Here is a 144,179-nt window from a genome sequence, read left to right as displayed (position 1 = left end):
AATCAAGCTGCCTATCCAGTAGCTTCCGCTTCCGCACGCCGCCCGGTGGCTTCCGCTTCCGTCGTCCGCCCAATAACTTTCACCGTACGTTCGGTAGCTTCCGCCGTTCATTCGGTAGCTACTGCTTCCGCCGTTCGTTCGGTAACTTCCACTTCAGCCGTCAGCCCGGAAATTTCCGCCGTTCTTCCGATATCTTCCGCCTCCGCTGTCCGCCCGGCAGCTCCCGCCGTTCATTCGATAGCTTTCGCCGTTCGTCCAGTAACTTCCACCTCCGCTATCCGCCCGGATGTTTCCGCCGTTCGTCCACTAACGTTCGCCTCCACTGTCCGCCCGGCAGTTTCCGCTGTTCGTTTGGTGAATTCCATCTCCAGCGGCCGCCCGACAGTTTCCACCGTTCGTCCACTAACTTTCGCCTCCGCTGTCCGCCCGGCAGTTTCCGCTGTTCGTTTGGTGAAATCCACCTCCACTGTCCGGCCGACAGTTTCCACCGTTCGTTCGGTAACGTCCGCCTCCACTGTCCGGCCGACAGTTTCCACCGTTCGTTCGGTAACGTCCGCCTCCAATGTCCACCCGGATATTTCCGCCGTGCGTTTCGTAACTTCCACCGTCCGCCCAACAATTTCTCTCATCCGCCCAGTAGCTTCCGCCTCTGCCGTCCAACCAATAGCTTCCACCGCCCGTTCGGTAACTTCCACCGTCCGCCCAACAATTTCTCTCATCCGCCCAGTAGCTTCCGCCTCAGCCAAATCTACATCGGGCGTTTCATTAAACGACACGCTTCTGGTAGGACCGAAACTTCAAGATGACCTGGTAAATCTGCTTATTCGATTTCGTCAACATCGTATTGTCATGAAAGCGGATCTTACCAAGATGTTTCGGCAAATTTGGGTACACCCGGATGACAGGGATTACCAGAGAATTGTATGGCGAACTAACCCCAACGAACCTTTGCAAGATTATCGGTTGCTAACAGTCACATATGGAACCACATCAGCGCCATACTTGGCAACGAAAGTCTTAAAGCAACTCAGTCAGTACATTAAGGACGAACTCCCACTGGCGTCTTCAGCTTTGGAAAATGACTTTTACATGGATGATTTGATGTCCGGTGAAGAAACAATGCAAAAGGCCTTGAAACTTCAAGCTGAAATCATTCAAGCTACGTCTCAAGGTGGTTTTGAGATACGTAAATGGGCATCCAATGAAGCGGCATTATTGCATCCATTCCCCGCAAACCTAAAAGAGCTTCAAAAACCACTATCAATCGAGAACGACGAATCAGTGAAGACCCTTGGTCTCTTTTGGACTCCTTCTACTGACCACTTTTCGTTCGTGGTTACTTCTCCTCAATCAAGAAGTTCAATCACCAAGCGAACAATTCTATCGGATACGGCCAGAGTATTTGATCCCCTGGGACTACTCACCCCAGTTACAATTCGAGCCAAACTTCTCCTACAGGAAATGTGGCAGATCAAATTAAATTGGGACGAACCTCTTCCCCAATCACTTGAAAATAAATGGAGGTCATTTCGAACAGATTTACCAAAAATCGAAAACATAACCGTACAACGACACATTTCACAAGCGAACGCTACACAAGCTAGCTTACATGGATTTTGTGACGCTTCGGAGAAGTCCTACGCAGCGACGGTTTATCTGAAGACCTTAAACGCCCAAGGAAGCGTCAAGGTGCAAATAATCGCTGCAAAAACAAAGGTCGCTCCGTTAAAACAAATCACCCTGCCGAGGTTGGAACTTTGTGGAGCATCACTTCTCACCTCTCTGATGCAACTTGTCAGAGAGTCTCTGAAAATGGAAATTACTGACGTTCATTGTTGGTCGGACTCAACAATCGTCCTAGCATGGTTGAAGTCTGCACCTCAACGTTGGAAAACATTCGTGGCTAATCGGGTTTCCGAAATACACGAAAAGCTACCGAAGGCTCAATGGCATCACATTGCCGGAGACAAAAACCCAGCTGACTGTGCCTCACGAGGAATCTCCGCTAACGAGCTTGCTCAAAATGAGTTGTGGTGGCATGGACCTGACGACTTGGATTCTCTTCTAACAACAAGAGAACAGAACGATAACCAACAAGAGCCAATGAACTGCTTGTCAGAAGAAAGACGAGTAGTCGCGTTGGTGACGCATTATCAAATGGAATCAACCTTACTAACAAAATATTCGTCGCTAAGCAAACTCCTTCACGTCACCGCTTACATACTGCGGTTCATTTTCAATTGTTTCCACGTGAAAGAAGAACGAATTTCTGGTGCTCTATCAAGAGAAGAAAACGAAAAGGCATTATTTCATTGGATTAGAGTCGTTCAAAACAACAGTTTTGGCGAATAGATAAGCCGCCTCAAACAAAACAAGAAACTACCAACGAAAAGCAAAATTCTATCGTTACAACCATACCTCAACGAGAAAGGAATTCTACGTGTTGGTGGCCGACTGCGTCACTCCAACCTATCGTATGAACAAATGCACCCAGCAATGCTACCAAGACACAGCAAATTGACCGACCTCCTAATTCAACACGAGCACGAGAAACATTTTCACGGAGGTGCTCAGTTGCTAGCAACTACCTTGCAAAAGCGTTTTTGGATCGTTGGACTTCGCGATGCCATACGTTTCCACATTCGAAGATGTATTCCGTGCGTTCGTCAACAGGCCATCACGGCGAAACAACTAATGGGTGATCTACCCCAGGCCAGGGTAAATCCAGCACGAGCCTTTTTGAAGTGCGGCGTTGACTACGCAGGCCCATTCACCCTTAAACTCATGAAAGGACGAAGCCATCTCCGGTTTAAGGGCTACATTGCGGTTTTCGTCTGCTTTACCACGCGAGCGATTCATTTGGAATTGGTCAGCGACATGACCACCGACGCATTTCTCGCAGCCTTAAAACGCTTTGTCGCTCGACGAGGGAAATGCTCGGATATCTACAGCGACTGCGGAACAAATTTCGTTGGAGCGGACCGAGAGATGAAAGCATTCATTAAATTCATCGTCTCCGCGAACAACAACGAACAAGTGTCAAGATGGCTCGCTGACGAAGGTACGAGCTGGCACTTGAACCCGCCTACCGCTCCCCATTTTGGAGGTCTTTGGGAAGCAGGAGTGAAGTCAGTGAAGTATCACTTGAAACGAGTTCTTGGCACTACAATTCTTAACTTTGAAGAAATGCAAACGCTTCTATGCCAAATAGAAGCTTGCCTAAATTCGCGTCCATTGACGGCGTTAAGCTCGGACCCATCCGACTTCGCCGCTTTAACACCCGGACATTTCTTAATCGGAGATGCGCTTACCGCCATCCCAGAACCCGACTTGACTTCAGAAAAGGTCAATCGTCTTTCGCGTTGGCAGTTGGGCCAACAAATCCTACAACACTTCTGGAAACGCTGGAGAAGTGAATATTTGTCGCGCCTTCAACAAAGACCGAAATGGACAACACCTAAGCCAAATCTACGCGTCGATGAACTAGTGCTGCTTAAGGATGAAGACCTTCCTCCTACCAAGTGGAGAATGGGAAGAATAACGCAACTTCATCCCGGAGAAGACAACCACGTTCGAGTAGTTTCAGTCAGAACAGCTGACAAAATATTAAAAAGGCCCGTCGTAAAATTATGTCAATTGCCCCTAGACAAAATCTTTTCTTAAACATTTTTGTAAATTGAAATCAAATATTTCAAGGCGGGCGGAATGTTTAGTATTGTATATATAACTTTATAATCTCCAAACACATGTACCTAAAGTTTTCGTATTTTTATCCACCGCGCGATCTTACATTTATATCACGCACGTTTTAAAAATGCGAGGATAAAATCGCGTGTATTTTTGGCTAACGTTTTTTAGTTTTTAAAAGAGAGACAAAATGTTTCTCTTTCAAATAAGAAGTGTAGATTTTTGATTCTCCATAAAATTCCGTTATAATTAAAGGTTTACTGTTTTATTGGCAAGGAACGCGTCTATTATTTCGCTATTCACGACATCTTCCGATTCAAAAAATTCAACATTACTTTCTAAAAGTAAGCGTTTTTTACATTTTTGAAAGCATTTTAATTTCCAATGGGCCTTGGCTGTGTCACGTGGTTACCTGGCAGTTTCCAAAGACTAAGAGCAATTCGCTGAAGCTTGTTAGTCCTTATAGTCACAATGATTTACGTTGTCATTGGCGAAACAGACTATCATAAAAAAATTAGCATTTAATGAATAATAAGTGTCAACTTATGTTTATTGTGTAACTTATGGTATTATAGGGACGTGGTACGGTAAAGTTGCAAGACGTAACAATATGACGTAGCCTATGCTTTTTCCTATAGTAAAAAATCCTCCCTCAAAATAGTGGCCATGGCGAAATTCTTGTCTTCGGAATTGGGAAAATCGAACAATTTGGGTAACATTATTTAGGGAATAGCCAGGAACGATAAATTTTTTAATAAATTAAATTAAATAGAATATCATAGAAACCGTGGAAATGATCAAAAGTGAATCGAAATTCGTTGGGGATGAAAATTTTAGGTTTGGGATTGAACGGGAATGATAACTTTTTTTGCGGAAATTGTAGCTTTCTTATCAACATTAGAAATCTCTAGCTGCATATAATTACTATTTTTATCCTATTTAAATATTTTTTATGGTTAAAGGGCAACGCAAGTGAGCTGGCAAAATGTGTGTAAAGTCAGTAAGTGCGAAATTTACGGTTGACTCTGCCCGCCTCTGCCAAGGCCGAGTGAGGGGTTAGGGGGGATGAAAAGCTTTTTCTTTTTTTGTCAGCTCACATGCGTTGCCCTTTAAGTTCTATTTAAACAAAAACGTATAATGGCCAATTTCACAAATTCGTGGTGTTTTTTATAGATTTACCAGCTTTTGATCGAGGCAAGACATCCTTGGCGACTAGGGAAGATAAAATTATATCAGAAGTAAATAGGAGAAGTGGCCCTTTAGTTGGGTTTCGAGAGGTTTAACTTTCTCGGATATTTTCGCATTTTCTAACACAAGAAAGCTAGTCCCACTTTCGTTTTGGATATAATTAGCGAAAACTTCAAACTAAAAGCTGTTGGTTTACAAAATTTTGCCCACTTATTCTTTTTGCCATCATTTGTTTATTATTATTTGTATTAGTGTTTTACACGAAGCCTTGCTGCGGCTTATTGAACAATATTTTTCTTAAATGAATGAATAAATAAATAAATAAATATTTGATCCCTTCAGGATATAGCTTGATCCAAATTCGATCCAATGTACAAAATTAGATGAAGTCATTTTCGAAAGGGACGCGCGTGCCACTTCCCCTATTTACTTCTGTTTATATTTGTATAGTTGTAAATTTGCTTATCATGTTTAAAAATCAGTTGATTTCTTAATCTACTCTTAACTAATAACTATTATATTAAGTTTTATCCACTGGTGATTAAATTTTATTGTAATGTTAACTATTATTATGTCGAATTTTTCAATTATTCTTTTTTGTTTTAGTTAATGCGATGTGTGTAAAATGGGTGAGGGTGTAAAAGACCACTGGACGCCAAAACTATTGGATAATTTATTTTGTCAACTAACAAAATTTTTGTTAAATTCTTGTTAATTATGTTCATGTATTTTACGTTATACCCCTTATTGTTAGTTATAATTTGTATTTGAATCGTTTTTGCCCGTTTGGCTTGTAGATATGATGTTGCTCTCCAAAGTCTCCAAGACAAAAGAAACTATATAACGTAAAAGTATCCAATAAAAAGGCTTCAAAATTTTAAATATATGGTTTGTTACAGGAAAGATGCCTGACGCATGTTTAAATCTATTATATACAAATAATCCACCTTAAAATCGTCAAATGCAAATGTGCAAATTAGAATTGAGACCTCCCATTATCTACGCCACTGCAACTTATTGTTTTAATTTAGATTTAGGTTTTGTAATGAATTTGATACTAGTTCACATGTATGTAGTATACTACACTTTAATTAAAATTATTATAGAAGGGAAGCTAATTGTTTGTAAAATCGTATGATCTACAATAATATTTCCATAATAGATATAACTTACATTAGGATTAACAAATGATTCAATTCTTGAAAATGTAAAGAGAACACGTTCCATTATGTTACAAAAATACTTTAATCTTCTAAAAATCTTTTATCTTTCCATTAAATATTTTGTCTGAAAGCCCATACAATCAGAAAATCGGAGATGGGCATTATTTGAATAAAACTTCATCTATTTTAATAATTAACTGTCTGTTCTTTTAGTTGACCATTATTATTATTATTATAGTAGGATAAATATTACATTGTTAGATACTATATTTTTCCGAAAGCTTATCTAGTAAACATTTTAATAGGTCAGGGTTTTCATAACTGAACTACCGATGAAAAAAAAATTACTAAACGTTTAATGATCCAGAGGAAGCAGAACTAGAGGTTTTTTGTAATTCTACGTTTCTATTAGGTACAAAGTCAAATAATTTTTTCATTGAAAACTTTATATCACGTACTGATACTTCAAAGTTATGCTGTTATCATGTTGCACACACCAGCAGATACAGAAAAACCTCAAGGGGGGCTGGGGGCGCTAAAAGACATCTTGAGCTATGGATGTATTAACAAATCATCAAATCACATGCACCCAATCTGTATCCGTTAACTTGCAAACAGCAAGGGCGTCATTGCCACCGTGGAATACCTTCTAATCTTTACAAATAACATTGTTATCAGACTTTCCATACACTTTATTTTCAGTTTTTGAATCATAATCTATGTTGTGGAATAGAAATTTGGAAATATAGTCAATGTTTTGTTTTTCAGCGATCTCAACAAACTATTCTTAATGAGCAATTAATAACTTTTATTTATTTTCGATTTTTCATTTGTAAACTAATTTATTTATGTAGTTTTTGTCAGTGGTAGATTCGAATTCAAATTAAATATAGAGACACTTATGCCATCTAGCGGAGACTGACATAACCAAATTTACCTGTACACGCGTTTTGTTTGTTTTAGTTTGTTGTAAAGAGTGTTTGCTCAATCTGTAATGGCGAAGTCACGCTAGTAAAATTATTTTGTATTAAATTGGTTTATTTTCTTTTACATATGTTGAGGTCTCGCCATTAGCAAATACCAAAAGTGACATAAGACCCAAAAGTGTGTCAACTCTACCTTTGCGTCCGTTAAAATATTTACCGAGAGCTAGTCTCACAATAGACTACATAACCTACTAGTTGGAATAGTACTAGCAACGGTTTATTTAGTCTATAGTCTGGCGCGATTTTATCTCTTCGGTTTATTCTCCCGTAGACATACGTTCTAAAACGCCTCACTCGGTGGCGCTGGAGTGGAGGAAATTTCAAATTTTGATGACGTATTTACACCCCCTCTTCCACTCCCTCTTTTTACTTCGCGACAAGCTCTCATTAAACGTTGTACCGTACTGACCGAGGGGTCGGACATTTGGCCAAATCCCGTACAAAATTTGGAAAAAAATCCACAAATCCAAAATCCACGAATTTTGCTCCCATAGACTTTGTATGACAAATCCAAAATAAAAAATCCTGGATTTTTAAAAAATCCAAAATCCCGTACACAAAACAGGCAAATGTCCGACCACTCGGTTTGTCGGTACTGACACACTTTTGGGTCTTATGTCGCTTTTGCAAATACTAACAGTTTTAGCTTATAAACTTATGGTTTTAGGCTATGCCTTTAGCAGCTCTAAATTGGAAATTAAAAAATAAAAATAAAATATATTCGTGTAACTATTTATTATATTATTTTTAAGTTTCTTTGAATAAATCCATTTTTACATTATAAATAAAATTTAGAAAGCCTAGTCATAAGTAATTAGTAGAACTAATAGAGTGTTGTCGTCTGAAACCCTGCGACGTCACCATTGTAATTTGCCTATTGATAAAAAACGGTAACTGTCATGGCGGCCACTATTAACACTACAGCTGTGACGTTACAAGTTTTCAAAATCGTATCAGACGACAACACTTAATAGATAACTAGTAGATAGGAATCGCTAACTTTTTTATCACCCCAAAAATATTGTCCGAGAGTAGGGATCGTAGTAGGTTTTTAAATATTTATTACCCCAAAAATACTACTAGTCCGAGAGTAGGGATTTCGGAGAAATGGGATTCGGAGAAATGGGAATTCGGAGAAATGGGAATCGGAGAAATGGGAATTCGGAAAAACGGTCTTTCGGAGAAATGGGAATTCGGAAAAATGAGAATTCGGAGATATGGGAATTCGGAGATATGAGCCGTCTAACATCTCGGCCGTAGGGGGCCGTGACCACCTAGATTTGTTTTGGTCGCCAATATATTTTTAAAGAAACTAATCATGTCAAGTGTCAAAATTGATATTCTTTGGTCACCAAATGAAGCCGATAAAGACAAGTAAGAGTTTGTTGGCAAAAGGTTTAATGAAAAGTTTATGTCATTTAATTTATTTACCTATTTAACTGTGTAGATTTATTACTTTTGGATCTGATCTTCGATTATTTCAAGTTAAAGACGACAGTGATGTCAAAGATACCCAAAAAACACGTCAGTTGCTTAGTAAATAAATTTCAGTAATATATGATTTAAATATGTTTTTTATTTTCAGAAATATCTGAAACTACTTCAGCTCTTCTACTTTCGGTTAATTCTGATAACCAATACATGAAAGTATGAAAGATTAATGAAAAATAGACATTTTAATAGTATCATTAAACAAAAACCTTATTTTTATAGTGTGTTGCGTGGTGTCCGAATCCTGAAATGCCCTTTTTAATTGCAATTGGTCAAGCTAATGGAAAAGTAGTTCTGACTAGTTTTGGCCATTCAACAGATAGCCACGAGCTTGTTGGAAAAGAATTTAGTAATTTTGAATAATTTTATTATTTTAGCTTAATTGTAATGGTTGATGACCTATGTTTAGTTCCAAAACATCCAAGACAATGTAACTGTATAGCATGGAACCCTGAAGAACCAAATTTGGTAAGTTGCTTAACCAATTTTTAATTATTTAGGTACAATTATAGCTGTTTATTTCTCTATCTTTAGTTAGTTTCTGGACTGGACAAAAATAGATCTGATAACGCTATTTTAGTTTGGGATATATCTCGTCCTCCAATTGAATCATACAGTGACTATACTAATACACCTGAAAGACGTCATAGCTCCATGGGCTATTCTCATGGCTCTCACGATGTTTTAAACAATACTTCAAGTGGAACCTACTTAACTCACTCGGAAATCGGATTTTCAGACTCTTGTAATTCAATTCAATGGTTTGTTACCCAACCCAAAACTCTTGTGAGTGGAATGAACAACAAACACTTGAAAATATTTGATCTAAGAGGTAAACCCAAAGCTAATTTTAATTTTTTTAAATTTAGTTTAAATAATTTACCATTGAAATCTCATCAGATTGCACTAAACCACAAAACTCAACTGCCACGAAATCAGTCTATGGAGTGTGTGTTGATCCCTATTACGAACATAGATTAGCTTCATTTTTTGAAGTAATTAAGGGCTTAATCTATTGGTTATTTGAGCTGACAATGTAATTTTTATTTCTAGAATCAAGTTACCATATGGGATATTAGAAATTTTGAAAAACCAGTTATTACTTTGAATGAAGCCAAACCAGTGATAAAAATAGCTTGGAGCTCAAAAAGGTCTATATTATAATGCGTTTTAATTAATTTTCTTAATGATATTAATATTTAACAAAATCTGTTTTAGGAGTAATTTATTGGGTTCATTGTGCAAAGATAATCATACCTTAAAGTTGTACGATATTCAGCAAGCCCCTCTAAACAGTGATGATATTGAGCCAACGGTAGTGGAGAGAACTATTAAACGTATTTTATACCCGCATGACTAATGGTATTTACATTTATTTACATTTATTTCTTCTTCAGCTCATGGCCAGCAAGCCCTGTCCTCCTTCTCTTGGCATCCCTTCCAAGAAAATAGATTGCTCACTCTTTCTCCAAATAACTCCATTCACGATTACACTGTTTTTGACCGAATTACTATCGTAGGTTTTTACTTATTAGTTATAAAGTGTGTTTTTTGCAGTTCAAATAACGAATATTTCTTAAAATTTTACAGAATTGGGCTCCAACTTCGGAACTTTTATGGACCCATGGAAGAAAAATTTTACAATGCATTGATAATAGAAACAGACTTTTTGAATGTCTCGATGACATTTCTGTAAAAATGAAAATTAGAGCTCAAATGGGGTATGGGCAAAAAACTCAACAACTTTGGCACAATGCGGAAGTTACCTCCGATGATCCTCAATTGCAAAGGCTGTGGATGTGGCTAGATGATATCCTTTAACAATATAATAATCATTAATAATTTAGGCAAAATATCAACACACCAACGCATGTCCAATTTTTTTATTTTTTGATACTTTAGACGATACTGAATAATTATGTGTCAAAAATATTTTGGGGAAATGAAAATTTGCGGAGATATTAATTTTGTAAAATTAACGTTTTTTCGCGTTTCCTTTCGCCCAAATTCGCGATGGGCTTAAAAGATATAAATATGCATTGTCCAATTTTATTTGCGGAAATGGTTAAACTCTTAAATTAAATGTTAGTAAAACTTTTTACATGGCCACGCTCCTCTGCAAATTTTGGTAAAGCATCTATCTCCAAACAAAAGACAAGTGTTGAAAAATACTAAAATATAATCGTAAACAAAGTGTTTAGTTTAGCTCTCGTGCTGGGGGCGCGTGTCGGAACCCCAACCCCATTCTTGCTAATCACGATTACCAAGAAAAAAAAATACTTTGTCCCCGCTGAATATAGCACAAAATAGAAAATTTCGTTGTCCCTACTAAAACAATAACGCTAGAAAATGTTAATTTTGGTTAATTTAAAAAAATTAATTTCTCAGAGAATTTTCATTTCCGCAAAATAATTTTGACACACAAATGTTCAGTATCGTCTAAAGTATCCAAAAAATATTGGACGCATAATTTATTGCTCTAATATATAAATTCCTTAACTATTATCTTTACTAGTGAAAAGTTTGAAGGAAGAGAAGCGATTAAAGGTTTCAACACGAAATTCCTTGCATGATGTAAAATATGAAGGTGTGCGTTCCATTATTTGCGCAGATGTAACACTTTCGGCTATTCATAATACTTGGGTCAAGAGCGACGAAATTTCAATTCCATGGCAAGGATTGGAACGTTTAGGAGCACCTAGTATTCTAGTTTACAAATCCGACGATAGGTTAGTGATTTTTAACTCTTGATTATTTAAGAATTTAAGTTTTAAGTCTATCTAAACCTCACAGAGAACGTGCATTACAGCTTTGTAATTGGGGAAGTGATAATGATGGAAATGCTCTTAGTATTTTGTTAGAAAAGTAAGTTACTTTATAAAAATAAAAGTACCCCTAAACATATCATTATTATTGAAAAATTATTTTAGACTTGAATCAGCGAAGAAATTCAACAGAGCAGCTGCAATTGCCGTTTTCAATCTTAAGTTGAGAAGGGCTATACAAATTTTAGGGAAAGGAGCTTTAGCCAAATGTGGTAATTTACGATTAGAATTTATTTTAGCTTAGTTTCGATCTTTGCGTAATGTAAATGTATATTTTTTTATTTAGAAGGAGAATCTAATCTAAACTTTGTAGCTCTGGCACTGTCCGGATATACGGAAGATCGGCAGGCATTGTGGACTGAAATGTGCCAAACATTAAGACCACAATTAAAAGACCCTTATTTGAAAGCCATGTTTTGTTTTCTGACTAGCGACCATCATTCGCATTACGAGGAAGTTCTTGTATGTGTCATTGTTAAATATGGGAATTAAATTGAAACATAATACTAATTATATTATTCAGTGTGAAACTGGTCTGGATGTCCGAGACAGGGTGGCTTTCGCTTGTACTTTTCTCCCTGATTATAAAGTATTTAATTCATTCAATATTTTGAAATTCCTATTTAGTTTTAATTATTTTTTGTCATTGTCAAATAGCTAGCTGAATTTCTCGATAAGCTTACAACGAAAATGATTGATATGGGAGATTTAGATGGAATACTTCTAACTGGACTAACTAAAGAAGGCTTAATGCTATTGCAAAGTTTCGTTGATCGAACTGGTGACGTACAAACAGCTAGTTTAATTGTCCTTCAAAGTGGTAGCCCTACTCTGTGCCAAGATACTAAATCCTTATTATGGGTTGAAAGCTACCGGTTATTACTAGATAGTTGGAAACTTTGGGAGCAAAGGTATTGTTTTTACGATTGACTTTGCTTTTTATTTTAAACCTGAATAGTTTTTCTTTTAAAATAGATGTTTATTCGACGTTCAGTGGTATAAAGCGAATCCCTTGCTATTTCCACAACAGCAAGTTTATGTTCGGTGCAATTATTGTGGGAAATCAATCTCATCACATTTGCAGCAGTTAATGGGGCAACTTCCTGGAAATAGGAATTTCTCAAGGCTTAATATGGCTGCTGCTAATAAAGGGAAAATCAAGTCTTGTCCTGGTTGTAGAAAACCATTGCCAAGATGCGCTTTGTGCTTAACGAATTTAGGGACCCCATCTGGAACATCTTCAAAGCCATTAGGACACGACCATGAAATGAAAGGTACGTAATCTAATTCTTCATCACAATTTTATCATTATCCAACTTTTCTGAGATCCTAATACTATTTTTTCGTTATATAATTTCAAATGTTTTTCAGACACTAATCCTAACCAACAGAAGCTTAGTAAATTTAGTTCCTGGTTCACTTGGTGCCAAACATGTCGTCACGGTGGTCATTCATCTCACATAGTAGAATGGTTTAGGTAAATAGAAAAACTTCGAACAATTGAATTAAGTCTTAATTTATTTCTTCTGTAGGGATCATTCGGAATGCCCAGTCAGTGGTTGTACTTGTAAATGTATGACAATGGATTCCCCATCTGCGATTAGCACTTGTGGAGCTGTTTGACAAACTTTTATAGACCTATTTCTAATAAATTTTCAAGGACACCTTGTACAGATATGTGAAAATGTACATAATTTAATTATGAAAATATAAAATTTACAGCAAAAAACATATTAGTCATTTATTGGGTAGTAATTGGTATGTTTATCCATCAGTTTCACAACTTGGTTATATAAATCGTTATCTGAAAAGAAATCAATTTGGAGATATCTGACTGATGGCTATGTTTTAACTTTGACTTACTAAAAGCCTCTTCCGGCTTATCCGAAACAGGAGGAGAAACGTATTTAGTGCATTCGATAGATAGATCTCCATTGACTGTTCCTTCAACTTGTATTAACCCATCAATATAATCTTGAATCTGTCCAATTAAATTTTCAAATTCATCTAAACCAATAGTACTACCTATTCATAAAGAACCTACTGGACTATCAAGTTTTATAATGATAATTTGGTCATCAGTAGATCTTAGCTTAAAACTTCTGCCATTTGGATTTGCCTAAAGATATTCATTTTACATGAGGATATGTCTAAATAAAATGCTCATTAAACACACCTCTAAGAAAGTTCCTACAATACAAACAGATTTTCCTCTATATTTGTTCAAAAGGTTGCCAATAACTCTGTGTCGTACTTTTTCCTCAGTCATCATAACCATAGTGTAGATAGTAAATTTCTTAAAACCTAACAAAAGAACGCCACTTTGATTTTTGTAATATATTCGGAGTTTAACCGCGGGAAAGAGGATTATTTTTCTGCCAATGAGAATTTTTTGGTTTTAAAATTTCTCGATACGTGGCGCCTGGAGCGCGTCAAAATTCTGAGAAGGAAATCATTGAGTTGGGAATATAGTACTTCTATAGTCAAAATTTGTATTTGATGGCGGGGGGCACTTTCTTGAAGCAAAACAGTTATCATTATTAGCGTCATCTACCGCAAGTTAGCAGTGAGAATAATTTAAGCCAGTGGCGCTATCAACCACTGGCAGACAACATTTAAAAAAATAGTATTTTATTTGAAAGATAGGTGACGCTACCGACTAATGACAGCTGTTTCGGTTTGTACATGATTTCAAGAAAGTTATCCTCAAGACCCCAGCCCAGTGGCGTAGCTAGGAAAATTTGACCCATGGCAAACCATAGAAATTGCGCCCCTTCCCCGGTGGTCAGAGTTATAAAAAATGGAATATAAGTGAAACTTTATTGATTTTTTAATAACTATAATCTTTTATTGTACAAGAAATATTGTGTAATTCGAAACCAACTTATAGTGTTACCTTCCAGGCTTTGATTCACGAAAATTTGTCAATAATATCGTCGAAGTCTGTTTTTACACACAATCCTTAGGGATTTGTGTGTATTACGATCACCTACTGTGTAGACGCCGCCCCCATCGCTGCCGCCGCCGCGGCCGTACAAACGATTGCTCGCGGTACGTTAGTGGTACAAAGGCGATTGATATCTCAATCGGTAGGCACTATTATAGGCTCGACGGCAGTATAGTAATTTTTGGGATCGGAGCCCGAGAAGTTGGGCAAATTCCCAATTTCCTATTTTTGATGGTTTCGCTTTGTGTGGTAGATATTTTATTTAAAAATAAGTACGATAACGTTAAAAACTATTTTTGGTTAGGTTAGGATACAGCGGATATACAATTTCAGTTATATCAGTAAATATTAAATTTAAGTATAGTTTCCTTGTTAATTTACTGGACCCCAATTTTCGCGGTTTTATATTTCCGGCTAAAAGTCTACATAACGTTCCTTAATTTAAATCCGATTTTCATGAGAGTTATATTTTTTAATAGCTGTGGTTTCCATATAACCTACATTTGGAACTACGTTGCTTAATTTTAATTCTAAGTGAGGTTTTTTGTACAGCGTATACGGACCCCCGCAACTTCCGACATTGTAAATCCGCGTGTCTATAGAGTTCTAAACGCCAGTTTCCTTCTCACATTTTTCAATGCCGTTCGCGCCGAGCTTTCAACGTATGCCCAGAAGTAATTATAACTCAACGTTTTACGCCCTTTTTACGCACGTCGTACGACAGGAAGAAGGTAAGTAAGATTTGATCAAAAATCACAAGTTTTGTTACTTCTAGGCCCATTCCAGCTTAGGTTGCAGTTGCGTTGAAAAAAGTTAATTTTAAGTGAGTTAATTAGGCATTTCACGTCAGACCTGAATTCTTTAAGCGCTGAAGCTAAATTCGCATTCCATTGAAATCCTGCCTGAAGTAAAAATAACGTATGACCAGGCGCGTAATAAATAAGTGTGACCCTAAATATTTGTTATGCCCAGAAGTTAAGAATAAGTGTGCCACTAAATATTTTTATAACCAGCCGCCGTACACACGATTTTTAATTTTAAGTGAGATTTTTGGCCAATTCACGGGACCCCACAACCCACGTACGCACCATTGTCATATTTGAATTTCGTGCCAATTGATACAGGCGTAGAGCTCGTCGTTTGGATACGAAATATCAGTTTTATTTGTTTTTATCCATAGCCGAAAATATCCGAATAAAAAGTTACATTAATTCGTTTTATAACCGCAAATAATATTCATAAATAATTAATAACCGAAATTTTTATGAATAATTAAAAATTTTCCGGTTAATTTATCTGTTCCGTCGAGCTCTATAAAGGCGCCATCTAAGTCGTTACTTTATTTCCAAAAATTGGTAACTCGAAAAATGCGATTTGTCTAAAAATTAATTTAAATTAACGTGTTCACGTTTCGCTACCTTATTTCCAAAACCAGGTAACTCGAAAAATACGTTTTCGGTAAAATTCCTCTTGCGATTAAAAGTTACATCAGGGGGATTGTGTGTACTTAAATGTCCGGGACATCTGGTTTCCATTTCTTCTCTCTCGATACTTAGCAAAGCAAGTTCACACAACCTTCCTTTGCCCCATGCATTTTCCAGAAAGTTACCTAAATCTAATCTCATCTTAGAGAGATATATATAACGGAAATATAAACATTCAGAGAAACCTAAAACACAACACCAAAGCAGACCACCAAAAAAAATGTAATATATAATTTGGCGCCCCCCGTCAAGTGGCGCCCATGGCACGCGCCATGGCTGCCATACCCTAGATACGCCTCTGCCCCAGCCACAGCAGATATACATTGTGACTCTAAGACTAAAAGTACTATATTCTCAACTCAATGGCTTTTATCACACCCATAGAGATAGAAAAGAAATATACGCACTATTGTATCCATAGAAATCTCATAGGTAACTAGAATGCTGCCGCCTACGGCCGAGCTTGACGCCAGTTCGCCTTGAACCTTCAGCCAATGAGAGGCCGTAGAGTGGTTCCGCCAAGGAGGATAATAATCCTCCTTCGATCCACTACTATAGCGGGAGATAGGTGACGTCATTCTCTCTGGTGACATTAAATTCTTGGCAGAACCACTCTTTGAGCTCTGATTGGCTGAGATCTGGCTATCGTCTGCCACGGCGTTTGGCCCATTTGCCAGTTACACGGCAGCATTCTAGTTACCTATGAGATTTCTATGATTGTATCTGGCGAAGTTAACCGCGAGTGCCGACCCCCTTTTCGCCAATGTAGGAAGCCATGAGATGGGCAGATTACGTGGCGCCATCGACGCGCGGTGAAATGAAATACATTATACCTTTTGGAAAATCAACTGTCATTTGATGTAAACAAAGGAAGGATAGATGGCGTTGCAAATTCTGCCCATCTCTGCTTTAATACATGCGCGGGGTGGGAAGAATTTTCCCGGTCAGAAACAGGGGTGCCTTAATGCGGTAATCTTCGCTCTATTTCTTTTCTATCTCTATGATCACACCATCACACCTGTTTAATGCCTTGCATCATGTGATTTAGCAAATTTTCTTAGAAATTGTTAAACTGCTTATTGTAAAGGGCAAGTAACGTGGCCATTCTATTAGTTTCACTATTGTCATTGCTTTCATTTTAATCGCAACATTTAAAATAACATAGAAGGTAACGAATGACTTTGAACGAAATTGTTTATATAACAAACGAGCTTAAGGAAATGGTATTTTATGTAAATAGCTAAGGCTTATGGGTCTTTGTGTTACTCATACTTACGTGACCTTGGAATTAAATCTTAAGGCATAATGAGTATTTGAAACAATGAAAATATTCTTGACAGTTTGTAAAACTATTATATTATAACGTAGGTTATAAGATTGATTAAACATGTTGGACGTATTCAGCCATGTTTTTGGCCGAAAGTCTAATAAGTCAGGAAGTCAGTCTCAACAATCACAGGATCAAGATGGATTTGAAATTGTTGGTGAAACTGGAAGTGATAGAACCTCCATTTCATCTAACCAGAGTATTGTAAATGACCCAGCACCTCCGTATCAAGGAATGGTAAGTTATTACTTGATTTACTCTTTACTTTGCATTAAAAATCATAGACTAACAGATTTTGTGTCTATGTATGTTTCACAGACACCGTTAAACAAAACAATGCCATATGGACTGGCTCCTTCGTATGATATATCACATAACGCGAGGACCGCCTTTACTTCTCCATTGGAGAATGTTCCTTTTACCCTTCATCCTAACTTACGAGTAGCAGAGGAGATGAAGAAATCGTGGATTAATGTGTCAATGTGTTTAACCGCTATAGATAGATACAAAAACTTGGAGCAAGAAACATATTATAGCTTTGAACTTGAAAACACCGTGTTGAATGAAATGAGTCAAGCTCAAATTTAAGTTTGTGTAGTTTTGGTTTTTAAATGTGATTTTATAAGAATGATGCTAATTCCTAATTATCTCTTACTCAAAAGGTATAATATATGCCGAATAATGAAACTAAATGTGTCATATACAAGAGCAGAGGTAACTCTATAGTAATCTTTTAGTCTTCAGAAACTAGGTCCCAAAATATTTATTTTTATTATTTATATACTAAATGATAAGATGTATTGTCATTTGATAACTATGGGAAACCTACTTCACGGATGGCCCATTCTTGACTCTATAAAAAATTAAGAATCGCATTTTACTCCATAAAAACTGTTAGATTTCAAATTTCCATGACATGTGTCAATATACATGATGAGAAACCTTTGCCATAGTCCCGCAGATGTTCTTCTCCTTTTCCATGTGTGCTATGCAGGCAATCCGTTATTGGGGATTTACCTTAAAGGATTGTCTGTATATATAGGGGCAAGTATTGAGAATTTGAGACTGAGCCATGACAAAGGTTTCTACCTGTATTAAAGATCTAAACACAAATTTTCACTGATTTAAAATTGTAAAGGTGTTAAATTAGTGCCAATTATTCTGTTATTAGGAGTGAATCAGCTTATATTTTACGCTTGTGAAAAACCATTGTGTAATTGTAAATAATCTTATTTTCAAACTTAAGTGAATATTTTTTATCTCAAATATGCCATTTTTTAATGGGAAAGATAAACCTTACCTAATTAAAAAATTCATAATTAAAGATCTGTTGATTGTTGGTTTTGTTCATAAACATCTATATGTTCAGGAAAACTTATGAAGAAATTATTTTTGGTTCAGTCAGTACGTTAAGCCCTATATTTAGTGTTCATCCAGAGTTTACAGACTGGGAAGAAACTAGAAACATCTTAGTAACATAAAAATGCCTAGTGAAATCAAGTGTTCAATGAAGCCTTTTTGACACATTTGTGAAGTAACCCTGATGTTACTGATATTCATTTACTAACTTCTGTTCATAAATAATTTTTTTTGTGGTAATTTTGGTGCAGACAATGAACTTTCCACTCAAAATAATTCCAACTGAATCTGTGGAGAATGCTCTTTGTTCTGGAAATATTAGAAATTCAAATGAACCTGATCATTGAAATATTTAAGTGTCATACTTATGCAATTTTTATACACGTATGGTATAATGCTATAACTTTAAACTGCGAACCAATAACTTCAAAAATTAACCATAATGTTATGTTGATGGATTCTTGCCAGAAGTAAATGAACCGAAGTTATCAGACTGCTATACTCCCCATGTTGGGGGCGTTTTCCTTATGAAGTTACATTTTTACCTTGAATTTGAAATTTTGCGCGCTCCTAGGCTGAAAAAACCGATTTTGTTTTACCATTTTTCATACATAGAAATAGCTATACCCACAATTCCCGAGTGCAATTTATCCCGTCAAAAGACGGGGATGGAAATCAGCTTTTATTTCACTCGATTTTCATAAGGAAAACTCCCTCCGATTCTGAGCGCTATTTCAATAACTTCGGTTCATTTACTTCTGATCTTGCTAAATGGATTTTTAAAATATTATTCCATTCACTTAAATGTGAAATATTTTGCTGACGATAGTTCGCGCGCTCAAGCTGAAACCTATACTTGTGTTTATACAGGGTGTTTCAATTTTGATCACCCAAGACATTTATTTCAAAACTATATAACAAATTAGAATCGATGGATCTCAAAATTCATTTTTTCGTGAAAATACGCCGCCATGTTAAGGTATAAAAGCGTGTAAGCCTGAATAACCTCATAACGACCAAACGTAATTTTGAAATCGGTCAATTCGGAAATTTTCAAGGTATTTTGTTCTATAGGTATTTCTATAAAATAAAACAAAAATATACACTCTTTTATGAAGTTGGCCATTTCATTACAGCCCTAATTTAAAATAGTACAGGCAAGGGCGCCTGCACGTGCTCATCAGCTCGAGACGTCGCGTGCACTTGACCGCGTGAAGCGGCCTTGCATGCACTATTTTAAATCAGACCTGTAATAAAACGGCAGCTCTCACAAATAAGAATATAAAAGAGTGTATTAAAAGTGTAAAATGTTTTTCTCTACGTCACGGGCTTAAACTTTTTAGCATTTTATTGGCACGCGCGTCTCGCACATGGAGTTAAAATTTCAAAACCTTTACCGATTCGAGCGCGTGCTCTCTATCTTCAATAGCTATAGATAGTGACGTAGAAAAGAACATTTACACGTGACCTCATCACGGGGGGAAAAAGCGCAAGTTACCCTGTCAAAGGCTAAGTGAGACACGAGAATTAGCGGACGCTAAACGGCGACGAAACGCGTTTTAGAATAACACAATTGGGAGTAAACATTTGAGACATAGGAAGTGTCATACCATAAGTCTATAATATTGTTCCATAAGTTTGTCACTTTCGGGAATATTTTACTGAGAGCTGGTAACGGAATGACGTCATCACAAGAATAAGATCTCCCCCTAGCGAGGCGCTGTCAAAGGCTACGTGTGACGCGTTCATAAGCGGACGCAAAACTGCGACAAAGCCCGTAATGCAGTCTGTCTTGTGAATAGCTCTCAGTAAAACGTTTGCATGTGAAGAATAGGAAGTGTCACACTTTTGTACAATATTATACACTTCTGGTCATACTTATGGAAAAATATTATTTACTTTTGGTATACAAAAAAAAGGCGTTTTACTTCGGGTAGGAGGAATTAGGTTTAATTAAAGGTTTTTCACTTTGATCAGTGCTGCAACCCTTCTCACACTAGAGGTCCTTTGAGATGCCAGAGGTCGAGGCTTTATTGGACGCCGATTGATAAGTGCGGCAATTCTTTCCTAGCCGAAATGAAGTTGTTATTTGCCAAGAGCTTCGTTATCGGAACAAGAGCCGAGTCGCTGCTCTCAAAGCTTGGTAGGGTAATCGATAATTCCGTGTGACTGATATGATTCCGCTCTCTTATAATTTATAGGCAAACGTCAACGGTATTATTATCCCATTTCTCTTTGACATCATCTAATACTGTTCGCTCAATTTCTCCCAAGCCCTCAATTGCTCAAGATTAAATTGTGGAAAGTGGAAATCGTAGCGAGAATATAATCGTGTCAACGGGCGGACATGTACGGGATTTTGAAATTCCCAATTTCACGCTGGATTTTAAGATTTCCTGTTGGATTTCTTAAATTTTGTCCCGAATTTCCTGAAATCTCATCGAATTTGGCGATTTCTCGATTTTTCGTCGGATTTCGAGATTTCTTGCCGGATTTTGGGATTCTCTCGTCATAACTCAAAATACTTCCTCCATTACAAATGCACCCTTGTTTACTTTTAATTACGAAGAGATTTCAACACCCTCCTCGTAGCCAGCGTGGGAAAAAAGCGGTGGCAGTGTACGAATGTTCCTCTGCTTCTGAGTTAGTGAGTTAGTGAGTAACTGAGTATCGCCATCTATATGATTACTTGGGAGTAAATAGCAGATAAACTTTCTCTACAAGAGCTGCGATGATGGTACCAGAGTAAAAACATTTTGAAAATGCAAAATATCAAACCCACAAAATTCAAAATGTAAATTTCCAAATAGTTAAAGGGGGAAGACACTCCGGGACAATCGCGGGCTCTCTTTCCGGGTACTGTTTTCCCCCTTCTCCTGGTAAAGGGGGGAAGACACTACGGAACGATCGCGGGCTCTCTCTCCGAGTAATGTTTTCCCCTTCTCCCGGTAAAGGGGGAAGACACTACGGAACGATCGCGGGCTCTCTCTCCGGGTAATGTTTTCCCCTTTCTCTTGGTAAAGGGGGAAGACACTCCGGAACGATCGCGGGCTCTCTCTCCGAGTAATGTTTTCCCCTTCTCCCGGTAAAGGGGGAAGACACTACGGAACGATCGCGGGCTCTCTCTCCGGGTAATGTTTTCCCCTTCTCCCGGTAAAGGGGGAAGACACTACGGAACGATCGCGGGCTCTCTCTCCGGGTAATGTTTTCCCCTTTCTCTTGGTAAAGGGGGAAGACACTCCGGAACGATCGCGGGCTCTCTCTCCGAGTAATGTTTTCCCCTTCTCCCGGTAAAGGGGGAAGACACTACGGAACGATCGCGGGCTCTCTCTCCGGGTAATGTTTTCCCCTTTCTCTTGGTAAAGGGGGAAGACACTCCGGAACGATCGCGGGCTCTCTCTCCGGGTAATGTTTTCCCCTTTCTCCCGGTAAAGGGGGAAGACACTACGGAACGATCGCGGGCTCTCTCTCCGAGTAATGTTTTCCCCTTCTCCCGGTAAAGGGGGAAGACACTACGGAACGATCGCGGGCTCTCTCTCCGGGTAATGTTTTCCCCTTTCTCTTGGTAAAGGGGGGAAGACACTACGGAACGATCGCGGGCTCTCTCTCCGAGTAATGTTTTCCCCTTCTCCCGGTAAAGGGGGAAGACACTACGGAACGATCGCGGGCTCTCTCTCCGGGTAATGTTTTCCCCTTTCTCTTGGTAAAGGGGGGAAGACACTCCGGAACGATCGCGGGCTCTCTCTCCGGGTAATGTTTTCCCCTTTCTCTTGGTAAAGGGGGAAGACACTACGGAACGATCGCGGGCTCTCTCTCCGAGTAATGTTTTCCCCTTCTCCCGGTAAAGGGGGAAGACACTACGGAACGATCGCGGGCTGTCTCTCCGGGTAATGTTTTCCCCTTTCTCTTGGTAAAGGGGGGAAGACACTCCGGAACGATTGCGGGCTCTCTCTCCGGGTAATGTTTTCCCCTTTCTCTTGGTAAAGGGGGAAGACACTACGGAACGATCGCGGGCTCTCTCTCCGAGTAATGTTTTCCCCTTCTCCCGGTAAAGGGGGAAGACACTACGGAACGATCGCGGGCTCTCTCTCCGGGTAATGTTTTCCCCTTTCTCTTGGTAAAGGGGGGAAGACACTACGGAACGATCGCGGGCTCTCTCTCCGAGTAATGTTTTCCCCTTTCTCTTGGTAAAGGGGGAAGACACTACGGAACGATCGCGGGCTCTCTCTCCGAGTAATGTTTTCCCCTTCTCCCGGTAAAGGGGGAAGACACTACGGAACGATCGCGGGCTCTCTCTCCGGGTAATGTTTTCCCCTTTCTCTTGGTAAAGGGGGAAGACACTCCGGAACGATCGCGGGTTTTTTCTCCCCAGGTAATGTTTTCCCCCTTCTATCGGTAAAGGGGGAAGACACTACAGAACGATCGTGGGCTCTCTCTCTCCAGGTAATGACTTGCCCCCTCTTCAATTTCACAGTGAGGGCGCTGCCCCCGCTACTTTTTCCCAGGGCAGGGTTTCCGTAGAGTTATATTTCACACAGTAAACTTATTTGCCACGGACGGACTCTTACAAAACACAAGGGTGTCGCATGTTTAGTCAACCTTGACTATACATGCGACACCCTTGTCTTTTCGTTTCTATATCTCGGCATTTTTTCGGACGCAGCCTATTTAACAAAGTATGTGCTTATAATATGGTTTTTGTCCTCGCTCTCGTAAAAAAGTTGGCACGTCCCTTAGTTGGTGCTACGTATTCTCCGTTTACACGAATACTTCCTTGGTCATATTAAGCGAGGAGTAGCTTTTACCGTCACATGCTTCGTGAAAGGATCTTTGATCGTAAATAGGATACTAAAAGATTAAATATATGATTTACATATTCAGTTTTTAAACTTTTAGTTACATTAAAACTTAAATATGGGTCAAGTTTGGTATAGAAAAATATTATACTGGTCTTGTTACCCATAAAATTAATTTGTAGACCTCGAAATATTGCGGGGAAAAAAAAGGCGCGAAACCCTTTTTTCAGGACGGCTATTATTTGGTGGAAAATGTAGGCGTGTCAACTTCAAGACAGACCCAAATCCATACGCTTATTCTAATCGGAGGAGTAGCGAAAAGGGTGTGTTTTTTATGATCCATCTCCTTTTGTCTTATGATAAAGTGATTATAAAAAGTGATTTAGCCCGCTGGCGCGTCGGAAAAGCGTCATTCTTCTATTATAATGACGGCCTCATCAGCATTCGCGCGTGGTTCTCCCTCTTTCTTCTCGTCCGGACTGAGGGTCCCCCGTCTCGGAATCTCTCTCGGCGGACCCTCTACGAGTGTCGAGCGAGGCCACCTCTAAGATCGTTAAAAGTTAATTGTCCGCTGTAGAGTTTGAGCGCGGATAGTAATAATAATAATAGTGAAAAAGAAGAGCGAGAAGAAAAGGGGGGTGCTAGCTTGTTTCTGTTTTCCCTCGCTAGAAGGAGCCCTTCTCGGGTGGCGGACTCCGTGATCTCGTTATAGACTCGTTAGGTCGTCCGGGCAAGGAAAATAATGAGGAGCGAGCCCGGACTCTCCTTTCTAATTGCCTTTAGCGAAAGAGCGCCATCTTCCGCGTGCCCCCGCGGATCTCTCTCTCTCTCTTCATCCACACGCGCAGCCACCCCAACCTCCTATTCTCTTCCATTCTGGAAGCTTTTCAATTAGGCTTAATTGGGTTACACTGATACGAGATTAACTGGCTGAAACAGACGGGCAGTTCTAGCCCACCCGCCTCGCCGGGGAGCGGCGCTCCAAACTACGTTATTCTACTTGGGCATGGGAAAAAGAGCCGACTTGGAGCGAAAGGAGAAAAAAGTTTGCGATGTAAAAAGTGATTTGGCCGCGCCGAGTGGAGAAATTCTTGCGACGGTTCTCGCTCTTCTCCTTGCCTTGATCTTTTTCTTTTCTTCCTTCCACGCTTTTTTCCGGTGTCTTTGCGAAGTTTCAATTAAAAGTAACATAGGTACTTTGTATTAATCCCGGGTATCAATTCTTTAGCTAAGGCCTAGCCAAGGAAAAGCTTTTTAAGGAAATGAGAAAGGAAGCTATAGGTATAGATTTAGCGCTTATCCCCGCAAATGCGTCGATGGATGGACGGCTGCAACAACCAGCCAAGCAAAAATCACTTCCGTGACTTAACGTCCTTTGGTTGGGATTTATCTCGCTAGCCCGTGACAAGAGTTAAGCCTGTGTCTCTCCCTCTGAATATATAACATCCCCTCTACCCAGGCCGGTTATATTGCTACTCCTAGATAATATGTTTGCTTAAACCTATCATCCTGATGTTCGATTAGGTTTCAAAACTCTGGAACTGGAATATAAATGTGAATAACCTATTTTTCATTCCAGTACGAAAAGGTAGGCTTTTTATGAGAGGTTAAAAAAGTTACGGACAATGCAACTTTCAATTCAATTTCAATATCGTGATACACCCTTTATATTTTAGTTTTAATAAAACACGCAAAGTTAATTATTATAATTTTTAAATTATAACAGGAATTATCCTTAAAGGAAAAGTCCAGGTTGGGTAAAACTTGGGTCTATTTCAAAGATCATGTTTAAATATACTCAAAAATATCAGTCGTAAAATTGTATCTTTTTTTAATGACGAGAAATTAATTTTTAAACGAGCGAAATTTACCCGCCAAGTGAGCTGCCATTTTCTTTCTCCTTCCCTCCGCAGACCGCACGCGGAGCAAGCGCTCGCAGGGAACAGAGCGCTGTGATAGCGCGAACAGCGCGTGATTAAAGTCCTAAAACGTCACCGCGAAACAAAATGGTAGATCGCTTGGCGGGTAAATTTGGCTCGTTTAAAAATTTATTTCTCGTCATTAAAAAAAGATACAATTTTACGACTGATATTTTTGAGTATATTTAAACATGATCTTTGAAATAGACCCAAGTTTTACCCAACCTGGACTTTTCCTTTAAAACATGTTTAACATGGAACGGTATTCGTGACCGAAAACTATCGCTATACCCCTTTCGTTCGCCATTGAAACCTTGGGTATTATTGTTGTTGTTGTTGTAGATAGGTAGCGGCTAAAGCAGACGCTATTAGTTTTTCCTCGTCATTATTCGTAGATTTAAATTTACATTAAAGATACTTGCATTTTAATAAAAATTTTGTATCGTTTGCGTATAAGTTTATTTAAGAAGAAACGTTCTTACGACTAGTGCAGTAAGTCGGATTTCCGCTCGGAAAATGACCAAGGCCTTTTATCCGGAACATTTTCCGTATTTTTCCGCAAAAAAAAATAAAAAAAGTTTTCAGTCCATGATTAATCTATTATATTGTTTGCAAATTGAAATAAAGCGGCAATTTCGCCTCATTTTTTCGAATCTAAAAGTAAAACTAAACCTCTAGACTAGTTTAAGCTGATTAACAATGTAACACTATTAATGTTTTGTGGTATGTTTACTGATATTAGACATTTTATATCGATATAAAGTTAAAAACATTAAAAACCCTTAAAAAAGCCATTATGTTTCAATTTTTTATTTTTCCGATTTGCGGAAAATGTGTTGGTGTTAAATAAATAAATAAGAACATTCGACTACTAAAATTAATCTAAATCCGGCGGCTCACTAGTCAATTTGACTAGTGAAAAATTTACCTAAATATTCATAAATTATGGCGAATATGGCGTTATTATAAACTCATCATTCATTAATCCCATTTTATTAAAAAAAATTGTGATCGGCCAAAGTCATATAACTCGAGTGACGGGTAAAGCAAAATGTTGGCTGTCCTTATTGTTTTTATACACCCATTTTTACCTCCACTAGTCAGGCTGACAACTAAAAAAATATCCTTAAGTCCAACCCTGATGGAAACCCTGTTAAAATATCGTCTGCTTTCCGAATTCTATTTATCAGCTTCCAAATGTGCCACATGGAGGAAATAGGAATAACGTCGATTCAACTACCTGTACCGAAAGTTTGTCTGCTTTCGATTTTTCGTGGTACTATTTCGCATAAACGATCGCCATCTATGTTTACTTTTTGGGATTTAAAAGAACTTTCACTACGAAGTATGTGAGGATGGTACAAGCAGCGCCGTATTAAGGCATGTGCCAAGTGTGACATTTGTTTCGAAGACGGGGGTCCCCTAACTTCGAAGGCCGCCCCGTCTTCGAAATAAATGTTTATTTTTTCATTATGTAATAGAGTCAAAAGTAAGATCTGCATTTTTTAGAGGACCCAAATTATATTTTGCACAGGGCCCCAAATAGTGTTAATCCGGCCCTGGCCACGAGATCAATCGTGACCCTGGCTACAAGATCAGTCGTGACCCTGGCTACAAGATCAATCGTGACCCTGGCTACAAGATCAATCGTGACCCTGGTAAGCGGCTCCTCCTTCTTACGTTATACTAACGAATTTTTATTTTTCCACTTGGGCTTAATCTCACGAAACCTTTCTGGCCCGGATGAAGTTTGCTAGACCGATTCGGAATAAAGAATGTATGTAAAAGCTGAACAGAATTCCCCTTAGCATCATCTCTCTCTCTACGCCTGACACTCCGGCTTCCTTCGATTTCAACATGCAAGCCCGATGCGTAGAACGTGAGTTGACTTTGGAATAATGTCCGTCGAGCAGAAAGCGATTGCAAATACTGGTATTAATCCGCGCCTTCTGCCCCTTTCTCTTTTTTTGTTCCGGTGAGAGTGCCTTTAATTACCACTAGAGGGCGGCCCTGGAGCCGCCGCTTATCGCCGCCAAATTAATTTCTCCCTAGAAATATATTTGACGCCGCTCCCCCACGACCACTGTCTTCCTCGAGGCGAAATAAATTTTTCGATTTCTTCGCCGAGTCCGGCTGCTTACAACGCTGTTCTTACACGCTTTCCGCAAATGGCCACCCTCTTAAGAAATAACAATTCCAAGTACGTGCCCGGAATAAGAACCTCCAGATATTCTCCTCGCATATTATGAGCTTTATAAGGGGAAAACCCGCGTCATTAAGGACGGCACGATCTTTGAACTTGAATCACGACCCCTTATACGAGGAAATTAAAGAATTTTCGGCTAAGCGCGTTATCTTTCGGCGAGTTTGAGGTTGATTTTTTTAGACGGTCTGTGATCCGATCAGGGGCTACGAGTTTGCGCGGTTCTTCCTCGGAGTTGGTGTTTGTCCCCCGCTTTGAATCGGGGAGCTTGTTGTTTGCCGTCGAAGCGTAGAAGCCCGGCACTCTGGCGCCAATACCGCGGTATCGGTGGACCCAGCCCGCGTTAGGAGCCGACCAGGGGCTGGAGATGCCTGGGAGGATGTAGAAGACGTCTCGGAGAACTGAGGGAAATAACGGGGTAAATTATGGAAATCAGTGTCATCTCTGGTAATACCGCGGCACCGAAAAAGCCCCTCCACTCGTTCAGAACTGATACGGGGACTCGTCGAGAAGAAGGGTGAGGAATATCTGGGGTCCGCAGCCCGCACCTCTCGAAGGGATGACGTCGTAAAGTTAAGGCTCCTAGTTTTAGGGGGCGTTGTGGTTCGCCTATAAGTTAAGGATTTTACCCCCTTGCTCCCTCCTGCCTACTCAATTTCAGACTTTTACAGTGGCGGGGGAGCTTAGGCCTTAAAAGCGCGCTTCCCCCCCCCCCTTTTATATACACGCAGACCCGTGTTCTTTTTCGCTGGAAGATCTATGAGGCTCGGCCATTCAATTGGCGTTGGATGAATACCAAATGAGCCCGATCTCCCCTCCCCCCCCCTCTCTGTACCACTACCAACTTTCTCTGTCATTTTTTTAGCTTTTCTTTTTCCCTTTGATCGAAAGAGTCCCGTTTTTCTCGAGTTTTAAAAGTCTAGCTTTTCTCAAATAGTTTCTAGTTGGAATAACGTGTTGTAAAGGGGGGTTAGTCGATGAGATTCCAACGTTAATTTTAACGTTTTCTATAAGATATAGCTCGTGAAATTCTTAGTCATTGTCATTAATCGGTTTTAGCTAGTTCGTAAGATGCAGATTGCAGAATGAGTTTCAAATTTCGAGGATTCCGTTAATTAAAATGCAAATTTTCGAACTCAGGAATGCGAGGAAGGGGGGGGGGAGGGGGCTTGACACGGTAGATTACATTTTCAGCTTTTCTATATTCGGAACGCTTAATTTTGTCGGTAAATAATGGGTTGGCTCCCAAAGAGCTCTTCGCATTATCGTGTTTGAGGAATGATTTTTTTTTCGAAACTATAAATGGATATTTTTAATGTTCAAACCCGTCACCGTTTCATGTTTTATTTCTTTTTTTATCTTTCCGGTGACGCTTTTAATGTTCGTTTCCCAGCCCTCACTACGAAGATAAACATTTCGCCCTCCCCCCCCCTCCCTTAAATCCCCCCCCGTCGATAACTCACGAGCCGGTCACTCGTTGAAGCTCCGCCAAAGAAATGATAAACCACTGAGTGCCACAGTCCTTTCTCCCTTTTACATCTACTACGAGGCGCGCGCCCAAAAAAAAATAGAAAAACCTAAAAAAAAAAGCCTGCAGTGTAGGTAGGATACGCGGGTCGCATTTTCCTCTTCCCAATGTTATCCTTTTCTCTTCATCCCATCGCGTCCACTCCACCTCTTATTTTTCCTCCTCCCAAAACCCGGGAAGAGCGGGAGTACGGAGAGCGAGAGTCTGTGTTCCTCCAGCGGCAAAGGGGGGGTAGAGAAACCTCTTCATTTATCACGTGGCTGGTCTGGTCGTCGCGGCCGCGATGGAATAGATCAAGCAAAAGACTGTATTACGTTCATTCATCGGTCGGTGGGCGCCCTGATATTCGTTTCGGCGAAAGAAGGACCGAATATTTGACTCTCTCTTGTCTCGGCTGTCCGCCGGCTCTTGTTGCGCCCGCCAACGAAGCCCGACCGAGATTCGGGATGAGAGAATGCGAAGATGTATAGAAAATAAGGCCCGAATCTAGAAGGAGTGGGGGGTGGCTAGGAATCAAAAGCGAGAACCGGAAGTCATCGCTCAGACAAGGAACCGGAAGCGCTTAATGGATGACCCCCTTTAGCTACACCCCCGTCCCCCTCCTTCCTTTATTCCGAAAGCGCCGATACGGGTCCCTATACGTTATATACCGTTCTCTCTCTGTGTCCGCGCGAATATAGCATCCGAAATTCAAGCCAAGATCGATTCTGGAACCCCCGCGTATTTCGTAATACACGCGACGAAGGAGGCTTTGGATTTCTCTGTACGACTTCTTCCATCCACGGCCGAAGAACCTATCCTGGTTCTAACCTTTCTCTCTATCTATCCGCTGGACGCGCAATTATAGGTCTCCTAACGGAAACACCTTCCTTTATCCAGTTCTCGCATTGGCGAAAGCGTCCGCGAGATAATCTCCCCCCTCACCCGCGAGGATAGAATTTTGTACGGATTTACGGAGACGCCTGCTCGGGAATTACGGGGCCAACGGAAAGCTTAGAAAAACGAAACGGTTCCCTCCCGTTAGAAAAAGGATAAAACACCCGGAGAGACAGTGTTTATGCGGGGGAAAGCTATCGCCATTGATTCCGAAAGGAAGCGCGTCCCGACAAAAAGTAAAAATAAAATAAAATATATCCCCCTCCATTGCCCTCTCTGCTCCGGTTATTCGCGGAAGCCCCAGCGTTGACTGTAGCCGCTGCACTTATGCGAATTCTCTCCCCGAAATAAAACTATACGCGGCAGAAACACTTTCGAAACAACAGTTTTCCACGACTTAGATCTACGCGTATATTTATCTGGGTAAACTGTACGGGTTTAAACTTATTTCGCCTCGATATATATAGGGCTTAGGTGAATATATTTCTATCAGATATTTTGAGAGGGGGTACGCTGTTGGTTTGTAGCGGCGCCATATGGGAAGCCTAAACAAAAAATATTATCAGCTTCGGTTACTCCTTTTTCTCGAATTTCATAAAATTCACCCGAAACTTTATTGATAAATACAAGCTGCGGTAAAGTAGCGTGTAAATGTGGTAAAGGTTGAAAGTTTACAACTCCAATCCTGTCGGTGAAAAGCGGATAGGATAGTAAACAGTGTTTGCGATAGGATTATTTTCACTTTAAGCTGATTATAAATGTATAAATATAAACTAATAATTTTAATATTGGTCCTGTTTAACAACTCAGAATTATAGAATTATGATTTAGGAAATTAGACAGGTTGAGATACTTGTAGCTTTATTGCGTACAATCTACACTAGGTGGATACGTTTCGCCTGTTCTAGGATTTCGCAGTAAGGTAAGACGTCATTTTACTCCGATTCTGTGGTGGCTAATAGTTTCGAGTCAGGGTAAAACATTCTAACAAAATGACTGCGCGTGGCCATTTTACCAGATAAATTATGCCGATTAGATAAACTTACTGTCTTTACTCCAGCTGTTGAGGAGGAGTAAAAAATGTGGAAATTAAAATTCTTCTATACAGCCTCAAATATATTAAAATACTTTATAATTTTCAGTAAAACATTTAAAATTTGTATTAAAATACTTGAAATTTTCACTAAAACATTTAAAATTTACATTAAAATATTTGAAATTTTCACTAAAACATTTGACAATTTACTAAAATATTTTAAACTCTTACCGAAATAATTTAAACGCTTACTAAAATATTTTTAAACTCTTACCAAAATAATTTAAACGCTTACTAAAATATTTTAAACTCTTACCAAAATAATTTAAACGCTTACTAAAATATTTTAAACTCTTACCAAAATAATTTAAACGCTTACTAAAATATTTTAAACTCTTACCAAAATAATTTAAACGCTTACTAAAATATTTTAAACTCTTACCAAAATAATTTAAACGCTCACTAAAATATTTTAAACTCTTACCAAAATAATTTAAACGCTTACTAAAATATTTTAAACTCTTACTAAAATAATTTAAACGCTTACTAAAATATTTTAAACTCTTACCAAAATAATTTAAACGCTTACTAAAATATTTTAAACTCTTACCAAAATAATTTAAACGCTTACTAAAATATTTTAAACTCTTACCAAAATAATTTAAACGCTCACTAAAATATTTTAAACTCTTACCAAAATAATTTAAACGCTTACTAAAATATTTTAAACTCTTACCAAAATAATTTAAACGCTTACTAAAATATTTTAAACTCTTACCAAAATAATTTAAACGCTTACTAAAATATTTTAAACTCTTACCAAAATAATTTAAACGCTTACTAAAATATTTTAAACTCTTACCAAAATAATTTAAACGCTCACTAAAATATTTTAAACTCTTACCAAAATAATTTAAAAGCTTACTAAACTATTTTAAACTCTTACCAAAATAATTTAAACGCTTACTAAAATATTTTAAACTCTTACCAAAATAATTTAAACGCTTACTAAAATATTTTAAACTCTTACCAAAATAATTTAAACGCTTACTAAAATATTTTAAACTCTTACCAAAATAATTTAAACGCTTACTAAAATATTTTAAACTCTTACCAAAATAATTTAAACGCTCACTAAAATATTTTAAACTCTTACCAAAATAATTTAAAAGCTTACTAAACTATTTTAAACTCTTACCAAAATAATTTAAACGCTTACTAAAATATTTTAAACTCTTACCAAAATAATTTAAAAGCTTACTAAACTATTTTAAACTCTTACCAAAATAATTTAAACGCTTACTAAAATATTTTAAACTCTTACCAAAATAATTTAAACGCTCACTAAAATATTTTAAACTCTTACCAAAATAATTTAAACGCTTACTAAAATATTTTAAACTCTTACCAAAATAATTTAAACGCTTACTAAAATATTTTAAACTCTTACCAAAATAATTTAAACGCTCACTAAAATATTTTAAACTCTTACCAAAATAATTTAAAAGCTTACTAAACTATTTTAAACTCTTACCAAAATAATTTAAACGCTTACTAAAATATTTTAAACTCTTACCAAAATAATTTAAACGCTTACTAAAATATTTTAAACTCTTACCAAAATAATTTAAACGCTTACTAAAATATTTTAAACTCTTACCAAAATAATTTAAACGCTTACTAAAATATTTTAAACTCTTACCAAAATAATTTAAACGCTCACTAAAATATTTTAAACTCTTACCAAAATAATTTAAAAGCTTACTAAACTATTTTAAACTCTTACCAAAATAATTTAAACGCTTACTAAAATATTTTAAACTCTTACCAAAATAATTTAAAAGCTTACTAAACTATTTTAAACTCTTACCAAAATAATTTAAACGCTTACTAAAATATTTTAAACTCTTACCAAAATAATTTAAACGCTTACTAAAATATTTTAAACTCTTTCCAAAATAATTTAAACGCTTACTAAAATATTTTAAACTCTTACCAAAATAATTTAAACGCTTACTAAAATATTTTAAACTCTTACCAAAATAATTTAAACGCTCACTAAAATATTTTAAACTCTTACCAAAATAATTTAAACGCTTACTAAAATATTTTAAACTCTTACCAAAATAATTTAAACGCTCACTAAAATGTTTTAAACTCTTACCAAAATAATTTAAAAGCTTACTAAACTATTTTAAACTCTTACCAAAATAATTTAAACGCTTACTAAAATATTTTAAACTCTTACCAAAATAATTTAAACGCTTACTAAAATATTTTAAACTCTTACCAAAATAATTTAAACGCTTACTAAAATATTTTAAACTCTTACCAAAATAATTTAAACGCTTACTAAAATATTTTAAACTCTTACCAAAATAATTTAAACGCTCACTAAAATATTTTAAACTCTTACCAAAATAATTTAAAAGCTTACTAAACTATTTTAAACTCTTACCAAAATAATTTAAACGCTTACTAAAATATTTTAAACTCTTACCAAAATAATTTAAAAGCTTACTAAACTATTTTAAACTCTTACCAAAATAATTTAAACGCTTACTAAAATATTTTAAACTCTTACCAAAATAATTTAAACGCTTACTAAAATATTTTAAACTCTTACCAAAATAATTTAAACGCTTACTAAAATATTTTAAACTCTTACCAAAATAATTTAAACGCTCACTAAAATATTTTAAACTCTTACCAAAATAATTTAAAAGCTTACTAAACTATTTTAAACTCTTACCAAAATAATTTAAACGCTTACTAAAATATTTTAAACTCTTACCAAAATAATTTAAACGCTTACTAAAATATTTTAAACTCTTACCAAAATAATTTAAACGCTTACTAAAATATTTTAAACTCTTACCAAAATAATTTAAACGCTTACTAAAATATTTTAAACTCTTACCAAAATAATTTAAACGCTTACTAAAATATTTTAAACTCTTACCAAAATAATTTAAACGCTTACTAAAATATTTTAAACTCTTACCAAAATAATTTAAACGCTCACTAAAATATTTTAAACTCTTACCAAAATAATTTAAAAGCTTACTAAACTATTTTAAACTCTTACCAAAATAATTTAAACGCTTACTAAAATATTTTAAACTCTTACCAAAATAATTTAAAAGCTTACTAAACTATTTTAAACTCTTACCAAAATAATTTAAACGCTTACTAAAATATTTTAAACTCTTACCAAAATAATTTAAACGCTTACTAAAATATTTTAAACTCTTACCAAAATAATTTAAACGCTTACTAAAATATTTTAAACTCTTACCAAAATAATTTAAACGCTCACTAAAATATTTTAAACTCTTACCAAAATAATTTAAAAGCTTACTAAACTATTTTAAACTCTTACCAAAATAATTTAAACGCTTACTAAAATATTTTAAACTCTTACCAAAATAATTTAAACGCTTACTAAAATATTTTAAACTCTTACCAAAATAATTTAAACGCTTACTAAAATATTTTAAACTCTTACCAAAATAATTTAAACGCTTACTAAAATATTTTAAACTCTTACCAAAATAATTTAAACGCTCACTAAAATATTTTAAACTCTTACCAAAATAATTTAAAAGCTTACTAAACTATTTTAAACTCTTACCAAAATAATTTAAACGCTTACTAAAATATTTTAAACTCTTACCAAAATAATTTAAACGCTTACTAAAATATTTTAAACTCTTACCAAAATAATTTAAACGCTTACTAAAATATTTTAAACTCTTACCAAAATAATTTAAACGCTCACTAAAATATTTTAAACTCTTACCAAAATAATTTAAAAGCTTACTAAACTATTTTAAACTCTTACCAAAATAATTTAAACGCTTACTAAAATATTTTAAACTCTTACCAAAATAATTTAAACGCTTACTAAAATATTTTAAACTCTTACCAAAATAATTTAAACGCTTACTAAAATATTTTAAACTCTTACCAAAATAATTTAAACGCTTACTAAAATATTTTAAACTCTTACCAAAATAATTTAAACGCTCACTAAAATATTTTAAACTCTTACCAAAATAATTTAAAAGCTTACTAAACTATTTTAAACTCTTACCAAAATAATTTAAACGCTTACTAAAATATTTTAAACTCTTACCAAAATAATTTAAACGCTTACTAAAATATTTTAAACTCTTACCAAAATAATTTAAACGCTTACTAAAATATTTTAAACTCTTACCAAAATAATTTAAACGCTTACTAAAATATTTTAAACTCTTACCAAAATAATTTAAACGCTTACTAAAATATTTTAAACTCTTACCAAAATAATTTAAACGCTCACTAAAATATTTTAAACTATTACCAAAATAATTTAAAAGCTTACTAAACTATTTTAAACTCTTACCAAAATAATTTAAACGCTTACTAAAATATTTTAAACTCTTACCAAAATAATTTAAACGCTTACTAAAATACTTTAAACTCTTACCAAAATAATTTAAACGCTTACTAAATTACTTTAAACTCTTACCAAAATAATTTAAACGCTTACCAAAATAAATTAAACGCTTACTAAAATACTTTAAACTCTTACCAAAATAAATTAAACGCTTATTAAAATATTTTAAACTCTTACCAAAATAATATAATCACTTAGCAACTACTTTAAGAAAACTATCACTTACTAAAATATTTAAAACTTTTACCAAAATATTTTAAATTCTTACTAAAATATTTTAAACTCTTACCAAAATAATTTAAACGCTTACTAAAATATTTTAAACTCTTACCAAAATAATTTAAACGCTTACTAAAATATTTTAAACTCTTACCAAAATAATTTAAACGCTCACTAAAATATTTTAAACTCTTACCAAAATAATTTAAAAGCTTACTAAACTATTTTAAACTCTTACCAAAATAATTTAAACGCTTACTAAAATATTTTAAACTCTTACCAAAATAATTTAAACGCTTACTAAAATATTTTAAACTCTTACCAAAATAATTTAAACGCTTACTAAAATATTTTAAACTCTTACCAAAATAATTTAAACGCTTACTAAAATATTTTAAACTCTTACCAAAATAATTTAAACGCTTACTAAAATATTTTAAACTCTTACCAAAATAATTTAAACGCTCACTAAAATATTTTAAACTATTACCAAAATAATTTAAAAGCTTACTAAACTATTTTAAACTCTTACCAAAATAATTTAAACGCTTACTAAAATATTTTAAACTCTTACCAAAATAATTTAAACGCTTACTAAAATACTTTAAACTCTTACCAAAATAATTTAAACGCTTACTAAATTACTTTAAACTCTTACCAAAATAATTTAAACGCTTACCAAAATAAATTAAACGCTTACTAAAATACTTTAAACTCTTACCAAAATAAATTAAACGCTTATTAAAATATTTTAAACTCTTACCAAAATAATATAATCACTTAGCAACTACTTTAAGAAAACTATCACTTACTAAAATATTTAAAACTTTTACCAAAATATTTTAAATTCTTACCAAAATATTTTAAATTCTTACGAAAACAATTTAAACTCTTACAAAAATATTTTAAATTCTTATGAAAACATTTTACTCTTACCAAATAATATTAAATTCTTACCAAAAAATTTTAAACTCTTACCAAAATATTTTAAATTCTTATGAAAACATTTAACTCTTACCAAAATATATTAAATTCTTACCAAAACATTTTAAACTCTTACCAAATATTTTAAGATAACTATGTGGGTTAGCACATACTTTGCATTTGACTTTCGGTAGGGATTTTACGGCAAGAACTATTTCAGTAGTTTTTTTCCCAGGTTTGCCGTTCTAGACTGTATACCTTTCACTGCCAAAATGTGATGTATAATTCATGGCTAAAACAAAGGGTCTTATTTGAAATAGATTTTTATTTCATTGCCGGGGGGGCAATGAAATTTTGAATGACTGATTTTCAGGACGCCGGTGATGCCGGTAAAGAGGGATAGCCCAAGCGGATCTCGACCAAGAAGATTTTTGAAAAAATATCTGTACGAGTTAAAGTTGATGACGTCACCAGATGAGCCTCCGTTGATTTTCAATACGATCTCATCTGGGTGACGTCACGATTTTACCTAGCAACGCAAAAGCCGTAATATTTTGATAAAAACCATGCGATCGAGGCAACCTTATAGTTCCCTTTTTACGAACCTTGGGGATAGCCCAGCTAATGAAAAGCGGTGACAGTAACTACAAAGAAGGAACGATGCGTGCTTGTGGAAATAGACCTTCCCCTTCAACTTTTGAGGGCGGAGTTTATTTCATAACATAAAAAAAGTGGTCTTTCCCAACTTGTTAAAATGTTGTACTTACGTCACGAGACCCAGCTTTATTAGTCTATTCTTCGCACGAGCGATTTTCACGCGCGCTAGAAAAAGCTATTCTCCTCACGACTGTAGCGCGTGCTCATAGTGTTAACTATAAGAATTACGTACGTTATTGAAGTGTGACGTTGAAAGGATTGCGTTATTGATGAATATAGGGTGCCCACTAAAAACGAAAAATGATAAATAACTAAAAAACTTTTTTTTTTAAATTTCAAATTTCTATGGAACGTTCCTCGTGCAGGGGGACATTTCCCAGGAACCATGTCTTGAAGGTCATTCAAAAATTATCCCGAAAACCGTTGGGTTTACGGATTTGGTTCCAATTAGAAAGTTGTTGCTAGCCATATTATTAGTTCAAATAACTTTGATTTGACCAATCAGAAGCCGAGATATTGAAGGTTAATGAATTCAGTGTTTGGTAATAAAATAATCTGATTAGTTTTAATAATAATAATAATAATCAGCTAGGCTAATACCCAAGGCACCACCTTAGGCTAAATCAAAAAAATACTTCATAAATTACAATGCTTCAATTATGCCACCGTCGGCTACGATACATTCTTGAGCTTGTTTAACGACGGAGTTCATAGATTTGTTCAACATTTCAATTGAAATGTCACGGAAGGCAATTAACCAATCTTATTGAAATCCGGTTCAATTCATTAACTAATTTGAACTAATGATATGGAGAGCAACAACTTTTTAATTGGAACTAAATCCGTAAAACTAACGGTTCTCGAGATAGTTTTTGAATGCCCTTGAATACATGGTTCAAGGTTATTCAATTTTGCACTAGTAAATTTCCCCCTGCATGAGGAATGTTCCATAGAAATTTGAAATTTAAAAAAAAAAGTTTTTCAGTTATTTATAATTTTTCGTTTATTAGTGAACACCCTGTATAAGGATTACTTGATTTAAAGTTTTAAAGAGTTTTGGGAAGGAAACAATTTTGATATTGGTGCCATATTGGGTGCTCCAGGTTGTTCAGTCAAGGTTTATATATAAACCGTGGCTCAGTTTTATCCTTCTGCTTACATTGACGTGTTGTTCTATAAGGATTTTAGTTATTGAAGAGCTTTGCTAAGAAAACAATTTTGCTATCGGCGAAATTATTCCAAAAACTCATTGTGAAAGAGCACTTGAAATTGGGCAATGAAATAATATTATCACCTTCTTGGCGAACTTGTTAAAGTTTAAAATTGACTCGATGAATTGTATCGGTGAACGTGGGCGTGATAATCCTTCCCCATCGGCAACTTGTCTCGCCGCTCCCAAATTTCGAACTCGTTCGGGACACGTCTTATTTTTATCTAGAGTATTCCGCGTATTCACTATCTATACCTGTACCATTCACGTTCGAGGATAACCTTACAGTGGGGACACGAGGTAGGAGACGGGTGTAGTCTTCGAATCCGTCGTCGTCCGCGAATGAGCGGTGACCGATCGTCGAGTCTGGAATGCTGACGGCTGATAGGACCGCTATAAGGATGGCCGCCGGAACAGCGCGTAAACCATTAGTCGAAAATCTCGGGGAAAGACAGCTGAAATTGATGTTTTGCCTTTTCGTTGACATTTCCAGCGTAGGGGGCGCCTCGTACGGCCGCGTCTATAATATTATACGTATGTGTGTCGGGAAAGGCATTCCCAAATACGTTTATAGGAATATCCCGCTCTTCCTCGGAGAGGATGCCACCAGCCAAGAAAGTGGTACAAAAGGCCAGTCTCATCCGTTTGGCTCGCGGCTGCCGGTTCCTTCGACGTCTCTCCCAACCCGGTCTGGCTTCGGGGACGAGGGGGGGGGGGGGGGGGGTGAGGAGAGGAACGACCAAATATGGACGAAAGTCCCTTATAGCCGTAAACAGCTTCAGTCCTGCTGGGAGTAAATATCCTTCCTTAGCCGAGGCCTAGCTAGCTGTCCGAGATATATCCTCTACTTCCCCCTCGTACCTCGTTTCTTCTAGTTTGCCCAACTTCTTTCTTTCTCAGTTTTTCCGTACAAGAAAATCGACCAAAAAGAGCGCCCGTTTTTAGTAAATCCGACAAGTAATATGCCACACGTGTACCGGACGCCTTTATATTCGACTAGGCCTCTAGTAACTTTTGATTCGAAAAACGTTGTTATTTTAACCGAAGGAGAAGAGAACGGAATAAAAACACGGAATATTTCTTTTATACCTTTTATTTTAGTCTCCGCCGCTTTTTATTTATCTTAAGTTACAATGCCGAGGAATATAAATATATAAGTATATATTCGAAGCATCTGGACTTTAGGCCCTATCTGGTTATCGTCCTAAGATTGCGAAACTGTCTAAAAATAGGCTCGCACTATAGCGAAGGCTTAAGTTTGGTGTTTTCCTAACTCGATTTGCCCAACCAAGTCCACCTAGAGCGTAAAAAAATATCGAAAACTTCCCGTTGCCTTACTATATCCCTTTATACATATTGGATTACGTTTCGTGTTTGTGTTTTTCATTATAACGTAATACGGACCCTCTATCGGCGACATTTAAGTTTCTTTTGTTAAAAAAAATAGTTTACAAAAAAAACAAGAAAAATCTTGATACGGATCTGTTGTATTTTTTGTTTCTGGTTTTCTAGGGGGCCGAAAATTTTTGGGATCCCGAGTTTGATGTATCGAAAATCACGCTGGGTTAAAGTGCTTCCAAGTTTCGTCCTTAAGTAGCGTCTTTAGAAATCGACCCTGTTTTTCGGTATCATTCTTCCGAGCTAGTATTAGGAAGAAGTTGAAAAACCGTGGAAAGAAGTCATTTTTTTGGCGGGGGAGGGGGTTCTTATGTAAGAGAAAAAAATGTCGGTTCTGTATGACTGGGTTCTCGAAGCGAACCTCGAGCGAATATAACCCCCAACTGGGCGCCACCCTCCGCCCTCTCTTTTGAACGAGATGAATCGACTGATTTTTGCCGCAGAATATGATAAATGATCCTACACTCTCCTCCCTCCCTTCCTCCGTTTCCTTTTTTTTGCTCCTCCTTATCCCTTTTCTAACTCTCTCTCTCTCTCTTCTCTCTACAGTATAGGCCTCTGTACTCTATACGCGTAGCTAAGATTCCAAAACTTTCTACGATCCTCCTCCCATCGCAGATATCTTAGGACGTTTTTCTTTCTTTTTGCGTCTATCCGATAGAATTTCTCCCGGAATTTTCAACCCGAAATTCTTCATGGTTAGAAGAAAGTATAGTTTAAATTTCTTTTCGTTTTCTTCTTCAATAATAGACGGGTTAAGTGCGTCCTAGAACACGAGTAGGTGGAACTTGTAGGAGTGTACGTAAAACGTTATTGCGCGAAGACTGTTTCCACTACGCGTTGTCCTTAGGCATTTTACAAGGCCGGTTTAACCTGTCCTATTATAATCAAGAATGTATTTATTTATACCATAAGTAACATAATAACATTATGACACAGAAGGATTTCGGTTAATTCTAGCTTGTCGTAGAGGGATTACGTAATCGGATGTCGCGTAACCGGAAACCCATCCCTACTTTCTCTTTGCCGGCGAAATTACTGTCAAAATAGTTTGATGAATGCCTTGGAACTTAATCTATCGACAACAGTCTATATGCTTTTCACAAATAAAAATAAAAAACTGACCTAAACTATGATATATGTATTAACAATTATACTATTAGTAGAGTTCAGAACTTTCAATATTTAGGCGTCTGGTTTGACGATAAATTATCCTTGAATACTCATAAAGACAAAATCTCTCAAAAAGTAGCTCACGGATAGGTCCACATATTAATTTTTGGATTTCCGCATGGGGAAATACCTCTGAAACGAACCTAGATCGAATACATAGACTTCAAAAAAGAATGGTTAGGATAATTAAGAGAAAACCCTATTTTGCACCGACAAAAAATTACTTTTTGTCCCTCGGGTTACTAAATGTACGTGAACCTTTTAAATATAACTGTTTAATTTTTATCCAAAAGTCACTGTTACGCTCAAATAATTTGTTTTCACTGGCTAATAATAACCTGAATTTAAGATCTAACAATTTTTTACATATCTCATATGTACTACCAAAAAACGCAACTCTATTTTTTACGAAGGCATAAAACTTTACAACTCTCTACCGAACCATGTCCAAAGCCTAACTAATCTAATTCTATTTAAAAAATATGTCAAGCACTTCGTATCGGAATTCTAAAAAAAATAACTAACTAATATAATCGTAAATTTAAAAGTCAATTGTTTTGTCAGTCCTTAGCCGCATAATGATTTTTATGGTCATTGGCGAAACAAATTATCAATAAAGAACTTAGCGTTGTGAGAATAGGAAGTGTCATACATATGTCTATTAGGTTACTTATGTTTATACTTAGGGAGAAAGAGGGGTAGCATTACTGACTTGGCAATATAGGCCCACACTTTCAAAGGGCCCGTTTCCGAAAGGTAGGATTCCTTACAGTTATTTTAAGGAATAAAATGCTACATTTGGGCCCGATTATAAACTGGTAACGCTGCCCTGGGGGTAAAACTATGTTTAAGTCGATCGATAGCTTAGGCCTATGACCGTGTCTTGGGTCTTAGACTAGCTTATTATTAATTACTATTTTAACGTAACTACCAAACCATCGCATGATCTGCCAGTACGTTCCTCCCATTAAAAGTCAGTCAAATCGGTCTGGTATCTCAAATATTTCCTAAAACTGATGTCTTCCGACCGCTTGTGTCGATTTCCCCCCCCCCCTTCTTGTGGCGGGGGAAAACTATCCCATGATGCTCGTGTATCGTCCAGGGCCGGCCTTAGAGATCCTGGGCCCATAGGCAGATAAGGAGTCTGGGCCCCCTTTTCACTCTTATCCCTGGAACTAGGCTGTGCCTGAATTTCCCTGATTCAGCGTAGAGGTCTGAGCTCTATGGTTATATTATTAAAAGCTCTTAATAATCGTCGACTAAATATGCGATAATTATGCAACATTGCGATTTAAGGCTGCGTCCGTAAACTGCCAGGCAGAAATTTGGGTAATTTTAAAACAAAATCTTCTACCTTGGAATTTTTCCAATATAAATTACGATTGATATTATAGATTTATGCCTTCGAATACAGTAATTACGGTCATTTGAGGGCCCCTTCCAAGGATGGGCCCCTAGGCCACGGCCTAGGTTGGCCTAGGCGGAAATACGGCACTGGTATCGTCTCCCTAAGTATAAATAAATACATCCTTGCCATAACGTTGTTACGACACGGTCGAAGTTTATTCCGAAAAAATTCGTGAAGTCGCGTTATGGGAACTATACAATATAACGCTACCAATTTCACATTCGGAAAACATTCTATTACCAAATAGAATAGACCTATTTTGGTGGCCAACGATACGGACATATCCTTCCTAATGGAACGGAAAAGAATATTGTTGGTCGCCTTTGTAGCGAAGGCTGGCCCGAAAGAGAGAAAGATCCTCGTATTTTCGGAGCTAAGCAAAGTTAATGTTGTCGGTGGATCGACTGCGACAGGACAGAGCGCTATACTGATTGATGGCGGCCGCAAAAATGACTGACGACAATGAGTTTTCACTCTAAAAAATCTCTCTCGGCGTGTGTGTTCCGCGCTCTTGGCTATAAACGGGAAGATGAGGAGCTAGCGAGATTGTCAAAGGCAGACCACCACTTTCCCGACTGAAAAAGTAGAATGATCTCATCCTCGCGCTCTAGGAATCCACGAATTTCCTTCGTCGTAATCGTACATCATACTTTTCAGTGACTTCTCCTCCGCCCGAAATACCACCGCGCCCTGAAAGAGAATCTATTATTGCTCCCTTCCCATCATTTATACCGCAAAGGACGTGATACACTCCGAGAATCTAACTAGAACATTTATACAATCAAATTCTTCTCCATTGCGCAAGTGCTTGTAATGAAACAGTGTAATATAGTTTCAATAGCTCTTTCTATAAAGTAATAATACGCACACATGTATAAAAAGCGTTATTTTTTGGAGCGCGCGCTTCCTAATATTTCCGTGTAGAGGGTCTCGTGCGTTTTCGCGCGAGCCCAACAAAAAATATGCGCGCGCTCTCTAACTTCAACTGCACGATGAATCTAACGTAATCACGTGACCTCTCGTATTTTATATAAAGAGCTGCTTGAATTAGTGTTCGATAATTGTAGCTATCAGTGGCGTGACTAAAGGGGCGTACACAGAGGGTCCGGGCCACCTCCAGAATGTTCGTATTTACATTGATTTTTTAACAAATCCGAGCCTTCCACAAGCTACTGGGACCCTTTTAAGTAATATCTTTGCACGCCACTGGCCCGTGAAACTTGTTATATAGGAGAGGTTTTACAATCACCGTGTCTGTCTGTCTGTCTGTCTGTCCGCGGAAATGCGATCTCAATATCGGGGCGAAGTGTAAAAACCGCAGTTTTTGAAATTGGGGAAAAGGTGTTTTCCAAAAACCGTTCTTTCTTCCATTGTGTATGGGACGGATCGAGTGCTAATAGCTACCTTAAACGTCTTAGCATCCAAACGGCAGGGTTTCCACCATATGTTCACGGTATACGTATCAATGACTTAGGCCTAAGGTGGTACCTTGGGTAATAGCCTAGCTGATTATTATTATTATTATTATTAATTTGCGAAAGTGCCCAGGCCCTCCTGCTTGGCAGGCGAGTGTTCTACCCAGGGTTGACAAGAACCAGCCAGACTAGTTTAAACCGGTTATAACCCCCGAAAAAATCCATAGTTAAATCTACTTTTGTTTTATTAAAAAAATATTGAGAAATGAATTAGAAATATTGAAAATTTAAATACTATTTATTTCAAATAAAAATTCAGAATATTTTTTATTTCAATACGAAACTAAAACTTTATAACTGGAATGCGCCATAAAGGACAAATATTTTTTGATTTTAGCGTATATTAATTTTTGTCCAGTTTTTGCAACATACTTTTAAATTCTTCAATTTACAGATTTGAACAAACCAAAAGTTCAGAGGGGGCAATTACATTAGTCACCGCTCTCAGTAAACCTTACGGTCCGCCAAGTTTCTGCTGCAAGTTATTTGCACATTTATGAGGTCTTGGCTATGTTCAAATATTGACACCTACTTTCATTAGACTGCCGAGAATATTTCGAAGCGTCTTTGACTTTTAAATATTTAAATCAAACGCCCGCACTTCCGGATCCAATTACGTTGATTATTTATGAACATTAAACTTTAACCAATTCACCGAAACAGGTCGATATTTTGTAATACAACTTTTTAAATTATACGCGTCTAGACTAAGAAGATAATTTTAAGTTAATTTATGGGTGGCGATATTAAAGGGAATATAACCTCTAATATTTGGGTCGCCTCCCCCCTAAAATGGTTCCAATGTCGCAATGTGACATTTGACATTTTCCTGGTTTTTGCTTTTACGAGATGAATTGTGTTATTTTCCCGACATTTCGACATCCTTTTAATTAATATTTAATTAAAAATAGTATTAGCTGAAACTGGGGCCGGCTCCATAGCTAGAACATTTTCAGCTACAACTAAAAAAAAATGTCATATAACATTAAATCTAATACTTCAAGAGATTATTCTACGTCGAAGTTTAAAGTGACCAGTGTGCCGAAAAATGAAATTGGGACAGAATTGAAGAAGGTTCCATACCCAAGAGACAGTGGCGTAGCTAAGTTCTCCGGGGGCCCCACGCGAGAATCATACGAAGGTTTTAGCCGGTATCTAGCTATCAGAGATCGATCAGGCTCGTATATGGGGGGAATGGGCGCCAGGGGATGCTCAGCGTCCCCAAATGAATACTTCACCATCCCCAACCCGACCGACCAAAAACAAAAATCGATTGCTCAACTACCAACTAATATGATATTACATCGGTTACCTGTATTTTTAATAAAATATTCTATTTTCAACGAAGTGGAAATTCATAATTTAAAAAATAACAAAATAAAGCCAATTTCGGTATATTTACTAAAAATTACGATTTTTAGTATCAAGGCATTGGCACCCCCGAGTTTTGGCGCCTGGTTACGGGCCTGAGATCGATAGGAATTTAGAGTCCCTCATTGCGAGGTTACAGTGGTGTAGCTAGACATTTTCCCACCCGGGTGGTCCCAGAGTTTGCCGCCCCTCTCAATATACTCCCGATTTCAGTCTCTCTCTCTCCTCTACCTATCCCCCCTTGCTACGCCACTGTGGGGTCAACGGCGGCCTTGTTTACACCACTGCCAAAGAGAGTGTATACAAAAACATTCAATGACTTATCATAAACGTGAACCGTTTGGAATTTTTCTTTGTAACGGTACACTGTTAAAAATTAAGGTTTATAAAACGACTAAAATTGGACTTTTAATTTATTTCAAACCATTTGGTTACTAAAAAGGGTCTAATCAATTATTTTAGACCCATTTTACTCTTTCATGTTGAATACAATACCTTTTAGGGTATTGAAAGGGAACGAGCCCTAAGAATAAACCTTTTCCAGTCCTGGTGGTAAAGGTATAAAAAAGTTATGTTCTAACATTTAGTCCTTTTGAATACCCATTTAATTCCCTTAAAGGAAGAAAAAAATGATATGGACCAATTTCGAGACTAGTATTTGAATACTACGTTATTTCTTTTTTTAATAATTTCTTTAAAATAACTTAATGCGAAGAAATTCCAATCACCAGGAATATCTAACTAAGGTTAATTCTTTAAAAAAAATTATAACAGATTTTAAATATAGGCGATATTGATTAAGGCGTCAAACTATGATAACCCAAATATCGGCACTAAAGAATTCTTGCTATGTGTATATCAAAAACTGGAAGTATTAGATGATACTTTACGTGATCAACTCCCTTCGTTCAACGACTTCAGGGACGCTTATTCGGCTATTTCCCCCGAGCGAAAACCAGCCTAATCTTTCCATGTTAATGGTTAATATATTAAATATTAAAAAAAATTAGACAAGGGCCTATAAAGGACTGAAAATAAAGTAAACAAGACGTAAGACGGTCAGAATACACACAATCCTTCTAATGTGTTAAGTTTGTTTGAGTTATTCACAGCAACCTACAACGCCGGTGACATAACCAATATATATCCACGGCTACACATAATTGTATTAACACCTATTTACTTATTTGTTACTTCTATTCATAATTTGAAAGCATCGAAGATTTCTTTTGCTTCTGATCACACTTATTTTTTACTTCGGATCACACTTATTTGTTACTTCAGGTCATACGTTGTAAGCATCGCGTATTACTCCGATAAGTGTCACACTTATTTGTTACTTTTGGTCATATTAGAACGGCCTCCGATAAGTGTCACACTTAATTGTTACTTCGGGTCATACGTTGTAAGCATAATACTCCGATAAGTGTCACAATTATTTGTTACTTCGGGTCATACGTTGTAAGCGTAATACTGCGATAAGTGTCACACTAATTTGTTACTTTTGGTCATATTAGAACGGCCTTGGAAAATGCCAGAGATAAATTCGCGTAAATTCTCTATAACCACGCGTATTTCCAATGTTGGAGTTGATGGGGGTACTTATACGCGGTCCAAAAAACCTTACTAAGAATTAAAATTAAGCAACGAAATTGCATTTCTAGGCTATATGTAAACTACAGCTATTCAAAAATACAACTTTCATGAAAATCGGACTTAAATTAAGGAACGTTATGTCGACTTTCAGGCGGAAATATAAAACCACGAACATCGGGGTCCGGTAAACAACCCCGAAAACTATACTTAAATTTAATATTTACTGATATAACCGAAGATGTACACTTTTAAAAATAAAGGTCTTATTTTAGACCTCTAAAGTGCTTAAAACATTTTCCAATATTTAAGACCATTCAGGGTTTTATCATAGAACATATTTAAACCTTCTGCTCCCCAAATTCATTCCTTTTGTGGAGTGTTTAAGTACTCTTTTATCTATTTTACTTCATAAACAGTAAAAAGTTAATCCTTTTTAACTTTATTTTCAGTCCTTTATAGTCCATTATTTATACTTTTTTTTATTATTATTCAATACGACTCAATAGATAAACCATTAACATGGCCAGATTAAGCTGGTTTTCGCTAGGGGGAAATAGTCGTTGAACGAAGGGAGTTGATCACGTAAAGTATCAGTTAATACTTCCAGTTTTTGATATACACGTAGCAAGAATTTTGTGGTGCCGATATTTGGGTTATAATAGTTTGACGCCATAATCAATATCCCCTATATTTAAATCTGTTATCAAATTTTTAAAGACTTAACCTTAGTTAAATATTCCTAGTGATTGGAATTTCTTCGCATTATGTTATTTTAAAGAAAATATTAAAATAAAAATAACGTAGTATTCAAATACTAGTTGGTCCATATCTTTTTTTCTTCGTTTAAGGGAATTAAATGGGTATTAAAAAGGACTAAATGTTAGAACATAACATTTTTATACCTTTACCACCAGGACTGGAAAAGGTTTATTCTTAGTACTCGTTCCCTTTCAAGACGCCAAAAGGTATTGTATTCAACATGAAAGAGTAAAATGGGTCTAAAATAATTGCTTAGACCGTTTTCAGTAACCAAATGGTTTGAAAAAAATTAAAAGTAAAATTTTGGTCGTTTTATAAACCTTTATTTTTAACAGTGTACGCTCCTATTAGATAATTTCTTTCGGTGTGGTAAATTCACGCGTACGCCACACGTTATATTTTGTCACGTGGCAACTTGTTTATCCTTCCGCGGATCTGGATATTAGATTCGCTTCAAAGGGCTCGTTTTCCAGAACGTTTCAAACTCGCCGTCGATAAATAAATAGGTTGATATCGAAAATTCCCGGCGGCTTTTATCCACAGCCGTTTTTCCGAAATTCCCTAACGTCTAATCTCTGGCGTTCGCTTCGATTGACGTTTGAACGGAGACGACTGGCGTCTGATGAGTTTGGGATTCGCGGGTTCGTGGCGTTCGGGGAATTCGAATGACGGCGACCACGTATACAGACACTTATATAGATGGATAAAAGTTCCTCTTTGGTAAAACTAAGTAGTCAGTGTGCGCTCTCCTCCTAATTAACAGGTTTATGATGGCGGCATTAAGCCTCGGGAGACGGGAAACTCCGTTCGTATTTCGTTACGGACGCCCAAACTTTATGAATAAGGTTTCCCCGAGTTTTCCAAGTGTTTTGTTAATGCTAATAGATGGCGCTCGCGATTGAAAGTGAAACTAGTTCCGGAGCTTCTCCTTTTCATCATCCCAAAGAGAACTTCTATATAGTAACTTTTATCGTGTGTAATTGAATTTCTAGCAAATAAGGCAAAAATAACACCGAATTCAAAGGCTGAAATGGAGGGAACCTTATTCACGTTATACGGCCTACGCGTATTCACGAAATTACCCACCTTTCTCAATTGCTTCTACGGATATACCGCTGACCGATCTAGTTTTAATCTGCTAGTTTTAATACTACTACGCTGCAGTCGTATAGAACGAAAAAATAATAGCTAAATAAAATTCTTGTAAAAAAGGCCGCGTTATTTAATATCTATAAATAGGTTTTTCTCATTTTTTTCGCTTCAAAAATGGTCGTCAGAGGGAGTTGGTGTCGCGCGATAGGAATGTAACTTACATTAACGAGTGTAATATTTTTGAGAGTCTCTTTAAAAATACATTTGGGTGGAAAGGCGGATTTCGCTCTCTAGCGAGAATTTTGTTTCAACGTTCATTAATTTAAAGTAAGGACTGTCTGGGGAGGAACGGAGGGACACAAAAGTTTTTGTCATTACGGAGCCACACGCGAGATTAAAAATTTAAAATAGACAGAGTTTTACGCTCTCGATTTTTTCATTTTTTTCATAAAACTTTGAAGGGGTTTTGTACGTAGAAGGGTATTGACACCGTGTTAGTGTTATTAGCGAGATTAATTTCGGTAATAAAACGCGTAGTGAAAACGCGTAGACGGTTTAATGTTAAATTTATTTCAAATAAACTTAATAGTCACGTTAACCCACTAGGAGTATATATTGTGCTCGTAATTTATAAAGCTACGTCTACACACCTACAAGTTTTCCCTACATATTTTCTATTTAGCTAGCAGTTGACGTTACAATCATAAAAGACCATTTACGAACTTTGCATTGTAGGGTATTTTGGGACCGTATTCTAGACTCTACTCTTGTAAACTATGGCGACTCTTAAGCAACTGTCACACTAGAGCTTAAAACCTAGCCTAGGTCAGTTTGCATGCCAGTTTTGACCGCCGACGATAATTCTTGGCTCACACGTGCGAAATCGCTTCACCCCGGTTCGCTTATAGCCAAGGCATAACGTCATTTCAAATTATGACCAGAATTTTGAAAATACTAAAATGTATCCCAAAACAATTAGTTAATCACGTTTATTATACATACAGAAATATTATTTGACATTATTTAGAATTTTACTCCCATTATTTTTGAAAATACGAGCAATTTTAATTCCCCGCTTGTCGTTTTGAAAGCGATTCTAAGCGAACCGACTTGGACGAGTCGCTTCCCGAACCACGGCCAACTTTGATCACGCGCTGTTCGCGCTACTACGGCCAACACATACGTCGAAATGCCGCGAGCTAGGATTTTCCCCCTATAAACTGTACTATAATGTGTAGGAGTTCAGCGCCACGCTCGGTGGTTATATTGTCTTCAATGTAAAAACTATACTAAAAATAATAATCCGCTAGGGGCGCTGACGTCATACACATCTCTTGCTCATAGGTTAACGCAGAAACGTCAACGAATGAGATGGCCGCTGTAGCGCGAGAGATGCGCGAGAAATCAAAGTTGGCCGTGCCCCAACCAACACGAAGCTATTTCTCACGCTGGTTTGGAAAACTAGTTATCCAAAACGAAGCGATTTTAGGTGTAAGTGTGAACCTGGCTTTAGAAATATTTAGTCTATTGTTTGTTTAAATAATGGTAAAATCGATGAATTGAAAAGCACTTAAAGTTAAATCGTTAATCAACCTGCAAAAAAAGAGCAGTATTGTCTCCTTTTACAAAATGAAGGTCGCGTTGGCTGTAGTATCGTAGAGGTACAACGCTAGTCACACCGTTCGCGGGAGGCAGGATCGGGCGAGTTGAAGGCGTGATAGGGCGCGATCTGGCGGAAGGGCCCGGTACAAGTAGCACTCCGGCCTATACAGTTTGATTCCATTTCAAGCATTTCTTCTCTTCTTTCTCTTTCGAGTCTTCAATCCTGGTCGAGGCGCGTCGGGAGGAGGGGGCATCCAACAGACCCCTGGGGTCAGATTTATTTCCCCCGGTTCGGGATCATTAATTCCGGCAGGCCACGAGAGAGCGAGGAACCCCCATTTACGGCCCTTTCTTCTCTCTTGGCCCCCTTGGAGCGCGGCTTCACCGGCGCGCTCTGTTCAGTATGGAGGAAAAAATCGCTCGAAGCCCAGCGCAAACTCGAAAGAGAAAAACATTACGGCCAAAACCCGTCGCTTTTAAATTTCTTCAATTTTAAACAAACTACTTTATCGCGTCTTTGAAATATTTTCAAATTAGGTAATATCTCGACGTCAATGGTGTTATTTTCCTTTGAAACAAACACGCCGATTGCAATTTTCATACATTTTGGTCTATTTTCTAAATAAATAAATACGCGAACTGCGAAACTCTTCACGAAAAGTCGGCTTAAATGTTGTAAAGGTTAGACTTGTCACCCGAACCAACTTGTTTCTATTCTGTTTCTGAGAGAATCAGCCGAAAATGGCAAGGTGGGAGGAGGGTAGAAACGCGTCGTTTGATATCGTCATTTTGCCAACGTCTTTGGCGCCGCCTCGCGGTTATTCTCCCGAGTCGAGGCCGCCGGTAATGGCCAGCATTAGGTTCGCCCGATGTAGCACCCCCCTTCCTCCGAGCCCATCGAAGGCTGATACCTAGAGAGAGAGAGAGAGAGAGAGAGAGAGAGAGAGAGAGAGAGAGAGGCCTAACTACTGAGCTGGAAGCTCGGTTCGACAAATATCGCGTTATACGAAAACAAAATAGGCGATAGCATAAACTGCAAGGTATACTGGGTAAAATTTATTTCGGGAAACATTTGAGCGCCATCAAACGGTAGAAACCTTTAAAAGTAGTCACGTGGTTTTAAAATTGCTTTTAAGTTTACCGTTGAACAGCGACTTCCAACTTCATTAAATAAATCTTTGAAAGTTTAAGTCATACTATGTTTTTCAATATTTATACCTTTTTCGTTGAAAAAAAAAGATTAATTTGTTAAACTTAATTTAACGACGACTCGGACATTAGTATTATTATGGTGATAGTGATGTTAAGTCTCTGACTATAATTGTAAAAACACGTTTTTAACCTAAGCTTAGTTTTGACCATGCCAATCGCGATCGAGGAAGCGCCTTATAGAAGTTGGCAGTACTATGACGAATTTCCGGGACCATTTTAACAAGTTAGCTAAGACCAAAACAATTTATGCTATCACCTAATGCCTCTAAAAGCCTAATATTCCGGCGGATTTTTCTAGACCTATTTCACCGGCTTAACCTCTCCAATATTGGAAATTTAGCTCTATTTTTGGGCTGTGGAAATAATCCAAATACTTGTAGTATTTTTTATAGATTAATACGGACAACGTAACCTCTCCAATATTGGAAATTTAGCTCTATTTTTGGGCTGTGGAAATAATCCAAATACTTGTAGTATTTTTTATAGATTAATACGGACAACAACGTACGCGCCTTCGTTCGAGTAATTTTAGATTGTTGATACGAAAGCTTTAAATGGCCTACGTATTTAAGCAAATTCCAAAACGGAAGCCATATTATCAGCGATCCCATCCGTAACCGACCCGGCTCGTGTAGCCTAATATACGCGATGCCCCTATTGATTGGACTCGCCTCGCGTGCTTCGGAGCGCGCGTGTTGGAACACTTCTACAGGCGCCAGTAGATGAAAAATAGACCGAACGTTTTCCGCTCAGCGAATGATGGAACGTTGATTCGTCGCGTTAGCGGAAAGAAACTGGGCATTATATCTGTCTATCTAGGCGTGGTACGGTACGCGTTACTGGCATACTTTTATAGGGCTATAAACGTACCTCGCGAAAGGGCTACGTTGACGGTAAATTCTCCAGATAAATTATGTCTAAAGAAGTTTCTATTTGTGGCAAGAAAAGTACGCGGTGATATATCTTAACGGCGTGTCTCCTGTTATAATATTTATATAGGCAACTACGTTTTATTATTCCAGGATCCCGTTTCTCTCTCTTGGCCGTTTCTTTATCGCCATAGTAATCATTAGCCAAATGTTTTGTTCCGGTTTTTCCCGAATAATACCGATCGAAAACGACGCGATTTTTCAATGTCACGGTAGCCCGGGAGGGAAGAATCTACGGGGGGCGAGGAAGTAGCTATAGTGGAGGTATACGCGAGAGGTGGGAGGGTCGGAAGCCCATCGGGTGAAAAAGTCAATCTCTGGATGAACGTGAGCCCCCCTTGTTTCGGCCGCTGCTGGCTCGCGACTCCGTTCACCGCATTCTAATGGGGAGTGCGCGCGCGTCTTGTTTCGCCCGCGTTAGCTAGTGACGTCCGAGGCGACTCCCTATCTTCGGACGCCTTTCTCGGACAGTAGTTTGAATGGGCACGCTTCGAAGTGGCATTGAACCGGTAGTTCGTATACCCTCTCTCTTCCTTTGAAAGCCCCGTCCGAACGCTGCTCGTATATCTAGCGCGCATACATAAAGCTCTATTTCCACAGAAGATCGCTCTCCAGGCTAGTGTTGGCGTCCGAGGCGCGCGCGCGCTCTCTCTCTCTCGTTTTGCGTGTGTGTTCTGCTGAGCGAGCAACAGAGTCGTTATTAGTCGTCTGCACCGCTCCACTCTACTGGTGTCGTAAGCCTTCATTCGACGAGAACGGAACAACGCGCGCGGTTGTTTGTTTGTTGTTATTGCTATTAACATCCCGAGCGAATTACACCCCATCTTCATTCTATTTCTATGCCTGTTTGGCCCGCAGGTAACTAACTTCTTCATTTCTATCTTTTCACTTTCTACGTGCTATAAACTCTCTAATTTTTATCGTACAATTTATTGAAAAATTACGCAATTGTTTTTTTCAAAATCACGCTATACACAAAGTGAACTTTTCGTTTTTCCTGGTATTAGACGTATTATACAGGGTGTTTCAAAAGGTTATGCAAAAATTTGAAGGAGTTGTAGGGGGTGAGTTGAGAAGTATACCCGTTTTTCCCCATTTTCCTACGATGAGTTAAAAGAGCGTCAGAGAGCTTCAAAGTGTGGCCTACTAGCCCGTGGAAGTAGGCTGCAACAAGCGCAAAACCAAGCAGCAGGGACTTTAAATACTGTTTAAGTTTACTTTTTCACGCTGGTTACCTCGATTTGTTTACAAAGTCTTTCTTTACCTATCACCCGAACCCAAACCCTAATGTTCGCGTTTCCCTGCTGCTTGGTTTTGCGCTGGTTGCAGCCTACTTCCAGGGGCTAGTAGGCCACACTTTGAACCTCTCTGGCGCTCTTTTCACTCATCGTAGGAAAATGGAGAAAAAACAGGCATACTTCTCAACCCACCCCCTACAACTCCTTAAAATTTTTGTATAACCTTTTAAAACACCCTGTATATCCCATTTCCCCCCCCCCCCCCCCCGAGTGGGAGTTATGAAAATTATAATGGTTATACTGATCCGTCGAATAGAAGATTTCTCCGCTGAATTCATCCCCCTGCTAAGAGAGGGGAAGAGTAGTTACTATGTCCGTCCCGAGGTCATTTTACGAGAAGAAAGAGAGCTCCTAGATGGCGCGGTAGTATTGTAATGGCGGGGCCACCCCCATTTGATTCCCTAAATCCTCTACTTCCCATTTTATCCATAACGCGTCGCTAGACTCTCGAGATCGTTTTCGGGCAAGATCCTCTCGATCTTATTCCTCCTCCCCTCTTCTTCCTCTTTTGTTCTTGCCGCGACTATGGAACAGAAAACGAGGTCGAAGTAAATGCCCCCTTTGGGCCTTTACTGGCGCTATTCTATTTGCATTTTTTGACGCAAATAGTCGGACGAAAATCCGTTTTATGGCGCAGAACGACGTTTTTTCGACGAAAATCAAAATAGATTCGCCATACTGTGAAAGAATCCGTTATTTTCCCGGAGCTCTCTGTTGGCTTTTACTCGCTATTTCCCGCTCGCATCGATGAGAGAAACCTTAAAGATCTCTTACTTTTACGACCCGTCGGAAATAGCGCTAGATGGCCAAGAAGAAAGCGACGCATCTTCTTCCAAATATACTGAAACGATATTATGTATACGCTGTAGATTTCTTAGTTATTACTTTTACATTATGTATTTATATACACACACTTATACAGTATATGTATATATTAATAAGGTTGAAACTTACCTTTATTTTCATGTGAATATCTGTATTTCCAACTCAACCAGAATCTACGAGACATAACATTCGCCCTAAGGGATGTCGGAAATATTATGTCGAAAACCATCTAATTAAAATTTATTTTTTCAATCTATAATCTGTCGTTGTAATAGTGGCCGCCATTACCGGGGATTTTTTTCCCGATGGTCAAATAGCATTGATATAGGCCTATCCTATGTATAAAAAATTACTTTATACCATAAGCAATTAACTGAAAATAAGTTACTGGTGTAGTATCTCATTGTTTCGCTAAAACTGACGCGATTGAACATTCTTTCCTCCCCTCTTCTTGAGGGGGGGGGGGGGATTATCCCTAAGTAGAAATTATTTCATTCTTGATGATATCATAAGTGGATAAAAAACATAAGTATGACACAGAACGAATTCGGTTAATGATAGTCTGTCGTGGAGTGATTGCGAAATAGGAAGTTTCCGAACAGGAAACTCGTCCCTTCCTACTCTTTGCGTTGAAAAAATAGTTGGTTAGTTTGATGGCGAGAAATACGAGCGTACACGCGTTTAGGTTTGAAATTCGAAAATATCTAACTTCTGAAATGGAGCCAGTGTTGATAATAGTTATTTCTATCTTCCGATTCAATAGTTTATCATTATTTTCCAAAAGTAAGCGTTATTTACGCTTTTGAAAGCGTTTCAATATTCAATAGGCCTTGGCTGGTCCGTCGAAAAGGCTGCCGGCGGACCGTCCCCGATTTTCCGGGCTTCCTCCAAATACTAGGAGCACGATTTTTGAAAACCTTGGTAGCAGTTCGTGGAGAGTTGTCAGTCCGGCCGTACGTAATGGTTTACGTTGCCATTGGTGAAACAGACTATCATAAAAAAATTTGCATTTCGTGAATAGGAAGTGTCATGCTTATGTTTATTATCAACTTTCTGGTAAAGACAACCGAAAAAGCTTAACAAATTTTTTACTCCCAATTCTGTCAGGTGCTGCTGCACTGCGGACTAGAGAGAGAGAGAGAGAGCTCTTCTAGCGCTCCCCAATCTCGCAATTCCTCTTTCCCCTCTTGCACCAGCAAAAAGGAAAGTGCTGACTCAGTGCCCAACCCTCGATGCTCTGGGCCACGACATTCGTTACTTTCAACTTCCCTTTCTTCCTATTTCGTTTCACGAACGTTATAGTTTTCACACTCAAATCCCAATTTCCCCAAATAGAATAAACTAACACTACATACTAAAATATGGATCTTTATCATATTAGGTGTTCTCCACATTTATTTAAAGGCCAACGCAAGTGACCATGCAAGGGGGTAAATTATCTTATAGATAAAAAGAACAACTGCGCATGCGCTATCTGCCATAGCCTTTCCCTCTGTAAAAAAAAGCAGAACCATATTTGCCGAATTTATTTTGTATACATGCGCCTCTCGCGGTTTTTACGCAAAATCCATGCATTCTTTAGTCGCGAAAATGGCCGAGGAAAGTGAAGTCTCCCTGCTTACCGACAAATCGGATCCTAAACTTCTACAAAATAAATGTAATAAAAAAAGATAAATATTCTGTCGGGGTATAATGATAGGGAAATTGTTAAGGGAGACGGGATATAGGAGTGTGTGTGGTGTTGAATTTTCTTAATCCAATGTTAGGCTAGCGGCAGAGATTTACCGCGTCCAAGGCCTAATGTTTCAACTTCCATTATTAAAAATATTCAATTCACAAATAATTTTATTCCAAAACATTGTTAAATCGAAAATATCAAAGTCCAACTCTCGGAAACCAACCCAGTTCTTTTCTCCATATTAAATAAATTAAGCTAGGCCTAAATTCCTCAGTTCGTTGATTGCGAGCTAACTCAGCGAAGAAAATCGAAAAATTCGCGAATGAGAGCGAAATTGCGCCACGTGGCTACACCAAGGAGAATAAGGCTTTCGCGCTGTATAAAATCATCCTTGGAAAACCTACTTACGGCTTACATAGTCCCCCCCCCCCCTGCATGACCACTTGCGTTGCCCTTTAATATAAGTCTCGTTAATTTTTAAGTCTATAAGCTCGCATTAACAATCAAAATCGGTTAACGCTACAAAATTTAATTTTACAGGAGATTTTATTGAAATTTTAATATCTTCAACATATTTAATTTTATCATTTTAGCGAATATCCTGTTTATTTAAATTCCCACGCATCTGTTTAGATTTGAAATAGGCAGTCTTGAAAAGATTTAGCTTTAAAATTAATTTATTTATGAATAATTAGGTAACCGCGAATCGTTGTCTAAGTGCCTTTGCCTGCCACTAAGCCGGAAAGTAATAAAGTCATTCATTAATGAGGAGAAAACTCGGCCAAACTTGATTCTTCTTTGACCAATCGTGAACAAAGGAGTGTAGACGTAGCTTTATTGCGCGCAGTGTTTACCCTACGCGTTTCCTACGCGGGTTTAACGTATATCAGCAATTGCCTTTCCATTGAAAGCCACGCCTACATTGTCGAAGTGACCTTTTTTTATCTGATTCCCCGTAAAGATTTCTCGTCCCAATTTGATTTCGAGGTAGTTCGATACTTGCCTCGTGTCGACGCCGTTTTTAATTTTAAAATTCCCTCCTTTTCCTTTCGTTCCTTTTTTTCTTGATAGATGGCAACACGTTCTTTGGTTTCTTTTAATTCGCATCTTCCAACCTTATTTGTAAACAAAATGAAAGTCTTAATAAGTATAATGAAATTCTGTCTAGTTTTTTCTTTCAACCAGGAATGCGGCATTCTGATATGGCAACAATTCCCCTTGGCAGAAAAATTACCAATGGGGTACTCCTTACATACGCCGCTAAGAAAATAATTTCACCGAAGAGTGAACGCAATAACAGACTGAAAAATATAGGAGTTGTCGTGTTGGGAAATTTACTCTCGGATTTCACTCTCTCCCTACGATGTTTGCGGAATGAAATTACTTTTGAAAATTTTTCATTTTCAATTTACTTAAATAAATGTTAGTATATTTTTCGTACAAATAAAAACTGTAAAAATGCCCGAATTTGAATAGTATTTTTATAAGATAAAATGTTGTCCAATGAGCGATCGTTTCGCGGTCACGTGATCGAAAAACGGGCATACCTGGGATTTTTCAGGCTCGCAGCGCGACCTACCGGCAGCGATGCCAGACGTACGATAATTATCGTACACGTACGCGAATTCCGTTTCAGGTACGATGTACGATGTAAAATGTATTATCGTACGCGAAAGTACGATAATTTTGTCTATATTTTCCAAATTATTTTTACGCTGTTACAACACCACATATGATAAAATTAGGAGTAGAAAAGGCTTGGGCATATAATCGTGTTTCTTCTGCCGTTGCCGTTATTTTCTACGCGCGCAGTGAAGGATGGAGCCTGCAGGGGAAAATTCCATATGTCTATCGCGAACTCTTTCCCCATCTAGAAGCCGAATGCCGAAGAACTCCCAGAATACCTAGCGCTTTAGCTGACCCCTATGAAACGGTAATGTACGGATATTTCCGAAACGTGGCGCCACTTACACGCGCCTACCGGATACCAAAGGCTTATGGGTAATGCTTTGGCTTACACATCGCCCCACCAAATTCCCCAACTTCCATGCTTGGATCTTTATCCGGACTATTTTATTTGAGCAACGGTAAGTTAATCATATATAACGTCATAGAAGCCGTTTAAGAAGTAAAACATTTATTTAGATAATTAAACCAATAAGATAAACGGTATATTATTAGTTATTTTAACAATAACATTAAAATATACATTTACAATGCAAATCTCGACGAGCCTACGCCTAGAACGTTAGGCCGGCTTTATTGTTCGCTAGGCCACGTGCAAGTTACCCTATAGAGGTAGAAAGTTTTATTTTTTGAAAAATTTAAAAATGTCACCCCAAAAATTTCGCACCTACTAATTTTCAATTTTTTTTCGAATAATTCCACTGGTCGTGAGTTTGAAACTTTCATACAAATCTGGTCTAGATGGAATCGAAACTCCAGTTCTATTATCTAATATTCGAGAGGGAACCTCTTCTAAATATTTTCCGTAATTTTTACTTGGCATGAGGTCGTCAGAGAACGTAGCGATTACTTTTTCTTAATGAAAAAAAAATACAGTCATGATGGTCCTGTATGGGCAAACCTATGGAGTGGCGTCAACGTGGCCAGCCTCTTTGAACACTTAGAGCACCAATCGAAACTCCTGGTAGTGCCTTTCCTTTTAACAATGTTGAACGTGGACCACATATTATAGGTTAATTTACAGCCGAGTTCACACTATAAACTTAATTTGGACACTTTCGAATAGGCCAAGCTTAAAGGGCTCCACCGGCGTTTGTATTTCGTCAGTTTCCCGCGAATTACGGACATAGGGAAAGCTTCGACACGTCGTCTGCTACCTGATTTTCTGGGTGAATTTTTCAAACACCGGTCAGTGGGTGCCTGCACCAGTGTGAGAAATAAGGCACTATCACAGGCCAATCGCCCTGGTGACCACTTTATTAATTCAAAGTTTTTTCCCTTCAAGATTTTAGTTCATTATAAAAATTCTATATTAATCCCTAAAATTGTTTGGTCTTTGCTTCTATGCTGTGTGCTTGGCCTTATGTCAATTGTGTGTATGCATGGTTGACTAGGGGAGTCTGTCTACTCTACATTATAGAAGAAGCGAATGTAGCAGTAAGCAAAAAGAAATATAAACAGTCTCTCTCTCAGTAGGCTTGTTCGGGTCGGGTCTATAGCACATATTGTCAAGAATAGGTAATTTGACCATAAATTATGAAAGCCTGATTTTGCAAGGTTAAAAGTGGTAACTGGCCACAGGTCCAGTTTTAAAAAAATCGATATTTCTCACCCTGGACTGCACGATTTTACTACGCATACGCCCTCTTTTAGCTAGCGTATAAGCAGACGTTACTGACAATCAAAGTTTTAAAACTTTCGCGGAAATATATGAAAATATATTTTTATCCGTTGAAATAACTTACTTTATTATTACAATACAATAAAGAAAAGCATTCACTACCCGATTTACGCATTTTCCATTCTAGCAGACGCTACACACCCAAGAAGTGATATGAAACCTTCAGCGCCACCTAGAACCGTTTCGGTTGCGAGCTACGCCATATACCTAGTGTACGATAATTTTTCATTATGTACGATATTTTTACAAAGTTCGTACGATAATTCATTTTGAGGCTTCTGGCAACGCTGCCTACCGGCCAGAATCATCCCAGCTCTCGCTTCGCGTTCTTCTAACCGAGGCCACAGCGGGGGAGGCGCTAGTGTAATCTCAGTCGCTTGTTTTGTTTTTTAAGCGTAACATTTTATATCGATATATTCCCGTTTCATTTTCGCCAAGGTTTTTCTGGCGATATTATTGCAAATGATTTTAATTAGGTAGCCAGCGTTCTTAACACCGCGCGAATAAAATAACTTGGTTTTATTTGGACAAATAAGAGCGAGAGAATTGAAGGCGATGTCAGGCCAACAGCAGTGGGTTCGCCGGAACGCGTCGCCCGCGACCGCCGGCCCGATGAAGGCGACCATCCCCGTCGTTGCTTTGATGCGTCCCAGCGGCGGGCAACAAAGTACCTCGGCGGCCACGAATAAAAAGAGTAGCCCTACGTCTTCGGACTCACCTACAGCCGTAATTCCAAGGTTTAGTGACGGACACAAAGCCGGTGCTAGTAGGCAGTCTCCCGATCAGAGGATATCGCCCGAATCATGGAAATCCGCCGCCGTATCCCCGATATCCAAAGGTAGGCTCCATTTTCTTAGGCGCAGTTTCGTGTGAAAATCCGTGACAAGGGCCTAGGAAAACCTTAGTTCTTGCAAATTTAGACCCGCATAAGCTCGCCAAACCCTTATTGTATCTAAATTAAACTCGTAACGGCACGCATTTATTTCAATTGGAAAACTGTACGTAATCCTGCACAATCCTCCGAGATCATAAGCCTCGGCTCGATGCGCTGCTTTCGCGTTTCGCGAGTGTGAAGAGCCTAGGCCTGACGTTTGAACAATGGGTAATAGCGGATTGCTGTAGGCCTTGGCCTTCCTTGGATGTAATTTAAGGACCTTAAACTCGCGGCCGATTTTCCAGCTTTAAGAATTAAGCAGCTGCTTATAAAAAATGCGAATACGTTGCTATATTATTTTATGTATATGTACGACGCTAAATGTTCGTCTATCTGCACTCGTCTATCGTAGTCCACTGATATCATATCGGTTTTTATTTTCTATCGGCTTCCCCGCTTGTCTTTTGATTATTAATTGCCTAATAGACCGAGTTTTTAAAAGAATATTTGGTAAATAATTAATTGAAACTAGCAAATATTGTCTTTCTAAAAATGTGTACGGTGCCTGGGACGGAGGGGGTTTGAAGAACAGTAGATAAAATTTTGTTCCCCGCAATCGAATATCTGTTTTTGCAAATAGAAAAGCCGCGAGTCTTTTTTTCGCGTTGAAGAGTGGAATTTTAAATCTTCAATTTGCATAAATAGGCTGCGAAAAATTGGAAGAGATCATCGTAGGATAAAAAGTAGATTAGGGCTGCGTTCCAATTTATTTTACGATTAAGCCTTCTCGGGCATGTTGCGGATTCGTACTGTGGTCGGGAAACCTGTTTTTATAGGTGTTTGTGAAACCACTGACATCATAATATTTACGCAACTTTTGTAACTAGAATCCAGACCTAAAATAACGAAATTCACCTCTGAATTTACGCGTTTGTTTGTCCATTCTAAAGTGTACTTTGAATTAATCTAAATATATTTTTAACGCATCTGTGAACTTTCTTCTAATTTTTGGACGTAGATTCTAGGGGTAGGTTGTTATTAGTTATATAATAAGGCTGACGATAATTTTGTTATAATACACGGTGGAGAGGGTAAGAGCTCCATGCGGAACAAATTTCATTCCACTAGACTAGACTACGCTTATACGTGTTCCGCGCATCCACAAGCTGTAATATCACACGTTTTATGGGATTTTTCGGAGCTACGCGTACCTACCAAACTATAGGTTTTTTTTATATATCGGGTGGAATAAAGATAAATTTTATAAATATAGGGTGAAGAGTTGGTTTGCGGAGGAAGGGAGGGGGGGGGGGGGTTGAAGGCCAGTTGATGCATCGTGGGCTTCTCACTCCATTTCATCTTGCGTAAGCCTAAATTATGCCCGTACGGCCGACCTACTGTACGATTCCCGATGATTTATCGCGGGATCGCCACCGATCTCGCTTTTGAACGAAGCCCCGGGAGCTAGGGTGAAGTTTACGAGATACGACGATTGATCGAAATGTTAGGTAACACCCACTCACGTTTTGGTCTATTGTACATGTCAGACGTTGTGTAGATATGGGTTTTTTTTTGCTTTTTTTCTGGTTTTAACTGATAAATTCTTATTAGAGAAATCTGTTTACACTGAGCAGTGGGTTTTCGTGTTATAGCAGGGCCTCCAGAGGTCCTATAAAATCCTATATTTTCAAAAATGTCCTATATTTTTAGTAAAAACTCTAAATATAATTTTGATATTTGGCCCATTTCAAATCCCGCCACTCACAATGTCAGTTAATTTGCCAGACTTAGCTATAGTATAAATTTACTTTGTTTTTTGTTAACATAATTAGCTACTAGTATATTTTTGTGATGAAATGGTTAAATAGTTTTTTAAGTGAAAATCAAAGATTTATTTCACTAAATATAGATTTTGTTTTTAAATGCATAACTTTAGTAAATTAAATAGCATATATAGTCCTATAAAATCCTATAATTTTGTAAAAATAGTCCTATAAAGTCCTATATTTTTAGAAATATAATCCTATTTTTCCTATAAAAAGTTTTAAGATTCGAGTGGGGGCCCTGTTATAGAAGGCGATATACACTTGATTTATTGGTTTTTATAAAAGGAAAAGATGAGTGTTTTGGATGTAATACGTACTGCGTTGAGTTTATTGACATTGTGAATGTTTTTCCCCGTTATTCGAACAGTACCACTACTGATAAATACTCGTTCATAACTAGCAATTGAACATTCCTGAAGTTTTATCATACTTTCTTATGGTTATATCGAAATTGGTCTCTTAAATTCTGAATTTAATCGTTTTAACTAAGATTCTTAACATCCCACGTGACAATGACGTTATTTTTAGCGGGTTTTTTTGGTTGGATCATTAGCCCCGCCCACTCGTGGAACAAACCTCCTCCCCCCCGGGTTTGCCACGGCACCTGGAAAAGTCAGGGAATTTGAATATCCGTATAAAAATCAGGGAAAAGTCAGAATTTTAAAAATTTGTCTAAAAATCAAGGAATAATAATAATAAAAATCAGCTAGGCTAATACCCAAGGCACCAGCTTAGGCCTAAGTCATCAAGCGACTTTTAAAGACATAATTTCGGGTGGCCGGGTTACAATGCGTAGGAGGGTGGTGGCAAGCCACGCGAGCCAACAGCTCGCTACACTAACTTACCGTTAACCTCAACAAGTGTTTATGGAAGGGGAAACCGAAGAGCTCGAGGAAAACCCCTTAAACCAGTGGGGAGAGAACTTGCAAACTCAACGCGGAAGGAGTTGTTCCGAGTTTTCACCCAGTACCAAAAGCTGGAATCGAATCCGGCTCCTCTTGTCAGGGAAATTAATTTCGGTTGCAAATAGGAAACCGTTGCTAAAACATAGGTTAAAAAATACAAAATCTTGGCACAAAATAAGTCAGGGAAAATCTCCAGAGATGGTCAGGGAAAAGTCAGGGAATTTGATTGTGAAAAAACTCCCCCCCCCCTCGACCCCCCCTTTTAGCTTTTGTTTCGTAAGCCTCACGGTACATTTCTTCGGCGAAAGGTTTAGTAGCCTTCCAATTATATCCGATCGTATCGCTCTCTTAAGAAAAATAGCTCGCCTGGTACCGTAGCGAATAACGCGGCCCAGTATTGTACGACGTAATGTTAGCCGCGCGAAATTAATGGTTTAGTCACGACCGAGGCTTATTACCGAGAGGTTAAAAATCCCACTGAGAGAAACGGTACAGACCCGAAGGCAATTCGACCATAGCGAGACCAATTCCAGCGATAACATTACGCGAGTTGAAAGCGGTTTTTTTTTTGCCTTAACCTCTATAACAAAAATTCTCCTTCGCTAAGGCCTAAAAAACGTTGCAATAATACTATTAAAGTTGGGGGAGGTAGGTTATAGTAAACAGAGAAAGGATCCGTAATAGTTTTTCTCTCTCCATCAGCCACCCTCGCTTCGTGCATCGAAGATTCTGACCATAAGTTAGCCGCGTCTCGCGCTTTACTCCCCCCGTCCCCCGCGCGCGCTCTGGTACATCTTGAGTTTAATCGTCCATCCCCCTGATATATATGTCTGCCATCTTTTTACTTCTACTTTCCACCGCAGCGCGGTGCCGTTGCAGTCAGCGTTCTCTTTTCCCCTCCATCTCCTCCTTACGTAAACAAAGAAGGGTCAACTAATTTGAGTTTCGGATATACAAGTTACCCAGCAGCTCCGTGTTCTCTACACCCCCGTCCAAAGATCAAACAAGGCGTCGCTCGACGGTCTTATAGCGTTTTCGTTGACCACCCAAATGCTTATATGCTTTTTCGTATTATTTACCGTGTGACTGGATATAAACTTCTTAAGTGTTCGTGAAAACTCCTATATTTTCCACGTATTCCAATCACATTCTATAAATATTTTTAATAATAATTTTTCCTAATTTTTGGTAATTTATTTGCGTGTTTCAATCATCCCTTAATAGTCTTAGTCGATAGCTACGCCGCAAAATTTTCGTTTTGAAAACGAAAACATTTGAGAGAGTTGGCGGTTTTCGGTCTATCGAAATCTGGCAGCCTTGCCTGCCTTCCGTCCTGTATCTCCATACCGAAAATGGCCGACGATTACGCCGCCGAAAATGTTTTACTAAACTGATCGGCGGCGTTTTTTACCGTTATTTTGAATTATCGACTAAGACTATTAATTATTTTAAAAAATCCATTTAAAACCATAAGCATTTTAATCGAGGGGTCCGTACAAATCTTGTACACGCTAGAGAAAAATGATTTAAGAAATATTTATTAAAATGCCAAAATCTCGGCGAAAATTAGTTCCACATCTCGAAATTAGCCTAATTAGCCCAGCTGATTGTTATTGTTATTATTATTATTATTTTTTTATTATTATTGTTATTGTTATTATTATTATTGTTATTTTTATTATTTTTTTCGTTTAAACCTACCTGTCAAGCAGGTAAGCATTTATTAAAAAAAAAATTCTTTTACAATTTGTTCTTTTTTATTCCAATCACATTCTATAATTATTTTTAATAATAATTTTTCCTAAATTTTTGGGAATTGGTTTGCATTTAACCCATTGCAATTACATGTTTTAATCGTCCCACAATTAATTAGTTTAAGGATTCCATTTAAAACCATAGGGTTTTTATGCATAAGTATTTTAAAAAAATCCCGTACACGCTAGAGAGAAATTATTTAAGAAATCTTGAAAATGCCGAAATCTCGGCGAAAATAGTAACCTTGGCCATCTTGTTGAAATGTTGCCTCCCCGCTTCAGCTGTGGATCCGTTTTCTCTCCCACTAAAGAGCTTATGAACTCATTCTTAGGCATTGGCTGAATTATTCCAGGGCAACATTTCAACAAGTTGGGCAAGCGTAAAGATATTTTATAAAATCAACTATTATTAAATTCTGAAATCAACACGAAAATCGTGCTCTGAATTCTGTAATCACTTTGGGGTTTAAAATCCCATACGAAGAAATGTGCAAATATCCGACCCCTCGATTTTAAATCTATATTTATTATAAACCGCGATTAAAAACAAACATTTTCGAAAACAATTCCTTTAAAAACCTAAAAATCGGCCAAACAATTTTGGGCTTTTCCGTGGTCACCCTGGAGACCAAAGCGACGAAAACTTGCATAATTCGTTACGAAAAGTCTGCCGCTTGTAAACGAGATATTATCCCCGAGGCTGTGCCATTAAAATGCTTACCTCTCTAAATTACATTTTACTTTCAAAGGATAGTTCTTTTGTATTATATTACTGTAAAATTTGTATTCTTAAATATTTATAATAGAAAAAAATATATTTACAGGGCCCCCAGAGGTCCTATAATTCCTATAAAATCCTATATTTTCCAAAATTTCCTATAACATCCTATATTTTTAGCAAAAGTCCTATAAAATCCTATAATTTTGATATTTTGCCAATTTCAAATCCAGCCACTCAGTTAAATTGCTAGATTTAGCTATAGGATAAATTCCTATACCAAGTCATCCTAGTCTATACTTTTGTTATTGTTAACATGGTTAGCTAATAGTATATTTTTGTGATAAAATGGTTAAATAGTTTCTATTTTTAAGTGAAAATCGAAGATTTATTTATCTAAAATAATAGATTTTGTTTTTAAATGCATAAAGTTAGTAAATTAAATAGCATAGATAGTCCCATAAAATCCTATAAGTTTGTAAAAATAGTCCTATAAAGTCCTATATTTATAGAAATATAATCCTATTTTTCCTATAAAAAAATTGAAGATTTGAGTGGGGGCCCTGCTAATAGTATATTTTTGTGATAAAATGGTTAAATAGATTCTATTTTTAAGTGAAAATCAAGATTTATTTCTCTAAATATAGATTTTGTAACCTTCGTTAAAGTTTTTGAAAGGCATTTTTTTTGTTGAAAGAAACGTTAGAAACGCGAACTTTATAAAAGTGAGGAAAACTTTCTGATCGTCGGCGTTGGCGAAGCGATCTTCTTCTTAGTTAGGTAAAGACAGGGCGCGAGACTGATCCCCCGCGGGCGAACCCCTGAGATGTCTCTTCCGTAATAGCGAGGACGGAAGAGCCGAGCGCGGGTAATCCGTCTTGGGACCAAGAGGGAGATGTTCGTTCTATTACAAAGGCAAACTTTTTAACAATGAAGTGGAAACAATTCTTCTTCGAAGGGGGGGGGGGGGGTTCAAGGAGTAGTCTTTATTTCTCTATATAATCCCCGGGAATATATCTATAAATATAAAAGCTCGGGGCGTTTTTCGCTCTTTAGAAGCTCTTTTGTCAACTATTAACCGCCGGAGAGAAAAAGACGACCGCAAATTAACATTTTTTCGGGAGACATTTTCGTATACGTATAATGATTTGTAAAAATCTTCTCTCTCTTCGTTCTGTTTTTAGGCGAAATAGTTGTAGATCCTGAACGGAGAATTCTCGAGTGGTGTGTTATTCTTGGATACTTCGCGAAAAACCATTTGTTATTAGGGAAAATCGGCGGGAAAGCTCCGCTATTTTCGGAGCTAGGCATTCATTTCGCCCCCGAAAAGCGCCGCTATCAAACCTATTCTTCTTTTAGTCGGGAGAGAGCCGGAGAAGACGGAGTAGAAAAAGTGTAGAAGGGGTGAACGGAATTCCAACTACAACAATGTGGAGGGGAGGCGAAACAGTGGTTTCGATCCCCCCTCTCTCTCTCTCTCCTAATTTATCATTCTGTTTATCCCAAATATTCAGCCGCTCGGTCTCGCTATTGTCCCCCGCAGCCCGCCGAATAAAAGCTCTTTAATTACGACCAACAGCCATACATAAGGTTCAGATTTGATTCGCGCCGAATATAAACGCTTTTTAATAGAACGAAGAGTAATGGCGTAAAGTATCTTTTTATTATTTTTGCGTTTAGCCCGACTTTTTGCGATCCTATATAGTTAATATTTAATTTTTAACGTATTTTGTATTTTTTTACGAGGGGTCCGTGCCAATTTTTCGAGATTTTGAATTGCAAAGTGATTCGAAAATCAATTTTCAAGAGTATTTCAAAATTTTTAAAATAATTTTTCTCTAGAGTGTACGGGATTTTCACCTATGTTGGTTCCAGGTTCCCTTAATTTTTGTATGGCATATTTGGTTAAAATATAACAAAGTTCTTCACCAATAGTTAAATATATTTTCGCATTTGTGGAGCAAATTTCTGCCCTATATCTTAGTTTGTCTTATTGCATAGGGTGGAGAAGGGGTTAACACTTTCGCCTCCCAGCCAGAGGAGCCGGGTTCGATCCCAACTTGTGACACTGGGTGAAAACTCGTAATTTCTGCTTTTGCGTTGAGTTTGCGAGGGGTTTTTCCTCGAGCTCTTCGGTTTCCCCTTACCAATAAAACTTGTTGACGTTAATAGTTTGTGTAGGACTAGGGAGTTGTTGACTAGCGTGGCATGAAGGACTTGCTGTTACCATCCTACGCATTGTAACCCGGCCACCTGAATTAATGGCTTTAAAAGTCGCTCGATGACTTGGGTATTAGCCTAGCTGATTATTTTTGATTTTTTGATATTTTTATCGTAGTAAAATCCTATAATTATCCTATTTTGGTATTTTTTTCCCTGTAATACCTATATATTTTGGGACCATTTGGATGCGAGTTTCGTAGTATTAAAAATATAAATTTAATTATCTATCAGCCAACACGAGAGGCTCGAGTTTGGGCTGCTAGCTAAGCAGACCTTTTGTGTTTTAAAATGGAAATACATAAAGCCTTATTCCCACTAGTCAACATCTTTGTTGGCCAACCAGGTTCGAAAATACACAAGCGTTTGTGTGAAAATATTTAAATTTAAAATAGCAACTCAGTTTACGACCCGCGTTGACGAACAATGTTTTGCCAAAATATTGTATCGTGTGAATAAGCCGTATCAAGATCCCCATCCTGTCATTAAAAATTAGGCTTAATAATCATATTCAGTTACGCAATTAGGCGTGAGTAGGCGAGATTAGAATTGCGTAATACGTACCAAGACTCTATATAAAATATCCCTCTCCTCATCCAAGTTCTTTCACCTTCCCCGAGTTGAAGGCAATTCAAATACGCTCGTTTGATCAATTCTCTCTGTCTCTTTGTTTGCGCGATTACTATCAAATATTGATTTGATAACCGCTGCGCAATGAGTAATTATATTTGTAACATATTGCGTCAAGTTGGTTTGCCAAATTCGAGGACACTCTTCCCGTTCCTAATTATTCAGCGTTTAGAAAATACTGGTAGGCTAGAATAAAATACGAGGGTAAGGCGAGTACTCTATTGAAATTAAAAATGCGGGGGGGGGGGGGGGATACGATTGGATGGTCGCGTTGACCGTATTTATGCAAATTAAGGGGGGGGGGTGTTCTGAATGTAGGCTGGCCTCTGCTTTCCGGGAAAAGTAATGAGAGCCCAACATTTGCCGTGGCACGTTCGCTTTATTTTCGTTCGTCCAGACGCGGGAAATTAGATTAAAACGCGCCGTCTTTCGCTAGATGGCGCTAAATAAATTACGCTTCCAATTTGGGGAAACCTTCCGAGCAATAATTGACGAGAACTTATTAAATTTTAAATGCGCCTAAGCGAATTCAATCAAAGCGGGAATCGAGGCCACCGTCAAAGTATTACGATTAATTTTAAATACAACGATACGTTCTTAAGCGACGAAATTTATTTAATTTTATTAGAGGATAAATTTATTGGCTTTAATTAGAACGATAATTTCCAAATTTACGGCGTATCTCACCGGGTTCCCTAATATTCCTAAAAAGCTCCTATTTTTCAAGGGTCGTAATCTATCGTAAAATCGAAATTTGGTGCTTGTAAGAATATTTTAAGCCGATGGTACCATTTCTGTTAAAGGACAGTTTTATAAATGCTCAAAACTGAGGCTTATCGTGAGACGATACTTGCAACAAAAAGCCACTTGTGGACTAAGTTGTATTTAAAAACTAACTCAATTTTTGGGACATAATATTACAAAACTAATTCAGCTTTTGAGGTAGTTTAGTTCAAATAAAGATTTAATTTTGTGTACAGGGTTGAATGTGAAAAAACTGTGACAACCCTTATGTAACAATGGTCCTTATTACAGGTCGGTGATGGTTAACTTTTATTCAATAGATAATGCTCTCAAATTTATTCGTAAAACGTTTTGATCGAGTAATTTATATTTCTGTATTATCCGATTAATTTATATTTCTGTATTATCCGATTAATTTATATTTCTGTATTATCCGATTAATTTTTCGATAAATTTGTAAAATTAATCGATAAAAAAGCTCAAATTTTCCGAATAATACATGTTTTTTAATCATTTTCCGAAATATTAACCGGTAAATTTCTTTGTTTACATTTTTTTCCCGAAAAAAATCAATTTAAACATGGATAATGATTAACCGTCCCCGACCTCTAGTCCTTATTCGGTTGCTATTTTACCCTATTAATAACGTGAAAAGTTCCCGTTTCCCTAATTATTGTTCAGATATATGGAAACCTTGAAATTATAATTACCCGCTAATTATGAATTTAATTTTTCCCCTGTTAAGAATAGACGTAATTTAGGCGAACACTATAAATCAAGCATTTTTATACCGCTTCCAAATCGAAGTTTATGGACCCCCGAGAGAGAGATGTCGGCAAAATTGAACTTGGATTCTTTTTAGCCCAGCCGGCTTTTTCGGGCGGCGCGTCGACTTTGCCATATTTTTTGTCAGCAAATTCCTTCTCCTATATATACGTTTCTTACTCCACTTTGCGCGATTCCCGCCCTCCCCCGTCTTTTTTTAGTGCAATTCGGGAGGGGGGGGGGTGATAGGTAAAGTCTTATCGCCTTTAACTCCCCCCCTCTCCCGTATACCCGGTCTCCAGACTCCTTACATCGGTCGAAACTCTCCCTCCATTCAGGAATAAATTTTCTCGGGAGGCTCAAAGAAAGTTTTGACAAACAGTGCGAAAGAAGAGCGAGAGAGAGGAAAATCGATTTTTATTTCTCTTTTCGAAATGCGGTATCGAGATTGGGAGAGCCAAAAGTATATAGATTCTGTACGCTCTCCCCCGGACCCTCTTTCAGCAATCTCACCCTTACCACCCTCTTTTCCACGAGCCAGAACCGATAATAGGTTATTAATTTTTCACCATCTTTTATCGGTATTTTTAAGTTCTGAAGTCTGGCAGCGTGGAAGGCTAAGGCTACAAGGCTAGGGAGTCTTTCGGATGCCGTTTGATGTTTCTAATATCGAAAGACAATCCCTTAAAAAAATTGCCCCGCCTATCTTTCCTATCCAGCTGCCACATTTATGCCTTTTATTTATTGATGGTTGAGGAATTTGCGACAGGCTCGCCAGTCGGTACGAAAAGCGTCGATTCAGATTTTAAATGGTTAATCGATTTTATAAATTTTCTTGTATTTTCTATGACTTCCTATGACTTCCCATAATTTCACTATTTTATTTTTCCTATTTTTGGAGAATTGTTTTTACTCGATTTAAAAATAACATTTTCTTAATTTTCCTGTAATTCCAACAGAAATTATCCTATATAATCGTATAAATACAAATTTTCTAGTTTTCGTATAACATTTTTTATCTGTTATAATTAAATTTTAATTATTAAATTATACAAACTAATTTAACTATTTTTTTTAATACAAAACCAAATGATTTATGTCAAAAATATGTTCACGCGAAATGAAATTTAAAATGTACACGTTTAGTAAAAATGTGTAAAATTCATTAAATTTTTTTTGTGAAAGACAAATCTGTAGGATATGTAAGGTGTGTACCGAGGGACCATTTCGCGTGTGATAGTTGGGTCGATGTCCCGCGGTTCCTTTTGGCGAATTCGGCGGCCGCTTCGCCGCGAACAATCGGCTGACCCCGACCCGACTATATCGCCTACAATCCCCGGGGTGGGGGAGGCGTCGTCATGGTAACGGTTAACTCGCGCGAAACGATTGTAACGTCTACTAGATGGTCGGGGGATCCGTAGGTCGGTAGGTGTCGGTAAACACCGACGCTTTAATCCGTATCCAGCTCGCTTTATTGACGGCGGGATATTTTTAAACTCTTCGTCGGCGAAGTTACTCAATTACGGCCATCGGGGTGGGGGGACATCATGTAATTGTCAAAAGTATTTGGCGATGCGTGTTATTTATTGGGTTAATTCGTTGGCCCCCAAATCTCCGCTAAATAATTCGATCGGGGCTACAATACGTGCTCGTCATTCGCGAAGTGCTTCAATCATGGGCCATGCTTCAATATACCACGCTGTATACTTTCTGGGGCCAGTTAGGAAATGGGTTTTTGGAGGCTGTATGGACTCGGATACCCAATGGGAATATTCAACTCCAGCCAGAGAAGGTTTTGTACAGCCTAGCTGATTAATATCATGGATATTTTGTATATATTTTAGAAATATTCGAAAGGTTGACCTTATTATAAATTTATTTCAACGGTTCAAGAAATAGATGCTGGATAGAAAGATTTTAACATGATTTGCGAGACGGTAACGGAAATTGACGGTTACCATTTCAAAGCGTTTCGTTTGTTTTATCGTCTCTTCATCCCAAGAATAATATTTTACCTTTATTTAAATACTTTACGTATTTAATCCTAATTAAATAAAATTGATGTGTATGTTAATATTTGTCTAAATGAATTTGATTATCTATTCAGTTTTAAAGCTGGGAAACTTAATCGATATCGAATTGTTTGTTTTCGCGTAAAATTAACCCAAAATCTTAATTCAAATTGAATTGATGTGTATATTAAATAATTATTTCAAATATTTATCCAAGTGAGTTTGATTATCTTTTCAGTTTTAAAACTAGGAAACTTAATCGATATCGAATTGTTTGTTTACGCGTAAAATTAACCCAAAATCTTAATTGAAATTGAATTGATGTGTATATTAAATGTATAATTAATCTTAGTTTCTTGTAAGGCGACTGTGTATATACTCAGAATTGAGAAATTAAAAATTAAACTTTATTTACTCAGTACAATTAAAATGTAGAAATTCTACAATAATTAATCCAAATCTTTGTGTCAATAAAAGGACTATCTTTTCTAGGGATTCACCGATATATCGGCCTATTTTTCTACTATCGGTATCGTTATTGGCCGATATCGGTATTAGAAAAATACTTTCAGAAAAACATTTAAAAATAAGTCAATTCTCTATTAACTAACTAACGATAATATTTTATTTGATTGGCCGCGCCACGTACGCCAGACTTCAGAAGCTTTTAGACCGGGGGTTACGAGTGTAAACAAATAAAAACAACGATATTCGATTTGTGATAGAAAATATGTATCACGTAAAATGAAAAAAAAAAACATATTCGAATACGCGCTTGCAAACTTTTTCATGAAAAATTAGTGTACTGAACCGTCTTTTACAATGATATGATCATATACACTACTGTTATGATAGACAACTTTGTTAATATCGGTCGACATTATCGGCCACGGATAGCCGATATATCGGCTGTACCCATATCGATTCATCCCTAATCTTTTCAGTTTTAAAACTGAGAAAGCTAAACGATATCGAATTGTTTGTTTACGCGTAATAAACTAAACTCAAACCTCGATTCAAACGAAAAAGAAACTCCCCATAAACGCGTTCGTTCCCTTTGATCTTCCCGCTTAGTTTCGGGGGGGGGGGGGGCTGTCTGGCGCGCGGGAGCGAGAGTGAAGGGGGATATCCCTCGGAAATTATACCATTCCTCTATTTCTGCAATCTCGAATTCTCGAAATTTCGCGATGTTGGGCGGATGAGATAATAAAGAAAAACAGTTTTTTGCCCGGCTGGGCCCCTCGCGTTTCGCAATGTGCCATTCCTCCGTGAAAGGCTTTGCACGCTAGCCAGTCAAGAAGATTGCCCTTCAAGGACTCCCCGCGTCTCTGCGTGACCATTGTTTCTAGGTGAGTTTCCCCCGTTCGCCTTTTTTGAGGGTTAAATTGACTCTTTCACGCGCGGATGTAAATACGCTTTCCAAGTATATTTTCGTGTTCGGAGCTACCCTTCGCCGACCCCGCGCGCCTAATGATCTCCGATTGCTAATGACAGAAGCCCGCGCGACTGTCACCGGTTTCGACACGTTTTCTTATACACTTTGTTGCTCAGTTTTTTTCTCTACCGCGAATGCTATTTCAGTCAGTTATTGATTTATTCGCTAATGGAGCTGTTCAACTCAATGCATTCTGGGTTTCGCCGTTGTCTAGAATCTCGGTAATTAAGTTTGAAGGCGCCTGATGCGTTTTATTGGCTAATTTGATAACTAAGATTTTTTAGTACTTAATAGGTTCGATTTAGAGAGATTTATATTACGTGGAATTTTAACAAGGAAGGTGGTTTCTAGCTATAATGGTAGCGCATTGTTACCGGGTTGTTACGCGTCAGTTAAATCAGGGAATTTAAAAATGGGCCTAAAAATCGGGGAAAGGTCATGGAATTTTAAGAATTTTATCAAATGTCAGGGTAAAGGACCAGGTAATTCAGTTTTATCTTGACACCTAGGAGCAACAAACACAAGGAGCTAGCCTTTTTTTTATAGACACCAGCACACAATAACAGATTAATCAGGGTGAGATAAGTGTAACGGCCACGCTAACGGTGGGGATACACGGGGACAGGGGTGGGGATACCCATGGCGGAAGTATTCCGACCACCCGTTGGGGGATTGGTGGTCGTCCTCACACGGCCATCCACAAACTCTGCCTCCCAGACGCTTGGGATTGCAGGACTACGCCACTACTCCCGCCCAAGGAGCTAGCCTTTAACACGCTATAGCAGTATTGTGTACAAATTTCATTGGACGAACCTTTACGCTGAACGTTTTACGGGCGGGGGGAAGACAATTTCCGAGTTTTCCCCTTCCGACGACAGCAGGCGCTAAAGCGTCTAACCAATGAAAAATGTACGAGAGAAAATGCACGACTTTTTAAGTTTTGACGGTTTGCGTTCTCCTTTTGTGCGGTGTGCTGCGTTTGTTGCTCCTAGTTGACACTTTTTTTAAATTCTGTTATTATTATTTAGATCCTTAAAAGGTTTTTTTTAACATTAAAATTACTTTTGTACTGAAATAGAAGGTGATTTAATTTATTAACTTCTGATAAATGTAAAAAGTCAGGGAAAATAACTTAAAATGGTCAGGGAATTTGAGTCTGATAATATTAAGGCAACACGGTTAGATTATCTTCTACCTTTTGAACACGTCCTATATTTTAGTTAGTAGTTGAGAAAAATCTCTAGCAAACTTGGGTAAGAACCTTGGGTTGAACTTAATCAACGCGTAGTAGCGCTATTTTAGTATTTCGCGTGCCGAATCTCGCGTTGGAGTTTTGGAAATGGTCCGTTTTAGCGAGTGCACTGGGGAAGAACCAGGATGCGAGAGAGTGGCGTCACGCTGATTTGATTCTCCCCTCGCTCTCCGCGCATTTCGTTTCACTCTCTCTACATCAGCGCGCCATCCCGGTCTGTTTCCTCCTTTCGGAGCCCTCTCCGCCCCTATACTATACTCGTCCTTATTCGAAACTTCGATTTAGCCGCAGCCGGGCTTGACTTTCCAGACTAATCTTTCGACGTGAGGCGACTCTGTCGTCTAGTATAGCTCACTCCCCCTCCGCGAATTAACGGCTTCTTTCAGGCTGGCTCCGTTGTACGAAAAGCCCCGGGTGGTAAACGAATTACTCATTAAGCGACGGAGGCCCCTTGTTTTTTACGCTGGCGTTTTTAGCTTTGGATCTTTACTCTTCTCATTATTGAAATCAGCGTAGTTTTAAAGTTTTCTTATGAAAATACACGCCATAGTAAAGCTTGCGAAACGAGAAATACGTAATTAACCCCCCCCCCCTCTTTAGCGGGAATTTCCGATATTACAGATGTATATTTGAGTGAAAACACTTCAAATTTAGCCCGTTCATACCTTACCGAAAGAATTAAATTTATTTACTATTTGCATATGTAACATAATTACTCATAAGTGTGCCAGTAAAAACTTTTTCTCAATGAGACCTTGTTCACGGGATATGACGTAATTGACGTCACTTCCCAGTCGATGACCGTTTTATCGTCATCAAAACTAGTTCTGGCGGGGAGGGAAGGAAGTTAAAACCAGTTTTACGCGACGTTAGTCCGTATTTTCTTGGGTGGCTGTGAAACAAGGTCTCATTTCAATTTTTAATACAGAGATGTTAAACAGAGGCACACTTATGAGTAATTATGTTACATACGCTATTTGCTATGAAAGTAAACGGATTCAGAAACACGAAATTAAACCGCTCCTTTGCAGAAACTTCCGATATAACAGATTCAAAGACTTGAAATTTATCCCGTTCACGCATTGGCAAAGTAGTTAAAACAATTTATTCCGCTATCTATTCGGTGTTAGACAGACAGCGGAGCGCACTCGCGTTGGACGGCTTTTTAAAGGGGGAAAACTGCGAAACATTTGTTGGGTTTCCCGGTGGAGAGAGGCTGGGGTCAGTCGAGAAATATGAGGGTCGTGGGCGCCCCTTCCTTAAGTACAAGCGGCCCTCGCCGAGAGAGAGCTAGGTAGCGCCGAAGAACGTCGTGAATTTAAAGACGACCAAGTTCGCGAAAAATGAAAAACGCCCTAACATTACGATATAATCGAGGATTATAAAAAATGTTTTTTCTCTCTCGTTCCCTTTTTTCCCGAACTGGTGATTTATAGCGTGCCCTCCGCGTCCTCAACTCCTCGTGTTTCAAAATGCGCGCACCCGGCTTAAGTTTCCAAAAAAGCCATTAACTCCCTTTAATATAGTGGCGTTCGTGTATTCCACGACCTGTTCCACGCGAGATGGTACGCGGCGTGACGCGTACGAGTCTCCCGCGTAGGGGGACTCCGCTATAATTAGTAGTACCAGCTATTGGCGCTCTGTGAAGTCTGGGCGCGTTTCACCTGTTGTAGGGAAACACAGAACCCGTTTTCTGACGGGAGGATGCCCATTACGCTTTGATTCTTTTTTCTCTATCAAAGTATCGACAGAAGTTCATTACGTATCTCTGACCAGATAAGTCTACCAATCAGCCCCTATAACAGGGTTGCCACACGTCAGGGAAAACAGGGAAATCAGGGAATTTAAGAATGGACCTGAAATGTCAGGGAATTTTTAGAATTTGTAAAAAGTCGGGGTAAAGTCAGGGAATTAAATTTTATCTTGGCACTTTTTTAAGGTTATTTTTTAGACCAGATCTATGACAAATTCTATGATTATCATTTATTTCCTTGAAAGTTTGGCTAATTTTTTCCACATTGCAATAACCTTTTTACTGAAATAAAAGTTCATAAAAATTTATTGACTTCTGATAAAAGTCAAATATAAAATAAAAATTTTGCATTAAAAAGTCGGGGAAAATCTCTTAAAATGGTCAGGGAAAACAGGAAATAGTCAGGGAATTTGAATCTCAAAATTTTGTGGCAACCCTGTATAATTCAGATGCGCTGATCACTCGCATTTTGCCAGTACAGTGAGTACACGACGATTACGCCGAGAGTAGGTACTCCTTACGGGAAGCGTGTAAACCGATTACTCAGTATAATTCCTATAAAATCCTATAGTTCAAGAATCCTCCTGCATTATTATCCTTCAATATCTTGAAATATCATATAAAGTATCTACACGTTTGAGCTGGAATCCATACCTCTACTTGGAATGCTTATCGTGGCAGGTTTTCGTCTCGATGTGGCTGACGGTTTTTTTGACGTCACTATGTTAACTTAACAAACAACAACGTGAGAGGGGAGCGCGCGCAAAGGGGATTTTTTATCTCGTAGGCGGTGCCAAAGCCGTCAGAGTGATCTTACTATACGCGATACGGCAGGATAAGCATTCCAAGTAGAGGTTTGAGTTAGTATGTTTCGTAAATACTAGTTATTTAGTTTCAGAATTATTGTTACGTCCTTTCGGTTAGCAATTGAATGTTGGCGCCTCTAGTGAGAAATAACAAATAAAATGAGAAATATTGTCAAATAATTTAACTTTAAATAAATTGTTAATTTCTTAATTTTTTAAACTAAAATTGGCTCTTAAAATCCAATATTTAAGAAAATGTTAATTCTATCATATAAAAAATATTGTCTATTGTATAATTATATTTTCCTATTAAGGAATTGTTTTTGACTGATTTTCTTGATCCAGGCCCAATAAATTAGACTTGAATTTTTCAAATTTGATGGTTGTATAGATGAAAATTTGCCGCCTATGTAAAATTTAAACTTCGTAGGAACATTTATTTATGTTCCAGATATGAGTTTTAAAAACCTAGGATATGACATATTTTGCCCCTCAGTATTTTTTATTCCAAAACGTATTTTCGAAAAATCAGCTGAATTATATACTTCTGGTGGCACTAACTAATTTTTTTCGTATTCACGATGTGTTAAGATTGTTAGACACGTATGGTATTGGGGTTTTTCCTCGGGTTATCCCGAGTTTTATCGCAACGCGGATTTCGTATTTTCTTTTTCAAATTTGATTAACTTAACATCGTAACTTTCGTTTGAATTATTGTTTTACAAATAATTAACCTATATATTTCGACTTCTCCGTGAAAATGAGGGCTTTTGTTATACAAAGAATGTTTGTCCTAATATTTTTACGCTTGCTTTAATCCGAGAATAATTATTTAATAAAGGTATACGGCAAATTTAAAAGAAACAATCGCTTCGACGCCGTTATTTTGAATATAAAGCATACGTATTTAAATCTTTTCGCGAAAGAGGAAATTATACAAATAATACAACTTTGATAAATATTTTCGTATAGAATTTTCTCCACTACGCGTTGGAGAATAATAAACTTTGTCATCGATTTTCAACCAAAATTTAAATATGTTTCTCGGGAAAAAATCCGGTGTACTTGTATTTGGAAAAATGTTTGATAGGAATATCTTGGTATTCCGCGCGGGAAAAAGAAAAAAATATTTGATAGGCCGCCTTCGGTTTTGTCGGAGTGAGTTTACATATATTCAAAAATTCCGTCATTATCTCCACCCCGTTTTTGGAAAGCAAATACTTTGGAGATATATTTTTTTTTATCCCCGTCAGCGTTACAAAACATCCCGTTAGCTCGTACATGAATTATTGAACGGTGATTAGTCCAAGCCGAAATTATTTTTGCAAATTAGGTTAATGTTAGTCAAAATCTGGTCTCGGCGTCAACCAAGGTGAAAAATCGACGCGGTACCTAAACCGGTTTCACTCGAGAGGCTGAGAGGCTATGGTCGTTTTAAAGATACCTAAGATAGGTGACGGTTACCTGGCAGCGCTGGCGAAGGCGAGGATAAGGATAACCCCTACGATATTTAGTAGCACCGACAGCGACGTACGCATCTCGGTTCCATCCCTCCCCTTTTCATCCCGATTTTGTCATGTACGCGATTTTTTTTTTATCTCCTAGCTCTTGTAGACAATTATTATTAACTGACATCCGCTACCAACATTTTCCTTTTGGAAAAAATGCCATTTGAAATCTACAATTGAATTTTAATCTTCCGAGATCAGCGCCACTGAAATGATCGTATCGCATCCTATATTTCCTATTTTGTTGTTAAAAATTATTCGTTATAAGAACGGTATTTTTGTAATTTTGTATCTTAATAAATAAACTTAAGATAGTGAAATATTTAAAAGAAATAGTTATTTTGTCGTATAGTTTGATATTTAATAAATAATAAAACACCTACATTCGGGTATTTTTAGTTTCACATCAAACGCATATTTCAAGTGGAACTATTGTTTTACCCGAAGTGTAGTTGGGTGTTGTCAGAATTGGCGACAGCCTCGACGCGTAAGCGGTTCCCAGAAATGGTTTCGAGAAAGAGTTAATGTTGCGTGTCGTCTAAGCCCTCTACAACCGTATTAATTTCATGTACTGTGTCCGCCGCCGATGGTGTTCGCACGATTTATCGTTAGAGATACATACGACAAAGACACGTGATACGTCATCCGATTGGAAATATTGTTAACATTTGTAAGATGGGGGCCCCGTAAGTGGGGCATTTGCCCATTTTAGTGATTTTGGGCGATTTTCGAATTTAAATGTACATAATGATTTTAAATGAAGACCGATTTGGTTGAAAATTATATTTTTGGTTAGTACTAATCATTTCTGAACTACGTTTTCGGTTTCATAAAGAAATTTTAATTTTAAGTGAGATTTCTGGCCAATTCGCGGGACCCAACAACCCACGTACGTGCTATAGAGTGTTGTCGTCTGAAACCCTGCGACGTCACCATTGTAATTTGCGTATTGATAAAAAACGGTAACTGTCATGGCGGCCACTATTAACACTACAGATGTGACGTTACAAGTTTTCAAAATCGTATCAGACGACAACACTCTATCGTTATTTTTGAATTTCGAACCAATTGATACAGGCGCTATCTAACTCGTTCGCGTTTCGCTACCTTGTTTCCAAAACCAAGTAACTTGAAAAATTCGGTTGGCCTAAAAATCAAATTAAATTAACGTGTTTGCGTTTCGCTATCTTATTTCCAAAACCAAGTAACTTGAAAAATTCGGTTCTTTTAAAAATTTATTTCGAAAACTTCATTTCCGATCAAATTCCTCTTGGGTTTATTAAGTTTATCAACAAAATGATTGAAAAGTTATTCAAATTTAAATTTAATATTTAAAATATATTTAATACATAGGGGTGATTGTGTGTACTTAAATGTCCGTGACATCTTGTTTACGTTTTAGGGGAGCCGAAACATCCCTGTATTCATTAGTCTATGAAAAGTAAATCTCTATACCTATATTTTCGTTTTGCGGTACTCTGTTCGCGTATGATCGATCTTAAATTTTGGATGATATTCGCTGGTTTGGTACTTAAGTCATTGCTACGTCTCGAATCGATTAGAATTATCAAGTCCACCACAATCAATCAACCTGGCCATTAGGAGGTCCAGAAATTCGGGCATATGATATTCCTGGAATCGTTAGTATATATATGAGAAACAAATCTTACTTTTTTGGTTATTTTTAATTCTTACAAAATCTTACTTTTTTGGTGATTTTTAATTCTTACAAAATCTTACTTTTTTGGGGATTTTTAATTCTTACAAAATCTTACTTTTTTGGGGATTTTTAATTCTTACAAAAATTTAATTTAGTGACTTTGAAGTCTTACAAAATCTTACTTTTTTTGACTTTGAAGTCTTACAAAATCTTACTTTTTTTGACTTTTAATTCTTACAAAATCTTACTTTTTGTGACTTTTTAATCCCATTAATTAACTTTTGGGGATTTGAATCCTCCAATTCCTATTTGATTTGGAGGGACTATCGGCTCGCTACACTGCAATATGGCATAGACGAAGCGAGTCTCCGTAAGAAAAGCTCTACTAATGCAATATAAATGAACGTGAGCTTTTGAGGTTTCTTTCGGACGCGAGATCGGGCGCGTCTCTGGATTAATGTTATTGGCTCCGTAATTTCCTGTCGTGGCACCGAGTGCGATGTTAGTTCGTAATTGCGATTCCTCGATGAGTTACAGAAGTCGAGGCCACCCACGGCCGCCGCTGTTACAGAGCCCCATCCTTCATTCGCTCCTTCCCGGGGATATATTCCATTCCCTGGAATGGACGCTCTCCCTTCGTCTGGACTCCCCGGCTGAAGGTGCGGGCTCGCCGATTTGTAGACTGATAAGCTCCACCACCGCGAAGCATCTAGCCATCCATTTTATACCGCCAAACTAGAATGGTTCCTTTACTAAATTAGTTTTAGTCGCGTCGGGCGGCGGGGGGTACTCGAGTTACGAAAGAAGCCCGACTACCGCCTCTTACGCTTTTTTCCACTCTTCGGAGTCGGATGCCAATTCGTATATAGGCAGAGCCACATTGAATAACAGTTTGTAAATAAAACTTCGTCTGGCTCCGCTCTTCGGAAGGAAAGGGAAAAAAAATAACCTTTTTATAGGCTTAAGGTTTCTTCCCGAGTCGGCGGAGGCGAGCGCCTATTGAATGATATATCGGCTGTTGGGGGAGATTCGTTCCTTTATATACATATTTGAGAATATAAAACTTAGGGAAAATCTCCGTTTTTTTCCCCCTCGATTCTCTACTCTGGGTTTCTTTTTTCAGTTTTTCCGCTTTCCTTTACTTATCTGGGTGGATTGGCTGGTTGGGAGGAGGGGAGGCCTAAAATATATTAGGCTCGCTCGAAACTTATTGGTCCTAAAATAGATCTCTACGTTTGGAAGATCGATTTCCTTCGCCTCCCCCTCGGGCCCCGATCTTCTTATTCTCGCGCCTAGGTTCCTTTTTAGACCCGGAAAGAAACCTATTTCTTGGGAGTCTCGCTTACACTATAAAAGAGCCTCTAAATAAAAATAACGCTTGGGTCAAAGGGGGAAGGAGGGCGCATTTTTTTGCTTATGCCACTGACTGAATTTGGAGATGGCAAAGTTCGAAATCGAGAGATGGATGGAAACAGCTTTTTACCATTTTCCACGGTAACCGTGGAAATACCACGGAAATCGAATTGTTACTTTTTTTTGGCGATTAAGGAATGGATGCCAAAGGTAGTTTTGAGTTTTGGGAAAGGTCGGGAATGAAATTTCAATCTGGGCGCAATAACTTTGAATCGGGAATGGTCGGGAATGAAATTTCAATCTGGGCGCAATAACTTTGAATCGGGAATGGTCGGGAATGAAATTTCAATCTGGGAGCAATAACTTTGAATCGGGAAAGGTCGGGAATGAAATTTCAATCTGGGCGCAATAACTTTGAATCGGGAATGGTCGGGGATGAAATTTCAATCTGGGCGCAATAACTTTGAATCGGGAATGGTCGGGGATGAAATTTCAATCTGGGAGCAATAACTTTGAATCGGGAATGGTCGGGAATTAAATTTCAATCTGGGAGCAATAACTTTGAATCGGGAATGGTCGGGAGTGAAATTTCAATCTGGACGCAATAACTTTGAATCGGGAAAGGTCGGGAGTGAAATTTCAATCTGGGCGCAATAACTTTGAATCGGGAATGGTCGGGAATGGAATTCCAATCTGGTCACAATAACTTTGAATCGGGAATGGTCGGGAATGGAATTTTAATCTGGTCGCAATAACTTTGAATCGGGAATGGTCGGGAATGGAATTTTAATCTGGTCACAATAACTTTGAATCGGGAATGGTCGGGAATGGAATTTCAATCTGGTCGCAATACTTTGAATCGGGAATAGAAATTTCGGTAATGGACGGGTCAAACGGAATGGGAATGATTGGAAAACAAATTTTCGTACGTCAATTGGCGGGAATAGTAACGCAACTTTAGTTCGAAATGTGATAAACTCCCATTTTGAATATCAGTAAGAGCTCTTTGTTTCGGATTACCCATAGTTTGAGGATTAGAGCTTTTACAAAGCACGCTTTCATCCAAGCGAAGCTTCCTTTATCGCCGACTCCAATGACGAAATGTCTGTTATAGAGGCATAATAAAAGTGAACCGATTTGAATGTACCTTTGAACGTAACTTGATCTATCGTGGAACTGTGCCCCAATTTTAAATTTCCATCTGTGGTCTGAGATATTAGAGGTTATAGTCTATAATACGTAAAACCTTGGGAACCTATACGACCCCGTGAAAATAAATTATGTAAGTTAATCAGTCGAATATATACATGAATTTCCCACGATTTTATAACGTACGTAATATGTAATATCAATGGCATCACGTGAAAAACAGGTTTCACGAATGATGCTACTGATATTCAGGGTTGGCACTTTCTTATTTCTTAAATAAAAATCAAATCAATCGATTTTGGGATTTTATTGAATTTTATTGATTTTTATACAATTAATGGCCCTTTTCCTGTATAATTAACTGATATTTTACTTGTATAAGTTAGCTAATCTTAAATTAAATTACTATTTAATATTTTATTTAAGAACCTATTTTTTGCCAGTTTTTTCCTCCATTGAAATACTTAAAAGTAGGAAAAGTGATATTTGCGAAAGTTGTCATTATAAATGCTTTCCTTTTCGGTCATAAGATTGAAAGCAACTGAGACTTAAAGATATAAAAACCATGAAGGAAAGATGAGGAGAGCCGACTCCGGAATTTTGTTGATAAGTGCCTGGTAGCCCTGCTGACTGCAGCGCCTCTAGCCGTCGCGACGTACGGCAACAAATATGGCGGAGCGCATGGTTTTCTCGTTAAATAGGTATAAGCTTATACCGCGGGATGACTGAAGCATGGTCGAAGACCAAAATAAATAAAATCGTTGTTTCTACGGTGGTTCGAGCTGTTCCTTTTTAAATTGTTGTAATGCTCAAGGGAAATTAAATGAAGAGATCTTTTTTCAACCACCATAAAGATAAAAAAGTCCGTAAATATATATTAATTAAATATGAAATTTCAAATTTCCCGCGTTAAACGCTAATGATTGTACCATATGACGGCCAGGTGGCGATAGAATCGTAATTCCATGCCTCGGAGGCAGAGTCGGCTCTCCTTATCTTTCCTTCATGGAGGAACTCCGTGGAAATGAAAACTGAGCCGATTCGAAGTTCTCCATTGGCGTAAATCGGTTCTTGCCGAGAGCCATTTCCAGAATGACCACACATTTTCGGTGGACTTTGAACTAAGTCATTAAGCCTACTACGTGCTCTTCATCTCGTCGTCGCGGCGAGCGCGTGCAGGGAGGCGTAGAACCGGCGCGTGATAATTTACTTCAAAATTTCGTTCAACGTCTCGCGAGAGGCGCTTATCCATTTGGCTATGACGTCAATTCCACGTCACTCAGCGCGAATATCGGTAATTATTTGGACTAAGTGACGCGAGTAGAGATACGACTTATAGAAGTATTTAAGATTCCGTAAGTAATTGGCGATTGGGAAGGTCGTATTGAAAGGAAGATGAAAACGAGAAGACGAATGAAGTGTATTTAGGAAATGCGACGGGACAGAGTCAGTCGCTCAACTTCTTGACAATTGTTCCAGAGCAGATTGGATGGGCGGCGCCTCCCCTTCCAATCCCGCCCCTCCCCGCGTGAGTTTTACGTTCCTGACACGCACGCGATTTAGGCTCTCGCTATCTCTTCGCCGACGCGGACGCCAGTAAAGCCAATCTTATAAAGAAGGGGGGGGGGGGGGGTTTGCGCGAACTCTGATGAATGCGTTGATGTTTTTCTGTCTGGCTGGCGCGTCATCCATTACGGAGATTTGACACCTGGGCTCCGCGTACCCGACAGCCACATCACTACTTCCCCGCTCGTAGAATCGCCTCTTTCAGTCTAGTCTCTTTCCATTCTCTTCCCTCAACTTGAGACGAGTACATCCTCGTCCCCTTAAACGCTATCCGCTTACCCGCTACTTCGCGACGAAGGCTACTCGGATCGGGGTTAACGCGGCCCCCGACTTCGAGGTTACCGGCCTCGGCGGAAAGTTAGATAAAAGGGAACTCATCCTTTCACTCTCCGTCGCTCGACTCTTTAATCTGTCCTCCCATTCTTTGTCGCTTATCTTTCGCGAAATTAGAACTTTGTTTCCAATATGTTTCGGCCACCTTACCCCTCCGCGATATTTTTTGAACTCCTAAAAGTAGTCTGTTCTTAACGATCGTTTCCGATTTTAGATCCCCCCCCCGTAATTAAAAGGTGGTATCCCCGCGATACGGCGAAGCTCCGCCGTTGGAACACTTCTACAGGGGCGATAGTAGGCCAATATTAGACCTAACGCGATTCGGCTCGACGTTAAAGATAAAACGAGATCCCCCGTTTCCGAAAATGGGTGTAACTAAATAATCCGATCGAATGGAAACGAAGGACCTCACCGCTTCGCGATCAGCGCGGCCGCGTACCGGTAGCGCGTCGTATTAGTGGGACGGAGCGCGCCAGGATGATAAGGCCGGAGAGGAAGCTATAATTTACCGCGTCTTCAACCCGATATTCCCGCTTTTGACCGAAATGTAGGTCATTATTTGCGGGGCCCTCCTTTTGTTTGAAGACTCGGGAGGGGTGTTTTCCAGGGCGTGATAATCCCCTGTTATACGTCATCATTAAAATAAACCCGCCCCCCTCTCTTTTATCAGTTTGAATTTTCCTCCAGCGCTCCCTCGCGGAGAGAGCGAGGAATATAAATTAAGGTTTTCGATGGATGCCTCGGCTCGCTCTTCACAGTCTGGAGTCTATCGGCTCTCGCCTGCCCTCTGAATTTCTTTTTCGACCGATCCTTTTATATATATATCTATATATATTGGCGTTGGGGGGAGAAATTACTAACGCGTTAGCCTGTGACGAGTGAACTGGCGCGCTGAAGGAGGAGGGAATAAGAGAGAAGTATCGTCCGGGAGGGGGGAGGTGGGGCGAGCGCCCCGTTAGCGGCAGCGCCGATGGAGCGAGTGCACCGGCTGCTCCGAAAAGCCATTTGTCTTCTTCTCCTTTTATGGTAATGACACGGCGTCACTCGGCGTCGTAGTACTACAGCCGATTTCTCACTCGGGGTTGTTTTTAATGTTGGCCTTAAAGGGGTCACGCCATGCCCCCCTCCGAACCGCTATCTCCTCTTTACCCCCAGTATGGCACCTACAGCTACGGCCTCTTCATTCTTTACTGTTTTTTGACGCTGTTAAAATAGGCGCCGGCCGTTGAATAGTTCGCGATTTTATTTTAGGTTTTGAAGTCGTGGAAGGTACAGATTTTTCCAATCGTTTAAACTAAGAATGCATTTATTTCTGCTTAGGAAAAAAGACCGTGTTGAGAAGATTTTGGCCGTTACTCCCAATCTCCATCGTGCTCTCTTGGCTTTCTAAAACTGACGCCATCGGACTAATACGGTCCCCCTCTCGTGCCTGGGGTTAAATTAGACCATGTTCATTGTCTCAATATGGTCCCTAAGTATATATAAGTAAATACATTCTTTTTCATATCGGGGACGTAATCGAAAACTTCGTGTTTTGAAATAAAACGTTCATTTAATTTCAATGGGTGCAAATTGACCGTCCGTACTACTCCACCAGACCAATGTGAAATGTAAAAACTACAGCGCGTAGGGATATTAAACTAAATTCCCCCCTGTAATAGTATAAAATTTGCCTAAACTATTTCTGTCTTCCAAAACTTATTTGGAGCCCGCTAAGGAACGTTCTTCGGGTCGATAACGTTAGTAATATAAGATGTATATTATACGCTTTTGGTATAGTGTAAAGCGGCACTTACGCCTATGAATAATCAATGTACAAATAGGGAACGTAAAAGTTGAAATAAGTAACTAATGACACGGTTACGTAAATTCTCAATTGAGCCGTATCCATTGTGTTTTTCACGATACATTTCTCCCAAAATTAACACGGAAACTCGAGTTTGAAGAAACGCGCCGAAACAATTCCGTAGCGGCGCTTGTATACGAAAATGCTTTACAATTATAGACGACGAATGATACTTATTCTAAGGGAATATAATTGCAATTCCCACTAACAGGCGACGCGAGTAGTTCGCCGTTGGGGAACAATGGAGAGCTCGGCTTCCTCTCCGTACAGCGGGGGGAGGATTCTAATCATTCAATTAAGACTCGTTATTCATTCGCTAATAGACGAAAATGAAAGTTTATCGCCAACAAAAGGGGTTTCGCCCATTCGGAACGAGAGACGACGGAGGGAGCCGCGACGATACATTCACCAGTTTTATGAAAAGGCGACTTGATCGATGGCTGCGAGTACGTGGAACAGAGAGAGAGGGAGGGTGTGCTGTGGACCTCCTCTATTTGTCTCTGCTGCCCGATCACTTTTACCTGTTTATGAATATTTTTCACCCTCTGTTGCCCGTATTATCCTCAAACTATCCGTCAGTTCTGCCGCCACCCCGTTTCTCTTATTTTACCTACATTTCGAAAGCGCCACCTCCCTCTTTTCAGGACCCCCTCTTTCCCCTTTTAGAGCCATTGGAAATTTAAAATACCCCTCTGGGCGCGATCTCCCGAGCTAGGCTTTATAGCTTGTAAATCGTGATTCATCATCGGATAGTTCTCTCTCTCCTTCTTAATTAATAAATTCGAACAATGGATTTCCTTGTCCCGGCCAGAAGCCCATTTTATTCGCCCTGTCTCCGCTGTTGTGTGTTTGTTGCCCTAAAATGCCCCAGGCAGATTTATGCCGGTAATTAATACTTTGCCCGAAATTTAATTTTTGTCTGTTTAATGGAAATGGGATTTCAAATCCGTACCCTCTGCAATTTCTTTTGTCACTTTTTGGCGTTTTCAAACTTTTTTCCCCTCTGAGTCTCCTCTTTAAATTAGGGGTTGTTTTTTAATGGTTTACCGCTTATTAATTATACATCCAAATGTTTAAACTTTAGCATTTTTTCGTTTAGATTTGGGAAAAAGTTAATTATTGGCATTTGAAAATTAATTAATCGTTTCGGTCGGCTTGATTTTAAAATCTGGACAAATTGGCGACCGTTGTAGTCGGCCGTATCACTTTTACAGGGCTCCTAGAGTTCCTATAATTCCTATAAATTCCTATAATTCCTATATGCTCCTATAATTTCCTATTTTCTCAAAAATTGTTCCTATAAATTCCTATTTTTTCGAAATTTTCTAGTTTTTCTATAGCTAAATCCAGAAATTCCTATAATTTTAAAAATGTATTAGAAAACAGCCTTAACGTTTGGGAAAAATTTGCCTTCTAAATAGAGCTTAGCTTTGGCTTAGGTCCGGTGTTCCCGAAACAATCAACGGTTGGGCTCCCAGAGTTCCTATAAATTCCTATAATTTCAATATACTCCTATAATTTCCTATTTTTTCAAAATTGTTCGTATAAATTCCTATTTTTAGCTAAAATGTTCCTATAAATTACAATTTTTTGGCTAAAAATGTTCCTATAAATTCCAATATTTTCTATGAAATATAATATTTAAAAAAAGTCGCTGGGAGCCCTGCTTTTATAAATTTGATGATACTTGATGTTATATTATTTATAATAGTAATATTGGCTTATCGTTTTTTCTGGTTTTTAATTTCAATCGAAAATTGATACTTTTAAAAAAGCCTTGTTTTCAATCGTCTCTGATACTTCTATTTATGAAAATGTACAAAGTTTGTCAATTCTGAGCAAACTAAAACCGGAAATACTATTTAAATTAAACAATTTAAATTTTAGTTTACTTTACTAGATTATTAAACCATACGCGAAGAATCAACCAAAAAATCTATTAAAATAAACATTTTTAATAAATTGTTTTCGATTTAAGAAATAAACCAACAAGTCATAAACCGATTATTTTTCCTTTTCATAAATAATTTAGTGTAAGCTTTTGTCATTGCGATATTTCGCTATTATTATTACTATCATAGCGTGAACGCCAGTTTTTTGTCCGTCCGCTGATTTTTTTCGAACTTGAATGAAATTAGAAAACGTGGTGGAACTCGTGAATTATTCTTCAAATGAAAACCACTCGCGTAAAGAAAGTAGACCCTGCCTGGTCCAAAAGCCGCCACCCCCCCTCCACATTTATGCTGGAGTTCCACTTCTACACTTTTTTTAATTCTGATTTTTCGTGCGTGTCGAAGTGAAAAGGGAAACGACTCCGATGGAGAGAAAAAGCCGCCGCGGTTATTTCCCGAAGCGCCATTTAATCATTCGACCAATTGCGTCACGCGATGACGTCGTTAGCCACGCCCACTTTCCGAACTTAAATGCCTAGTCGCTATTACATCTTGTGGCCGTATCAATTTCGTATAATAACTCCTACAGTGGATCGCTCTGGCTAAATCCTAAATTTAACATACGTTCAAGCAGATTTCATTCGGTGACCTTGATATTTGTTGCCGCCAAGGTCACGATGCCAAACCCTAAAACCATTAATATTAAAATCTTAATTAGGAGTAGAAATACTTTTTCCTAGAATGGTTTATGTATTAATATTCATTCACTCGTTAAAATGACCACCTATGCGAAATGCAATTAACATACTGAAATATATTACGGTTGTGGCTGGATCGAAACATTTCGATGAAGTATTGATTGCGGAGTTCCCAGCGATCCTATAATTCCTGTAGTTTCCTATAATTTTGAAATTGTCCTATCAAATCCTATAATAATATTTTTATCCTATAATTCCTATAATTATATTTTTAAAACCTAACTGATCAAATTTCTAAACGATTTACGCACCAACAAGAAATTTATTTAATTTGTCATTTTTCTTGAAAGCAATGATCCCTGCATAAATTATAATCATTGAATGAGCAGATTTGAAGAAAAAAAGAATTTTATTTTCTGATCTGGCTGACATTGTTATGACTCCTTTTAAATACACTCTATAAAACTTGCGTATTTTAATATTTTAATCCTACTTAACTCCTTATAATTGGTAATTTAGTCCTATAATTATCTTATTATTGTGTTAAATTCCAAATTTAAAAATAAATTATAATAATAATCAGCTAGGCTAATACCCACAGCACCACCTTAGGCCTAAGTCATCAAGCGACTTTTGAAGCCATTAATTCAGGTGGCCGGGTTACAATGCGTAGGAGGGTGGTTATATTGTGAACTTCTTCGAAATTTGTTCTTCAAAGTAATATTAAGCAAAAAGCGAACATTTATCTAAATATTCTAATTGCGGCAATCTGTTTTAGTAATAAGTATTTATTTCTGAGGTGAAACTAGTTATTTTTCGGGGAAGGTAAAGCACGCATCGCTCATGAGTCATTTCAGGAAAACCCGGTCCATACCTCCCATTCCTGTAACTATGTTTGCGATCATGGGGGATTCAACAACATTTCATACATAGACCCCAAATAAAATGCAAAATTATATTTAAGCAGTGTTCTGCGGTGGTAAATGTCAGGTGTCAAATAATATGGCAAAAAGTGGTAAATACCGACATGGCGAATAATACTTTTACTGGCTAAAATATTCCAATTAGTGGCAAGTAATAAATTTTAATAAAAATAAAAACATACCAAAGAAAAAACCTATTTGTGCTATTTTAGACTAATATACTGGATTAGTTGCCAGGTTTTGGGCTAGAAACTCAATTATAGCCCAATCTAGTTATTTCTTTAGGCTTTTTTTCAACGATTTTCCTGAGTTTGAATTCGTCTGCTATATATCTTTAAGGTGTTTTTAATGGTTCTTTTGTGAAAAACTGAAACATTATCTCACATGTAAGTAATGCTACATATCTGAAAGATATTATTTACATCATTTAAATGCATTTACTGATTATTAGTCACTATTGGCCATTTTTTGCCATATTTACCACTTTTTGCCACTGACAAGGACTTTGTTCTAAAAAAGTGACATTTAGGTAACACTGTATTTAAGCCACTAAATCCTGTGTACTACACGTTTTTACACATAATCCGTGGGGGATTTGTGTGTATTAGTTTCACGTACTGTCCGCCGACGCCGCCGGTGTTAGCACGATTTATCGCGGTACGTTAGAGATACTAAGACACATGATACGTCAATCGATTGGAAATATCACGCCCTCACCGGCATTGTTAACATTTGTGAGATCGCGGCCCCGGAAGTGGAGCATTTGCCCATTTTAGTGATTTTGGGCGATTTTCAATTTAAATATACATAATTTTTTTACATTAAGACCGACTTGGTTGAATATTATAATTATTTGTAGTTAGTACTGATAATTTCTGAACTACGGTTTCGGTTGCTTTAAGAAAATTTTAATTTTAAGTGAGATTTCTGGCCAATTCGCGGGACCCCCACAACCGGCGTACGCACTATTGTCATATTTGAATTCCATGCCAATTGATATAGGCCCCATCTAACTCGTTCGCGATTCGCTACCTTATTTCCAAAACCACGTAACCCGAAAAATTCGTTTTGTCTAAAAATTAATTTAAATTAACGTGTTCGGGTTTTGCTACCTTATTTCCAAAACCAAGTAACTCGCAAAATTCCAGAATCGGGTAACTCGAAAAATTCTTTTTCTATAAAGTTAATGTACGAGATGATTGGAAATTTGATCCAATTTAAATTTAATATTTAAAATATAGTTAGTACATTGTGTGTACTTAGATGTCCGTTACACCTGTTTTTCAACGGTTTAATATCTCTGCAAGGGTTTATTTTTGAGGTGTAACAAAGTAAAAGAAATGTTCATACAACATATAAATGCCTTTGTCAGTAGTGGTAGAGTGTGTAAATATATAGGTGGTTAGCTGTTAATAATCAATAGCGTGCAGGGTGACCAGACTTCCTATATTTCCTATATTTTTAATGCCTTCCTATAAATTCCTTCATTTTCACCTATTTTCCTATAGTTTCACGGTCTTTTGAAAACGAAAGAACTTTTTTGTACGTGTAATAGAACATCTAGTGAAAACACTACCACTTTCGAACCAAATCTTGAAATGTACGTGCTTTGCAAAGAACCAATAATGCAATAAAGCAGTGTGATTCGAATCAAAGTATACCGATGTGCAATAATTACCTTATTATTTTTTTCTAGATTATTTTCCTATTTATAGTGTCCTATATTTTCCCAAAAATGGCCTATTCAGTGTCCTATATTTTACTATAATTGGCATATTTAATGTCTTATATTTTCCTATAATTGGCCTATTTAGTGTCTTATATTTTCCTATAATTGGCCCATTTAGTTTCTTATATTTTCCTATAATTGGCCCATTTAGTTTCTTATATTTTCCTATAATTGGCCCATTTAGTTCTTATATTTTCCTATAATTGGCCTATTTAGTGTCCTATATTTTCCTATAATTGGCCTATTTAGTTTCTTATATTTTCCTATAATTCGCCTCTAAAATGCCTATATTTTACTATAATTCGCCTCTAAAATGCCTATATTTTACTATAATTCGCCTCTAAAATGCCTATATTTTCCTATAATTCGCCTCTAAAATGCCTATATTTTCCTATAATTCGCCTCTAAAATGCCTATATTTTCCTATAATTCGCCTCTAAAATGCCTATATTTTCCTATAATTCGCCTCTAAAATGCCTATTTTCCTATAATTCGCCTCTAAAATTCCTATATTTTACTATAATTCGCCTCTAAAATTCCCATATTTTACTATAATTCGCCTCTAAAATTCCCATATTTTACTATAATTCGCCTCTAATATTCCCATATTTTACTATAATTCGCCTCTAAAATTCCCATATTTTACTATAATTCGCCTCTAAAATTCCCATATTTTACTATAATTCGCCTCTAAAATTCCCATATTTTACTATAATTCGCCTTTAAAATTCCTATATTTTACTATAATTCGCCTTTAAAATTCCTATATTTTACTATAATTCGTCTCTAAAATTCCCATATTTTACTATAATTCGCCTCTAAAATTCCCATATTTTACTATAATTCGCCTTTAAAATTCCCATATTTTACTATAATTCGCCTTTAAAATTCCTATATTTTACTATAATTCGCCTCTACAATTCCTATATTTTCCTATAATTCGCCTCTATACAAATCCAATATATTTCCCTATAATTCGCCTCTACAATACCTATATTTACATATAAAACTTTCAAAGCCTTACCCTGGTCACCCTGACAGTGTCCTGACATAGAACTCGTTATTAAAAAGGTTACTATCAAGTATGACAATACGATAGACGTCGCGTTTGATAAGTAAGGTTAGAAAATGCGACGATTGTTCGTCTTCGTTGTGTCGATCGGCTTGGGTGTCTTTCGGCGCGCTTCCTTAATTATTTGATCGGATAAAGGCAGAGGGGGGGGGGTGGGAAGGGTGCAGTAAGCGTCGCGGGGGGGGGGGGTCCAGAGGGAGAGATGGAAATTACATCGCTTATCGAATGGCGAATCATTAAGCAGACGGAGGCAGAAGGGAGTCCGTCACCCGTGCAATTCAGGCCGACCCTTATTATGTCTCGAATAGAAGAGAGATCAAGATAGAGAAATATAAAGGAAAAAGCAACTCCCCTATTATCATTGGCCTCGCGGCTTCTCAAATGACATCTCTCTCACACGTTCTCTCCGAGAAAAAAAATTGCCAAAATATATCCTTGAAAAAGTTCACTGTTTGTTTTATTGGTAAAGGCGTTACTTTGGATATCATGAGTTACTCGTTTCCCCGATTATTATTATTATTATTATTCTTGTAATAATAGTTTGAATTTTATACCGTACTAAATAAAGAACGATTTCGATTTATATCGCATTGAGAGGTCAGTGCCTTCCCGCGGTATTTCCCACTTTTAGGTATAAAACGCTACTGCTTCTATTAATACGGAATTTGGTTTAATATTTAATACTTAAGCTCTTTTAAGTTTAACGCATCCGATTACCTCTTTGGTGTTTTTAATGAAACGAATGCGAAACTTTATTATTAACGGCGCCCTTGCCAAAAATTAATCTTAAGAGCCAGCAATTACAAATCCATCCTCCCACCGCCGAATTTGGTTTAAAATGAAATGCGGGGGATTTTTTATTTTCATCGACGAAGGGTTTTTTTTTTTGTCGCACTTCTCTTTTGACTCTTATATGCTAACGCGTCCGTAAGTCTGAAATCTCTCTCTTTGTAAAATGATGGGGGAGGGAGGCTCGTGTAAGGTACGATCCTTCGTATAATACCATTCTATTTCTCTCTCAATCTGAAATCGTTTTAGGGGGCCCACTACGCCACGAATGGGGTTTCCGCCAAGCGAGGGTCTAGTCCCCCCTCGCTGGCTCCGTCGTGCTGTCGCGTTTACGACGGGCGCACGCTGCAATCTATTGCCATTGGTACCGCGGGGGGCTGATTTTGTAGAAAAGGGGGAATGGGGGTTTCCAGGCGCAAAATGTGATTATAAAAGTTTGCTTTGCCTGACGGTATCGCCGCCAGAGTAAAAGAGGGAGTACTTTTTTACGCCTCACTCCCTTCTGTCGAGTTCGCGATAACCTGAGAGTTAAATGAAGGTCACGATAGTCGCGCAAACCGTACCTCCTCCTTCGCCTTTAAGCGCGCTCTGAGGTAAGACTATTCTCGAGGGGGAAACCAGATTTAAAAGGCGTTATCCGAAGCCTTACAACTTCTGCTCCTCTTTTTTTTTGCCAGCGTAGGGAACAATTTTTTTAAACGAAACTTGGTAAGGTCTTTTCGTATCTCCGACGCTCCCCATCTTGGCGGTTCTGTCAGGAAGCCAAAAGCTTCGTACTAATCGATAATATATATTTCTCCCTCCGCGCATCGATTCTTAAAAAAAAACATAATAAGTTATTTCCTGCCGTAATATTAACTCTATTAGTCATTCTCACTCGGACTAAAAATTTTGATATACCTTTTAACTAGGGCTGCGCGATTAGTGTTTTTAGGCAATCGAGTCGGTTATCGAGTATTAATCGTTTTCATTGAATTTCCAAGTCGAGTAATATTGAAGTCGAGTCGAGTAATTGATTAAGGGGAAACTTTCTCTTATTCGAGTCGAGTAACTAAAAGAAATCTCGAGTAATATTTTTAACGAGTCGGGTTATCGAGTACTTGGTTTTATTCAAGTAATTATGAAATTAAATTTAAAAGGAGTATAAAGTAACTTTCAATGCTGAAGAATATTCCTTTAATTTTAAATGAACCACAGTTTCCAAAACTTTATAAGTCCCGTTTATTGCCCCACCAAAAAGTGGTAAAAACCCCTCTTTGAACTTTGAATCAACGAGGATAGAAAAAATAAATACTCGACGAGTTTAGAAGCAGCTTATTCGAGTAATCGGGTACCCGAATATGCAATTTTTTTGGTAATCGACGAGTATTCTCCAATTACTTATTCGAGGTTGAGTTCGAGTACTCGACCTCAAAAAAGACCGAGTACTCGGACAGCCCTACTTTTAAGCTTTTCACTCTGAACGATTACAAAGTGACATTCTCAACAACGTAATTTAGCCTAACAAAAATCAAACTGGTAAATAAGCCTATCAGATCCAAACATGTACGGGTAGTGTCACGCGCCAAAACGTTAGTTTGAAACCGATCCCTTTAAATGAAAATCAAATTAACTAGTTCGATAAGCCCTTCAATAAAACATCTTCAAGGAAATCGCCAAGAAGAATGTTTCCGAGAACAAGGACCTGTAAGTTACTGTTTATTTGGTGCATGTGAAAATAATGGAAACTTTTCACCTGTACGGTATGCAATAAGTGTTTTCTTTTAACCAGGTAGCTTTTTATTAACATATTTAGGCTTAGCAAAAACACGACGTTCTGTTTACAGGTGAAACGTTTCCATTAATTCAACAAGCACCAAATAAACAGTAACTTGCAAGTCCTGGCTCGCGTATATATTACTTCTTGGCAATTTCCTTGAAGATGTTTTATCATAAGTCTATAAAATTGTTCCATAAGTTTGTCACTTTGGGGCATATTTTACTAGGAGCTAGTAACGGAGTGACGTCATCACAAGAAGAAAATCTCCCCCTAGAGAGGCGCTGTCAAAGGCTCCGTGTGACGCGTTAGCAAGCGGACACGAAACGCCGACGAAGCCCGTAATGCGGTCTTGCGAATAGCTCTCAGTAAAACTTTTGCATGTGAAGAATAGGAAGTGTCACACTTATGTATCAATATTATACACTTATGGTTTTATTGTAACGCCTATTACGAGCCACGATCGTACGATTGGTTACGCGGGTAACTAGACTCGTGATGTTAAATAAAACCGTCCTGTCGAGTGAGACGAAATTATCAGGGCCCCCAGAGGTCCTATAATTCCTATAAAATCCTATATTTTCAAAAATGTTCTATAACATCCTATATGTTTAGCAAAATCCCGCAAAATTCCTATAAAATCCTATAATTTTGATATTTCGCCCATTTCAAATCCCGCCGCTCAGTTAAATTGCTAGATTTAGCTATAGGACAAATTCCTATACCGAGTCATTCTAGTCTATACTTTTGTTATTTTTAACACGGTTAGCTGTTAGTATATTTTTGTGATAAAAACGGTTAAATAGTTTCTATTTTTTAAGTGAAAATCGAAGATTTATTTATCTAAAATAATAGATTTTGTTTTTAAATGCATAAAGTTAGTAAATTAAATAGCATAGATAGTCCTATAAAATCCTAGAAGTTTCTAAAAATAGTCCTATAAAGTCCTATATTTATAAAAATATAATCCTATTATTCCTATAAAAAAAATTGAAGATTTGAGTGGGGCCCCTGAATTAAGTCCGTGGCTATCTTGTTTCGTCGACTGGTTCTTCGTTTGGGCGTGATGCTGTAATTCGTCAGTTTCCCCGGCCTATACATTTTCCTGTTCCTATTTGAACGATGATTTCATTTTGGATTTTCTCTCTATTTTATTATTGAGATCGACGAATGCGCCTTTCTTTTTTGCCCGATACCTTCCCCCGTTTCCGGCCCCCTCTATGAAGTAATCTCAGGCTTGAGGAGAAAAAGACCCCCCTCTATCCTTTGAATCTTAAGCCCGAGCCGGTATACGGTTATACGCGCCTCTCTCAGCCTTTTTATGGATGATACTTCTAGCCTTGGCAGTTTCGCGAACTTAACGAGTGGCTACGTCACTTTTGGCGATCAAATTGGGCTTAACTCTCGGAGCCCCCCTCCCCCCTCCACTCGCTCTTGAGCGCGTTTTTAGCCGCTGGATGGCGACCTTTCGTTGCTATTAGCCTTGGCGTCCACTTCACTACAAATAATAAAATATTACCGAAGGCCACTTCTCGTTAAATTTCAATAGCCAAGCGATTTTTTTCATAGCAAAAACTGTCTATAGGCGCCATTTTTGTTACGTATTTATAGAGTGGTTTCTACTAGTAACCGAAACCACTTATACAATACTTATGTAATGTTATATTCACACATAAATGCGCGAAATTTAACCCACGAAAAGGAAATCTTTGATCAAAAATATTCCACGACTATGAAAATGTACAAAAATAGTGTCTGTAGCAAAACATATTAAAAACAATCTAAATTACTAATTAAATGTAATAATAATGATGATTAATTTAAATTACCAATGCGCGGATATCAAATTTGCCAGGATAAGAACGTTTAAAAATGTAATTTAAATTCAAATTATATGACTATGAAGCACTGTCGGTCTTGGAACATCCTTCTAGTAAATCCATAATGCTGTATTGATCAATTCCTAATTCAACATTGAAACCGTTACTTTATCCTATATAAATGTGGCGTGTAGGACTTGCCACCACCCTCCTACGCATTGTAGCCCGGCCACCTGAATTAATGGCATTAAAAGTCGCTTGATGACTTAGGCCTAAGGTGGTGCCTTGGGTATTAGCCTAGCTGATTATTATTATTATTAAATAGCACGTGTCCCCTAGAAAAATATCAATGTATTAATCCAAATCAATAAAAAAACGTATCCACATAACGTACTTTTGACTGCTTGACTTAATATATTATTTACTTTGGTGTACCTTGCTTTATTATATTAGTATCACTTCCTCCATTTGAAGTTGAAAATCTTTGCTGTAGCAGAAACAGTATTATGGCACGTAATCCAGTAGAAATATTGATTGGATTATACTAACTAGGGTTAATTTCCCGTAGTACTGTAGTCTACATGCTATTGTACGGTGTCGTGGCTTATTCAGCTGTACCCAAGTATTTCACTTTATTCCCTCCGTGTAGTGGCCTTCTATGGTTCGCAACAATAGAACGTACTCAATTTGTTCTCAGCTTACACCATTTTAGTTTCGCTATCGGCTCGCGTGAGATTAATCAAGTCATTGTAAGTCCAAGTATGGATAAGTGTGTGGTAAAACCACAAAGAAATTAAGAACAAACTAATCTGATTGGAAATTCAACTTCGATTTACGTTTTATATAAATTTAATTTATATCTATGTAAACCACGTGTTCCAATCTCAAACGCCACTGTGGCCCGTGTGGATCCTTAAGCCCCATTTTCATGCTCGCTGGTAGCGGGTAAAAATCGACAAAATCCGCTTCCGCTACACACTTTTTCACTTTCCGCGTCGATCTGTTTCAAACAGATATCTTAGCTTTATTTTCACGCTTGCGAGTGGCGGATGCGAATTTCGACAATTTTTATCCGCTACCAGTGAGCATGAAAATGGGCCTTTAAGCTAATTTGAAAGTAGTCATAGTCTCGTAGGTCCTAGGAAATAAATTAAATTTTTAAGGGTGTCCCCTTTGAAATTAGTCGGGCCCCCGCAACTGAAAAATGCTGGCTACGGGCCTGGGCTCAACCCAGTCATTCTCCCGACAGTAGAAATAGATTCTTGATGATAGCGTTTTGTAAAACCGTGAGAAATCCCCGACTATCATACAGGAATATTTCTCGCTCCGACTGTCCAAGCTATGTCGAGCCAGCCCGGCCGTCAACGAAGTAAAACTGACAGGAGACTGGAGATGCGGTTGCTATGACAACCGACCAACATCCCCGTCCCTCTCTCTATCGATACGATACCATTTCTATTTCCTCCTCGCGCCACTATCGATACGAAGGACTAGGATGAATGCGTCGCAGAAACGCACTCCATAATCCCCCATTTAAGGCAGCTTACTGAAGATGGATAAAAAAACGTTCTATTTATTATCAAATGGAGGGTTTTGTTTTTATAAATTATTTTATACATGTTGACACCGAAGATTTTTTATTTTAAAAACGAACTTACCTTAGAATTACAGCTTATTTTAGTTTTCCGAGGTGCAAAACCCAGGTAGAAAATAGTGGATAGCATATTTTTTATTGAAAGAATCGTGAGACTGATTCAGAATATAAACTATTTTTGTTATAATATGCCAAATTTAAGTATAATGTTACTATTCTATTCTTCAGTTTCCTCTTTCCATAAAAAGTTAATAGTAAGGGTAGGGAGCTGTTGGCTCGCGTGGCTTGAAGGGTTTGCCACCACCCTCCTACACATTGTAACCCTGCCACCTGAATTAATGGCTTTAAAATTTGCTCGATGACTTAGTCCTAAGGTGGTGGCTTGTGTACTAGCATAGCTGATTTTTATTATAATTATTATAAAATGTTCGAAAATTTCGATAAAACTAGTTATTTTCAACTTTTTGTTCTTTTTATACTTTTATTATCCACAATAGTCCTTTAAATAAAAGATCATTCAAAGCCGATTATAGAGTTTGTGCAGCTGTGACTGGTTTGTCTATGGTTTCTCTTTATACTGGCAAAGTTGAGAATTGTCTATGCATGGATCTGGCAACATTTTTCAACAGGGGGGGGGGGAAGACAGTCCGATAGGGGTTTATTTAACCGCCTATTGGTCCTTATAGTTGATTTTATAAAATGTTTTTACGCTTGCCCAACTTGTTAAAATGTTGCCCTGGAATTGTTCAGCCACCCAACTTGTTAAAATGTTGCCCTGGAATAGTTCAGCCAATGCCTAAGAATGAGTTCATAAACTCTTTAGTGGGAGAGAAAACGGATCCACAGCTGAAGCGGGGAGGCGACATTTCAACAAAATGGCCAAGGTTATGTTATATAAAAAGAACTATTGGATACGTTTTTCCATATTTTCTATGACATGGACCTTTAGGAAAAAAAGGGGTAGCCTTGTGGTATTTATTTATATTTGTAAGCTATAAAGAAAAGTACATTTCCATCCTAAGGTGTGAATAAAAACTATAATAATGATGTAATATTAATTGTCTTCCACTTGGTTTTTCTTTGCTACAAACTGTTGTAAGTGTGTTATTCTCGAATAAAAGCGCAATTTGCGCAAATACAAATCAGTCTTCGCTTTCATCATCCGCCTCCGAAAAAATATCTCTAAAAAGCACGTCGTTTTAACATATTCATATCGCTTCAAAGGCATCTAGTTAAACTAGTTTCGGAAGGAATACTTTTCTTAAATCTCGATATTTTTTGCGTATAAATCGTGACGAACGCTGAGAAATATCTGTGGGTGTTTCCAGAAAAACTCATCCCCAAAAAAATAAAGAAATTCGTCCTTGATGAAAGCCTAGGTTGGAAAGATCAAAAGGGAATATGACCGAGTTTTCAACGCCTTTTTTACTCGCCATGTTTTTCCCAATGCTAATTCGCTTTCCGCCGGATCGTATTTTTCCGTAATTACCGTAATGTATCTTATCCAACTATAAAATTATCCTCGAAATCTTGCCTAGTTTTAAAGCAGACCGATAGTTATTTTAAACACCGGTATCGCGAAATTCTGTATTATAGTAATCGCGTTCTCTGGAAGTTTTCTTGAAAAAAAATTCCAAAATGTACCAGTTAAGTTTTTCGCCGATTTTTCATTGGAAAAAAATTGCTAGCCGAATAAAAGAATGAAATAAGATGAACAGTTTGAATTTCTGTCTTTCGATATATTTATTTCTTCTTTCAAGAGTCCGTTCGGTGGGAGGGCGAAAGAATCCTAGAAATCTTGGTGGTATAGTATAGTAGAGTTGTATTCTCTCCTCCCCGGCACAGCGCGCTAAAGTGGATCGCGCGTAGCTGTTTCTCTGGATTATTGGCTTTCATCCAAGTTCACTTTTCTCGGTGTATCTACGCCGACTTTTCGTACATTTTAGCCATTTTCCTGATTACTAGTTTTAACAACGTATCAATTTCACGGCGAATTAACTCGCTAAACTCGAGACTGTACAGCTACGTCGGGTCGCTCTTAGATACGTGCGTGTAGCAACTACTATTATAAATCGCGCTACCACCCTTTATTCATTTTAAAATGCGTTTAAAACTGCTTTTAAACTCATTTACCCAATGTGGTTTTTCACTCGTTTTTTCACTTTTAAAATTTACCAATTCCTTAGGCGTTATTAGGCCCCACTTGAAATTTTATTTTTAACCAAGTATATTCAGTTTCTTTCGATGATTTTAGAGCTGATTGTTTTAACAAGGCCCACCCGCCACCTATCGGATTTTGTCTGCTATTTTCAGATATTTTAGGACAAGAAAATATTTATCCTACTAGTAACCCGGCCACCTGGATTAATGGCTTTAAAAGTCGCTTGATGACTTAGGCCTAAGGTGGTGCTTTGGGTATTAGCCTAGCTGATTATTATTATTATTATTATTATTATTATTATTATTATTATTATTATTATTATTATTATTATTATTATTATTATTATTATTATTATTATTATTATTAAAATTTACAAAATAAATGTAGTAACTATTAAATACGTAATTTTACAAAAATAAAATAATTTTTATTACTATAGAGACCAGCTAATTAGTCATATTTTAAACAGTCAAGTGGGCTAGACTAAAATTACAGAGTGGGTTAAAATGTACAGTCAAAGCATGTTCTTAGCTATATTTTAATTTAATTAACCTTTGCTATTGATATTAGTGGAATTCTTCAACGACGCATTTTCCCCAGCTGATCTTCATCACATACATATATACATCTGTATGAAATTTATCGCAATTTGATAGCGCTGGCGGTTCTACTATCTGATCCGTTATTAGCTTTAATTAACGATAGCTACGCCGCAAAATTTTCGTTTAGAAAACTAAAACATTTGAGAGAGTTGGCCGTTTTCGGTCTATCGAAATCTGGCAGCCTTGCCTGCCTTCCGGCCTGTATCTCCAAATTCTCCATACCGAAAATGGCCGACGAGGAGAAGAAATTAACGTGAATTTGTCCACATTTTGATTTTTTGATTGGTTTAAAGCTGAAACGTTGTAAATCGTTTTTCTCGGAGAGATTCAAATGATCGTATAGGCAGACGTAGTTATAATAATAACGTTTAAGCGCGTACGGGTTCGAATTCTAGCCGTAGCCTTGGCCGTGGTAATAGTAATATCCCTAAATTCGTGTCAAAGTATAATAAGTGTCACGTTATGATATAGTATGGGAGTTTCGAGCTGGCAGTGTTACAGGCAGGCGCTGGGGAGGGTGGCGATGAAATAGGAGTGGTGGGTGGAGCCCGCAATCGGCTCCGGCAGACTGCTTGGCTCCGGCAGCCGAGAAAGAGTACAGGCGCACCGTCGCTGCGCCAATATACGTAATCATTTGGGAGCGTGAGTAGGTGAACCGGGGGGAAGGCTTGTCTCCCTCCTCATCTCTCTCTCTCTCTGGCTTCGGCTTCGCTGCCGTGTGGCCTGTGAAATTCGATATTAGCCGTGTATTTCGCCTTTGAAAATAAAGGTTTACTTGTTGCCCCGGCGTTCCTGGGAAAAGGCCCTCATGGACGCCCAAGATTGCTCTACCTTTCAAGCAGGCAAGCCATTTTTCTCTTTTGTTTTCATACGCGTTATAACGCAAATATAGGAAACAAAGCCTTTTTGATTTCATTGCCGAGCTAGTGTTTATATTGCTCTGTCATTTTAATCCCGCCACTATATACATTTCGCGCTTCGTATACCTTACTTTTCAAGTTTTTTTCGTAGTAGATTCAATGGCAGGAAATATAAATAATAAATTATTTAAATAAGTCGTTCATAATAATCAGCAAGGCTAATACCCAAGGCACCACCTTAGGCCTAAGTCATCGAGCGACTTTTGAAGCCATTAATTCAGGTGGCCGGGTTACAACGCGTAGGAGGGTGGTGGCAAGTCCCGCGTGCCAACAGCTCCCTACACTAACTAACTATTTAACGCAGTCTTGGTCGCGCGATTCTAGGCACCGCCTCTGGCGGCGTCGGTAACGTCACTTCCGTTGATTTATAACGGCGACAGAATCGATTGGTTACGAACGTGTCAGTGCCCGTAGTTTGGGCAAACCAAAATAGCTTTATTTACGCTCAAAATCTTTATTACCTGAACGGATTGACGTTCCCTCTAGAGTCTAAGGAAATAGGCCTCGATCAATGCCAATATACGATTGATCGAATGGAAATAAATTAAAAATAAACAGCCAGCCGGTTTTGGCAACGCAATAACTTTTGATCTGAAAAGGAAAAACACATTTAACAATCAAATACGTCTCAACGCTCCGAAACGGTTTTGCTTTTCAGTGTCAATCTGAATAGGCGATACTATAAAATAAAGTGGCCTTCTTGTTTTAATGGGAAAGGCTACCGTCGACTATGCTTCCATTAGCCTTCCCACCAAAGAGCCTTTGAATATATCATTCCAAGCCTTTTATTATTTTAGCCGACTTAATGCTTTCGCCTATTATTCCTATAAAATCCTATATTTTCTTTTATTTTTAGCAAAATCTTCAAAAAGTTCTATAAAATCGTATAATTTTGATATTTCGCCCATTTCAAACTTCGCTACTCAGTTAAATTGCTAGATTTAGCTATATGATAAATTCCCATACAAAGTAATTCTAGTCTATACTTTTGTGATAAAATGGTTAAATAGATTCAATTTTTAAGTGAAAATCAAAGATTTATTTCACTAAATATAAATTTGGTTTTTAAATGCATAAAGTTAGTAAATAAAATGGCATATATAAATAACCCTATAAATTTCTATATTCTGAAAATATAATAAATAATAAATAATAATAATCAGCTACTCTAATACCCTAGTCACCACCTTAGGCCTAAGTCATCTAGCGACTTTTAAAGCCATTAATTCAGGTGACCGGGTTACAATGCGTAGGAGGGTGGTGGCAAGCCCTTCATGCCACGCGAGCCAACGGCTCCCTACACTATTACCGTTATAATCCTATAAAATCCTATATTCTGAAAATAATCCTACAAAATCCTATATTTTAGAAACAATCCTATAAAATCCTATATTTTTAGAAATATAATCCTATAAAATCCTATAATTTTAGAAATATAATCCTATAAAATCCTATAATTTTAGAAATATAATCCTATAAAATCCTATAATTTTAGAAATATAATCCTATAAAATCCTATAATTTTAGAAATATAATCCTATAAAATCCTATAATTTTAGAAATATAATCCTATAAAATCCTATAATTTTAGAAATATAATCCTATAAAATCCTATAAAAATTTCGTAAGATTTGAGTGGGGGCCCTGCTATTGCAATAGACTTTGTTTCACGCCGCCAATCGCCATAGAACCTCACCTAGCAATGAGTGTGGGTTGTGAATTCGGAAAATTCCTCCCATGTTTCTACGGTTTAAGAGTATGTAGGGACGTTGCAGCCGCTCTGAAGTGACGAAAGCACAAAGTTGAAAAATTAATTCGAAAACGAGCGTTGGATTTTTTAAAAAAGCGGTTTTCGTTTTAAAATGATTTTAGCATCGTCTATACATTCTATATGTGTAGCTTGTCCTTCCGTGTCGTGGCGAGGAAAATGGTGAGCGGCCGGTTATGAAGCTCTCTCCTCCATTAAGGCAAATCCCCAGAACGGTTTTGCTGTCGTACATCAGCGGCAGCCTTGACATTTTCGTCGTATGAGCTTTCTTTTTCTGGCTCAAAGTAAATATCGTTGCGTTGGGCTTCGCGTGTTGCCCCCCCCCCCCTCCGTGTGTAGTGTATCGCGTGGCCAACACTCCGTATATCATTAGCGTGTGCCTACGCGCTTACGTTTTAGCTTCACATCGAAAATTTATATTTCGATGTGAAGCTATATGTCGTGATGTTCTAGTTGGCGTTGTCCACACTTCGTTATTGGCGCCGCGAAGTAATAACAATAATCAGCTAGGCTAATACCCAAGGCATCGCCTTAGGCCTAAGTCATCAAGCGACTTTTAAAGCCATAAATTCAGGTGGCCACAGGCCCGTAGCCAGAAAAATTTCGTTAAGGGGGCAGTAGCTTTTTGTAAAGGGGCACATTTGTTTCGTTACCTAATTTCGAAAATTAACATAAGTGGCACCGTTAAATGTTTTTGGTATTCAACAAAAAAAACTTGCTTTCTGAAGCAGACCATTCTACAACTTGTATTTTATTAAGAAATAGTTACCTATAAATAACGATATAAACCTTAGACAAAGACAAGTGGTCCAAAAATGGAAAATTTCAACGAATATAAGTTTACAAAACTAATAAAGATGAAGGGCCAGAGAATATTCTTTGAGGGGAATGGATTAAACTGAGGGGGCAGGTGGGGGCAAATAAAAATTTCATTTGAGGGAACAGCATTTATTTTTGAAGGGGCCTGGGTGGCCGGGTTACAATGCGTAGGAGGGCGGTAGCTAGCGCGGCTAAAGGGTTTAAATTTGGTGGATATTTGTAAGGTAAAAAAATGTTAAGATATCGAGCCATTACGGTCGAAATATTAACTTGAGCAATCGAGGGTCCAAATGATTTCGCGTTTGATATCTTTAAAACCGAAATATTTGTCGACACATTTGAATGTGAAACCTATATTATGGCTGAGCGTACTTGTTTCTTTTGTTTGCTTCTGCGTAAAAGTCAATCCCCAGAGACCAAGATCCAATTTACAATATATGAAAACGTCCGGTTGAAGCTTAAGGGGCGCTATACCGTAAGGTGAAGCGGGATCAAAATTGAGTCCTTTTCATTTGCATTCTTAAGCGAAAGTGGAGTTTCAGGGCTGCCGCAGTACCTTGAATTCCCGGAAAAGTCAGGATTTTAAAAAATCTGTCAAAAAATTAGCGAATTATAATAATAAAAAAAAAATTGTCATAACAGGGTTGCCACACCTCAGGGAAATCAGGGAATAGTCAGGGAATTTAAAAATTGGCCTAAAAAGTCAGGGAAATGTCAGGGAATTTTAAGAATTGGTAAAAAGTCAGGGAATTCAATTTTATCTTGGCACTTTTTGAAGGTAATTTAACTCTAGATCTATGACAAATTCTACGATTAGCATTTATTTCCTTGAATGTTTGGCTAATTTTTTCAACGTTGCAATAACCTTTTTACTGAAATATAAGTCCCATCTAAATTTATTAACTTCTGATAAAAGTAAAATATATAAGAAAAAATTTGGCCTTAATAAGTCAGGGAAAATCTCTTAAAATGGTCAGGGAATAGTCAGGGAATTTAAATCTGAAAATTTTGTGGCCACCCTGTATAATAACACGCTCCAAGTTATTACAAAAAAATCACGCAATGTATTTCAATGGAGGAATAAAAAATGCCAAAAAATAGGTTCTTAAAAAATTAAAATAAATAGATTATCTGAGCAAGCTAAAATAATAAATAGTAATTAAATTTAATTCAGATTTCATTTAATTCAAGATTAGCCATTAATGGTATATAAATAAATAAAATGCCAAAAATCCTATTTAAATTGAAAATAAACGATTAATTCAATTTTTATTAACCCTGATACGTAAAGTAATATCCCTTAGATTTCCCAACTGTTGTTGTGTGTAATTTGGTAGTCATGTAGAAAAAAAATATATTTTTTCTCGGTAAGACAAAATAATCCTTGGAAAAAATGTAAAAATCTGTGACAACAATGCGGCTATTAATTTTGTAGTTTTGTCTATAATACGACGTTTCCAGGCACGTCACGAGTACTTATTTTTGCTTTTGACGTTTTGTTAGTCTTGACGTATCTATTTGTGGTAGGTGCGCGGCCGGCGGGTGTAGGTGGTCATTTGGGGGTATCGAACGCTATTTATACTCTAATCCGGAGCCGAGGGAGGGACGTCGGAGATTAAAGGGAGTGAGACGCCTCAATCTTATCCGCTCGCTTGATCAAGTTTTATTTGGCTTCTTTCGGAACTCTATTAATAATCTTCGGGCCGGAGTTATTCTTCACGGATTAGCCATTTTCTTCTTTCTCCGCTCTCCTTTCTTCCCGGCTTCTGGTGACGTCCGCGGACCCGGCCACACCCTTTCTATACGTAGTACCAGAAGTAAATAAACCGGAGTTATTGAAATAGAGCTCAGAATCGGAGGGCGTTTTTCTTACGAAAATCGAGTCAAATAAAAGCTAATTTCCATCCCCGTCTTTTTACGTGATAAATTGCACTTGGGAATTATTGGTATAGCTATTTATATGTATAATAAATGGTTTCATAAAAACAAAAACGTTTTTTTTTTCGGCATAGGAGCGCGCAAAATTTCAAATTCTAGGTAAAAATGTAACTTTCATAAGGAAAACGCCTCCAACATGGGTAGTACAGCAGTCTGCTAACTTCGGCTCATTTACTTCTGGTAGTACCTTCGCGTTTGCGGCGAGGAAATAACGAAGTATTTTATCCGCGAGCCGCCGTCCGCGACTCCGGAACGCGTGGTCGCTTTCTCTATGGGGAAGGTAATGATTCGGCGGTTGTACGCGTAGTTAGGGAGGGGCGTCTTTCGCGTAGCTTTAACCTTGAAAACCTCGAAACCTACTCTGGGAGAGCCGCGTGCTCCGTGCTGGGGAAAAGGTAAAAAGGGAAGAGCCGGTTTTGGTGGCGGCAAGCAGGCTGCTGTTTCTCTGCCATTCTCTTTTCTCTCTGGCGCCGCTCTCGACACGCTCCTTTCTTGGCCGAGAGCCGAGCTTGCGCTCTCACGCCCCAAGGCCAAGGTGAAGGACGCCGCTAGGGCGCTCGCCCCCTATCCCCCCCCCCTATTCCGCTATTAGATATTCTCTTTCACGTCGGCGCGCCGAAAGGGACTGGCGGAGAGAAGGCGACCGGAGTTAGTGAGAGGGAGATAAATTGCCGCATTTTTACTACACAAATTCCTCGTTTAATTTTAGCCCTTACTATTAAGAGTTGTTTGTTTGGCGTGTTCGTGGAAAGTTGGCGCTTTGTTTGTGTTTTCCTACCTTTTGATACGCGCTTTGCCGTTGGCTTCTTTTATTGATTGGAACGCGTGTCGGTTTTTTGGCGTATTTTCAGAAAAGTCCAAGCCTATAATTAGCAAGAGTTCGGGCCAGTCGACGAATTTCTCAAGCCCTCACTCGTCCACGGCAGGAGCGAGCCATTCCGGAAGTTCTTCTTTGTCGTCCGCCGCTCCTTACATCCGGCGAACGGGTTCCTTGGACACGCTGTACCTGGCTGCCAGCGGCACTTCCAGTTGGCCCGCCGCCGTCTCGGCCTGTTCCTCGTCGGCCAGCAAGGACTCGACTCATCTCGCCGCCTTGTATGGGGGCTACTGCGGACGGCTCATGGTGGACCGAGCCACGCAGGTAAGACGTTCGATACGATCTATTTGCTAAATTACTAACGCTTACGATTCTCGATACACTCGCGATTCGTTTGCCGATGGAGGTTGCTCGAGTGCGCTGCTAAGGTTGAGCTAAAAAGATCTTGCCCCAAATTGGTCGGAATGCGTTTTGGCAAATACGGTATATCGGGATTTAACTGATAATATTCACGTTTCGCGATAAGCAACAACACAGGCTATATACAGCTGTTTAAAATTCGCATTAGGGTCAGTAGGTATATTAAGTTCTATACAGTAATTTTCATTTCCAGACATAATTATTCTTAGTCCGGATGATTCTGAATAAATTTCAAAGCCATTTTTTTAAATTATATAGTTTGGGGAATTCGGAAATAAACATAAAATTAAAAGCGTTTACACTCTTGTAGAGGATTGAATTGGGCAAAGTGTTAGCAAGAACCATTTTGTAATCTAAAGTCATTTCTTTTGTATTTTATATTTAAAGATATCATAAATAGAAGCGCTAATTTTTGTCACGGTAGTAATAGTAGTTATTAATTTTCTTACGGAATACTGGTGAGATAAATAGCTGTATTTAATAAGGACTTAATAAAATCAATATAACAATACATTACTTTATTTACAATTTAAAAACAATAAAAGTTGGACACAACGTATCGAGCCTTACTAGATTCTTTGTCAAGTAAGGCTCGATACGTTGTGTCCAACTTTTATTGTTTTTAAGTTGTAAATAAAGTAATGTATTGTTATATTGATTTTATTAAGTGCTTATTAAATACAGCTATTTATCTCACCAGTATTCCGTAAGAAAATTAATAACTACTAATATCATAAATAGGATTAGGGTGTACAAATGTGATACTACACTTCCATCGATATTAATTCCTTAAAAATTCGAAATTATAATAAAAATAACATAATGTAAAACTGGTGGGTGGTATAATACCAACCGCAGCGTCGGCTTAACGTTTCCTGCTACATAATTTAGTATCGAATTTCCATAACGTTCTCTTCGAAACTCGTACACTCTCGACTCAAGGCGTTCCCTCATCCCCATCCTTCACGATACTCTTGGTAATGAAGTATTTAGTCGCTTGGGTTTTCTTCAAATTAAAACTCCGCAGTATCTTTGGTTGGTAAGACATTCGTGCGTAGAAAGATTTGGGGCTATAAGGAAAACGCGCGGTTGAAATCGTGCTTTGGACGTTTTTAGAAGTTTGCGCGGCACCTGCTTCTTCGCAGTTTGTATCGTGCCGGCCGCGCGCATCCCTCAAGGACAGCCATCTTCATCAATTTTCGCGCTGGCGGATGCCAAAACGAGTCCGTGGATGAAATAATACTTATCAGGGGAGAGATACGACCAGCCGACGAAAGAAAGGAAAGAGCGTGTGTACGCGAAACACAAGCGCATTCTCTATCTTCATCATCCTCCCATTGTGCGAAAAAAATAACTATCTCGTCGGGAACGTTGCGGAGAAGAGACAGGCTGAAAAATTGTTGTATAATTACCGTCGCTTCGCGGTAAATATGTCTTCTCGAGGGGCGCACTCTCAAATGGCCATTCTCTCTCTCTCTCTCACTTTCGCTATCGCGACGTTCGCGATGAAAGAATGTTTCTGTGCCGCTTCGCCATCTCTCGTTCTGTATCTTCTTCGCTCTATTGACGACGTAAAAAGACACTCCCCATCTTAAGCGCTCTCCCAGGGAGCTCTTCCCTCCTTAATGCGCGCCGCGGATTCCTACTTTCTCACTCGGCGAGCCGCTTCTCCCGTCTTTCCCAGATTCGAATCGCCGCGTTGAAAACCACATTCGCAGCTTCGTTTTAAAGTCTTCGTGCTAGAGAGCCACGTGGGGGAACGCAATTTTTACCATTTACCACGGTAACCGCGGGAATTGTCGGGAATCAGATTAATATCTTATTTTAGGTTAGGGAATGGATGGGGAAAAGGTAATTTTGAGTTCGGGAATGGATGGGGAAAAGTTAATTTTTGAGTTCGGGAATGGGAGTTTCGGGAATGGGCGGGAATGGGAATGGCTATAAAATAATTGAACGCAAGTGGGATGGGAATGAATATTGTTTCAACGAGAATGGGTGGAAAAGATAATTTTGGGTTCGAGAATGGGTGCGAATGAGAAAACTGAAATGGAATGGGAATGGTTATAATATAGATATTTGAACGCAAGTGGGATGGGAATGAATATTGTTTCAACGGGAATGGATGGAAAAGGTAATTTGAAAATTCGGGAAATTTCGAGAATGGGCGGGAATGAGAAAACTGTGAAATGGAATGGGAATGGTTATAAAATAGATATTTGAACGGAAATGGGGTGGCAATGAATATTGTTTCAACGGGAATGGATGGAAAAGGTAATTTGGAATTCGGGAAATTTAGAGAATGGGCGGGAATGAGAAAACTGTGAATGGGAATGGTAATAAAATAAATATATTTAAACGGAAATGGGTTGGTAATTGGTTCAACGGAAATGGGTGGGAACGGTAACGTTTTTGCTTCCAATGGGGCTCCTCATTTCGCCAGGTTACGATATAGGCGTTTAATATGTACCACTGTAGTATGATTTTGAATATAGTGGTTTTTAATACACCTTTTATTTGGTTTAATTTACTGTTGTTTTTCTAATAACGAGTAAATGGGGAATTGACTCGGATTTGGAAATGGAAAATGTTCCTACGTAACGTGGTGGAGTTATTTTCGGCGGTCGTTGATAGAGGGCGTTGTAGCGAGCAATCATAGAAAACGTGAGAGAATGAATGAATGAATATTTGTTTAAAATACCCTCGGACCCTCTCGGTTTACAAATGTTAATTACATACGGAACAGCGTATATGTTTGGACGAAAAAGGAAAGCGAGAAGCCCACAACGATTGAGGTCTCGGGAATCTAATGTCGTAAAAACGGTCTAAGCGAGCACGCGCAGTGTACATCGAATGCCTCTCTTAGGCTAGGCGCCCGCTGGCTCTCCGTTTCTTATCCGTCCTGCCTTCCACAAGGCATTGTCTCCGTTACAAAGCAAAGGCTTGTGAAAACTAGAACGGAGACGTTACGAAGAGTAGTGAGCGCCTGGCCTTCGACGAGGAGGCCCCATTAGTCCGGCTGCCTCCGCCGCGTATCGTATCGCTTAACCTCGCGGGGGCCGCTCCAGTATGCCCGACTATATATAGGATGTTTAGAACAGTATTGCTGATTCCGTTTAAAAAGATTTAAATGAAATTTTTATGTTAATTGATTTTAAACATTTTCTCTTTTTAATTTGGAAAATTAATGTAAACCGAAATTTAATTATTTCTATTTTACAATTAATTTTCATCGTAATAGCAACCATTTGCGTAATTCCATATTATAAAGAGTGATTTAAATAATTGATTTAAATCGGATATAAATTAGACAACCCTGTTTTGGAAAGAAATTAAATTTAGTCGTAAGATTTTTCCAAAACAAACTTCATTGGATTTTACTTAACAAACAACGCGGTCAGACAAATTTTCGATGGATTTTATACTAATATAAAAATCGTAGTATGCCTAAATTTTAGAGTCGTAAGTCTCAAAATTTTCCGAAAATGATCGACGCCTTTTTTCCGGAAAATTTTCCGTATTTTTCCGAAACAAATAAAAAAAGTTTTCATTCCATTATTAGTCTAATATATTGTTTGCAAATTTAAATAAAGTGGCATTTTTTTCGAATCTGAAAGTAAAACTAAACCTCTAGACAGCTTTAAACTGATTAACAATGTAATACTATTAATGTTTTGTAGTATGTTTACTTTTATTAGACATTTTATATCGATATAAAGATAAAAACATTAAAAACCCCATAAATAGTAATTTGTTTAAATTTATTATTTTCCGATTTTCGGGAAATTTTTCCGCATTTTATTTTTCCGGAAAATTAACAACTTTACTTAATTCGAATTGCCTCTAGCAAACATCCGCGATTTTTACTGTTGAAATAAAGGCGAGAGTTGATCCAAAAAAGTAACCGCGTCCGATTAATATCAGCTGAGATTAGTAAGGGTCGTTTACGCGACCTTCATTTCGCTTCGAGCGCGCTGTCCGGTGACAACGAGCATCAATGGGCGGTGGCATAGCGGGGCGGGTCGCCCCTGCGGAATGGAAGAGAGAGGTGCGGGCGCCGTTTGATGGGCTAAAAAGCTTTCCTCTCTAGATGAGCGGGGAGCCATTTTTGAATGATCGAGGGAAGGCAAACTTTATATTGCCCGCTCGGCTCGTATTCTTTTATGTAGGTCGCCGGATGATCATAACACTTAAAGGAGATGGCCTTTCTAGCCCCTAATGACTAACCTTTCTCTCACTAAGCTGTTAGCTCGTAATCTATCTACTCTCCTCTTACTGCTAGCCCTCCCTGTTTCCCATCTTCTTCCAAAATACCCCCCTCCCCCCTCTCTCTCCTCAGTCTGTGTAGCAGACGACAATTTTTTGTTTGGCAAATGGATGATTTCTCTGGCGCAAATGTTAGAATCATTTGCTCAACTTAGCATTATATTACCGTGAACATTTGACTTGGTTTGGCTTAGAGCATAGCGCCGGTTTGATTTGGGTCGGCGGCGGCGTTTCGTGAAAATCACCCGGTGGCGCGCCGATTTTACAAAAATCCTCCTGGAATTTTTTCAAAAGTTTCTTCCCTCTTTTGAAAACTTTGAAAAAGAAATTCCAAAATGTTTTTGAAGGTAAAAAAAATAAAGTTACTTAAAAAAAACTTCGGCGGGGGGATCAAAATTTATTGTCGGCGGCGCGCTGTAAAGTAAATGGCTCGGCGGCGGCGGTTCGGTGTCATAAAAAAACATTGGCGACGACGGCGTTGGATCGGCGGCGCGCTGAAAAGTAAATGGCTCGGCGGCGGCGGTTCGGTGTCATAAAAAACATCGGCGACGACGGCGTTGGATCGGCGGCGCGCTGAAAAGTAAATGGCTCGGCGGCGGCGGTTCGGTGTGATAAAAAACATCGGCGACGACGGCGTTGGATCGGCGGCGCGCTGAAAAGTAAATGGCTCGGCGGCGGAGGTTCGGTGCCATAGAACATATCGGCGGCGCTAGGCTCTAGTTTGGCATATACTTCTAGGGTTAACCCATTTAGACGGTTGAGTATAATTTTATTACGATTCAAAATGTGTCGTCGTTGACGCGCTGGTATTGTGGAAATGTCCGTTACGTATCAAGCGGCCGCCTTCGCGAATATAGCACCGCCAACGGGGCGAGGGTCGTTCTTCTCTTATCGCGTGACCTCTACGGCGGGCACCAACATCCATCCTCCTCGAAACCTTTCATTTCCCGCCACCCTCTTCCTCTTTAATATAAGGGCGCAATCTAGTTGAAAGGTAATTTTGAACCCCCGGGTTCGGGTTAGTGTTAGTCTCCGGGCCTCATTCGTCGATTTTCGAAGGGTAATCGAAGTCCGAAAAGCCTAGTTCCCCCGATGCTCCAGCTGCGATATTTTTTACGAGAATCCCAGCCATTCTTCTCGCCTAAACTCTCTCTACTCTATCGCCTCCCGTTAGGTCCTCGTACGCCAACCAGAAGGCCAAGGCTTCACTTCACTCATCAAAAACCTAATTGTGGTTTTCGGCTAGAGTGCGATTGCCAACATTATTTTCGTACACGCTGGAATTTGGAGGAAACATTTAGTTATAAGGGAATTAGATTGTTGAAAATCTAATATTAGGGATACTCTAATTATTTAGCATAATCAAAAGTATATATTAAATCTTTTACGAGAGCTCAGGGGATTTGGATAACTAAAATCCGTTTTATTGATTTTTATCCATAACCGAAAACAGGAAGATCACTGACGGCTTTGGCCCCGCCAACGATAGAAAAAAAAATCCCCTCTGCGCGCGCTCCCCTCTCGTGTAGTTGTTTGTTAGGTTAACATAGTGAATTCAGGGTTCGTACACGACCTGGGAAAGTCAGGGAATTGGAAAATTATTCAGAAAAGTCGGGGACAAGTCATGGAATTGGAAAATTATTCCAAAAGGTCGGGGAAAAGTCAGGGGTGTTGAAAATTATTCCAAAAGGGTGGGGAAAAGTCAGGGGTGTTGAAAATTATTCCAAAAGGGTGGGGAAAAGTAAGGGGTGTTGAAAATTATTCCAAAAGGTCGGGGAAAAGTAAGGGGTGTTGAAAATTATTCCAAAAGGTCGGGGAAAAGTAAGGGGTGTTGAAAATTATTCCAAAAGGTCGGGAAAAGTCAGGGGTGTTGAAAATTATTCCAAAAGGTCGGGGAAAAGTAAGGGGTGTTGAAAATTATTCCAAAAGGTCGGGAAAAGTCAGGGGTGTTGAAAATTATTCCAAAAGGTCGGGAAAAGATAGGGGTGTTGAAAATTATTCCAAAAGGTCGGGAAAAGATAGGGGTGTTGAAAATTATTCCAAAAGGTCGGGGAAAAGTAAGGGGTGTTGAAAATTATTCCAAAAGGTCGGGGAAAAGTCAGGGGTGTTGAAAATTATTCCAAAAGGGCGGGGAAAAGTCAGGGGTGTTGAAAATTATTCCAAAAGGGCGGGGAAAAGTCGGGGGTGTTGACAATTATTCCAAAAGGTCGGGGAAAAATCAGGGGTGTTGAAAATGATTCCAAAAGGGTGGGGAAAAGTCAGGGGTGTTGAAAATTATTCCAAAAGGTCGGGAAAAGATAGGGGTGTTGAAAATTATTCCAAAAGGGTGGGGAAAAGTCAGGGGTGTTGAAAATTATTCCAAAAGGGTGGGGAAAAGATAGGGGTGTTGGAAATTATTCCAAAAGGTCGGGGAAAAGTCAGGGGTGTTGAAAATTATTCCAAAAGGGTGGGGAAAAGTCAGGGGTGTTGGAAATTATTCCAAAAGGTCGGGGAAAAGTCAGGGGTGTTGAAAATTATTCCAAAAGGGCGGGGAAAAGTCAGGGGTGTTGAAAATTATTCCAAAAGGGCGGGGAAAAGTCAGGGGTGTTGAAAATTATTCCAAAAGGGCGGGGAAAAGTCAGGGGTGTTGACAATTATTCCAAAAGGTCGGGGAAAAGTCGGGGAATTTGAAAATTATTCCAAAAGGGCGGGGAAAAGTCATAGTGGTTGAAAATTATTCCAAAAGTGCGGGGAAAAGTCAGGGGTGTTGAAAATTATTCCAAAAGTGCGGGGAAAAGTCAGGGGTGTTGAAAATGGTCCAAAAAAGTAAGGGAATTTTAAAATGACCCTCGAAAAAATCGATAAAATTAATAAATATTTCTCAAGATTTTTGCTTAAAAAAATGGTCAGGGAAAACCTGAAAATGTCATTGAATTTAATTCCGAAATTTTTGTACGAACCCTGATGACGTCAAAAAAAAACGTCAGCCGCATCGAGACGAAAATCTGCCGCGATAAGAATTCCAAGTAGCGGTATGGATTTCTGCCTAAAATCATCCGAATAAAACCCTATTTTTTTCATATTAAATCATTTTCTAATCGCAATAATATCCATAAATAAACAGTTAACCGTAAATTTTATGAATAATCGAGAATTTGGCGATTAAATTACACTGAATAACAAAGAAAATGTTTTGGGCTCAAAATTAGCTGATATTAATGTATTTTTGTCTGCTGAACACGAATATGACAATAAAAAATGTTGGTTAGCTCTAGTTTTGGAGATAGTCATAATGACTGTTCAAGTCATTATATAATGACTTGAACAGTCACTAATTTTGAGCCCGAAACATTTTCTTTGTTGTTCAGTGAATTGATTTAATTAATTTAATCAAGATTGTTAAAAGAAAGCGAAACCACCAAGGGGTATTTCGGTTAAGAACTAAGGAACCCTTTATATGCAGTCGAATGCTCTACTACTGACCTATTTCCCCTTGCGTGCGGCTGCTTCGTTTCATACTGATTATCATTTTACTTCGAAACATATATATATATATATAAAATATATTAATGTCTATGTATTATGTATCTTGGAAACGGTAGTTAATAAAAAAAATAATTGCCATATTCGTTTTTCTTGACCCAAAAATAGTCAGAAATAGTTCAATTGGGTTAGGAAACATTCCAAAACATTTTGTTTGTTGTTCAGTGTTATCTGTTACGCTGAGTGAGGGTCTCCGGTTGATTGTACGAAAAATACTTCAATTACTGTAATACCATCCTCTTGACTGGAAAGGAAGAAATTTAAAGACCCCTTTGGGATTTCTTTAAACATCCACTCACCTTCTCTCCAATATATTTGAAAATTTCAAACATTGAGAGTTCAACTGTAATATAATATGAGTATTTAGATTTATTATTTCCAAAAGATATTTATTTTGAAATTTATACCTTTTAGAAACGTCATATTCTGTATATCAAATTCCTTCTATTTACATTTTACTGGTACACCACCAAGACTAACTATTCAATTAGACTTAAATCTTTGCAACACTGTCATTTAGAACTATATAATATACTACCCAAACATTTACCAGACTTTCTATTTTTTTTAAATTACCAAATTTCTATTTAATACGACGTTTAACTGGTCTAATTAAACGTATTGAAACCCTATTTAAAGCCTTGCCAGCCATGATGCTGATTTATTGTATCACCGAAGTATAGTTTGAAAGAGTGCGGATAGGTGGCGTTACTATAGTTTTCTAAGTATTTATCTACGTATGTTCCAGTTGATTTTTCAAAGAAAATGTTTGGAAAGAAATAATAGAGCAGGGTGAAAACCGCCGTATAATGATTTTCTAATACTATTTCATAGGGAAAATATGGTTTATCAATCGGTAAATAGCACTACGCGGTGTAGTGAAGTAATAGATTTAGTAAGGTGTGTCAGAATTGATAGCCCGGTGTACCTAGTAACAAAGACCATACCACCGGAGGCCTATCATCATAGTGCCCTACGCCAGCGTCCCCCTAGCCCGGACAGGTGACAAATCCAGCATGGGTAGCAGAACCCCACTACTGATGGTCTCACCTTTGACGCGAGCCACTCAACCCAGCAGAAGGTGCAGCAATGGGTGGACCAATCCCCACTTCGCACACAGCAGTGGGATTTAGAATGGATGCTATAGCAACTCCAGCCGACACCCTACCTATGAAGGGAAGGAGCCAAACCCTTTGGAAAGAGCTCCTAAAGGGGAACGACGAGCACACAGCAGCCCAAGTAACACGGCACAGCTGGCACCGGAGATCCCGGTGGGCCCCAAAAGGCCGGGAAACAGGACTGCCGTGCCCGCATATGGAGGCTCGCCGCCCCACAGCAGGCTACCCAATCCGCCGAGGCGTCCAGTTTGCACGGACCCTCTCCGTTAGCCTGAACCGAAGTTCAGTATCCAGCCCAAACCTGACCGAAGTCGGAGGTGGAGATAGGACCATTTGATCAGAGCTAACATCTCCCAGTGCGCCACCGCCCTTATGGGTTACAAGAGCCGGACCCCGACTCCCCGGTAAAGCCACCAGTTATTGCACACTCTAACCCATTTAGGGCCCAGATTTAGTAAGGTACATGTTTCATTTTAATGACCTAGATGGATATTAGGTGTTGTTTTTTCGCCTGTTCTGGGTTCTTTGAGCAGGTTAAAAAGTGTAGCCATATGACGTCATTTTACTTCAATTCTGTCTTGACGAAAAAAACGAGTTGGAGTAAGAAGGGAGTATTTAAAGGTTAAAGGTTATTTGCGAAAAGCTTGCCTCATGTGAAGAGGTCTAAACTCGTCGTGTTTGCGTTTAAGCAGACGACAAAGCTAGATTACTCCATCTACACCTCCTTTCGAGGAGGAGTCAAAAGTGTAACCTCAGAGCTCTGGAACAAGCGAACAAAATTCGGGACAGGGTAAATCTTACCCCGAGAACAGGCGAATAAAACGTTTTAGGGTAAAACTTTTACACTTTTTGCCCTCGGACAGGCGAAAAAAAACCACCTAATATAAACTTCTGGTATAATTCAAGGACATTTTAGAACAGAACCCAAAATAAAACTACATGAAGCCACTAATCGAAATTTAACAGGGTTCTAATTTAAAAAACCCACCGAAAAAACTTACGGGTTTTTTTGGGTTGGACCCACCTTAAAAAAACCCATAATAAAGCCCACTTAAAAAAACCCAAAAATTTTAAATTTATAGTTTAATAATTAAACTATATATTAAACTATATTAAACTTTAATTCTTTAAATTCTATATTATTACAAAAATATTGCTTTTTTATAAAACGTAGTTACACAAAATACATTACCAGAGTTTTGGTAAACACTAATCTAACAGTAGCAAGTTAACAGTGTTAACTAAACAGTCTTAAGTTTTAAACTTCTGCAACTTTCAATCAATATTTAGCAGAACATGGAGCAGACGATACTTTACGTCTACGAAAGATAAGAATAAGGGCGAGAAATAAGTAGTGTTAAATTGAAAAAATAAATAAAAATGAAGTAAATCATCGATTTAGGGTATCATTTTAGGTAAAAAACCCAAAAAAGCCCAATGGGCTGGGTTTTTTTAAACCCTGAAATTTAAGGCAAACGTCATAAGAGTGTAACTTTGTAAATGCGACGAACGGCGACGTATTTTAAATGGAAAGAGTCTCTGCTAAAAAGTGCGCGTCAGCACCACAAGTGGCGGGAAAATGAAGCGTTAGTGGGTATTTATATGGATAAATTCACGGAAGAAATATATCTATATTACGTAAAAATAATTTAAACGGCATAAAAGGCGAAACTATAAAGTCCAGGGGGCTGAAATGTTGGTAGTCACGTGACTTTGTGGAGAACGGCATCGCCATTTATCGTAAGTGCTACGAACTATTATTTATTTTATTTTGCTAATGGCGGTTTAAATATTGATCGATTCATCTAAATTATCTAATTATTAATATTATTTAAAACATCTGTCTGCAGTATCTGGAATAATTTTTTTTTCTTTACCGTCGCACGGCCAACTATGAACACGAGTTACCGAATCAAAGTTGGCTGTGAAATGGTAGTCACGTGATTTGGTTTTAGAATTTTAACAAGTTGGTTAAGTCAAAATTTACTTTATTGCCTATTATATATAATTAATTATTATCATACCAGATATGTTGGACAGGAATCTCAACCCTATGTCCAATTGTTTGGGTTTCGTCGTCTGAAAGCAAAATACACGTAATTTTATACTAAAATCTTTAAAAGGTACATGAATTTGGCTTTAAAGCGACCGTTTCTTCGATTTTCATAGCTGGTCGCGTTTCCCATCTCCCAATGATTAAAAAATAATTATCTCGCTGTGTAAATGAATTGGCTATTCTCTGGTAGTGGGCTTCTTCCTGAACACCGTTTAGAAGAAACGGGCAGAAAATTAACAAATTAATTTTTATAATAACGAACCCGAAGTAATTGAACCTTTCCCTTTTTTTATAATATTAGCGTAAGAGGAAGGAAACGTCTTTGTGGTCCAATTACCGTTTCTGCGAGGAGAATAGATTATGGGTCGAATTATTTAGCGAGTGGATACGAGTGGATTCTCGAAAATGAACCGGGGGCCCTTCCCGATAAAGCTCGTCTCGGATTATTTATAGATAGGGGAAATATCTTTCCGAGAATTCCCCGTAAGCGGATGGAACTATTTGGGCTTACCTTTCCAGACGAAAACCTTCTTTTTGTTGGAGCTTTCTCTCCCCATCTCTTAGAACGCTAAGCCGTTAGGTGACCAAACGAGATATAACTATTTCTTATTACATCGAGCTTTTCAAAACGTCCACGTTCCAACCAACCACCCATCCATCCATCCATCCATCTCTCTCTGGGGATTTACAGAATATGCTAATCCTTTTTTAGCCCGCTCTATCTCCGATGTTAATCAAGCTATTTTACCTTTATTAATGTCGAAACGTCAAAAGTGATTTAAAAGTTATTTTCGCCATTTCCCCTCGCCAGGAGGCGCTCCTCCGTTCTCTATCCTTATCGATCGCCCATTTAAATTTGGCGTCTATCTTCGGGGGGGGGGGGGGGGGGATCTGTCACGGTGGGGGGGATGCAAAGTTAACGCTTTATTTCGTCGCTTTGGCAAGTTTAATTAGTTTGTCACCGTAATTACCGACTGCCGGCGCGTAAGCTTTGTTCTTCTTGACTTCTCTCTCACTCTCATTAATTGAATATTTCGATTCGTCTCTACCTCCCGGACTAAGTTCGCTTAGGGCCTCCCCTTCCCTCCCTCCCTCCCTCCTTGTTCTACTTTCAGTTGCTGTGGCTGAAATTTGAATATGGAATCCGTAAAATTTCGAAACCTCTTATATTTACATTTCTTCTCATTTCGAATCGCCTTGTTATATAGGCTTTCGGGGAGGGGGTACTATGTCGTCGCTGGCTAGTGTTGCGTTATTTTCCCACGACCATAAGTAACATAATAACAATAAGTATGACACTTCCTTTTGCTTTAATGCTAATTTTCTAACCGAACGTTTTTTCCGCACTGATACTCTCTTCAAGCTGTGACTTGGACTCGCGACTTACCGTTTTGGATGACTACGTTTAATTTAAGCGTAATATCGGAGAGCACGTTCTGGAGTGGGGGCTTTTGAAGCTCGCGTGCGAATCACGCGTGATAAAAAAAACATGAGCTCGTGGCGCCGAGAAAAAGTTTTTTAATTTTTATCGTTTTAGCCTAATATTTCGCCTATCTATCGGAAACCAGATATTTCTGCTTAACGGAAGTCTCTCGTATTTTAGACACTAGAGGGCTCTGTGCTGAGAAAACATCTTGATTACGCAATAACTATGAAAATCAGCTTGATTGTAAATCTCGTTAATTGTCATACTTATTGTTATTATGTTATTTATGATAATAATAATATGAATATAATATATACTATTAATAAGAGGTATTAAAGAGACCGTTGTTACGATTAAATTTGATTGAATTTAGGGCCCTCGTAGCTAGATGGCGCCAGCGTTTGCGGCGGCTTTTTACTCTCCAGGCTATTGGAAACTCCAGCACGATTTTTACTAAGTAACTCATTGGTTCTCTAAATCTTAAACCTTTCGACCCCCTCGTGGCAGGTATAAAACTAGTACAATAGACCCGCGGATTTTTACAAAATAGGCTTAATTCCTAAGTATAAATAAATAAATTCTTGTTTAAATTTAATAAATTCTTAGGGCTGTGCGAGTACTCGAACTCGACCTTGAATAAGTAATTGGAGAATACTCGTCGATTACCGATTACCAAAAAATTGTATATTCGGGTACCCGATTACTCGAATAAGCTGCTCTCTAAACCCGTGAAGTATTTGTTTTTTTTTATCTTCGGTGCTTCAAAGTTCAATGAGGGTTTTTTACAACCTTTTGGGCGGCAATAAACGGTACTTACAAAGTTGTGGAAACTGTGGTTCATTTAAATTAAAGGAATATTTTCAGCATTGAAAGTTACTTTATACTCCTTTTAAATTTACGTTCATAATTTCTTGAATAAAACCAGATCCTAATCAAGTACTCGATAACCCGACTCGTTAAAAATATTTTTCGAGGTTTTTTTAGTTACCCGACTCGAATAAGAGTGTCCCCTTAATCAAGTATTCGATTACTCGACTCGAATAAGAGAGTGTCCCCTTAATCAAGTATTCGATTACTCGACTCGAATAAGAGAGTGTCCCCTTAATTAAGTATTCGATTATTCGACTCGAATAAGAGAAAGTGTCCCCATAATCAAGTATTCGATTACTCGACTCGAATAAGAGAAAGTGTCCCCATAATCAAGTACTCGATTACTCGACTCTACTTCAATATTACTCGACTCGAATACTCGATGAAAAAATTTGATACTCGATAACCGACTCGATTGCCCAAAACCACTAATCGCACAGCCCTATGAATTCTACATCGTTTCCTAACACGCGCTCAGTCTTGATTTGTAACGTTAATAACGCCAGTGAAATCAAGTGGCTCCAAAGTGAAATTAAGAGAGTAACCATAAATATTGGTTCCCCATACTCCAATTAAAATTGAAGTGCTCTCATTAATATTTTCATTTATGCGTAATATTTCCAATTCCCGTAATATAGTATGTTACGGTTGTATGAATTAAAATACTAGTTAACAAACGAGAAGTGCGTAGTATTTGATCTTTCGGCGTTTGAACCGCGTCGTTACGAAAGAGACGCGCCCAGGGAGAGCCCAGCTGCTCCCAGCGCCCAACTAAAAGGAGTCTCGCAAACAACAAAAGTGCATCACTCTTCTGGGTTCCCGGGGGCGCCCGCTCCGAATTTATGGCGATATTTTTTCTCGAACCAGCGGCGGACGAACGGACCAGCGCTTTTCCGAGAATTCCGTCAACCGTCATTTTTTACTGTGGAAATATTTTTGGTTTAATTGCCCTTTAAAAATACGCTCGACTTTTATCTCTTCTGCCAGCCCCCCCCCCTTGTGCCTCCCCCTCCCGCCTTTTCATTTTTGCTCCTTAAAAAGAGGCTTTCTTCTCTTTTGGCTTCCAACACAACTTTCGAAGAATAAAACGGAAGAAACGAGAGTTTTATCTTTTTTTGTGTGTGTAACTCGGCGAAAAGCGAAGCCTTTGCAGTTTGTTCGGAATTAGGTTTCGAAAGAAATTGCGATTTTCTATTAAGGGTCTTTTCATTTATGTACCCCTCCGCCCCACTTTGAACGATAAATAATTTATTTTAAATGAAAGCTTATTGATCGTACGCTATAGCGGGCTTAATCTCTGACATCCATATTAGTACTATCTTTTTAGCGTTGAATTTCTCTGGGATAAAATTGTCGTATAATAGTATTTTTTAAAAAGCTAAGTGTATGTCGAATTGAAGTTAACAAAATATATTCCCTTTTCTCGCAGGGTTGGCAAAATCCTTGTTTTTTTCAAAAAGAACAAAAACAATGTTTTTTATTGTTTTAAACAAGATTCATTGTTTTTAACTGTTTTTAAATCAAACAATAAAAAACACATACTAAACAATAAAAAACTATGTTTAAAACACGTTTTAAACTATTCATTATACTTATGAATGAGACTCACGAGTAAACTCATTTAAAGAAATATTACGTATCCTTAAACGTATTATCATAAGTGGCATAATTACCCTAAGTGTGTCAATAAGATGAATTTTTCAATGATACCTTGTTTAACGAAAATGACGTAAATGACGTCATTTTTTCCAGTGACGAAATTTACGTAATGTGTTTGCGAAGCGGCGTCAGCATTAAAAATACCATATAGGGTACTTGAACGGAATTCGCGAGTCCTACGTTTCTTTCGTCTGCTTAGAACAAGCTCAAATTGAAGATTTTCTGTGGGAAAGGCTCCTATTGGCACACTTGGGTAATTATGCCACTTATGGTATTATAAATAAACTCACAGGGAGAAGAACCAAAGAGTACACGCTTATTTAAACGAGCCAAGAAATTCGCTAAGCGTTGTTGACCAACCATTGACGGCCTTAGGGTTTTCGATGCCCCATGCAAATACTACCTAACCTGTAGTAGGGTTTTTAATAGCTATCATCCTGGAATTTTCGGTCGCATAGTACTAAGAAAAGGGAAAATAGCTAGTTATCCACACATTGTTTTTAGTTTTGGTTTATTGAAATGTGCACGTCTGCAGTCATAAATATCACAAATAAACAATGTTATTAAAAATAAGAACTTAGATACCTCTATAATCTTAAAACTTCCATCGCGTCATAAAATTTCTAAAAAATCGAGAAAGGGGACCGAAATCCCTTGATTTTTATCTAGCAGTGCCGCCTAGTCGGTTTTAACCTGATCTGTCCAGACCGGCCGTGTTTCTTGCACAACCCGACTAAACAGCAACCCTAGTTTAATCTCGTGCATAGGTAGTGTCCCAAATAGATATATATTGGAAGCTATATACATTCTATTTAAACAAAAAGACAAAATTCAATGCGTTCGTAGGATTTTTGCACTGGTAGGAAATTTATGAAATCATATCGAGCTCTTTCAGTCGCTCTTTTCAGATAATCTTAAAAATCAAACTACACGTTATCAATACAATTTACCTTTCTTAGAGCCTTGGAATGTGTTTTTCTACCTTTTCCCTCATATTGAATAACCAAAATCTTACAAAAAGAAACAATGAAAATTTACCTAATAAAAAACATGTTTAAAACGCTTAAAACAAATTGGTGTTTGTTTAAAATATTTGTTTTAAACGTGTTTTAAACACTTGTTTTAAACATTTTGTTTAAAACTTGCCAACCCAAATTTATCGTTCTAAAAATGTATTATATTTAAAAAGAATACACTACTTCCCTTTTAAATTTCAAAAACAAATATATACTTCCCTATTTATATTTCAAAAATATATACTTCCCTTTTATATTTAAAAAAATATATACTTCCCTTTTCTAATACAAAATATATACTTCTTCCCTTTTCTATTTCAACAAATATATACTTCCTTTTTCCATTTCAACAAATATATACTTCCTTTTTCCATTTCAACAAATATTTACTTCCTTTTTCCATTTCAACAAATATTTACTTCCTTTTTCCATTTCAACAAATATATACTTCCTTTTTCCATTTCAACAAATATATACTTCCTTTTTCCATTTCAACAAATATATACTTCCTTTTTCCATTTCAACAAATATTTACTTCCTTTTTCCATTTCAACAAATATTTACTTCCTTTTTCCATTTCAACAAATATTTACTTCCTTTTTCCATTTCAACAAATATATACTTCCTTTTTCCATTTCAACAAATATATACTTCCTTTTTCCATTTCAACAAATATTTACTTCCCTTTTCTAGTTCAACAAATATATACTGTAAACCATATTTACTAGAACAAATATCTGTATGACGGTAAACCATATTTACTAGAACAAATATCTGTAAACCATATTTATTAGAACAAATATCTGTAAGACTGTAAACCATATTTACTAGATCAATTATCTGTAAACCATATTTACTAGATCAATTATCTGTAAACCATATTTACTAGATCAAATATCTGTAAACCATATTTACTCGCGAAACAACTGAGTTTTACGGTTCTCTGAAACGTAACGTTTTTTTCGGCAAATATTTCGGACTAACAGAAACAAAATGAGAAAATAAGATTTCGTTAGCAAAAGCGCTTCGAATTCCATCCACCATTTCCTCGGAATTGTAGCTGCAATATGTACGTCACATTTCGGTACGGAATGACCAGAAGGCGTTGATATCGTCCAGGCTCGGTCGATATAAATTTAGGCGGAGGCTTTGATTTTCCGGGAATCGGCGGCCACCTTACGACTTTCTCTATCAGCGGGCGTCACTCTTCACAGTTTCTCTCGTACCTGGCGGAATGATCCGCCGATCTATTTATTCCCACCAATATATTTTTTCGGCTCTCCTCGTAGATGGCTCCTTCTCTTTTAGAATCGCCTCATCTTCCCCCCGTTGCGAGCGAGAGGAGAGGAGAGGTGGTCTAGTAAAGCGTTAAAGGACGAGTAAACAAGCGGGCGGACTCTTTTCATTCCATTTCTGTACGCCTCCTTCGTTTTTGCCGGAGTTAGTCTTCATTGATTTCGACGTAAAGGTTTTTGCCCCCCTTCCTATAGCGGCGAAAATTCTCTCTCCTACTTCCTCTCCATCCTCTCTCTCCCTCCGCATCCACTTTTCCGTCCGGGTTTCGCAATTTCTGTCTCTCGAAATCGTGGCCGGCTCTCGAGGTTTTTTTTCTTCGGTCCCTCTTTTCCAATTCCGGCTTCATCTCTCGACCGATCCCCGAAAGAGCGACAGAAATATCCCTGCTAGGAATTAAACCTTTAATAGTTTCTTCTCTCTCAGAGTCGGCCGCCTTCTTTCGCGTATACGCAGTCGCTTCCTTCCTTCCTTTCTCATTATTCCCCTGCGCGAGCGCGCGTCGACTAGAGTCCCCCTATATTCGCGCTTCCCCGCCCCGAAAGAACAACAAAGCCGATATTGATCTTTAGGGCATCTGTTTATTTGCGACACTATTTTTTTCGCTTCCCTATAGAAACTTTCCCATCTTCGCTCTTAAAAGTTGATACGTTTCGACTTCTATCGCCGTGGTATAAAAAGACCCTTAACGGACACCCACATTTGAGAATACGTTTGGTTGTTCCCGATCTCAAAACCTATCTCAAATTCAGTGTGAGAAATAAGGCACTATCACGGGCCAATCGCCAGTTTAAAAATTAGCCGGGCCAGTTTAAAAATTAAATGCTTGGGGTGTTAGTGGCCCTAGTGACCACTTAATTAATTCAAAGTTTTTCCCTTCAAGATTTTAGTTCATTAAGTAAATACTATATTAATCCCTAAAATTGTTCGGTCTTGGCTTCTATGCTGTGGGTTTGTGACTGGGATTCTGTCTACTTTACACACAGTATAGAAGAAGCGAATTTAGCAGAACTATCAAAAATGAATATAAACAGTCTCTCTTTCAGTAGGCTTGTTCGGGTCAGGTCTATAGCACATATGGTCAAGAATGGATAATTTGACCATAAATTATGAAAGCCTAATTTTGAAGGTTAAAAATGGTAAGCGGCCAGTGGCCAGTTTTTTAATTAAACTACCTAGGGTCAACTGGCCACAGGTCCAGTTTTAAAAAAATCCCTATTTCTCACCCTGATCCCAAATGGAAAACGTTACGTCGCTGAAAACAATACGTTCATTTCTGCTAAAACATTTGGTTTCAAATTTCGTGCAACCAATATTTCAAACTTATCTAATTTTTACATTAAAAATATCCAATGGCGGCGGAATGGGGTCTACAGCGCTACATTGCATCATCCTAGAATTCAGGCGGGGGTACAATCGATGTATTTGTACCCCCCAATTTCCCTTCCAAAAATGTCATAAATCACATTTCGGTCTATAATTTTCCAAAATCCTCAGAAATAATTTATATATACAGGGTGTTTCAAATGGTTATGCAAAATTTTCAGGAGTTGTAACTTGTAGGGGGTGAGTTGAGAAGTATGCCTGTTTTTTCCCCATTTTCCTACGATGAGTTAAAAGAGCACCAGAGAGCTTCAAAGTGTGGCCTACTATTCCCTGGAAGTAGGTTGCAACAAGCGCAAAACTAAGCAGCAGGGAAACGCGAACATTAAGGTTTGGGTTCGTGTGATAGGTAAAAAAGAACTTTGTATACCAATCGAGGTAACCCCCGTAAAAAAAGTAAACTTAAACAGTATTTAAAGTCCCTGCTGCTTGGTTTTGCGCTTGTTGCATCCTACTTCCAGGGGCTAGTAGGCCATTCTTTGAAGCTCTCTGGCGCTCTTTTAACTCATCGTAGGAAAATGGGGGAAAAAACAGGTCATACTTCTCAACTCACCCCCTACAACTCCTTAAATTTATTGCATAACTTTGAAACATCCTATATATTATAGAGTAGTATCGCTCTGTAGCTTTGGGCTCCCCGGTATGTATTCAATTTACGGTACGGGGGTATATAAATCTAGATAACGAATGTAGCTTTGGGCTATGGCCGTCATTTTGAGGGCAGTTTTTTATCTATGGGGAAAAGCATGGATGACGTCGACATACGACACTCCGATATTACTCTATATTATACATATAATTATATAAATTAAGAAAGTTATTTAATTAAATTCTGAATTAGATTTGCTATTTGCTAAACACTACTCTATTGTGTTGAAATTCACTAACAAATATGCGATAAAAAAATTTAAAATCATGGTTTTTGGCTTATCAAAAAAAACGTCATTTTCTAAGAGCGCTTTTGAATTAGTACCCCACCAAATATTATCCTTCCGCCGCCACTGAAAAGATCAATTTTAATCTATTAACGGTTAATTAGTAATTATGAGTTGATGTATCACTTACATTTCAAACCGTAACTGTTTCTGAATATCAAAGACAGATTTCCCGAATTCGTATTGAATGATATGATTTTCCTTTTAACCTTGAAGCTTGACGTTGTTTTAAAAAGGTTAATCATCCGTTTTATTTGACGAAATCCAACAGCTAACTGAATTTCTCCCTTTAACCGCTACGTGATTGCTTTATGTAAACTGAGAATGTCGAGACAGCTTCAGCAAATTACTCACAAGGAGAGTACCCGAGGTGTTTATAGCCAATTTTGTTCAAAGTCGGGCGTAATGTAGACGTATACGAGATATGAAATTTCCCAAAAGGAGACGTTGCACTAGCCATCGATTTGCCATGGCAACTGAAAAATGTTTTTGACGACTTAAAACAAAAATAAGATTTGTTCTTTATTTTACACAAAAATTGTTACAATTTTACTCCCAAAAATATTCCAATTTACTCAAACTTGATGAAATTTACCTTAATGTGGTCCAAATTACCCATTTCGAGATTTTTAAATTTTTTAAAAAAATTCGTGAAACCGAGAAAATCCCATGCTTTTTTAAATGGAGATTTTTTTGTTTTAAGTGGTCAAAAACATTTTCGGTTGTCATGGCAAATCGAATGGGTAGTGCAACGTCTCCTTTTGCGAAATTTCATAATTCGTATACGTCTACATTACGCCCGACTTTGATAAAAATCGGCAATAAACAGCTCGGGTACTCTCCTTGTCAGTCAACCTTTACCCTGTTCACTTCGGACTGGACCGTAGATGGGTTGGCAGATGACATTTCTATATCAAAAAGAAGCTGGGGGGGGGGATATAACTTCATAACCGGCCGACCATAATTGGTCTAACAAGGAGACATCCCGAAATATGTAATGAATAAAACGTTAGAATCGGTTGAGAGTATTTTCTACTTACGTATTCCAAACATCGAAACTGTGGTAGCTGGCTTCTCCCTGTACACCAACAATCGAGTTTGTGTTTGTTTTAGAAAAATTGCTAATTTTATAGTAAAGGATTTTGAAAAACCCTTCTCAAAATTCCACGTTGAATAAATTTGATTTCCAAGGGCGTTTCTGACATTGTACTTCCCTTGTGACGGTCAGGGATGAACAAATTCTTGGATTTATAATACGTACTGTTGAAGAATAATTAACCCATTCGCGTATATTTTACATTTATTGCCGACGTTGTTATTAAACTAATTAGGATGGGACCCGGACAAGTACATTAATGAAAACTGAACTCTCGTAAACGCGCTGTCACGGTATACTCCGACCGGGTGCACCATGAATAAAACATGTCAAGAACCTAGACCCGTTTTGCCGTCGTGCCACGCCAACGGTGTCTACACGAGCCTCTTCTCCCCGGTTGATTAGAACGTCATTACGATGGCCCTGTCGAAGTTACTCTTACCATTCCGAACTTTTTTTCGTATTACCCGAAAACAGAAACTTAAAAAGTCTCGCGTTTTAAGAGCCAAGAGAGAGAAAAAGGAGCTTGCTTCAGTTTTCTTGGAAACGCGCGCTTTGCAGTCGATCCACGCCTTCGCAACGAAGCGGGGGGGGAGAGCTCTGTTAAGTTGTTTTACATTAAGTCGAAAATCGTCTTCAAAAACCAAAGATACTACGTGGGTTTCCAAATCCTTTTTTATTTTCATTGGAGAAGAATTTGCGGAATTCGGTTCGAAATGCCTTTTTTATTGTGACTCGAAAGAGACTGTTTCAACGCGCGCGATAAAGATTGACGATAAAACGCGAAAGGAGAGCTAGAATTGTTCGCGTATTTAGCGTCATTTCCCGCACTACGCGTTTTATGGCGCGAGCTTAATATCTCTAATTATTTGGAGCTTTTGTATAATTTAGTGGTCGCGTTAGTGAGACCAAGGCTTCGGCTACGAATCCGCCTATTAATAGGGGGCCCTTTCTGTTATTTAATGGTTCTCATTGGAATAATTTGGGGCCGCTTTTTGCGACGAACTTAATAAGGGTTTCACCCAAAATTTCGCCAAAATGGCGGCCACGGTTGGAAGGTAAGGCGTGATGGAGGATAGGGTGTACGGGCCTAGCCTTCCACTCTGGTGATAATGACATAACGAGAAAACTGTCCGTGGAAGGGAAGTCAACGGATCGTGTCGACATTTGCATCGCGCTTTCCCCGTTAATGTCGCTGTGACACTTGGACCTTGGAACCGGGCCCCTCGTTTCTTTCGCTCGTTGCGTGGTTTATCAAGCCGACTGAATGTCACGCGGTATTGACTCCTCTATTCCCCGGAGTACCACCCCGCGCTCTCTGATGGCTGCTGGCTCGGTACATTAAGCCTCGTAGAATGCGTTTACCGGTAAGACCCGCCTTACAATAGTAGTTACAGCACCCACCGGCTCCACGGAATACCTAATAGTCTCATTTTTATTCAAGGTCTCTAAACCTCCCTGAAATCGACATTTCAGTAGCACCATCGCCTTGAAATATTTTGGCAGTTTACCTCGTAGTCCACGTGATAGTTAAGACTAAAGCTATTTTCACACTCGACGGAAAATATGCCGGAAAGACGATAATAAACGCCGAGCTGAAAATTGATTCCCATTCGATATACCGCTAACGTTCAACTTTACGCTGCTAATTTTCCGTCGAGTGTGAAACCAGCTTAACACGGAGAGTACCCGAGCTGTTTATTGTTGATTTTGTTCATAGTCGGACGTAATGAGATATGAAATTTCCCAAAAGGAGACGTTGCACTACCCATTCGATTTGCCATAGCAACCGAAAATGTTTTTGACCACTTAAAACAAAAATAAGATATTTTCCTTATTTTTACCCAAACGTTGTTACAATTTTACTCTAAAAATGTTCCAATTTACCCAAATTGGATGAAATTTACCTAAATGTGGTATAAATTACCCATTTCGTGATTTAAAATTGTTTTAAGTGGTCAAAAATATTTTCGGTTGCCATGGCAAATCGAACGTTTCCTTTTGGGAATTTACATTACGTCAGACTTTGAACAAAATCGGCAATAAACACCTCGGGTACTCTCCTTGTTAGTACACATAATTAGTAATTGAGAAAATTAAAACTAAATAAATTTTTGGGATCCGATCATTTAGTTTAAATTTGGTTCCTATTGTTGCCCTAATTTTTTCCCAGATTTCAATGAAACCCTGCCTGTTATTACTTATCAGATTAGTTGTTTAAAAACCCAACCAAAAAAAAACAAATAGTATTTCTAAAATATATTTAAAATGGAAGAAAAAATACATTAAAAACGTCTTTGATTTCACTATGTGTGACAATTTTTAGAACAATAAAAGACAAATTCCAAGGAAATATCGGGGCAAAATCATTGGAAAGACCGTACTTTTCATATAACTAAAAATCGCTGTATACTTCGACAAGATACGCCTTCGTGGCAGCTAGGAGCAACAAACACAGCACTGCCCACACAAGGAGAACGCAACCCGTCAAAAGTCGTGCACTTTCTCGCGTACATTTTTGCCACTGACATGGACTTTATTCTAAAAAAGTGACGTTTAGGTAACACTGTTTGGCTATGGCCGCCATGCTGGTATCCTTTTTTGAAATCGGTGCATTTTGTTGTGTACAATTTTCATTGGTTAGACGCTTTAGCGCCTACTTCCGTCGGAAGGGGAAAATTCTTAAATTGTCTCCCCTCTTTCCGTAAAACGTTCAGCGTAAAGGCTCGTCCAATGAAATTTGTACACAGCATTGCCTTAGCGTGTTTAAAGGCTAGCTGCGTTATCCTAGGTGGCAGTACAATATTTAAATCCTTACGAAATAATACGGTCTAAAAGAAATTTCCGAAAATTAGAAATTGTTCCTTTCTAGGAGTTTATACGGCTTAGCTTATAAACCACAAACTTCGAGTCGTCTTTTCCAACTTTTTGTTGTATTTGACGTAGAAAACGTAGAACTGTGTTTAAGGAGTTGGCCGTATTTTGTTCGCTCGCTTGAAGGGGAGAGAGAGAGAGAGAGAGAGAGTTGGAAGTAAATTCTCCCTCGATGACACCGACCCAACATTTTATCGGATTAGCCGTGCCTGGCGTCCTGCCATTAGAAAGAGAAATAGTGGAAAAGGGAAAGAGAGCTCGCGACGGAGGGTTAAGAGGGGCATTGTAACCTTAAATATTAATTTCCTCTTCTCGGAGCTTATGGAAGCGAGAGAATTTCCGCGGAGATAAACATTATTAAATAACCTTTTTGCGGCCTCTCTCTCCTCTTTCTACGACAACAAGCGGATCTCGCCATTGTTTTTATTATCCCTAGCGTATAGGAGAAGTGTCACTTTCAGGATGCCAATGTTTTCGACTCTTCTTTCTCTTCGTTTCTTTTCCTTATTTTTAGCGAGCGCCGATATCTCTCGCGTTTACAGTTCGTTTCCTCGCTATTGAACCAATAGGCCTTTCTATAAAGTAACATTGGCCTTCTTGTTTAGATGTATCGGGCGCGTCACTCGTGACGTAGAAGTAACGTCTCACGTGATAGCCAATAGACGCTAGCGTAAACTCTATTTATGTCTTATTCAACTTGTTAAAAAGTTCCACGCGCGTCTTGATATTTTAGCGTAAACGGCCTCGAGCGATTTCGCGCGTGCTCCCTGAAATAAAAAAATGCGCGAGCCTTTTACGCTAAAATATTAAAGAGCGCGTGGAACATTTTAGCAAGTTTAACGAGACACGAATAGGTGTTTCCATAAAATAAAACAATATAAAAATGTTTTTATCTGCGTCACGATCTTAAGCTTTTTAGCTTTATTGGCACGCGAATTTGGCACTTGAACTTCAAAATCCAAAATATTTATCGACTCGAGCGCGCGCTTTCTATCTTCAATAACTATAGATAGTGACGTAGAAAAAACATTTACACGTGACCTCCCGTATTTTATAGAAACATCTATTAGAATTCGACGAGTTGCCCTTTTTTTTATAAAGATCTAACCTTCAAAACTGAACCGAACTCCTACGTACCTCGTGACGAAAGCGATACATTAAAACAAGTTCGGCAAGCGTAATGACTTTATAGAAAGGCTTATTCGCGCGTTTTCCAATCTTAAAGGGACTATAATCTTATCAGTGAAGGTCATACTTCCTTTAAGGAATTTATAACGTACGAAACAAGATGTCACGGACATTTGAATACACACTTCTATAAATGCTATTTCTACGTCACTAAAAAGCTCGTGACGGGGAGAATAAAATTCCTCTTGGGTTTGTGAAGTTAATCTACAAGATGATGGGAAATTTGTTCAAATTTAAATTTAATATTTAAAATATATTTAATACATGGGGATGATTGTGTACTTAAATGTCCGTGACGTCTTGTTTACGTTTTAGGGGAGCCGAAACATCCCGGTATTCATTAGTCCAAAAATCGACCTATATTTTGTATTATCGACTAAAGACAATCGCGTAGCACTCCGTAGCTTTGGCCATGGCCGCCATTGTGGGCGCGAATTTTTTATGAATAGGAAAAATCATGGGTGACGTCGTGTGACGTAGAACTGCCATTACTCTATACGATGTTTAAAATAATTTATTGCATATTTGCCAGAAATTTTCACGATAAGAGTATTTGATATGATATAGATAATAAACCAATTTTCTAATCCATATGCAAACTGGTACCAGTGGCCGTAATAAAATAACGACAGTTTTAAAAATTTACTTCCAAATAGTTAAATAAACTTAATTTATAGTTATCCGTAACCGAAAACTATCGCCATTGCAGATGCTATCAGTTTTTCCTCATCGGTATTCGTAAATTTGACTTTATAAATAATGATACTTGCATTTTAATATAATTTTTGAATCGTTTGCTTATATTTTGATAAGTTAATTTAAAAAAACGTACTTATGACTGATTAATTTGTCTGTAGTAGACGCTAGATCATAGGCGCTACCTCGTTACGCTACCTAGACTAGTTTCGGTCACGAAATATATACTAGTTAGTAGAGACATATAAATATAAAATGGAATACACCTTTTCTATTACATATGCAAACTGAACCAGTGCGCGTTTTAAAATAACGACAACAAGTTTAATAAATTTACTTTCAAAGTAAATATTTACCTGTTTTTTCCCATTTTCCTACGATGAGTTAAAAGAGCGCCAGAGAGCTTCAAAGTGTGGCCCCTGGAAATAGGCTGCAACAAGCGCAAAACTACTTCCAGGGCCTAGTAGGCCACATTTTGAAGCTCTCTGGCGCTCTTTTGACTCATCGTAGATAAATGGGAAAAAAACAGGCATACTTCTCAACTCACCCCCTACAACTCCTTAAAATTTTTGCATAACATTTTGAAACACCCTGTATATTTCGTTACCTCGATTTCAAAAATTCGTATATCTCTAGTTTTAAATGAACCCAAGTTACGATGTTTCTAAACTAAGGCAACAATTTGTAAAGGCTAACTCCTTTGGCGCTATAAAGTAATAGTGATAAATGCGAGCCTAACTCTGGATAATGTTTTCGAATTGGGAGTAACGAGCGCCAACGACAATGTCTGCAAATGTCTGCGGAGAGAGAAAGGGCGGAAACGCGCCTTGGTTCTGTTGATTAGATTCATTTGTCAAAGCTTGGCTTGGCTTATACGGCGGTGGCGTACCCCGTCCTCGGTTGGTTTGGTTAAGTTGGGAAACCTTATTTGAGTTTCTTCGTCGATGGCTATTTCCCGAGCCAAACTTTTTTCCCTACTCCGAAGCTAGATGGCGCGCGTTGACGTTGTGTCGGGAGAACCTTTACTTCATTTTAGCCGCTTCCGCGCCAGAGACCTCCTTTATTTCTATTTCTTCTCCCGAACATCCCAAACTCTCTCTCTGGCTGGCTGGCGCACACTCTGGTGAAATGATTGGCGGCCTTACCAATTTCGGTTTTGTCTTCCGTAGGTGCTGGGGAGGGGGAGAGACGGAGAATTAACAAAGTAATAGGCACGAGCGGGCTTTCTTCGTCGAGTTAACGACTGGAAGATTTAATTGACAAGTAAATGGAACGGCCTTAGGAGAGTCGTCGAGCCAGAGCCGCGTTCGCTATTTACCTCTTCTTCGGTGTGGCGCTACTTTTAAAAGACTTTTATATTATTCGCTCGGGGAATTCCGGGCCCCGAGATGAAAAGAAGGGGTTCCGACTGCGTTACTAGGAGACAGCGTTTGGCTGCGGGATTATCCTCGCTGCCATTGATTTGGGAAGCGGCGAAGGGGGTGGTTGGGCTGGAAAACCATCAAAAATTTCGCGACTCTCCAATTAACCTGGAACAGACGGGCTACTCGGATTACCTATTCCCGTCCTCGTCATATATTGAAATATATTTTTAGCCCTATATTACCCTAGATATTTCCCTTCAAAATCTCCCGTTTATTTTGCCAAATAATCCTTATATCTGGCCATTTGCTAATTCCCTTTTGGAAATAAGCCTTATTTGACCATTACGTATGTGTGTATCCACGGAGTCGTGCTGTCAAACAATTTTAACCCATATTGAAAGGTTTCGAGATGGGTACGACACCGGTGTTTTTCGTGCTTGATGACGTTAAAGCAAGGATTCTATATTAACAAGGTTTCCACGGTACTTGGAAAACCTGGAATTCCTGGAAAAGTAGGGGAATTTTTATATGGATATAAAAATCAGGGAAAAGTCGGGGCATTTTTATATGGATATAAAAATCAGGGAAAAGTCGGGGCATTTTTATATGGATATAAAAATCAGGGAAAAGTCGGGGCATTTTTATATGGATATAAAAATCAGGGAAAAGTCGGGGCATTTTTATATGGATATAAAAATCAGGGAAAAGTCGGGGAATTTTAATATGGATATAAAAATCAGGGAAAATCGGGGAATTTTTATATGGATATAAAAATCAGGGAAAATCGGGGAATTTTTATATGGATATAAAAATCAGGGAAAAGTCGGGGCATTTTTATATGGATATAAAAATCAGGGAAAAGTTGGGGAATTTTAAAAATTAGCCTAAAAATCAGGGAAATGACGGGGAATTTAATTTCGGTTGCAAATAGGAAACTTTTACGAAAATATAGGTTAAAAATTACAAAATCTTGGCACAAAATAAGTCAGGGAAAGCTTGGAAAAGTCAGGGAATTGGATTCTGAAAAAAATGTGGCAACCCTGATTAAATCCTTGGTTAAAGACCATCTTACCACCTATAGTCCTCACCTGCCAAAAATACCCGGTACTTACCTGGCTTTTAAAAAAAAAAATTATTTATTTGATTTAAAACGATTTTTTATTGTTCTTTTTAAGGTTTAATGCCTGTTTTTTTTTTAATTTAGTAATAATTTCAGTGCAACGGTGCTGTAAACTAAATATTATTTTTATTATTACTTTCGTACATTTTAATAAATACGTTGAAGTATCATAGGTGATTTAAATCGATGATTTTAAATCTCTTTATTTAAATGAAATTGATTTAAATCAGCGGAGGCGCAACAACATCCAAAAGCTAGGGGTGTCTATCGAGTCACTACATTAATGACAAAAAAATATTTGAGTGGACATCTTGGGAGGGGTTATCAGTGGGACTGTAGGGGTGTATGTATGTAGATATATAGCTTTGATGAAAACAAACTTCAACATTAATCTGGTATTCAAAAAATACTAGCCCAATCATTATATTTTTAACCAGGCAAATGCGTATTTTAAATGTTAGCTAATGGTCTCTTTTCTTAATTTTCAACTGTCCTATTAAACTAGTTTTGTCGAAATAAATTGTAGGCTCTATTATTTTAATGAATTTTTATCCTATTATCCTAAATCGGGGCTTTAAATCGCATATTTTCGCATTTAGATTTAATGATGTAAGAATATAAAAAAGCGTAATTAGTCAAAAAGAAAAAGATGGCAGACGGACCAACCAGTTTGAACACGAACGCTACCAAGTTTAAAAAATAAAATAAAACCATTTTGTACTTGAAATAGAACGAACGTAGGCTATAAAGCCACGACCGCAACTTGTCGAGTTTCTTACGTAGGATTTGGGACATCTTTTGGTTAAACCCCTCGAGACTCGGCTTCCGTTTTTTCCCCCTTTTTAGCTTGACCTTTATCGACTAGTTTCACCCAACGCGTGCTATCCCGCGCGCTTAAAAATAAAACAGGTAAAAATCTTAATTGTGAAAATATGTAAATATCTTGGCTTTCTCGGCGCGACTCGGATAATGGAGTTCGACCGCGTCAACGAGAAAGAAAGAAATATCCAAGTACTGGCTCAACCTTAGGCTACGTTCGCGAGTCGCTCTTCTCTAACCTGTTCGAACACGTGTTTTTCAACGGCGAACGACGCGTCGACAGTATTTTTACATTTCTGCGTTTGCAGCCTTTCGCCAGTGTAGAAGAAAGCTCTCTTAATGACGAAGATGCGATAAATAATTGTCTCTCTTTCTTTGGCAGACACCCGAGGAGTGGCAAGAGTTGGACAGAAAAAAGGGCCAACAGAGGAAAGCTTCCGAATTAGGCCCCTACGAAATGAAGGTAAGAAAACCTCTCGCTTTACTCGGCGCCTGCGCGACACTTTCGCAGCTACGACCGCGTTCGGATTCTCCGTCGCGTTCCCAACTTTCGTGTCCCCACGCGAATAGTCTCGGCCTCTTGTTTCGCGCGAATCGGCGGATTTTTGTACGTTCTTTTGCTACGTCAATATCGCGCGTACGACAAAGTCGGAATCGGATATCGAGATAATTCTCAATTTGAATTTTCGATTGTTTTTATTTGTGGCAGTTCATCAGAACGCGTTTGCAGAGATCGAGCCAGCTCAGCAGGGGATCCCCGAGTGGCGGTCAACCGCAGCAGCCCCCTTCTCCTTCGTCGCAGATCTTGCCGCTCTTCAGTCCGGTCCACTCGACTGGCGGCGGCAGCGGCACCATATCAGCCGTGGCGCCTCTCGGAGCCTCTTCTAGCTCACCGTCCATGTACCAACAGCCCCTTCACTTCCTTCCCGCTGCTGGCCATTCTTCTTCCGGCGGCCCGCCTTTACTCGCCGCCTCGCCGCAACAGCAACAGTACGTCGTCTCCAACAACGGCGCTTCTCCAGCGGCGCCCGCCAACACTCACGCTTTACATCAGTCGCCCGCTACTCCTATTCCAATTCCCCACATTCCAAAACCTTTAATACCACGCATGCGCAGCAGTGTGGAAGGCCTTAATCAAGTAATTCACTTTGTCTCATCTTAGTCTCTGTTTCCCCACGGGGCTCTATACAGAATTCTCACTTTCTTAGATTTCTCTAATCCTCCAATTCTAATTTAAACACTCTGCCAGAAATAGCTCCTCAAATTTTGGTTCTATCGATAACGTTATTACATAAAAGTCGATAAAAGTTTTATAAGTTGTATACTATAAAGATAATTTGTCCAACTTGTCCAATTCGTCTTCGATTAAAGTGCTTAGTTGTATCTTAACGCGTAGTCCAATCTTAGAGCAAACGGCAAAAACGATGCTATAAAACCGGTTGTAACGATGCTTTGGTTGTTGGGAAATAGTCGGAGAAGGGAGGGAGGGAGGGAGGGAGAATGTTGCGCTGTTTGAGATCGAGCCCGCGCGATCTTTGTCTTCTTAGAGAGAGTCTTTTCGAGGAAACCCACCTCTCTTTTTTGCTATATGTGTGTTTCTATGTCGGCTGGTTTTGGCCGGAGTGTTAAGACTTTTTCTTTTTGTTTCCCTCCGCATCTCCAGGAGATTGAGAAGCTGGTGCTCCGAGGCATCGCGGGGAACGACGCGGAAGGGGAAGCCGAAAGAGTGAGTATACCAGAGGAGATCACCCCCGGGTATACGATACGAGGCTCCTTTTGCCCTTATGTCTGAGAAAAGGAGGGGAAATTAAGTTTCTATGGTTACTGGCCCGAAATCCCATTTTCCTAGAAAATTCACCTTCAAATCGCCATTTTAATAGAATTTAAAGACGGTTCGTCGACCTTCTTTCGGGGTATCTCGAATTAATTTTGGGTATTTTTCTATAACCATTCCCGCGTTTGAGAAGCATTTCTTAGGATCGAATCCCTTAGTTGGTCCGAGGAATATGACTAATTCTAGGACGTTCGTTTCGCAGGCTAGACAGCCAACCCCGGATGGTCATCGGGCGCCGATCGCCAAGCTCTTCCGAACGTCGAACGCCAAAGGAGGAATGTCGTCGCACGCCACGTCAACGGCGGATACTCAGACCGCTTCGAGCGTCGGCGTCGCGTCAATTAGCGGCGTCGGCGAGTGTTCGTCTCAACAGCAGTTGTCCGGATCCGTCACGAGGCTGTGCGGCGCGGGAGCGTCCGACGTCTTTCTGGGCATGTCTTCGTCCGCCGGCGATGGCGGCAGCGGAGGCAGCAGCGCCGCCACCAGTCGAAGCCAGAGCGTGTCTCCGACTGTCCCCCTCATTCCAGGATCCATGGACAACTCCCGGCCACCTAGTTCGGGTGAGACGCCCTCCGTTACTATCCTCCCGCGACGAAGCGTTAACTAAATATTTCTTTCCGTCAGATGGCAGAAAAAGTGCCTCTCCAGAGGACTCTGATCCTTCGGAGGATTGTAAATTCGGAGCCAGTCCGCGAATCAACAAATTCCTTGCCAGGGAACCACCCGATGGTTGCGAAAAAATCAAACTCGTCGAAGAACCAAAGTAAGAACTACTCATCTTTTCACTACTACCGGAGAATGACTACGTTGCCACGATCTTCCGCTCCCAAACCCCCCTCACGCTCGAAATACAATCAGCCCCGGTACCTTAAATCTAACGTCTTCCGACGCGATTGAAGCTCGCGTCGGTGCCGTTTTCCCTTCCCCCTTCTTGTACCAGTTGGCCGCGGATCCTATCAAAATAGTCATTCTCCCCCAGTAGAAATAAATAACTTCTTGAAGATGGAAACGATGGCCAGCTTCTAAATAAACGCGATCCGCTTTCTTTTGCAAAGTCAAATGTGCCCTCTGGTTGTGGAACCTTGCATTGGTCGGGGTTCAGCCTTGATCTGCGGCGGCGGCGGCGGGGTTTCTGGGACGGGTAACATCGTCCTCAGGCCCAGCGTCAACTTCGTCCTGATGCCTAGCCAAAGCTCGGCTTTCCACCCTCTGTACAAGCCCTACTTGCCCCCCTCCTCCGGCTCGCCTTCGAGCGCCGCCACAGCCACCTTCGACGGAAGCGCTTCCAACTTGCTGGGAATCAACCGTGGATCCACCCCGCCCACCTCTCGCTCTCCTTTCAACGAGCGCCTGCAGTGAGAACTCGCCCCACCTCATCCCCTACTTCAAATCGTTTATGATTCGCAAAAATAAACAACAACAAGCCCACGTCCCAACCCCCGTTCATTCGTTTCAATTGTTAGCGAAAGATATATCTACCATTGGCTGTGCCATAACTCTCCCCCAGTTCAAAAAACAGATCGTTCCTGTCGGCCCATTTCACATTCGTTCTTCAGACTCAGTCCATTTTATTATTAAAACGACTCTATTTTTTCGAGAAGTGTACCTTTTTGCGTCTAAATTTCAGCTTCGGTTACGAGTACATTCGCGTCTCATTTTTTAACACCCGTTTTTAATTGGAAAATATTGATGACGAATTACGAGAGAGAGAGAGAGAGAAAAAATGTCCTTTTTATAAATGAAATGATCAACGCGGAGAGAGTGAGATTTGAAAACAAAAATGCGAGAGTAAATTTTAAAGGAATGAAGATAAAACGATTCATCTTTTATTTCATTAAATCTATTTTTTATTATACGTTAAAAGAATTTAATTTCTTTAAAATTATTTGTCATTTTAAGTAAAAATCTATTTAAAACTAAAACTACAACAACAAAATTATCCACCTTTTAAAAAATGTGTCAAAGAGAAGACTTAAGTGCATTTTTGACACATTAGCCAACCTTACACGTGACCTGATGTTAGTAAATAGTGAAATATTTTTGTTTCGAAAGTAAGAAAATAGAAATTTTTTCTTTCCACAGCGACCCAATTATTACGAATAATACTGATAAAAAATAATAAAAAAGGAAAAAACGAACTCTACAATCGATGGAACGGTGTTGTATTTTAGCGAGCGAATTTTTTTAGAAGTAGCTCTAAACATATTATTTCGTTTCGCTCAATTTAATCTCTAATCGTTACGAATTTCACGTATTATTAACAACTGGGAAAAAAAGATAAAAAAGACCAAACCACTTAATGGTGCTAAAATAATTTAATTAAAAATCAAATTATCAAATTCGTCTTTTTTCCGACACGAAAACCAAAAGTGAAAACGATATCATTTCTCCTTCCATCGCTTAAAATTGATTTTTTATTTGAAACCAAAAAAGGGGAAAGACTTTTAAAATCCCGTTGCCATCCTACACCCCCCCCCCCCCAAAAACGCCTTTAGAGTCAAGTTACTAACTGAAACATCTTAAATATTAAAAAATAAATGAAACCTAAAACAGGAATCTTAGAGAAAAAGGTTATTTTTGTTGAAAGCTTACTGATGACAATATGAAACAAATATGGAATAAATCGGTTGTAAATAGATGTTTATATACATAAAAAAACGACTAGGATGAAAATAAAGCAGGACACAAAATAAAACTGCCTCTGATCATCAGTGGCGAAGATAAACAAAAACTCCCTCACAAGTAAAGTACAAAACTAACAAAAAATGTTCTATAACCCAAGGCACACGTTGAGCCAATAATCTTTGCTTCCAGAAATATTAAAAAAAATACACGTGACGCACATTTTGAAACAGGTGACAATTGCGTGAAAGTCTGCCCCCTCGCCCCTGAAAATAAGACAATATTATAAGTTTCAGAAAAACAGACGGAATACTAAATTGGCTCTTTCTCGAAAATTTGCTTCCAAAATACTCTTATAGTTTGACCTCTTTACCACGTTTTTGCGATTTCGGGGGGCTGCCAACCACCTTCTCAATCGATGTATGGTTCAAAATATGTTACACCACTATCGCGTTATTTTGACGGTAACCTTGCCTGGTGAAGTGAACAAGAATTCTTCACTTGTTGCGGTAAATTGAAAATAGCTTTACTCGTTTTCCACTATCGCTAATAGCGAAGCTCAAGGCGGGAAGCTGCCTCGAGCTTGTTTATAGATATTTATGACGACAGAAATAGTGTATAGCATTTTTAGCTATTAATATCAAGTTTTAACTCCCCCTCCCGGCCCCCGTCAGTACCCCCGTTAAATTTTCAATCAAACAAACACTAAATAGGTGGTTAACAGCCCCACGAAAAAATTACTTGATAAAAAAATCCCAACTTGGCAGTTTTTAATTTTGAATCCACTTTAATGACCCCGCCGGAATTGATGGTTATATAACATACGCGATATTAAAACTAGGCCCACGTTTTATTATTATTATTATTGTTATTATTATGATTGTAGATTTTATTCCATTTTTTAGAGTGAATGAGGACTATATGTAATTCATTCTGACAAAAATTAAAACCGCAAATTTTAATTTCGCGAAAAGTGTGATTGTTGGTATGTGTGTGGAAATTATAAGTGTTTCTTGGCACTTTCCATAAATGAAAATACAAAATGATAAAAAACATTTTTGGTGGAAACTTCACTGGCAAAACGAAATATGTATTTAGGAAAAAATAACAAATTTAATATCGAGGTAACTGTGTAATTAGACGGAAACAAAATAAACATTTTAGCGAAAAATTATACCTTTCATACTCCTTGCTAAGTAAATGAATTATAACAATATTAAGTTTTCTTTCTCGTATAATTTTAATGATATCTGAATTTTGATTTTAAATTGCAATTCGTTGTTTAATTCAATAACATTTGGCAAAACCGTAGAAAGATCTCGACAATCCCCGCTGAATATCGTGACCAATATTACAGATTTGATTGCTTTTAATTTGTCGGAATACGGATTAAGCTTAGAAAATAAATCAGGCGTACAATATCTAAAGGCGTAAATTGGTTGTCATTGTTTAGAAGTTAATATAGAATAACTTCTTAGAAAAGAAGCACACGCACCCCTATGGGCACTTTCGTGGACAAATTCCTTGAAAAAAAATTAAATTAATGAAAATAAACCAATTAAAGTAACCCATACAACAGATTGTGAATTTTTCTTGAAATATTAATTGTACATTTACTTTTTTGTTTTTAAATTGATTGGTCTACCGTAGAAGTTATAGTAATTTTAAGAAAATATGAAAAACAGTATTAAGTCATTCCCCGAAATCGCTATAATAAAAGATGTTTAGGTATAGGCCTACGGAAAACAAAACTCAACTGAAATATCGCCGAGTGTGTCGGGAAGGTAGTATACTGTATACTATCCTTTTAAAACAAATCGGTGTGATTAATGTATGTGAAGTATTATAAACGAGAATAAAAAAATGTTAGGTATAAATAATTAGATAATATTTGTACGTATGGTTTTTGTTTTTATCTAATACGAAGATGTGTCATTTGAGTTTCTTCGAAAACTATGTTGATGGAAACTATGAGCTACACTTTGATTCGATTCAGCGAGTGTAGCACCGACGCTACACCCACTCCCATAGCCCATTTGTGGCGAATAGTTATCATCAAATGGCTTAGGCCTAAGTTCGATCATTTCTTAGGGGAAATTCAATGTTTCTTATTATTCGACCTCTTTGTATTACCCGGTTCTTTTTTCCGAAATTATAAAAAATTATATATACATTTGTATACGAAAAAAAATACTTTTAGATTCCGAAATGTGTAGGTTTCTTTTTGTTTAGGTGCGGATATTAAACGAAACAAATAATAATTTTTTAATTACAAATATCTTGTGTGGGCTTTTTCATTCGCATATAGTGTAAAATGTCAGACCATAAGCTTATAACGCTGCAATGTTATAGATTTATGGAACGGATCACTAATGATACATTTGGAGTTGAATGGCTATAATACCCAATTTCGTCAAAAATCTTGTGTCGACGACGTTCGAGTACACGCTTAAGAAATATCTTCACGATTGATGTCTCATTTTTAGTTTAACATCGAAATATATTTCGATGTTAAACTATTGTTTTATCCGGAGTGTAGTTGTAGGTGTCGTTGTTGTCATCACAATTTGGAACACCTTCGATAATTATCGATCGGGGCAGCCTATCAATGCCTTTGCTTTTCTAAAATATTAAAAGGTGTCTCTTCATTTGCCAAATCGAGTGCCGGCAGTTAAAACTAATTATTTACTTAACACGAACATTTGCGCACGTCTTACGCGCAATGGTTCAAATAAAGGGTTGATTT

General features: G+C 38.2%; 4 protein-coding genes across 4 annotated transcripts; 3 read left to right on the top strand and 1 right to left on the bottom strand.

Moving 5' to 3' along the window:
* The first annotated feature begins 8,233 nt into the window (after positions 1–8,233).
* mio (GATOR complex protein mio) lies at positions 8,234–13,069 on the top strand. The gene is made up of 20 exons (XM_090156327.1): positions 8,234–8,398; positions 8,472–8,548; positions 8,610–8,671; positions 8,738–8,864; positions 8,925–8,983; positions 9,050–9,347; positions 9,416–9,510; positions 9,569–9,666; positions 9,734–9,852; positions 9,913–10,031; positions 10,106–10,325; positions 11,028–11,244; positions 11,309–11,380; positions 11,446–11,552; positions 11,627–11,802; positions 11,864–11,929; positions 11,998–12,251; positions 12,316–12,614; positions 12,712–12,817; positions 12,873–13,069. The coding sequence occupies exons 1-20, from the start codon at positions 8,343–8,345 to the stop codon at positions 12,961–12,963; spliced, it is 2,718 nt and encodes a 905-aa protein (XP_090012453.1). The 5' UTR covers positions 8,234–8,342; the 3' UTR covers positions 12,964–13,069.
* LOC149932334 (replication protein A 14 kDa subunit-like) lies at positions 13,007–13,701 on the bottom strand. Its single transcript, XM_090156328.1, has 4 exons — positions 13,517–13,701; positions 13,385–13,459; positions 13,204–13,321; positions 13,007–13,144 (listed from the first exon to the last, which is right to left on the bottom strand). Exons 1-4 carry the CDS (start codon positions 13,616–13,618, stop codon positions 13,074–13,076), a joined length of 366 nt encoding a protein of 121 aa, XP_090012454.1. The 5' UTR covers positions 13,619–13,701; the 3' UTR covers positions 13,007–13,073.
* Positions 13,702–16,813: 3,112 nt separating this feature from the next.
* On the top strand, positions 16,814–17,768 carry LOC149932333 (uncharacterized). The gene is made up of 3 exons (XM_090155915.1): positions 16,814–16,939; positions 17,140–17,335; positions 17,417–17,768. Exons 2-3 carry the CDS (start codon positions 17,159–17,161, stop codon positions 17,684–17,686), a joined length of 447 nt encoding a protein of 148 aa, XP_090012041.1. The 5' UTR covers positions 16,814–16,939; positions 17,140–17,158; the 3' UTR covers positions 17,687–17,768.
* Positions 17,769–59,772: 42,004 nt separating this feature from the next.
* LOC149932332 (uncharacterized) lies at positions 59,773–141,281 on the top strand. Its single transcript, XM_090155355.1, has 8 exons — positions 59,773–60,290; positions 107,894–108,183; positions 137,360–137,440; positions 137,687–138,115; positions 138,641–138,703; positions 139,014–139,371; positions 139,436–139,574; positions 139,867–141,281. Exons 1-8 carry the CDS (start codon positions 60,008–60,010, stop codon positions 140,168–140,170), a joined length of 1,947 nt encoding a protein of 648 aa, XP_090011481.1. The 5' UTR covers positions 59,773–60,007; the 3' UTR covers positions 140,171–141,281.
* The last annotated feature ends 2,898 nt before the right edge of the window (positions 141,282–144,179 follow it).

The sequence above is a fragment of the Leiobunum rupestre genome, chromosome 8, assembly GCF_980474605.1.
Source record: "Leiobunum rupestre chromosome 8, qqLeiRupe1.1.hap1, whole genome shotgun sequence".
Taxonomy (NCBI): Eukaryota; Metazoa; Arthropoda; class Arachnida; order Opiliones; family Sclerosomatidae; genus Leiobunum; species Leiobunum rupestre.
The sequence above is the reverse complement of the archived record's forward strand: the minus strand, read 5'-3'. Positions and strand labels throughout refer to the sequence as shown.

Excerpts from the sequence above, each read along its gene's own strand:
- LOC149932332 (XM_090155355.1), top strand. The coding sequence starts at position 60,008 with ATGTCAGGCCAACAGCAGTGGGTTCGCCGGAACGCGTCGCCCGCGACC. Across the intron at positions 108,184-137,359 it reads TGGTGGACCGAGCCACGCAG|ACACCCGAGGAGTGGCAAGA; the intron begins GTAAGACGTTCG and ends TTTCTTTGGCAG. Across the intron at positions 139,575-139,866 it reads AAACTCGTCGAAGAACCAAA|TCAAATGTGCCCTCTGGTTG; the intron begins GTAAGAACTACT and ends TCTTTTGCAAAG.
- LOC149932334 (XM_090156328.1), bottom strand. The coding sequence starts at position 13,618 with ATGGTTATGATGACTGAGGAAAAAGTACGACACAGAGTTATTGGCAAC. Across the intron at positions 13,322-13,384 it reads TTATAAAACTTGATAGTCCA|ATTCAAGATTATATTGATGG; the intron begins GTAGGTTCTTTA and ends TTAATTGGACAG. Across the intron at positions 13,145-13,203 it reads TAAGCCGGAAGAGGCTTTTA|ATAACGATTTATATAACCAA; the intron begins GTAAGTCAAAGT and ends ATTTCTTTTCAG.
- LOC149932333 (XM_090155915.1), top strand. The coding sequence starts at position 17,159 with ATGTTGGACGTATTCAGCCATGTTTTTGGCCGAAAGTCTAATAAGTCA. Across the intron at positions 17,336-17,416 it reads CACCTCCGTATCAAGGAATG|ACACCGTTAAACAAAACAAT; the intron begins GTAAGTTATTAC and ends TATGTTTCACAG.
- mio (XM_090156327.1), top strand. The coding sequence starts at position 8,343 with ATGTCAAGTGTCAAAATTGATATTCTTTGGTCACCAAATGAAGCCGAT. Across the intron at positions 8,549-8,609 it reads CAAAGATACCCAAAAAACAC|AAATATCTGAAACTACTTCA; the intron begins GTCAGTTGCTTA and ends TTTTATTTTCAG. Across the intron at positions 10,032-10,105 it reads TTTTTGACCGAATTACTATC|AATTGGGCTCCAACTTCGGA; the intron begins GTAGGTTTTTAC and ends AAAATTTTACAG.